General features: G+C 42.7%; 8 protein-coding genes and 1 long non-coding RNA gene across 21 annotated transcripts; 6 read left to right on the forward strand and 3 right to left on the reverse strand.

The window, feature by feature from the left end:
* Positions 1-2,629: 2,629 nt before the first annotated feature.
* Positions 2,630-7,408, reverse strand: LOC108939864 (forkhead box protein J1-A-like). Of its 2 annotated transcripts, XM_029246897.1 has the most exons (3): positions 7,214-7,408; positions 5,953-6,526; positions 2,630-4,451 (listed from the first exon to the last, which is right to left on the reverse strand). In XM_029246897.1, the coding sequence occupies exons 1-3, from the start codon at positions 7,396-7,398 to the stop codon at positions 3,597-3,599; spliced, it is 1,614 nt and encodes a 537-aa protein (XP_029102730.1). In that variant the 5' UTR covers positions 7,399-7,408; the 3' UTR covers positions 2,630-3,596. The 2 variants fall into 2 exon arrangements, with proteins under 2 accessions (XP_029102730.1, XP_018617034.2); XM_018761518.2 differs by lacking the exon at positions 7,214-7,408 and having other exon boundaries at positions 5,953-6,790.
* A 1,429-nt stretch (positions 7,409-8,837) lies between these two features.
* Positions 8,838-31,342, reverse strand: rnf157 (ring finger protein 157). Of its 2 annotated transcripts, none has more exons than XM_018762099.2 (20): positions 31,050-31,342; positions 30,466-30,939; positions 28,261-28,379; positions 23,188-23,276; positions 21,955-22,101; positions 21,503-21,620; positions 20,919-20,985; positions 20,705-20,748; positions 20,410-20,457; positions 19,107-19,178; positions 18,751-18,910; positions 18,475-18,587; positions 17,919-18,154; positions 17,557-17,665; positions 17,327-17,435; positions 16,893-17,071; positions 16,301-16,366; positions 16,146-16,194; positions 14,209-14,328; positions 8,838-11,641 (listed from the first exon to the last, which is right to left on the reverse strand). In XM_018762099.2, the coding sequence occupies exons 2-20, from the start codon at positions 30,551-30,553 to the stop codon at positions 11,493-11,495; spliced, it is 2,082 nt and encodes a 693-aa protein (XP_018617615.1). In that variant the 5' UTR covers positions 30,554-30,939; positions 31,050-31,342; the 3' UTR covers positions 8,838-11,492. The 2 variants fall into 2 exon arrangements, with proteins under 2 accessions (XP_018617615.1, XP_018617616.1); XM_018762100.2 differs by having other exon boundaries at positions 30,466-30,536; positions 31,006-31,342.
* Positions 31,343-31,823: 481 nt separating this feature from the next.
* ubald2 (UBA-like domain containing 2) lies at positions 31,824-44,778 on the forward strand. Of its 2 annotated transcripts, none has more exons than XM_018762052.2 (3): positions 31,824-32,116; positions 36,514-36,582; positions 41,272-44,778. In XM_018762052.2, exons 1-3 carry the CDS (start codon positions 31,994-31,996, stop codon positions 41,611-41,613), a joined length of 534 nt encoding a protein of 177 aa, XP_018617568.2. In that variant the 5' UTR covers positions 31,824-31,993; the 3' UTR covers positions 41,614-44,778. The 2 variants fall into 2 exon arrangements, with proteins under 2 accessions (XP_018617568.2, XP_018617569.2); XM_018762053.2 differs by having other exon boundaries at positions 31,824-32,029.
* Positions 44,779-46,056: 1,278 nt separating this feature from the next.
* On the reverse strand, positions 46,057-64,349 carry LOC108939813 (uncharacterized protein C16orf96-like). 2 transcript variants are annotated; one of them, XM_018761440.2, is made up of 16 exons: positions 63,550-64,349; positions 57,708-57,812; positions 56,912-56,992; positions 56,620-56,733; positions 56,269-56,482; positions 55,769-55,854; positions 54,742-54,864; positions 53,614-53,688; positions 52,836-53,000; positions 52,397-52,515; positions 52,050-52,115; positions 51,861-51,962; positions 50,778-50,925; positions 49,346-49,457; positions 48,457-48,576; positions 46,057-48,013 (listed from the first exon to the last, which is right to left on the reverse strand). In XM_018761440.2, the coding sequence occupies exons 1-16, from the start codon at positions 63,955-63,957 to the stop codon at positions 47,844-47,846; spliced, it is 2,208 nt and encodes a 735-aa protein (XP_018616956.1). In that variant the 5' UTR covers positions 63,958-64,349; the 3' UTR covers positions 46,057-47,843. The 2 variants fall into 2 exon arrangements, with proteins under 2 accessions (XP_018616956.1, XP_018616955.1); XM_018761439.2 differs by having other exon boundaries at positions 56,167-56,482.
* Positions 64,350-65,320: 971 nt separating this feature from the next.
* LOC108939759 (serine/arginine-rich splicing factor 2-like) lies at positions 65,321-69,098 on the forward strand. 4 transcript variants are annotated; one of them, XR_001966529.2, is made up of 4 exons: positions 65,324-66,151; positions 66,643-67,067; positions 68,125-68,199; positions 68,741-69,098. XR_001966529.2 is itself a non-coding variant. In XM_018761358.2 (3 exons), exons 1-2 carry the CDS (start codon positions 65,796-65,798, stop codon positions 67,049-67,051), a joined length of 765 nt encoding a protein of 254 aa, XP_018616874.1. In that variant the 5' UTR covers positions 65,321-65,795; the 3' UTR covers positions 67,052-67,077; positions 68,125-69,098. The 4 variants fall into 4 exon arrangements, 3 of the variants coding, with proteins under 3 accessions (XP_018616874.1, XP_018616873.1, XP_018616875.1); XM_018761358.2 differs by having other exon boundaries at positions 65,321-66,151; positions 66,643-67,077; positions 68,125-69,098; XM_018761357.2 differs by having other exon boundaries at positions 65,325-66,151; positions 68,125-69,098.
* Positions 69,099-70,771: 1,673 nt separating this feature from the next.
* On the forward strand, positions 70,772-76,613 carry jmjd6 (jumonji domain containing 6, arginine demethylase and lysine hydroxylase). 2 transcript variants are annotated; one of them, XM_018761475.1, is made up of 7 exons: positions 70,772-71,221; positions 71,753-72,141; positions 72,278-72,564; positions 73,023-73,158; positions 73,812-73,950; positions 74,065-74,103; positions 76,065-76,613. In XM_018761475.1, exons 1-7 carry the CDS (start codon positions 71,093-71,095, stop codon positions 76,194-76,196), a joined length of 1,251 nt encoding a protein of 416 aa, XP_018616991.1. In that variant the 5' UTR covers positions 70,772-71,092; the 3' UTR covers positions 76,197-76,613. The 2 variants fall into 2 exon arrangements, with proteins under 2 accessions (XP_018616991.1, XP_018616992.1); XM_018761476.1 differs by lacking the exon at positions 74,065-74,103.
* A 2,639-nt stretch (positions 76,614-79,252) lies between these two features.
* Positions 79,253-98,692, forward strand: mxra7 (matrix-remodelling associated 7). Of its 5 annotated transcripts, none has more exons than XM_029246753.1 (6): positions 79,253-79,390; positions 79,541-80,313; positions 85,822-86,140; positions 88,306-88,426; positions 91,616-91,691; positions 98,556-98,692. In XM_029246753.1, exons 2-5 carry the CDS (start codon positions 79,924-79,926, stop codon positions 91,647-91,649), a joined length of 864 nt encoding a protein of 287 aa, XP_029102586.1. In that variant the 5' UTR covers positions 79,253-79,390; positions 79,541-79,923; the 3' UTR covers positions 91,650-91,691; positions 98,556-98,692. The 5 variants fall into 5 exon arrangements, with proteins under 5 accessions (XP_029102586.1, XP_029102585.1, XP_029102587.1 ...); XM_029246752.1 differs by having other exon boundaries at positions 91,616-91,686; XM_029246754.1 differs by lacking the exon at positions 98,556-98,692 and adding an exon at positions 93,714-94,672.
* Positions 98,693-100,013: 1,321 nt separating this feature from the next.
* LOC114909195 (uncharacterized) lies at positions 100,014-103,728 on the forward strand. The gene is made up of 3 exons (XR_003797169.1): positions 100,014-100,224; positions 102,820-102,972; positions 103,590-103,728. It is a non-coding gene; the product is annotated as an uncharacterized LOC114909195 (long non-coding RNA).
* A 103-nt stretch (positions 103,729-103,831) lies between these two features.
* Positions 103,832-111,779, forward strand: LOC108940103 (alpha-N-acetylgalactosaminide alpha-2,6-sialyltransferase 1-like). Its single transcript, XM_029246987.1, has 8 exons — positions 103,832-104,116; positions 104,284-104,446; positions 104,561-104,726; positions 107,606-107,744; positions 108,522-108,625; positions 110,395-110,478; positions 110,630-110,729; positions 110,835-111,779. The coding sequence occupies exons 1-8, from the start codon at positions 103,832-103,834 to the stop codon at positions 111,042-111,044; spliced, it is 1,251 nt and encodes a 416-aa protein (XP_029102820.1). The 3' UTR covers positions 111,045-111,779.
* Positions 111,780-117,722: the final 5,943 nt, after the last annotated feature.

The following is a 117,722-nucleotide window of genomic DNA, read 5'->3' on the forward strand; positions in this document are numbered from 1 at the left end:
AATATCTTAAGGTATCTTTAAATGAACATAAGCTGCTTGAGCTGTAGAGTTTTGGAGTGCTCCTCGAGCGAGAGAAGCAGGTTTGCCATCTAAGCAGGGATATCTCCTTACACAAAGCTGTCAGTGAGGCTGGAAAATAATGCTTGCATCACATTACCACAGCCTCTCCTCTAATGAACCTGCCTAATAATTATAGAGCAGCTCTTAGGAGGTGCATTCGCATGAGAGACAGAAAAGAGGTGCTTCTCAGGAGATGCGTGCGTACCTAAGGAATGACCTAAGGGTAGCATCATCAGGACGCTCAGCCCCTCCCCTAACTCCAGAGCGAGCACACACGGATCATCTAACCAAATATCTAATCCTACCAGAAAGGCACCACCCCATCTAAGGGATTCATAAATTATTGATAATATTCCACGTCAGCCCTGAATGGTCCATCTCAGGTCATTTGATTGCATTTCAAATGCTTTGTTGTTCGCTTTGTGCTTCTCGCTATTTAGAAGCATTATTTCTGGTCAGATGTGCGTTTGACTAAACAGCTCTCCTTTTGTAAACCGTTCTGGGAAATCAAGAAACCTAAGTAGAAGTATTTGTCAGAAACCATAAAACTTTTAGCTAAAGGTAATCGTTGCCACTCAAAAATAGATGTGTTCCATATTGACAGGTCCTTGATATAATGCCACATAAATCTGTCACCTTAGGTCCTGGGACAATGGAGTCACAGGGAGCCAATGGAGAAGGACCCTAAGGCTGAGTAAGGCTGAACAAAGAGGAGTGTCGAGACAGAGTACACACATCTTTAGACCTCACACGGACCCAGCGAGGAGCAAAAGAGGCGGCTCCATAACAAAATGATCCGACTGAGCTTAGACAAAAGGAAGCTACAATAGTGTGTCCCCCACGACGAGTCTGAATCCTGCAAAACATCCCGCTGAAAAGAGGTCATGGCTTGCATGTAGAGGATGAAAAAACAATCACCCCCTTCCCATTGGCCCTGTCACTACTTCCGTTGTGGAACACAGAAATTTCCAGTCACCTAACATCTTACAGTGTCATCAGTAAAAAATATGAAATAATGAAAGTAACACTTAGATTCAAAACAGGCTAAAATTGGTGGAAACCCTAACCCTAATTTCAAGAGGAAGAGTGAAAAAGGCAGATTCAGGAGTCTTTGGATTCATACTACATGTAAAGAATTTTTATTGCAAATATAACATCAGAACAAAAGCGGGGCTGCGGCAACAGCACACCCAAACTTCATATTCCAGCATCACATAGCAAAATGTAACAGAGGATACAAAAAATATCAACACACTCTCAGTCACGATGAACGCAGACATTAGAGCATGGGTGGGCTGGATGGCGGGGACTAACAGCACAGACAGCATTGACGTTGTTCCTAAGGGTCTTCCCACCACGCACAATCAAACAGGCTGCTATTGTTCACTTTGGTGTGGGTGGAACACAGTGTGATTTACAGTCCACAATCATCTGGATCAATGCTGATTGCACCTAGTTAAAAAGGGCCATGGACGCTAATTCACGTACCAGCACACGTAAAGGGACGACAAAATAAACGTTTCTTGAAGCCACACAAATTTCGCTGTTTCATCTGTAGTGGTGACTGAGGCTTCTGACTTTTGACAGATCTTACTTACATTTACATTTGCATTTATTCATTTAGTAGACGCTTCTCTCCAAAGTGACGTACATCTCAGAGAAATACAATTTGTGCATTACATTAGGAGAAAGAGAGACATAGTTGCAGATGTGTGATTCTAAAGTAAACTTCGTTTCTTTCCACTATATGCATCAATGTTCATTGCACGAGTTGGTGCATAAAACTCAGAATAGATGATTCATGATCACCTTCCTACAATTTAAATTTTTTTTTTTTATTATTGTAAAGGATTTGAAATATTTCGATATTTTTATTTAAAATTTCATCAGCAAAAGACAGGACCCCGCAGACATTCTCAGAAACTCAAGTAATGTGCCAAGTATGTTGTCTGGGTTTCCTAGAACTCCAAAAACACACAATAGGAAATGCTTTCAAAAATCATTCATGTCCTTAGGTCTCTGAGATGGAGTAATAAACTGCTTAAGGATTATAAAGCAGTAGGTGCATGTACATTCTCAAAAGTTAACATTAATTTCTAGAGCCCTAATGTTACTCTTGGTGCCCAGCAGGCAGAACACTTCCAAGGTGTTATCCTGGGCCAAATTTGAGAATATTCTTGTGGGAAACTTAATTGAAAACCTCATGAAAAATGTATGAAGTGTTTTATTTAAATTTAAAAACAGCACATCATTTGCCTCACGACCAATAATTTCAACACTGCTTTATCTTATATGTACCATACTGTTTGATCAGAAATTCTCAATATTTTTCATTTCTAATTTGAATCAGTAAAAAGCAGAATAATAAAGTAATTAGCTAGTAAGACCTTATTGTGAAAAAGACAACCGGTTCTCCAAAATGTCAGTCTTTCATCACAAAGGTGTATGGACAGAGTTAGAAAATGGAAATCGTAACATTTCGTTTAAAAGGAACAAATCATGATCTGCACTACTTTTAAAAGATCAGCGATAACTGGAAAAAAAAAAAATAACAACAGGCAAGCCCTAATAAAAACATTATTCATTATTCAGCCATTTCAAAACTATGATTATTTGGCACATATTTATATTTTCATATCCTCGGTATTAATAGAATTACACTCTTACAAATAACTGTTGTGAAACGCATAAACTTAACCTGATATTTACCCAATTGTCAGTAAATGATTAGAATTAGTTCCAGTCCACTTAGTGAGAGCCATTTAAGAGTGAGTTTGCTAGCCAATGCACAGTAACAATAAGGCCTTCGCAACGCCTCTAACTGGGTCGTCAAGATGTAGCTCCCGGCACTTCCTGCTTCTGCCAATTACCTGCTCTCCACCCATCATCACACCACACTAAAGTCTACTGAAGCCCAAAAGACAGAGCCTGCACTGACTATGCTGGAAATTGACTGGACTGCTTCCATTTTTTCACCTTTCCGCCAGTCTTAGCTCAGTATTGTAACCACCAATGTTACACATCACAAAGATGCATGGATTTTTTAAGGATAAATTTGAAAAACACATAACTTTCAGATTAGGAAAACGATGGATGTGAACGCAGGAACTCCTGGACTTCGACAACACTAAGCCAACTTGTAAATGAGGTTGAACCTCACCGTGCTTATTCCCAATAGAGGATCCTGCTACACTGTGGTCCTATCCTGAGGCAGAACTTGTGCTTTCTGTGAAAGTCACTGTCTGAGCAATCACCAGGTCTAACAATATGCCACACTGGAGTTACAAAACAAAAAAAAGATTTTTTTTTTTTTTTTTTTTCTTCAGTTCTCACTGGCAGTTTTTATGTTTTTGTGTCCAAAGAGAAGAATAATTTCAAAGTTTCTTTAAAACTGACAACATCTCAGAATTTCCAAATAATCTGAACGACATGCAAGTGTTGGTAATGAAAATTCAGTGTTCTCAGGTAAGGTGGAGCAGTCCACTCTCTCCTCTCGATTCCACTTGAGACCTTGTTGGGTTGGCCTGCATTCTTGTTCAAAAGAAAGAGCTGATGTTATTACTAAGATCGTCGCTGAGGTCAAACAGTTGCTCAATGTTGACTGCAGAGCTGCAGAGGAAATCCACCTGTGGGTTCTGCTCTCTTTTGTCATCATCTTCCTCCTGCCAGGGATTCTGAAGGAAGGCAGTAGCCAGAAATGTTTCTTCATCAAAGTCTAAACTGGTCTCTTGGGTCTGGGACAAAACGTGATTTTCCTCGCCATCTCTGCTGGTCTCTAGGGGGCTCCACTGCTGTGGACGGCCAATGCGAGTGCCGTGCACCATGAGGTCCTCGTCATGCCCTATGGGACTCAGTTCCCCAGCGCCATCCAGGCTCAGCTCCCCAGTCAACGCAGGGTCCAGCAGGGCATTCCAGTCGAAGTCCCCCTTCAGAGGGCCCAGGCCTTCCTGCTCATCGCCGGACAGCAATGGGGAGCTGCAGCGGCGGAAGTACTTGAGCCCCCTGTCCTGGGTCCTCTTCCTCTTACGACTGCATCTCTTTCCCGCTCTGGATGCAGCAGAGCTAAGGGATGGATCCCAGTTCTGATCCGCACCTGTGGCCTGTTCGAAGTCCTGCAGCAGCTGCACAGACTCTGGGCTGACGGACAGGGTCCCTTGTCCACCTACGGCAGGGAAGAATCCCGAGAGGGCAAGGGGTGCCGGCTTCACCCTCGCCTGCAGAACGGGGTTGATCTGCACTGGGGGCAGCCGGTGTTTCTTGTAGGCACCACTCAGCAGTCGGTCAGCATACTGGGGGTCAATCTTCCAGAAGCCCCCTTTTCCTGGCTCATCCTTCTGTCTCGGGACTTTAATGAAACACTTGTTCAGAGACAGGTTGTGCCGAATTGAGTTCTGTAACGGTTAGAGAGAAACACAACGGTATACAAATGAGGTTTTCTCTAGCATAATTAAACTTAAACGAAACAGTGTATACGTTTAAAACGATTACTTTCAACTGTAGTTGTGCAAGTATTGAAAGCAAGTTATTTCTCACAGCCTTCACACAAACTATCCAAGGTAACTACAATGAAGCATGCCGTAGACACGAGGTACAGCTTAAGCATACTCCGGTATTTTCTTTGTCCTGCTAACATAACAGTAACACGGGCTCACAGAGCAAGTTAAATATTACTCACACAAACTCTCTAGGAATGTATCTAGTTTGTCTTGATGAAACCTTGCAGAAAAAGGCGAGATGGGTTAAGTAATGATTCATCTGGGACTGTAACCTTTCGAGAACCTTTCAGCAAAAACTTCCTTCAACGGTATGCCTTCATATGATTTTGTTTGAGCCCTGAAGATACAGTATTTTCCATCAAATCACTTCTCCTTCGTGGAAGCAGAAAACCGGAACGCAATGAAATGGATAACGTATCCAAAATGTTTATTAAACGTGATGTCTGATTCTGGTGAATAAAGCCATTGGTTTGGTAAAACCAAGCTGGTCGTGCTGTCTGATGTTGCTACTCTAGCGCGCGAGTCCCAATGTTTTCAAACATGGCAGCCGGCCCAGAGCTCAGGAAAAAAAACCAAGCCTAACAAAAAAGTCGAAGTCCCTTCCCGTAAAACAGCGCTGTGCCCAGCTGCAAGTTGGCCCCTCCCCAAAACACACTGTGGCCTGCATCAGGTGCTTCAGAGTGCCCTTTTCTGTCTGGCAAGCGGAGAAATATACGAGAGCGAAACACTCGGCAAGAGCTGAGAAAGTTGCCGGCGGTCAATTTAGAAGAGCGCCGAGCTGCGAGCGATGCCGGTCTCGGGTTCTACACAAACGCTGCGCAACGGCCAGAGGAATATCGTGTGCCACGTAACTGTCAGCGGCACAGCGGGCAGCCTTAGCGCCTGACAGCACCTGGACCGCGCATTTCCACGTGGGCTGGAATCCAGCTCAATCTGCACGTCGTCCCAGTGTTCTCGTGGGGTTTCGTGCAGGTGCTCTGGTTTCCTCCCACAGTCCAAAATCATGGGTTTCAGGTAAATCAGGGAATGTAAAACCTGCCCGTAGTGTGAGTGAGTTACATGCTGTATAAAAGGGTGAATGAGTGTCAGTGGTTTATTGCGGTGTATCTGGAATCCTAAGTCACCTTGGACAAAGGTGTGGGCTAAACGCTGCTTAATAATCTTTGTGTGGCATTTGGGGAGAAAAGCGCCCGCTGAGTGAATAGATGTAAATGTCAAACGCACACTGTACCGCATGGTCCCCTTGTGTCAGCCTGTCTTTGCTTTCATTCTCCGTCACACAAATATTGACAAAAAACACACAGCGGGCTAATGGCGGCGTAATGTGGCGGAGCAAAAGCAGCAGCGCGCGCACATGCGCGCGCAAACACGCGCACGCTCCCTGACACCCGCTCACCTGCCAGGTGGGGTCCGCATGGCGGAAGTAGCAGAAGTTCTCTTTGATCCACTTGTAGATGCAGGACAGCGTGAGCTTGGACTTCTTGCTGGCCTGCATGGCCATGCAAATGAGGGTGGCGTAAGAATAGGGCGGCTTTACGTGAGGGTCGCTCTTGTAGTCGACGTCTTCGGGGCAGCGGCCGTAGGCGGCCGGGCCGGGGAGAGCCGACGGGGACAGGCCCCTGCAGAAAGCCGCCGACGTCGGCTTGCTCGGGGTGTGGGGCGTGCCCATGGAGGCCGGGTCTGCCGCCATGGGCGACGCCGGGGCGTCGGGCCCCGCCATCCGCAGGTGGCCCCCGACATAGCTTTGGTTTTGGGCGGACAGAGGGGCCACCTGGCCGCCGCCGGCGCTGATGGAGAACTCCTGGAGCCACTGCAGGCTGGTGAGGCTGTCGTCCAGGCAGACGGTGGCGCCGGAGTCGCGCGCGAAGCTCTCGTCCTCGAGTCCCGCCGAGCCCTCGGGCCAGGAGTCTGCGCTGCTCAGAGACATGATGGCCTCGCCGTCCCCGGGCGATGAGCTCCACAGCGTCGGTCTACAGACACCGGCGCGCGCAGCCGCACGAGGGGGGAGCAGAAGCACAGGGAACACCCTCAGCGACCAGAGGTCCAATGTAGACTATTCTAGACACGCACACGCACAAAGTAAGATTCAGGAGGCCATAGACCTGTGAGCACAGGTATTGGTTTTTCTTCACTCAAACCACATTTGGTGGCTGTAATTTAAGAGCAACGCGCCGCTACCCGCCGCGAACCGACACACGGCCTCAGAGAACTTATCTGAAGTGGCGCGCGGCGAGGCGCGAGCGCCAGGCGCGCGCATGACCCGCTGCCACCGCGCGCGGACCTCGCTCGCGAGAAGCGCCCCCGCCACCGCGCAGCCGCGTTTCTCGACGTCTTGAGGTGGCGAACAATGTCACAGCACGGCATAAAAACTCGCCGCTCGGCACAATATTCAGCACGTAGGCAAACACGGGACATAAATTAAGTGGAAGCACTGCTATCATATTGTAAAAAAATATTATTATTGCCGTAAAAGTAGGAAAGAAGTCAAGCTGCTCAACATGATTTTTATCATCATGAGAAAAAGGCTTTGACACACGTGTACCTCACTTGTTGTGCTTACATGATGACGACAAAGTCATTTCAGGTATGAATGTGAGTATTTTTTACACAGATCTATATTATTTCTTTTTTTAATTAAATGCCATTAAGGAACTCACCTTTTTACGGCGGCAGAATTATATATATATATAAAAAAGAAGGAACTCCTTGACCGGAATGCTGGCAGCTTTAAAATAAAAGCACATACACCTGTTGCCAGGAGTGCGTTCGAGCGAAGAAGTGGTTCGGGCGATCGCTCGGCGGCGTTGTCTCCGGAAATGCGGTATCTTGTCAACGATGGCATCGACAAGCGCAGCTCTTGGGGGGGTAAGTTTAATACCTGCACCGGGAGGTTTGCCGGAGCACCATAGAAACGGCACACCCCCTTGTAAACAGCTTCCCGCGCTTCCATTGGCCGCGCCGTTGCTGTGGAGCCCGGTTTAATCACTTTCGCACTTTCGGATTTGTCCTCTTCCAGCTTAATTCTGACTGATGATGGGGGATGTCAGCGGGGGTGGGGCTGCCCTCCAGGGTGAACTTTAACTTTTATTTATTTTTTTTAACGCAAATCTCCGCACTGTGTGTGTGGCTGCACAGCCCTGCGGAGTAGGGAGGGAGTATGAAATTGGATAAAGCGATCCACGCGTCTTTTCACCTTTCCTCGTCTTTTTTTCATGTACTGCTCTTACATGAGGTGCAGCTTTTTCAAAGTGCACACCTGGATCTGTGTATGAAAGAATTAGTGGCAGCTGGTGAAAGCCCTCAGGAGCTTTCTGGAAATTATGCGATGTGGATATGACTGTACAGGTAGATGTGATGTACAGGTGGATGTGGTCTACAGGTGGATGTGATGTACAGGTAGACACGGTCTACAGGTAGATGTGACGTACAGGTGGATGTGGTCTACAGGTGAATGTGATATACAGGTATGTGATGTACAGGAAGACGTGGTCTACTGGTAGACATGGTCTACAGGTAGATGTGATCTACAGGTGGATGTGGTCTACAGGTAGATGTCTTGTACAGATAGATGTGATGTATGGGTAGATGTGATCTACAGGTAGATGTCACATTATTGATCACATTACTAACATTTAGAATATGCTTAAGACTCAGTTTATGTCACCTATTTGCCTTTTTACATTCGTGCTGCAAAGATATTTAGCCATTTTTTGCTGCAATTTAAAGCAAACAAATGTTTAATATTTTATATTTCACAAACAATAAGAATATTCTATTAGTGGAATAAAAAGAAAATCTTTGTAGCATAATGAGACTGTTGGACTGGTTGTGCACTGGCAACCACAAAAAAGATAACAAGAATACACCTAGGTGGCTGACTTGTTTTATTTGCATCCTTGTATCTCACTAATCAAAATTTTTAACAATGAATTCAGTGACTAGAGATGATTTTTAAAATGAACACTTTGATAACTGACATTGTTATCCAGTACAACTTATGCTATTTGGTCCATTTATACATGTGGATATTTTACTGGAGCAACTGAGCATAAGAACCTTGCAGAATTGTGCCATATTAGCAGGAGGATTACAACACCATGGCCTTCACCACTATGCTGCCCTCACACTGGCACCTCACCTATAATAATCTTTCATGGTTATTTTCTTTGAAGTATAACTATTACCACAGAATTGTGGGCTGACACTGTAAAAGCTAGTAAGTGGTCATCAGTATCCACTTTGGGATTTTCAGAAGCAATGAAACAAACAAATTAATCAGGTGTTTCGAAAATTGTTTATTGTTCTTCTTTGTCATCAGAACTCTAAAAAACTTAATTGTTGAAACGATTGATCCATTGCTTTACATTTCTAAAGGGAACATCACCAAGATAAAAGAGTTTAGGATGGAACCATTATTTATTACTGATCGGGTTTCAGGGCCACAATGATATACAGTATGTGCTAGCTCTGTACATGTGAATGATGGACCACTGTCCATGAGTAAGTGATTAAAGTATAGTGCAAATATAGTGTTAAGACAAGAAAGGGCGGAGGAATTCTACTGATTCGGTGGGACTGTGCTAGACTACCATGCTGCCTCTACACATTTTTACATGCACTATGATTCCGATGAACCGAAGAGAAATTTGCTCATAACAAGAATTAGTTTCCCTTTTAAAGGAGGTATGCTATGCTGTATTTTTATTCATTGTACACACTATCGTCTAATATTATAAACAGCTTAAACGAATAAAACACATAACAACAGTAAAGACAGAGCTATACTAAACTGGAAAACAAAAATATAAATAAGACAAATTGTAATCTGTCAGCAGAAATGGGTACTTATAGGTTCACTCCTTACAATAAGCACAAATGTGGTCACAGCAAATGGAAGCTACCTACAGCTCCAGACTAGTTAGTCTGGAGCAGTGAAACCACCCTACACTTTTCCTTTGGAGGATTTAGTAAAAGACACAAAAAGAGATGTGTTTCAGAGGAAAATGTGTATTGAAAAGTGCCTACTCTGAAGTAGTGGGTGGAAGGTTAATCAGTGAAGACTTGACACTCTCCTTTATTGTAATACTATAGGCTGCTAGCAACATCCTTGCATTTTGAGACACACCACCGCACAACGGATTGGTTAATATTCAACTCCCACAAGGAGATCGACTGGGTACAGTAACGAGGGAACATCAAATTTTATCATATGGGCAAAACAGCTATGAGAAACAGTCATTTTATGCCATTAATATAGTCGTATTGCACAATCCACTTGTTCAGCATATCATTCCACTATGATAATGTTCATTTCCGCTTGTGCTGGAAGACGGACTAGGCCCATTTGTCTTCCGAGCACTGCAGAAGTAAAAGATCACATGAAGCAAAATCCATAAGCTCTCAGAAAGTTCTGCTTGAACAGAAAGCAAGTGCTGTCTTAAGAAACCACAGCAATGACATTTCTATTAAATACTGGCATGGCTGAAACGGTCTTGCAGCTCTTATCAGGGCAAAGAAACACTGACCAAAAAGCAGGATCTCACTGAGACCGGATGAGCATCATTCTGGAAACAAGTGTCTGTACTTGCAGCCAGCTCAATAGAACCCGGGGCTGCAGTGACCCGCTGAGTGAAAAGGGGGGTTTCGCAGTCAAATGTCAACAGGAACAGGGCCACAGAGGATGCCAAGGCTTCTTATTGCTTTACTTTTTCTTTTGTATTCTACAGTAGACACTCAGTCGAGCTAGAAGGCTGCAGAGTCCCATTAACAAAGCGCTGCAATGTAAATGGAGGAACTGAAACATGGTGATGTGTATTCCATTCCCATCAATTATAACTCCTGCATTAATAATTGTAACATTCACCATCTATCATTGAAATAACTTATTACATTCTTCAGCTGTAAACCTTTCAAACTTTCTTTGAGCTTCACACGAGTTCCAGCAGACATTATCAGCTATGGAGCAAAATCAAAATAAGTTACGCATATAATTAAAGCAGATTTTGACATGTTCAGAATCACACAAATGCAGGTTGAGCTCAAATCCGTGTGTTGGTTTTTTTATGCTTTCAATGAAGGGAATCCTTTATACAAGCAACTGAAAAAGAAAAAAAAAAAAAATATGATGTAATGCAATGACTTGATTGTGGTGCATTTCCTTCGGTCCCTTTTCTTCATGTGGAACCCATAACAGTTCTAGAAGCTTCCAGAAAGTCATTCTGCTAGCCGGGCTCCCACTGACCAACAGCTAATGTACTATTGTCTTTTCCAGTTCAGAGGGGATGGGGAGGAGCAACCAGGCTAGTACTACTATAGATAGTAACTCCAAGTGTACCTAAGGAGATAACTTGAAACCAAAGGCAAGACTCTGTCTGCTTGTCCCATTTTTGCTAGGAGGAAATGGCAAGAGAACAGTCTGCTTGAGTCATTGCCCTCCCCTCGACATGTCCCGGGGTGCAGGTTGGCGTGCCTGTCGGCACCCTAAATCATGGAGGCCTCATGGGAGGCTCGGGCTGGGAGCAGGGCTGGGTGGTCAGGTTGGTGGAGGTCAGGCTAGAGAAATCTGACTGCTCATGTGGAGAAGACAATGGAGCCTACAGCATTCCAGAGACCAGTAAATCAATCATTGTGGAACAGGAAAGCATCTCCACTGTCCCATGTCTGGTTAAGGAAACCGGTTTCTTTTTAATATACACATTTACACTGGGTCCTTCAGTACACTACTTTCTTCTTTGGATGTCCCTAGGGAAACCTGGTCCTGATCCCTGCCCAAACAAGGACAGTTTGTCCCTGGATAGAGAAAGGTTGATCTGTAGTAGATGGATGCTTGAAAGTTAGGGTTCGGAGTTCTCTCCCCTGTATTCGCTGTTAGTGGGAAGAGCATGGCTGATGGCATTGGGGGGGGGGGGGAATCAGCCATTTCAAGCTGGGGTGCAGTTATACAGCAAGGGGTCCGCGGTGGGGTGTGTTTTTAGGACTCGTTCCTGTGCCACCAGGACCCCTTTCTTCCAGGTTGATGTTGCTGGTGGAGGCATGCTGCGGCAGGGGTTCCTGTCCCTGTCGGTTGAATCCCAGGTACAGCAGGCCTGAGGAAGGTAGGCAGCAGAAGAGGGTCCATGAGAGGAGAGGAAGCAGACAAAGACAGCAGTATGCCGCAGGACACAGAGCGCTGCACTTCGCTGTCTCTGCACAGTAATTCTTCAATTCAACCGTAGCGCCTTCAATGAGCAAGAACAAAATTTCTGATGGTTTTAATAACAGAAAAAGCACTAGTCTGACATTAAATCTTGCAGATGTTTATTAACTGATCTTGCAGATCTCTTTTTTTTCCATCATTATGCACAGAGAAGTATTTGAATGTACAGAACAACAATACTCTTTGTGGCTGGAAAATAAACCAATTCTGTTGGTCTCCAAATTAATTAATTTTTGGTTTCTATTAGGCCCACACTTGCAAACTCTTTAAGCTGCCTTGCGCTGGCAAATCTCATTTGCTTGGCATTGGAAAATCATAAAACTAATCCATCATTGTATCATATTCTGTGGGCAGCCATTAGAAAACGAAATCCAGACCTCTCCATCTGGGAATAAAGTCATAAAGCCCTATGACGTAAATTTATACTCCCAAACTGTGACAGCATAAATATTACAGAAGCACTGCTGTTTGTACAAACAAAATGAAGGCATAGGGAATAAAGAAAGTGAAAACATGAACCAAGTATAATATTACATGCAAAAATGAAATGTGAAAATTTAAGAACACCCATATCATGCTCAGTCTTAAAGTGCTTAATTTCAGATTACAGTGAAGAGTGCAAAACAGCCCCTAAAGATGTGACTGTTCTATATTACTACCAAAGTAAGCTTTTCTTAGGTGCTGCAGTGCCATACCTATTCCTCAATGTGAACAGGACATGAGTCCACAGCTGTCCGTTCCACAGAGAGCAAATGGAGAGAGAGGTAGAGACACAGGGAGACAGAGAAACAGAGTGACGGGGGTAGAGAAACAAGGAGAGAACACAGCACGTTTACAACACCCACAGAGAGAGAAGGAGAGAGCAAGAGAGAGAGAGAAAACCTATCTGTAGACCACTGGGGAGCAGGACCGTGGGGTGGAGGCGTCAATAGGAAGAGGGCAGATAGAAACATGGCCCCTTGATGTCTATGGTGAGCCCACATATCTCCAGTGTGATGCCCTTCGCAGATCAGGAGTCAGAGGTGTGACTCTAACAGTTTTACCCAGATGCTGCATGTTCAGGGATCCTGAGTGCAGTTAATACCTAATTACCGCACAGCATCCGCACTTCTTTGCTAAAGGTAACTATTCTATGAAGGAATGAACCGGTGAGTACAACCACAACGTAAATACTGGAATACGGCATAAAATAAATGAGTAAATACGTAAACAAACAAAAACCTGTCACAGTAGAAATCGGTAGGAAAAAAATAGGGAACTTCCACTGAATATACATGTAATTACATTTCTAGTCTTTTTTAAATATCTGGTACAGGTTCTTTGATGTTTCCAGTGTAACATAAGCACAGGGAGAAGAAAAGCACTTTCACATTCGTCTGAGGGCTTACATGTACACTACAAGTTGTAGAGCCTAGAGAACCGAACAAAGATACTATGACTTTAAATATGTGATTTTTCCTTTGCGATGGCATCACTGCAGTGTTTCCCAGACTGGGCGCTTACTTGTGACCAATTTTCCAATTTGCCTGAACCTGTAGAGCTTGTCTTCATTTCATATGGTAGTTTTTTGCCATGTGGCATGGCAGGAAGCAAAACAAACGTTCTGAAGGCGAGAAGGAGCGTTTCCATGTGATAATATTCAGTGGAGTGCCCCTTTCGAAGCGCGGCTCTTAATGAAGGTAAAGGAAGTGTTCCCACAAAGATGGCACAGTGCAGAAAAAAAGAAAAACACTACATTCCGTTCCAGCAACGACTACAATAAGATGAAATGGGTCCACCCTTCATGGGGGAGGACGAGGGCTCCTTATGGCGCGGGGAACAGGATAAGGCAGGCGAATGAAGAAATAAAAGTGCTAAGGTTCAGCAAAGCGACTCGGAGCTGGCAGACACTGAACATGAACTTGACTCTGGGATGGACTGAACACAAACGCCCAGAAACAGAAGTCACACAGGGAAGACAACTTTCACCGGAGGGAGATGGGGGGGAGGCACAACACTATTAACCAATTTGTAATGAAACAACAACAAAAAGATAAGAATGAATAGAAAGGTTGTGAGCTGGGAACACAGTGGCTTTAGGTCACTAACCGAAAGGGTGCAACATCTACATTTTTTATTCGTACATGCGTTTTAGCGGTATATACCAAAGTTACCCATACTTTAATAATTGTGTCTCCTTCTCCAATCTCTACAAATTCCCTGTCACTGAAGAGATTCTGACGTTGAAGTATTGAGAATAAAAAAAAACCAGACGACTTCCGTTCTTCTGGATGCTATGTCTGAATCAGACAGGTACAAAAAGCTCCCAGTCCATAGGGAATGCTATCATACGGTTTGGGTGTCTAGCTCTTTCCCACGGAAAGTTCATGAGGGTTCGGCATGATGTTTCTCCTCCCCAGCCTACACCGCACTGTGCCCCTCATCCATCCAGTCCATGTTCAAGAGGTTGCCACTCACCAGCGAATCGGCCTTCAGGGCACTGCTCATTGTCCAGCCCTGTCAAGCAGGGGGTCTCACACTGGCCCTGATTGTTATTGTCAAACTCTGGACAAGTCACCTCGCTTCTCCTCCGCCCACCTGCAAGCGAGGTCAGAGGTCAAACAAGAGCAGCCAGGCACAGCAAAAAAAAGGACAAGGAGGCAGGGATGCTGGCATGGCAGGGTTCGAGGACCAGTGCATGAACAGAGAGAAGCTAACACAAGTGCACAACCCAAGTAGACATGCAGAAGTCGGTGAGTGAACACGTGTTTGCGTGACTACACAAGGTAACTTTTTGGCTCACACGCAATCTAAAATTCACAGCACGATCACAATATTTTATCTATTTCATTTGAAAAAAAATCCCAGTTCAAATTTTCATTCGTGAAGCGCACATATGTCACATCAAAATGAGAAAGTATGTCACGAAACATCTTGGTGGCTCACAGCTGTTTGAGTTGTTCACAAATACAAAGCCTAATATTCACTATATTTTAATACAGGCAGATATACTGTATATATGTGTATGTATACACACACACACACACACACACACACACACACACACACACAAGCAATGAAATCAAGCAAATCAGGTTATTTTTCCACAGCAACTTCCTAAGAACATTTAAGAATATACTACATTATCCAGGCAGATTAAAAAATGTAATCATACATCTCTATGTGTCTGAAATATCAGCATTAACAAGTTTAAAAAAAAGGAAAAAAAAAAAAACACAGGCCCATAGCTCTCCTTGACTTATAATTACCAAGATGCCAATTAATGTGTACGCAAAGAGGAAAACACTTCTCAGCCTGACAGTCCTGTTAGAGTGTGTTTAATGAGGGGCCACAGACACAATTTCATGCAATAAGTCTCCTAAAAATGGGAGAAAAAAAGTCCTTGATGCCAGCAGAAAGGCATCTAAGGGGAAGCTTGAACGAGTGTGACGGGCACTCCAGCCAGTGCCTGAACGCGAGCCACTCTACAGACGCCATAATGTATGCTGGGACACTATCTCAGTGTTCTGATCTTAATTACTAGCTAATGTGAAATACACCACACTGGGGGGGCTAAGATTTACACAACATGCTTTACACATAACACATATTATTGTTACATAATATAGAATTACTATAATTAATATACTGTATAGTAATTAATTACATATTAATTATATAATAGATAATTATAAGCATTTTCACCTTGCTTATATGGGCTCTCCTAACGAAGTCTCACAGCCAATCACCAAACGCTACGACTTTGCCATACGGAGATTCTAGTAACTTAAACTCTGTGTTGTGGAAAAAGTCTTAATTGTGTAGGGATGTAGCGCCACCTACTGACCCCACTATGGACCAGGGAAAATGTACTTTATTTTTACTGGTGCGGGTGGGCGTAGTGGCGCAGTGGGTTTGACCGGGTCCTGCTCTCCGGTGGGTCTGGGGTTCAAGTCCTGCTTGGGGTGCCTTGCGACGAACTGGTGTCCCGTCCTGGGTGTGTCCCCTCCCCCTCCAACCCCGCACCCTGTGTTAGGCTCTGGCTCACCGCAACCCCGCTTGGGACAGGTGGTTTCAGGCAATGTGCGTATGTTTTACTGGTTCTCGTGTAACTGACATATGACAGGTACTCATCATTTTCTTTTCTTAATGATATGCGACCAGCCTTCTCTTTCATATTTTCTACAAACTGTGCTAGAAATACAACACAGCACTTAAGTGAAACCAGGAAATTAGAAAGACAGTTCTGATCCTCTTATAATGTATTATTATTATGAAGTGGCAGAGTTTGGACAACCCTGAGTTTGGTGAGCTGTAATATATGGAATTACTGTTATGTATGAGCGCAGCATTTTGAAAGATGGTTACATTAACACATGGGCACCAACAACTCAGCGCAGAAGGTTCATAGTTACCCTGGTCCTGGGTGGGCGAAGGACAGTCCTCTTCAGTGACATCGTTGCCCTGGGAGAAGCAAAGAACTCGTTCAGATGCCCATACAGCAGTGGTAGAGCGGCATCTCCCCACATGGCCAGTCTCGGGGAGACAATCCCAAAGGTGGCGGGTTTACCTCAGAGTCCTGCTCCTCGGCCATTGCCGCGGCAAAGTTCTGCTCCTGCACTTCGACCGGCGTCCCCTGCAGAGCAGCACAGAGAGACAGGTCTTCAGCTTTCATGAACCACCCACACTGGTATTGATCTCACAGTAACACCACTGTCACAGGCTAAATAAATGGAAAGAACAGCAAATTTGAATAATAATAATTTCTTTTTTCATTATTAATATCCACTTGTGCATAGCAGGGTTGCATTGGTCTGGAGCCTATCTTTGAAGCATATGGCTTGAGGTGGGGTACACCCTGGAACAATCTTTGGAACAACATGGCAATCGCACACACGCTCAGTCACACAGTCACACACTAGGGCAGATTGGAGTTGCCAGTTCATTGAAAACACATCTTTGGACTGTAGCTGAAAACAGGAGTGCAAACATGGGAAGAACATGCAAACTCTGCACTTGTGGGTTGTTTTACTTTAATCCTCCTGTCCAGTCTGTCCCACACAAGTAAGGCTCAGGCTGCCCAGGTGTACTCCAACTTTTTACAGGGACTGTATTTATTCACACACACATACATACACATACGTATGTCCCGAGAGACTCACCTCCCCTTCCTGCTGGGATGGGTCCCTGCTCTCCATGGGGGTCTCAGGGCCTTCCCCGTCAGCTCCAGCAACGTAGGAGCCCGACATGGAGGACAGGGTGTCAGTGCTAATCCGGGAGTGCTGGCTTTGGGAGGATGCCATCGACATCACAGACTGGGCCAGGCTACTGCTCACTGGATCTGGACCAGAGGGGAGGAGAACCCAGTAGCAGGGAATGTGAGATTTGATTCAGCCTTTCACCACTCAACTGAACTGGTGCTCCTCAACCTGGGGTGCACAGATCCTTCTTCTGAAGGGGTAGAAGTTTCCATTGCAGGATATATGGATGCATTCCCCAAAAAAGTACAGTGGGAATTTACAAAAGTGTGCACATGACCGTAACCTCACATGGCCAAACCATGCTTTACAAGAGAAGACACATGCACTCCTCCTACCTTCAGGGGAAGTGATGGTGGAGGACAGGGGTGTCCCGGTGCACGACGACTGATCGATGGCTCCAGAGGAGGACAGGGTGAGGTTCTCGCTCTCAGGCGTCACGCCACACTGGTACCGAGCACACAGGGAGAGAGGACTGCAGTTGAGGTATGCAAAAAAACAACAGCTCTCATTCATTCATATCTGTCATACTATATGATATAACAGTGGGCTTTGGCACGGCTCATACTTCAGCCTGATCAACAGCTATCTTCCTTCGACATGCCCGTGCCTCCGACTCACTGCACGACTTCTCATCATCCTCTTCAGGCAGCACTGAGGAATTCTGAGACAGGGACCTGCCAGGTTCCAAAGGCAAATTACCACAAGATGCAAAAGGTGAAAAGCACTACCGAGCTCAAACAGCCTTGCGGAAAAGCTGCCTTTATTTGGAATTTTAAACCCTCTTGAAACATTCATGGCAGCTCAGAGCGCCTGATTGTCAGAACGCATTTACAGCGCATCTTCACAATGGTGGAAGACGAAGCGTAGTCACTGAGCTGTGCGGAACGAGAAGGTGTTAAGAGACATTTGTGAGCTGAACGCACTCACTTGGAACTACTTTTCTTGAGCTTCAGCCCCTGACTGGGGTCAAGGTACCGGTCCAGGGGGGAGAGGGACCTCGCGGGAAGGGGGTGAGTCTCTGTACCGTATGATGGTAGGGTCCCAGAGACGTGACCTGCGGCCAAGCTCGGCAAGGGTGGGGCAGAGGTGGGGGGGCTCAGGGGGCCGTTGAGAGCCTCCAGGAGAGACACGGTTTCATACCCGGGTGGGATGTGCTCCGAGGCCTGTGGGACAACAAGCAGTTTCAGCTGCAGAGCAACTGCCACATTTGCAGCGACCCCACCACTGACATCTACATTTATCTGACACTTTTCTCCAAAACACCTTACAGTATTAAGCTACTTACAATTATTTACCCATTCATACAGCCAGGTAATATTACTGGAGCAATATAGGGTAAGTACCTTGCTCACGGGTACTACAGCCGGAAGGGAGATTTGACCTGCTGACCTTTGGGTCCAAAGGCAGCAGCTCTATCCACAACACTACCAGCTGTCCCATGGTACATGCAGCAGGTAAAGGAGTCCCCGGCGAACAGGCCTACCGAGTGCTCTTCCGAGTCGGAGGTCTGGGAGGTGATGACGGGGTTGAAGCTGGTTGGGGAGAGGGGGCTCAGCTTTTTCCTCAAGGCCCGGATCTGCAGCAGAGCTCGGAAAGCTTGGGACCAAAGAGAGGAAAGGACACAGAATAAGAGTGCATCGGTGCTACTGTCCTTTCAGGATGCAGAAAAAGTATGCTGCAGCAGAGAAGAACACGAGGCACGCTAATCTCAAGGGACCAACTGCCACAAAGGGAAAAGGTGCAACGCACGGATCCTTACGCAGGCGGCAGATGGGACAGCAGTTGGCCTGATAGCGCAGAGTGTCCGCACAGGCGTTGCAGAGGCACAGGTGTCGGCATGGCAAGATGAGTGTGTCACGAACGTCCGACAGGCACACCACACACTCTGCGCTGTTGTCACTGATCTCGTCGTCCGCCACCTGCGGACATGACAGCAGGGCTGTTTCAGTGGCCACTGTCAGCTTATAAGGAGCATTAAAAGGTTTAAGAGAACAGAGCCTGCAGGTTAATTAGAAAAGGACACTTGGGGAAGGGTATTTCAGACTAATTCTGTGTAAATGAAGAGCAGTATTAATTCTGTCCAATGCAGAAGTAAAAGGTTGCAGGAAACTTTACCTTTGACTCCTGGCTGTTATATTTGTTCTCAATGCCATAAATTTCTTGGAGAAGGTAGCTGACCCCATCCACCTGAGAATTTTAAGATTGTTACAGAAATAAGCAGTCATCAGTACTCAGTGTTTCACCAAACTGGGCTACATATTCCAATGCTGATCGGTTAAATAGCTGTTGCTGAAATGCTTCTCCTTGAAAATGATTAACAAATCTGATCCATGGCCACGATGTTTGCAAGAGATAATACACTAACGTCACAGTGTATCTGGGAAATGATTCTTGGGAAATTGGATGCGTAAAGTTCTGTACAGCTGAGTTTGTGAAATCAGTTTTTCTCTGAATTTCCCAGCATTCTCTCTTGTTAGATGTGTGACTTTTCCATTACTGTGGTACTGCTTTAGTACAGTACAAGTGCCAAATTGGTTGCATAAAATTACATCTGATTTTAAAATAGTCATGTTTCTAAATAAAATAATTTAAATAATACCAAGCGTTTAGAAGTAGTTCAGCTTGATTGAGCTTTAATACAATAAAAACACCTAGAAGTGTTTTTGAAATTTGAGCATGGTTAGGATGAGTTCGCAATGCATCTGAAGGGCAGCTTTAAAAGTTCAGTTACTAAGTAAGCTGTGATATAACAGAACGGGGAGAGGTCCAGGTGAAGTGGCCAACACGGCGCTTAATGAGGCTCAAACATGCTGGCGATGCTGGAAAAATCAAGGAGGACATGCAGGGATTTGTGCTTTCAGCCAGGAAAAAGATTAACATGAACCACAAGCACTTCATTTCATAACCTCACACATTGTTTTGCTGGCTTTAAATTTAATTACAAATCCTCATAAACTGCTGTTTTCTGTTTGATATATCCAAGATTAATGAGACAAATAACCCACTTTTGTATGCCACAGAAATTTAGTACACCCTTTCCGCACTTCACCAAATGCATTTCTGAGCCATGTATATCAAAAGTAAATATACTCAAGGATTAAGAGCATCAGCATGATTTACATCTTGGACCCTTGAATTGTGATTCTGTCCTGAATCTGCACTTTTACAGCGGCCCGTTCAGGGTTCCGAGCCCATCGCCGGAGAATATCTATGGGACAAATTAGAGCCGAGAATTAAGACAAAGCTAGAACAGGCCTCTTCACTTAGAGGAGCTCAATGAGGCTTTAAAGGAGCAGTGGAGCTCGTACCACCACCAGTGTAACTGATCATCAGTGCCAAAGGTGGATCATCACACTATCACGGTTTCATTCATCTCCGCGTGGCTGTTGGCAGGACAGTACAGAACGGAAGGTCTCACCACTTGCTTCTGCTTCAGGGGCTTCACGCAGTAGCTACCATCCATGTGCTGTGGAGAAAGACCTTGTTTGAGCCAGAAGAATTAAAACAGTTTGTTGTGGAGACAAATGTAAACATATTGAAAGCAAAAAATGTTCTCTGTAATTATCCCCACTCCTGGATTTTTTCCATTGTGAGGCTACGTCAACAATGCCTACAGCAAATCTGTCACTTCTTGAGAAATCAAAACGCTATTCCATCAACCTTCTACCAACTAACACTTCTACAGCTCCACACTTGCACACTTTCTTGCTTACCTTCTCAAAGGAGGCTAATAGCACATGGGAGTGACCTAAATGCTCTAAAGAAAAAGTGGGGGAAAAAAAAAAAAAGACAAGAAGCAAGCCGTTAAACAAAGAAGTGCTGTGGATACGCAGCAATGGCTGTTTGAAGGATGGGTGTGTTCTCCCTGTGAAGCCTGGCACTGCAAAACAGATTCTCAACACTTCAATAATAAACAGCAATACTAACCTTCTCCCTCATCCACTACAGCCTGCACCACCATTGGGTAGACATCTTTGTCCATGTCAAAAAGCAGCTGCTCATGAAAGATAAAGAGAAAATAGATTAACCTCTTCATTTTTACGGCATCTTAATGGCATTTCTTCAGTGGTCAAACAGGAGGTACAGCAGCCAAATACCTATGAAATCTGGACATGAGTCGTACAACCAATCCCCACACCTCAGTTAAATATGCTTGTGCTAATATTCACACACAGGCACACACACATTTGCTCACACATCATTGCAGGTGCTTTGACTCTCACTTTAGTGCAGTAAATGACTCCTAACCCCATGACACGTAACGTAAAAAAATTAAGAAATTTGAATTGTAAGGATTTCACTTAAAAAAAAATAAATAAATAAATAAATAAAAAATAATAATGACTCATGGCAACAGCCCCATGGTCTGTTTTTCTTGCGGGGGCATTGTCCTTTAAAGTTTCTCTACAAGGTTAGCAAAACACAGACAAACGCACAGACAAACACAAGTGAGCAGGAACAAACACAGCATCCCCCCCCCGACTCCCCGTCTGCCTCGTGCTGAGCTGTACCTCCTCGTCACTCCACTCCGACAAGTTGATGGAGTGTGAAGGCAAGCAGAACTGCTGGCAGACGCCCCTCTTAAAATGCACTGTCTCAGACTGCAGGGAGCTGTCCTGGGGCAGGTATCTGGGACGACAGAGCACAATGCACGGATGGGTGTGCCGGCACACGCTGGAACTCCTCCACACACAACAGCATGAACAAATACAGTATAAAGTTCAACACACACTTGGGGTCCTGTCATCTATAGTCCAGACAAAATACAATGTTTCCAAAGTATAAAAAAAACAGACATGTCTCATTTGATATATATTACAAGTCACTGCACTAGAAATACTTTATTTTCGTACCCTTTCATACCCACCCTGCACCCTATGGCACGATGACACTGTAATGAAACTATGAGAAACTGAAATGGACTCATGTGGTCCCCTCCCTTGGCGATGCCCACACCACTCACATTGGCACTCCATTGTGGAACTCCTCGATGGCCTGGTAGAATATGGTGACAGCAACCTGAGTGTCAGCGTCAAAGGTGAACTCCACATTGTAGCAGGCATGACTCTTGCCCTCCTCATCCGCGGGCAGCTTAACGTCATCGCTGCACCTGCATAAGAGAGACACTATTGTTGAATTCTACCAGTAAACACAGAGATATAGACAGAAACTAGAAAATGAACCACAAAATTTGATTTCTACAGATGTAATCAAACACAAAGACACTGACTCCTCAGTCTATGAAGACAACTGGGACTAGATGTCTGTTCATAGCTTTGTCCATACCTTCAGTGTCCCTTTACCCACTAAGACACAGCCAATTAAGGCTTAATAAGTCAGACTTCCCTTGATATATTTGCTGATTAGGTTCTGTAAATGTCTTTGATATAGCTAAAACAAAGAAAAAATATCCAGGAAGTCTTTTTAATTACTAAATTTAGTTAATTAATTAGGGGGTGCGGTGGTGCAGTGGGTTTGACCGGGTCATGCTCTCCGGTCGGTCTGGGGTTCGAGTCCCACTTTGGGTGTCTTGCGACGGACTGGTGTCCCGTCCCAGGTGTGTCCCTTCCCCCTCCAGCCTTACGCCCTGTGTTGCCAGGTTAGGCTCTGGCTCCCCGCGACTCCGCATGGGACAAGTGGTTTCAGACGATGTGTGTGTGTGAGAATTTATTAATTAATCACTGTAGTTTCATTACAACTCATTGTGAGGGACTGAAAATAAAAATTACAAAAATGCTAAGTATTATTCAACGCTGACTGTTGACCGATTCATCCCATAAACATGTGCAACTTGCTGTTGATCACCAACAACACTGACAAACACCAGACACAAGCTGTAAACCACTGTAGTATTAAAAAGGTGTCACGCTCCTGTTCTCCTTCGGTGCATTTTACCGACACCAAACAGCAGGGTGGGTAAATGCATGCCACTTGTGCTTTGCTATAAGCGGGCATTTTAGGAAAGACGTGAGTAGAGAAAATTCAAATCAAAACTTTGAAAATTTATATATCAAACGTGTTACAAGAGGAGCCAGTGTATAGGAAAGAAATGCACAATGGTCACCATTCCTAGTTTGCATAGTCACCTTCCCTCAAACACAAAGAGAAACTGCACAAAGAATAAAACAGTCATGTTACACAGATTTTTTTTTTGTATTTCTCAGGTGCCTCTGATTAACTGCCTAGAGGAACTCACCTCACTAATCTCAGTGTGTCCTTGCGGATATTGATGAGGCTCCGCAGTGTCTTTACCGGCTCATGAGGTGGAGGTGCTGCATACGGAAACTGAACCAAACAAAAGAAGGGAAAATTAACTATGTCATCATGCTTTTACTTTTCTTGTGTACAACACACAATTTGCTGCTGGGTTGAAAGCACAGACAAATCTATTTAAATGTGTTCCTTTACTCTTTCACTGGAGGAGAAATTGTAATTCAGTTTCTCGTATGAATTCTAGGGGTAGGGGAACTTGAAACAAGCAAATCTGCAGTCAGAAATAACTAAATGGTGGCGGCTTCCTGAAAGCCACGGTGAAGAGCTAATCTCACAACATTTCTTTAACGAGATTAACGGTCCGATCCACGGGTCCAACAAGTTTTCTGAAAGCCCACAAACACAAGTACTAAACTGTGCTAATTTTTCCATCTACCCATCCATTAACAATAACCGTTTCTTCCATGCAGGGTCCTGATGGTACAGAGTAAATCCCAGAAGCACAGGGTATGAGGGAGAACACACCCTGGTAATGATGCCAGACCATTGCAGGGCAGTTATACATAGCCTTATTTACTCTAACACAATTCCTAACAGCCCGCTGTGCCATAAGTCGTCTATCATTTTTCAAGTAGCTAATTATATCCTGGGGTGGTGGCTACAACACTGGTCCAAAAGAAAAAAAAAAAACACATTGTGGGATGGTTGTTACAGCACTGACTGTAAAAAAACGTGGGTGATTAAAATCCTAGAAGCTACTGAAAGACAGTGAAGTTTGATTAAATGTAAATTATAAAGCAATATAACCATGCGTCAAATGCATTCTTACTGCCCACGTCAAACCACATGAAAAATTTGGAATCTCTAACCTAACCATCTGTTACATGTTATTTTTTTATGACACCTGCCTTAAATTGTGACAGTAAGCTACTGTGTACATTGGCTGAAAGCAAAATTTTGACCAAGTGTCAAGCAACGTAAAAAGAAACCAATGAATGTGAAGCATTTATTCATTTAGCTGATGCTCTTCTCCAAAGCAACTTACAATGTTAGTCTACCTACAACTATTTACCCAGTTGTACAACTGAGTTATTTTACTGGAGCAATTTAAGGTAAGTACCTTGCTCAAGGGTACTACAGCCAGAGGTGGGGATCAAACCTCCAACATCTGGGTCCCAAGGCAGTCGCTCTAACCACTACGCTACTAGCTGTCCCAAAAGCAAATGCAAGTGAAGCAACTGTATGGGTTCACAGACACAGCTGTCGAGGAGGAGCATCCCACAGATGGCCCAGCGCTACGGCCACAAGAACAATCAGGTGTGTAGGTGTTGAAAGCGCTCAGCGCTGTGCAGCACCGAGTGGACAGGGTTCTGTGCATTCCCATTCAAAAGATACTGTGGAAGGTTCTGGAAAGTCCATCTAGGGTGAAGCCCTTACCAAAATATTTCCCTTTGAAGAATTCTTACTTGTTCTATATAATTAGTCTTGCACCTTGCTTATCTTTGTGGGAAGTGCACCTGGGATCAACTTCCTAGCCAGTCCTAAATGACTCCTCTATGCATGTTTGTTTGGGCTGATATTTTACCTTCTAGTCCTCAAATTTCATTGAAGCATTTTTTCTTTTGTTTTAAACCTGATCGGTTCATGAGCGAAGGGGGTGCGGTGGAAATGGGTCTATCTGGAAATAAATATCTGTCCTTTCACAGAAATCTGGGGGGTACACTTGGTGACTTCCTGCTGCTGGCAGGATTCTGTATAACACTTTGGCTGAACCTCGACTGTATTGCTAAAATATTTCCATTTAATAGCGTCCTTGCTATTCGTCCACAATGCCAAGCCACAGGGGGTGTTGCAGGTCATCCATGAGCCAAAAACCACCCAAGTCTCACTGGGCCTGAAGAACGAGGCTGAGTGAACCAGCCTTCACCAAGCTCCCCCACCCCACCCCCAACCAGTGGCTTAACAGTGACTCTCAGTAGAGCCAGCCGTAAGCCGATGGCTAAATCTGCAACATTACCAAACAGTCTGCTTAGAGCGGGGCAAAGCTGTTGAGGACAATTGCAACAGCACAGCTTCACTCAGAGCTCTGCCTTCTGCTTCGGCGTCTTTCGTTACGGCCCACACGTGTCTGGTGAAAGGCACGCCGATGTACGGGCTCACCTGCACACAGCCCGAAACGCACGAGCGAAAGGACCTGCACTGATGGTCCCTTGCTTTATTCTTCCATGTGCAGCCTGTCTTTAGCCATTTCGTTCGATCCCGCTGCAGCGTCACAAAGCTGCCACGGGACTTGATGTTGAAAAAGGGCACAAGATGACAGGCGGCTGAGAGGGAACACAAAGTGCCTCGTGTTTGATGCCAAACTTTGAAGCTCCGAGGGAGTGCTGCGGCGCAGTCATTCGAATTGTCACTGCCTCCTGACAAGTCCATATCATCCCACCGAAAGAGATCCGAAAACTGTCTCTAGGAAGAAACTGCACTGCGTTTCATGTTAAAAGACAACACTGCCGAGTCAGAATCCAAGTTTTCCTCTTCGTTTTGTTAAAAAACACAATCCCTTTTTTCTGGGATGTGCTATTTTGTGCTGGGCAAGTTTGGGCGGAGCGCTGACGTCCCACCTGGGCGCGGAGATTTCCTTTCAGATCCCACACGTCTTGCTCGCAACACCGTTTCCCCCAAAACACGACAAAGAAAATCCTGTTTTAATCCGAAGGAGACTGAGGGCAGAAGACAGAAAACAGCACAAGAACCATTTGAAACATACCAGCTACATGAGACAAAATGGACTCCGTACCTTGTGTTCAGGTTAACATTCAGCATAGTGCTCAGGGACATGGACTGAGGGGGCACTGCTGCTGCAGTACCAACAGCATGGTATTTAAACACCTCACTGACTATACTGTAAATATAGAGTACTGTACTTCCTTCTCGATAAAATCTCCACCCAATAAATAAAAACAATACCTCTAATGAAGACTAAGATAAATACGCAAACACACAGAGCATAACTGGTACAAGATGTACAGCAAATAAACTGTAAAAAAAAAAAAAAAAAAAAAAAAGTCACTTCCAGAGAACCAGAAGTACACCATTTCCTTTTTACAAGGGTAACAGAGACAGTACAACAGGTCTTGACAACAAATAATAATAATGATGATGATGATGATCATCATCATCTGCAATGAAACCGTGCTGAATACATAGCAATTAATCTTAAAATGCACTTTATAAAATACATGTCATAGGTGGTTCTAATAAAATCATTATGAATATAAAACTTTACATTATGCCCAATTTTTCTGAGCCCTGAAACAAGCTGCACATGAACCGCCAATCATTCTTACTGTGCTATTAGAACCTTCACATTATAAGCCTTTGCCGACCTCCCACAGAATAGGAATATTCCACGCAGACAAAATGAGAACAGCAAAGACAACATTGGAAAAAAGTGCTCTTAAAAGCATTGTGACTGCAGCATGCCAAACCCTCCATTTAAGCATATCCATCAGCCTCCTATCTGAGTCTTCCAATGAAAATATTGAAAGAAATCCCACTGGAAAAGACATAATTGAAAAAAGGATCTAGAATGCTAAGAAAACATGACATCCTAATGTGCAGTGATATATTCTCAGATTCTGGTCCACTTCTATCAGTTTTCCAAAACATCGCCAACAAATCAAAAATCACACTAATCATACTACTAGCCATATATTAACATGATAGCGCATCTAAGTACTATGTGTTATACTATAAGACTGATATTTAGGACACACAAAGTGAAGATTCCTAATAAGATCTTCACAATAACATCAGGAAACTTTTATGCTGAATTACTTTAGTATGGTACTTAGAAAAATAAATGACCACATAAAACACAGTTCACTGAGGCTTATAGTATATATGTTTATATTCATGAATACTCTCAGCTCTGTAACAGTTATCATTATTTAAACCACTGTAATATTTATGAAGTAAAGTAACTGGAACATTATTATCAAACACTGACAATGCTTGTAAAAGTAGTCTTTGTTTTTTTCCATTGAAATACAGTATTCCTTTACTGTTATTGCTATTTCACTAGTGTGACTTAATGATTCCTTTCGATATCTGAAATAATCCTTCACATAATACAAGTTACACTCTGTCTGCTTTTCATTACATTGGAAACTTTCCAGACTCTTCAGGTTCAAGGAAACTCAAAGGGCAGTTTAGAGCCAGGCTCACGAACACAGGGAGAACATGCAAACTCTGCTCATTATGCCTGTGTGTGTGTGTGTGTGTGTGTGTGTGTGTGTGTGTGTGTGTGTGTGTGTGTGTGTGTGTGTGTGTGTGTGTGTGTGTGTGTGTGTGTGCGTGACACTATGTAGGTATGTTTGCCCTGCGATGGACTGGCATTCCATCCAGGCTGTACCCTGCACCGGGCCCTGTGCTTCCATGGTCACCTGACCCTGGACCGGACAAGCTGTCACAGGTAACGTATGGACGGATACAGTGAGACACATTTCTATGCTACAATATGAAGTCACACTTAAGACATGCAGTCATTACTTATGCTACCACTTAGTGACACACTTAAAAATCAAATGCTGATTAGCACAATTTTGCTGGAATTTGTGGCCCTTTAACACTGATCAGGTTCAAGGATATACAACATGGATCCTACAAATCTGACTACAAGGTAGTGAGTGTTTATCAGCGGGCTGCTCCTTCCATTATACCCTGTCGCAGTCCATCAACATGTCCAGGTTTTATGGCAGCACGGGGCTGCACATAATGTGTCTATACATAAAAAAGCAAGAGGTGGCGACTCTCAATTCTCAGCGTGCTTCAGACGGCTCATCGAGCATCTGAAAATCTAGCAGACACCACTGAAAGAGTCATCAGGAAAGAAAATTAACTGTCAAGAAGACAAACCAACAAGACCTGTTTAACTCAATTAGTCAAATGGTTTGGAAAGGAAATATATCCTGTTAATCCTGGCACGGAGCTCCTGGACCACCTCAATCGTGACCCTGCTTTTTTGGTGGAACGAGGAGGAGAAGCAGCAAGTACACACCGCCACTGGCCTGTTCCCAAGGAAATTGAGGTCTGTGTTCTCCCCAAACAAGTAGCCTTCTGGGTGCGTGGAGTCAAACTTCTCTCCTCCCATGATGAAATGGCTGGCAAAGTAGCTACCTGTGAGAGAGGATGAGGGCAATGAAAAGGGTGTCAGGGAAAAGTGAGGAGAGGAACAGATTGTGTACCGTTTCGGGAATCTCGGATTTAATGAAAAAAGACAATCCGTGAGCAATGTACTGAAAAATAAATTGCTGTCAATTACCCCTATGTGTAACATTAGGAACTGTAACCAAAAAACATTTAGCTGCCACTTAGGCAGATAAAAATCTTCGTTATGGCATCTAATGCTCTAATGACAGAAATAACGAGGATTACAGCTATGTCAACTTATTACCAGTTTTTGATACAGAATTATCAGTAAAAAGCGTGAACTAAATTGATTCTTTGGGATATTTCAATCAATAAAGAATAGGCAATACAAGTCTTCTGTGCATGTATGACAGCAGGTAGTTAAATAGTATTATTATTTACTAATTTACCCGACCCCTTTCACCAAAGCAACTTACAGCGTTAGGTTTTTATACCAAGTTACTTACAGTCATTTAGCCATTTATGTAGCTGGGTATTTTTTTTAATTTGCATAATTAAGGATAATTTCCTTGATCAAGGGTACTGTACTACAGTGGATGTGGAGATCCAGACCTACATCCTTCAATGATCAAGCGAAAAATAACTATGTCACCTGCTGCCCTGTAACAAGTATAATATGTTGTTTTGTTCCACATCCTGATGCTGATTCTTGTGTCGGTCTGTCTTAATTTGGGTGCTCAAGGAAGAGCGTGTGCCTTCTGAGGTGGCCTATTTTGCCAACTCCTAAAAACACACCGTTGGTTACGAAAATGCATGTGCCACCTGACCATCTCATGTGTTGCTAAGCATCAAAAGGTGCTCTCATGAATCGGGACGATGACGGGCATTGTTACCTTGTCCCCAGTATTCCTTAATACAGATTACCATCCCACAGTACAAACATCACAGGCAAATTCACTCAATTCATAATAGATAGTCTTCTCTGATTTTTGTCTTATGCTCAGTTGAATAATTCAAAGCTGGAGCTCAAGAAGACTGACACTCCAAAACAATGTTCTGAAAATTAAGATGCTGGCAGCTGAATTTGCATATACCCAAAAGAGGTTCAACATAAAACATACAAACAAATACTGACAAACCACATTTCGAAAATGAGTCTCTGAATCTCTGAAGCGTGTGGGCAATTTTTCCACTAAATCTATGAATAACAAGCTCTCTTTCTTCACTTATAACCCAAAAGGATCTCACAGTGCTAAAATTACTTACAGTATTATTAGATGTATTTTATTGCTTTAATTTTAAATAATGTTTCTGAGTCATTTTAGAGTCACATTGTATTTTTTGGGCGATCTGCACTTTAAATGTTCAAGAAGGTAAATATCCCGCTACAGTCTCAACAGAGTATTGTCACTCATCACTGATGGTGAACAAGGTATAAGTAGATAGAAGAACTGTACCATCTGTCTCCTTTTCCTAATCACTGCAATTAATTATTTTGATTGTGATTCCGATTGCCCGCCCCACCCCTGTTTTTCACTCCTGTTTTACCAGGCTGCTTGGAAATGGGTGTAAACTGACTTTTGCTACTGCTGCTGAGGTTTTCACCATGTTCTCAGTAGATGGAGCCTCCTAAAGGGACATCAATATAGCAATGAAGAGACAGAGAGCACCAAGAGCACAGTAAAAGTGGCGAGTTAAACCATCTCTGAGGGCAGCTGGCAGGTACAGGAAAAAACTCTGCCAGGTTTTACAATCAGTCATGTAGCTGACAGCTGAAAGAATTCATCTAGACTAAAGTCCGCATGTATATGAGGCGATGCGAAGGGGGGTTGCTTATAAAACTGAGCTTTTCAGTATTGCAAACAAATACTGATGCACTATAAATTATCGAAATTGCGACTGTAATAACAATCAGTAATATAAAAGACATTTATGTTCCTTATATCGAGACAGCACATGACATGTCACTAAGTGAGTACTACCACTTGCCAGCAGCCTATGAAGCCCAGTGGAAGTATTTAGAGCAGAAACTGCCGCGGTGTGCAAGCAGAGACTCGAGACACCGCACCGCACCGCACCGCAGCGCCCCGCTCACACTCAGCTCCGCTCTTACCGGATTTCGGCGGATAGCGGTACACAGAATTGGACGGGATGTCCACCTCCTCCACCCCGGCGTTCTGCCTGCTGGTCAGCGATCCCATGATTGCCAGGAGATGAATGCAGACAAAAAAAGAAAAAAAAAAAAAATCAGAGCGACATGAATCCCCGTTCTAGTACCACTGGCACTGCCTCATTTCAATTTGATCCTGCGCGCGACATCATCTGCCAGCTTCTCGTGTTTTGCACTTGTGGACTTTGTGCTTTGGATTCAATATGCGCGGCCACTGAGCTTTGGGAACCGCGATGCCGCCCTGTTATTGCGGAGCCCGACTCGGCCCTGCTCCGCCGCTTTGTTCCGCGGTGCCACGGAGAGGCAGCGCACAGATGGAGCTGCGCTGCGGAGGGTTTTGCTGCAGCAGGAGACCAAGCGCGTCCTCGGCTTAGCCTTTTATCCTCGGCTCTGTGACGGGTTTCTGTGCTCGAACTCCTGCGAGATAAAATAAGGGAAAAGCGCAGAGGTTTTACGACAAAACGGTGTCCGTAAGCATCTTACTGGTGTTTCCCCGTTACACGCTTGACTGTGTCGCTACTCAGTACCCCAGCAGCAGCCTGTCAAAGCGCGGCTCTTATGGCCCTGACGGCTCTAATGGCTCCCCGTGACGTCAGGGCCCGGTCCGGACTCCGGGTTTTGCGCAGTACGCTCGCGCTCCTGGTTTGCCAGCGTGACCTTCACGTAGAGCTGGAGCCGTTAGCTGCACTGCGGGACTGCTCTCAGACTCTTCCACCCTGAATGGACGTTCCGTCTCTTACGTAAAACCCACTGTCGCGATCAATAATCATTTCACAACATATTCACATATATTTAACTGAAGCTGAGGACGATTTCATCTCAATACATTTCAGTATGAGCAACATGTTTGACATTTACATCATGCGACTGTGTGTCACATTACATTATATATTATTCTTTGCATCAGTAAGTTCACCTATACTATCTGGTTAATTACTGTAACGGAATGTCTTGTATTGTACTGCCATATATATATAACTGGCAAGATGAAACGCGGTTTCTCCGTTGAGAGAACCGAAGATTTGTTTTCAGCTAATTTCTGTTTTGAAAAACGAAACATAACAACCAATAGAGAGTTGCTAAACTCTCGGCCAGTAAAATGTGGCCTTTTGGCCATTGTCACTTGGTATCCAATAAAAAAAAATCGTCCGTTTTACGTGTAAATCGTCCAATCAAAAGGTAGATGTCGAAGAGCGTTACGTTACGCTAAGAGAATGGACATTCATCAGACGACCAATCGGATGTCCGTGCGTGTGATTCATCCGCTCCGGTTGTCCAATCATTTAGCTCGGTCACGAATGTTGTTAGTGGTGACGCTGAAAAATATTTTTGTTGCTGCTGGAAGACGAGAAGCCAGAGTTGGGAGGATAATGGAGGTCGCATGAGCGAGAATCCGTGTACACTATTGCGATTTCGATCGTTTTATACTCATAATTGATACGATAAGTAAAATCTGCGCAATTCTCCATCGATGATGTCGGTGAATATGGACGAACTCAGGCACCAGGTGATGATAAACCAGTTTGTTTTGACTGTTGGCTGCGCCGCCGACCAGGCGAAGCAGCTCCTCCAGGCGGCTCACTGGCAGTTTGAGGTGTGTGTGCGCGCGCGTGCAAGTGTTTGTGTTTACATTCAGTGTAGTGTTTTATGGTGTGTAGCTTGTGTGTGTGTATGTTTAATTATATGCGTGAAACTAACGTAACGTGACGGCGAGGATGATGATGGGGATCATCGGATGTGTTACTGAGGGCTGCTCTTCACTCACCTCCCTTGCTCTTCCGCATTGGGGGGGATGCTGCATCAGGACAGCGAAGATGCCACATTGACACAAAGAATACACGTCTGTATTCTGTTTATCACTGTAAAAAAAAAAAAAGAAACGTGGCTGGAGCACCGTTTTGCTGCCCCCCGCCTCGGCACGATGATTTCAACATCATCATCATGGCTCAGGGGGCCGATACTATAGATTCTTTCAAAATTGTTTCACCATGATGAACGTTAACATATAATTTTTCACGTTAACAAGTTGTTATAACACCGACTTTGTATTTACTCTCCCAGTTGTGTTGCGGGTAGGAGAATTAGTGTCCCAGTGCGGGCCGGCGGAGACGGAAGCGGCCGGTCGACATGTTGGCTTGGGCGGTCTGACGAGATAGAGAAGCCCCAGGAAGAAACGAAAAATCGTGTAAAAAATGCGTCCTAAACACACTAACCGGCTGCATTCCTTCAGCGTTAGGACCGATGAACGCTTAATTGCCGCCCCTGGGTCGAAAGGTATAAAGGAAAGTGAAGTTTGTGACTGGTGAAGTGTGGAGAGTGGAAGCTGTCCCAAAATGAAAGTAGAGGACGTGCTGCTGCGCCCGGGAGCTGCGCGCGGACACTTGGGCTCATCTCACACGTGGCGTTTCTCTCCAGCTCTGTTGTATAGTTCACTTCTTACTCTTTTGGGTTCTTTTTATTTTTTATTATACATTTATTTTATTATTATTATTATTTATTATTATTATTCCCTGCTTAACTGCTCTTTCTTTGGAGATATTCAGGTTATCTACACTACTCTACTTTCAGCTTTTTTTTTTTCCCCTGTGGTCTTTTTTGGGTGTAAATCTTGCCAGGATGAAAAGATACATAATCTAACCTTAATTCTAACAGTATAATATTAAGGGCTGCAGGTTAGAGCCTCTGCCTTTGGACACGTTGGTCGCAGGTTCAAATCCCACTTCTAGCTACAGTGCCCTTGAGCAAGGTACTTATACTAAATTGCTCCAGCAAAATTACCCAGCTGTATAAATGGGTAAAAAAATTGTAGGCACACTGACATTGTATGTCGCTTTGGAGAAAAGCATCAGCTAAATGAATAAATGTAGAGTCGTTAGGAAGATGATACGGAAATGATCTAGGCCTCTATAGTGAGTCTCTCAGATTCTCTGTGAAGTCGGTTGTTTGGGACATCTGTTCTTCATGAGTTGACATTGGTTCTTTGACATGGAAATATCTGTGTTGTCATTGCATCGTGCAAGCAGTTCCCTTGGCATTCACTTTGTAAACCACCGTGAGGGAGAATTCCCGATTTTGTTGTGATTGTTCTACACACCTTTAAGGAAATGTTCTAACGGTGAATACAGGAATAACTGGTGCAGCCTGTTTTGTGTGAAAACGAGTGAAAAGCGCAGGTACTGTGGAAATCTCATCAGAATTGTATGTACTCATAGATTGTACATGTCAGAGGGAAACATAATTTAATATTACACCATCAGGCAGTCATAAGCTCTGTAGTGTGACTGAAGTATTTATTCACACACCAGCACCGTGTGCGGAAGACCGCTTTTACCTTAAGGCGGCAGTTTCTACTACATAGAATTATAAAATTCTAAATAAAATTATATTTTCTCTGTCTTGAAGGCATAAAATGCAACTTTTATGTAGTTTTGCCATATTAGGAGTGATTGTTTCTTCCGAGTTTTTCAGTGTGCCGTTTCATTTACGAAGCAGATTTCTGTTCGTCTAGCAGCCATTTATTCGTCGCACCCTCGAGCATTTCTTACGGGTTTTTTTTGTGGTAATGGGTACAGTAATCGAACGAGAATACTGCTCCGAGTAAAATGAATGTATTGTACTTTCGTCCTCTCGTTCACGTTCTGCCTCAACCTCTCAGACTTTTTATAAAGAGCTTATAAGCGGCTTCCTGTGTGCAAGTTTGATAAATCCAACCAGGCACCTGGTCAGGTTCAAGTCTCAGTTTTCTTGTAACAGTATAGGTTTGAAAGCAGGCATCATGAGTCATCGAGGTGTTTCTGTTGCTGGAACTTGTCTCTGTGTACCAGCTGTGTTGCCTTGTGGTAGGAGGCACCATCACTTCAAAAGGATGTGTGTTAGAAGTGCAAGGTAGGGCAGAGGAAGTAGTTTATTGTTCAAAAGAACACCAAAAATCCTTTAGTCAGATGTGCAAGTTGTGTTATGACAGGATGGTAATTAACTTTTCTCGTAGAACTTAAATTTCAAAATCCCCCTTTTCTGATTTGTTGACTGTCGCTCTATTTCATTCCACCCTGGCGTTCGCTTGGCAGAGAAGCTCGTGTGTTGCATGACCAGCCGTTGCAGGTCATTTGCATCATGTATCCTGGGGAATGAATCCACTGTCCCCCAGGGGTTATTTGTTGTGGTAGCAGAAGTTTTCTCAACATTTTAGGGTCATGTGACTCCAAAAGGATGCCATTGTGAGTCTAGAACAGTATACGTCACATAGGGGAATTCATAAATAAACGAATACCAAACCTTTATAATCTTGAAACTTTTTTCTGTTGATGTTTATGGTCATCTCTGTTCTGCCATCGTGAGGGGCACAGTGGTGCAGCAGGCTTGCTGGGTCCTGCTCTGTGGGGGGTCTGGGGTTCGAGTCCTGCTTGGGGTACCTTGTGACGGACTGGTGTCCTGTCCTGGGTGTGTCCCCTCCCCCGTCCAGCCTTGTGCCCTGTGTTGCCGCTCGGGACAAGTAGTTGGAGACGCGTGTGCTGCCATCGCTATGTATTAATCTCCACTTTCCGTATTTATTGGTCATGGCTACAGCAATTCCTGCAGCACATCTGTTAATTTAGCTGACGCTTTTCTCCAAAGTGACTTACACTGATGAGCTACCTACAATTATTCAACCATTTATACAGCTGGGATTTTTATTTTCCACTGCAGCGATTAGGGTAAGTACCTTGCTCAAGGGTACTACAGCTGGAGGCGAGATTCAAACTAACAACCTTAAGAGCTAAAGGCAGCAACTCAAACCACTATGCTACTCTCTGCCTCGTAACACCACATCGAGGGGTGGTGTTCACACAAACTTCTGGCTCCCAGAGTTTTCAAATACGCATCCTGATACTAGATCAACCTATATGCAACTTCCCATGGAAGTGGAATCTGTGGGTTATGCTGTTGTTGTACTGAATTGTATAATTTGGGGACAGTGTACAAAGGTCCTCAGTCTTTCACCATTTATTTTTTCCTGGATTGGCTCTCTTGTACTCCCAGATGATTTATCTTAGTCGTTGCTTCAGATTTATAACCGAATGGGTCTGAGTACATTTCAAAACATTTTCACTGACATAATACAGATCTGCACATTTTGGTTCTTGCATACCGGGCAGTATAAATAAACTTTTCAAAGTATTTTCTTCTTCAACGCCTTGTTTATTCTCTGAAGTTCTGTTAGTTTGGGATGGGCCATGTCCGTAGCCTGCATGCACATGGTTACAGAACACCAGTTTGGATGCTCCAGGCTCTACTTAGCATGTCTCCTAGTGCTCTGCAAGCGTAGATTGTGTGTGTCTGTGCGGTTTTCCCCAGCAGGAGAATAGTACGAACCCAATGGCCTTTGTAGACAATGGGGTACTGCTGTTTAAATGTTGATATGCGTGTCACGTTGAGCGGCCAGCATTCCTGCGGTGCCCCTGCTGTTGTCAAACACCGGGGAGGAGTGACTAGGAATTCAGTAAAGCTTGGGGTTCCGGGGGGTGGGGGGGGTTTAACTAAAGACCATACCTTTTTCCCCATTCATTTTCCACCATTCAGGCTTGTGATGTCAAGGTGCTTAGAAGTCCTCCGAAAAGTGAAAATTAATTTTCTTTGTATCACAGAAAATGATGTAGAACATTGCCGCTGGGTTGAAAGGGTAACTGTGTAACAGATTGCAGTAAATGTAATTCTGTCATCCTTGCAGGGTTATGTAAGTGGGGAAAATGGGAATAGTGTCCCATATAAAACTGAACGTTCTAAGCAGAGATGATGGAGCAAATGGAGGTGCTCCTATTATGTTATGTGATTACATTTTTTTTTTTGAAAGAAATGAGTATTTCAATGTTTATTTACCCCCCCCTTAAAATACTTGCTTACAGCCCTTTCTACTGATACCCATAGTAAAGTGCTATATGAGGTATAGTGACATTTTGATTACAGTCGGTTCGTGTACGTAACATGTTTGCTTTCTGTCTCACTCTCAAACAGACCGCTTTAAGCTCCTTTTTCCAAGAAGCCAGCGTCCCTAGCCACCACCACCACCACCACCACCAGATGGTAAGAGCAATTTGTTACAAAAAAGATATGGATTACACCTTCCTCTCGGCTTTCATCTGTGCTGTGGTTCCGCTGCGTTTTGCTCTATTTAGCACTGAAGAGGAATAAGTGTCGGAATGGAGTAAGCCTCGCCGGAGTCGCATTGCGCTGCGGCAGCTGTATAAACAGCCCCGCTCTCCTTCTGATATATGGCCCCTGATTTTGTTGCCTTTGGCTCACTCCCCATTCATTGACAAGAGCCTTGATCGTGACCCTGCGTCTGTGACGTAGGCCGTGTGTGTGTGCGTGCGTGCGTGCGTGTGTGTGTATGCGCGCGCGCACCCACACGTATTCTGTGTACATGCTGAAGCTCCACCTGGAGCAGTGTGCAAGTTTCTGCACAAGAGGATGAATGACAGGGCACCAGTTTGTCTTTATTTTGGGTGCAGCCATGACATCATTCTGTCGGAGGCGCCGAGCAGGAAGGGAAGAAGGAGGAGGGGCTCCAGTGACAGGAATCTGCTGCCAGCTTTTCCCATGGCCCGCACCATCTTGTGACAAGAGTCTTAACTGCTTTGCTGCAGTCTCCTTGGGCACCAGTTAAAGGAGGAAATGGAGTGTAGAGAACAGACCAGTAGCTTGTTGTTAACCATTTAGTCTGGGTGCTACTTTTATTTTTAGCTCACTCACATTTACATTTTTCTTTTTCTAGCGTCACATTATGCAGCCCTCTTTATTGCTTTCGTTCAATGGTTTGTAATTCCAAAACAAATGTATTTAGTTAATACAATTACAGTATGATGTTGTCACTAGTCATTTGAAGCAAGTAAGGGGTTACTGTTTCTTCTGAAAGAAGGCTATGTACAAATTCATCCATATTTGGGCTGATCCATGGCTTTTAGGGCAGAGAATCATTGATCTAGATGAAGGCATAACGCAATGTGTTTGGTTTCTGTAGTAAAACACAGGATATTGTGATGTTTCCTTCTTTCTCACAGTGAGGTGGCCAGCCTTTACATCAAGTGTATTTAGATGACTTAATGCTGCGTGGGAGAGAAGTGGTGCATTAAATGCAGCTGTGGGTTGCATTCCCCTCAACACATCTCAGTCATTTCGATTCTGGCAGCTGATGAAAGGAGGAAGAAACCCTCCTCTAAAGAAAACGGTCTTGGCAAGATGTGGGCATGTTGCCCTTTGCCGGCTGCCTCGAAACGTGAATGGTTTCTTTCACACGCGCGGGGCTGTGGAGCAGTAACTATTGCGCAGTCACACGTGCTTGTTGGTGCGAAACATGCACATCGTGATGGTGCGGGAAGGGTAGGGCCCGTAGGAACTGTTTTTACTTTCTGTCACATGATGCAGGTGCGGAACAGGCGAACGCCGTGAACTATAAGCTCAACGGGCATCCGTGCGCCGTGGTTCTGCCGGTGCTGATCAAACTGGTCGAAAAAATGCAGGCAGACCTTTAGACTGAAAACTGTGTTTTTAAAGCTTTTTTCAAAATTATTGGTTTCCATTTATTTATTCAAATTTTAACTCGCACTGTATGGCTTTTCAAATAATTTCTTCTGCTGATATGGAGGTTTTAAAGATTATTGTTTAGAGCTGTTGCCTTGTAATCAAAGGACCAAGGTTCAAGTCCCTGCTCCTGGTGTAATGCTCATTAACAATGTTTTTTTTGCCTTGAATTGATTCAGTAAAAATTACAAAGCTGTATAAATAGGTAAACTGTTTTGTAAGTCGCGGGGCGTGGTGGCGCAGCGGGTTTGGCCAGGTTCCGCTCTCTGGTGAGTCTGGGGTTCCAGTCCTGCTTGGGGTGCCTTGTGATGGACTTGTGTCCTGTCCAGGGTGTGTCCCCTCCCCCTCCAGCCCTGCGCGCTGTGTTGCCGGGTTAGGCTCCGGTTCGCCGCAGCCCCACTTGGGACAAGCAGTTTTGGACCGTGTGTGTGTGTGTGTGTTTGTAAGTCACCTTGGACACTGGCATAATAATAATTAAAAACGAAAATATAACAACAATAATAGGGCAGCCCAGCAGCATTAACTGTGCTATAGGAGGAAGACACTAGCAGCACCAGGGCTCCCACGTGTGAGTAAGCATGTGGCTCAGCTTCTCCTTGCGGCTGTTTCTCTTCCTGTCTCCCCTCCCCTCCCTCCTTGTGCGCCATCCCCCAAACCGCACAGACATTGTCATTGTTCTGACTCTTCCTGCAGTTTAGGCAGCCTCCACAAGGGATGCTTTACATAGCTCATGCCTTTCCTTTTGTGCCTGTAGTATGGATGAGTGAACCGCTCAACCCATGTGGAGTTGCTGCTGCTGGGGTGATGCTCTTCAGTTTCCGATATGTCTAAGATGAGTATGTCGCTTATCAGACCAGAACAGAGAGATAGGTCTGCAAATGACTGGTGTGATGTTCTGGTGTTTTCTCTGCACAAAACCCCTGTAGTGTCAGAGTTGAGTGAAAATGGTTTACAAAACACGGGCAAGGGCTGGGAGTCTTCCTCTTGTGAAGGAGAACTAACAGGAGCATCATTTTATAGAGCACTACAATATTAATGGTGGTGTTATGCAACTGTGCTATGAAGCTTTCAAAATAAATTCTGAATGTGACATCGAGCAAAATGCATCTTCTGTTTACTCTTGCATTTAATCATTTAGTAGGTGCTTTTCTCCAAAGTGAAGTACATGCACCAAATAGAATTTATGTAGCTCACACCTTTTGTGAAAAGTGTTTCACAATGTTAGATACGGGGCAGCTGGTAGCTGTTAGAGCGGCTGCCTTTGGACCCGAAGGGTCCAGGTTTGAATCTCACTTCCAGCTGTATTGCTTTTGAGTGAGGTACTTCCCCTTAGTTGCTCCAGTAAAAAAAAAAAAAAGAAAAAAAAATTACCCAGCTGTATAAACGGGTAAATAATTGTAAGTAGTTTAACATTGTTGGCTGCTTGGGAGAGAAGCATCAGCTAAATGAATAAATGTATGTAGATTGGTATATCTAAACTGCCTACGGTAATGCTCACCGACACATGCACACACAAACAAAAATCCCATTAGTCAAAACATCAGTTCCCAGTAATGGGTGTGGTCTCATACCTGAAGCACCAGACCAGGAGGGTAGATCAGCTCAGGCCCAGAGTAGAGTTGGTCTCACATCCACATAGACGGAACTAGATTCAAACCCATGTTGAAAGCCGCAACGTAGGACCAAGGTTCTTAACCTTTTCCAGGCTATGGAGCCCCTTAAGAAATTGCTGAAAGAACCCTCTGCTACAAAGGTGTCCATAATTAAATTTATAAACATCATTGCACTGAATACATTTCACTGAAAGTTAGAATTATGTCATAGACAGTAATGGCATAGGATTTTCCCCCCTTTTATGTAGTTTGACAGCATTATTTTCTAAGCCTGTGCTTCACACATCCCCCATGGATGCATTGCACAATAGGTTAAAAACAGCAGCTTGAGGAGCTGTGAGGCACCAGGACTATCTGCTGTGCCACCGTAACATATGTCAAGATGACTTGTCTACTATTGAGTGAAGTATTTTCCTGTCCGAAATTCTGTACCATACATGGACACTAAAGCATAATGTAGAACAGGCCAACGTAGCTGTAAGGACGCACCTCGTTTCACAATAACAGGCTTCAAAATCAGCTCATGAAAATCAACTCTTGAATTCCAGCTGGGTTATAGTAGTGTTATTAAACATCAGGGTTTTTCCCTCACATTATTACTGTTTGGGTTGAACCTTCAGGATTTGGAGCTAGTAAAGGGGATGGCATTCTCTTTGGTGTACTTGTCATAGGTTGTTGGTCGGGTGCGTAGATTGCATACGTAAACGGTGACCAAATGCTGTTTTGCCTATGTGTGATGCACTTGACCTGAATAGCCACACTGCAGTGTGCATCTGTATAAATAGGCGCAGTTTTATGCTGTGTGCATTGCTTTGGATAACAGAAGGTAATAAGCAGCATCACGATTTAGTTGTGAAAATGACCTCTCAGTCCTTAAAATCCTGGGCAGCAAAATGTGATTTAACTTTCAATTGCAGAACAATGTCATTTCCACTTGTGTTCTCAATGTTCCCTTTACCAGTTATGTCAGTTGAACATTGTCTCTAGGTTGCCAGGAGACAACGTCAGCAGTAATTATCTGGACGAGCCCCCCCCCCCCCCCCCCCCCCCCCCCCCCTTTTTTTTTTTTTTTATTTTTTTTTTTTTTTAATCCATGGATTTTATAATGGGAAGATGGTTTTCATAGCAGCCAAAATGTCTGGCAATTGGATGGACTTTCAGTGCAGCTTTACTTTCACTTCAGTTTGAACTGAGTCCTCTTGTTGTGATTGAGTTACACGTCACTGAATGTACAGACATTTCCCAGTTACTTTATTTTTAATTTTATTTCCGTTGCCTGTGTCTTGTACATTTTGTGCTTGCTCTGGTGTGAATTTGATCTGTATTGATACAGCCAGCCAATAGGTGTCAGTAAAAACCTCCCATTTAAAAGAGATTTCCATTATTGACCTGGAACCTACAACAGTGTGTTTCTAGATAATATTTGTAACTACAGTCAATAAGCAATTTTTTTTTTTTTTTTTTTTTTTTATTCTTAGGGCCTAGTATGTTGAGGTTTCTGGACTTCAGCCTTTGATTTCTATTTCTCAATTCTGTTTGCGTGCTGTTTTGTTAATCCTGTCAATTCTCTTTTGTACAGATGTGCACACCACGCAACACTCCTGCCACACCCCCCAACTTCCCAGATGCCATCACGATGTTCTCTAAACTGCGGGCCTCTGAGTGCTCTGGCAGCAGCACTGGTGGTCCTGGTTCTGCCAACTGTCCCGTAGCCTGCTCTCCGCCACCTCCTTCTGCTTGTGCCTCCTTCTGGGCATCCTCCCCACCAAGCCAGCAGCCTGTCTGGCTGCCTCCCTCATCACCCACAAGCCACCCCCTGCACCACCACCTCCTGCACCAGACCCCCACGTGGCCCCCTGTGTCTCAGCCGGGCACGACTCAGCAGACGCCCGTCATGTCCGCGCTGCACAGCCAGAGATGAGGCTTAATGGCTGCCTGAATTCGTGCAGGGGCAGGGTTCAGATGGCCAGTGGGGACAGTGGGGGACAACAGAGACCTGTAGTGCTTTTCCCTTTTTTTTTTCTAATAATTCACAGCAGTCTTTTGAAGATTTTTGTCAGTTTTTCTTATAAAATTTAGGTGCAAATATCCAAATGTGAGGAAAGACCACTACTTTTTCCCTTCCCAACTCATCAATTGAGTGCAGGGTTTACCAAATGCAGTCATAGCACCTGACCACCAGAATACTGGCTGGCAAAGACCACTTTGGGACGACAGATACATGGCATCGAAAAGCCACTCATTAAGCACTGGAAATGTGACTCCACAGCTCATCTGTGTCTGCCTGACAGGAAACTCCTAGAGCCCAAGTCCTAAAGTCTGGCCACTTGCCAACGTATTTCCACCCAGCATTCAAACGACGGGTGCCATGTAGAACCCATGGAAGCTGCTGGAATGGTCTTTCTGCTTGCAGGGTTTTGGAAACGGATTGTGTAGGTCTGGGAAGGTTTGCTGCTGGAATCATGCACACAGTGGTGACTCGTGGTTTTGGTTGTGAGGTTCGTAAAGAAAAAGCTTTTGTTTGGCTTAATAAGGAAAGCTGTGGAGTAGAAACTTACCTTTATTTTTCTGGCAAAAATGCCTGTTTAGGTTCCATGAAAAGAGATGTGGAATTTTTTTTTCAATGCAAGATCTAGACTTGACCAATTTGGAGGGTCACACTTGAACTTTTCGAGACTTTGTGGCGATGCCTGTACCTCTGCCTGACATCCTAAAGTTGGAACGTTTTTGATTTCTGTGCAAACACATTTGGTTTAACCATTGTGATTGGGGGAAAAATGTCAGACAAATGTAACCTTACCTGTGTGCAGTCCAAAAGGAAGCAATAGATTTATACTGTAGAGCTGAAGTCTGCTTTTTTGGTTGTTTATGGAAACAGGATCTCATGGCACAGATTTGCAAATATTTTGAGAAGGGGAGTACACCTTATTATAATTAAGTGGAGGTTGAACCGGTTCAAGTCGGTAGATGTTTGTCAGAATGCCTCACAAGTTTAATCCTGCAGTTAAGAGAAAACTCATCTGCATCATCTACCTCTGCTTGGTAGCATTTCATACAGTGTGAATGTATTGGTGGGGGCGGACACTAAGCAAGGGGTATGACTGCTCTTCCCCCCAGCTCAGTTGGATGGCCCACTGGTCCTTCTGGCCAGGTGGTCAATGGACGTTCACGCAACTCGGCATAACTGTAGCCTATGCACTGACTGAGAGTTTCAGAGAAAAGTTTGTAGTACTTACTAATAATTAATCTTCTGTTGGATTGAATCGGGGCTTAAGTGGATTTTGTACGTGAAAGAACGTCCCATTACTCTTGAGGAAATATGACGTCAATAAGAGATGCTTATAGATGGTTCTGCACCCAAAAAAGAAAACTTTTCTTTTTTCACAAAACAATTTAATTTCATTGACTCTAGCAGTGAGTTGTGGGTTTTAAGTTTTCAGCTCAAAAGAAACACAAGTCTCAATTTAGCCAAGCCTTTTTATTGTCTGAAGATCCTTTTATAATAGTTGAATAAAATAATTTGGGAGAGATCATAGGGTGGGGGGGGCTGATGACACATTACATAACAAGTCTATCTTAGGAAACCTTGTTTTGACACCATAAGACAGCAGCGGCTTGCTGTGGTTTTTCCATTGCTGGTTGGAGCCTGACCTCAGGTTTCTTCAGGCATCAATATGCGCACACAAAACAACACAGCTAATGTCGATCTGTTGTCTTTTCTCTAACAATTAAAGTTTATAACTATTAAATACAGTATCCTTGCATTACACAGAATGTCACCTGCCCCACAAGGGTCTTTTTTTTTCCCCCCATTTGTACTATGAAATGATCCTTTTGTTTGTCGTTTGTGTTCAGACACATATTTTGGCATGTTCGGATCTCAGTGGGCCGTGAAGTCATGTGAGCAGCTGCCACACACACCCACACACCAAAGTTCTGGTCTACCACCTCAAAGCCTCCTATACTAAGCCATCATACAATCTCTGGGACATCCATTACACAGGGACAGTAATATAATGTAAATAATGAACCATGTAAAGTACATGTATGTATTGGACGTTTGGTCCAAACAGGATACTACACATTCATTGAGGATTGCAACGATCATTTCTTGATGTGCTGTCTTGAAAGGGGTAAATAATTCTTGTGTGATGTTTGGGCGACTTGCCTTGACTTTCTTTAAATTGAGAAGTTTGGATGAAAGCAGCCTTTGGGAACTGCTGGAACAAACTCATTTTCTCATTTGAAATTTCACTTGGCATGTTGATTCTTTTGAAATGCTGGGTATCTGTGCAGACATCTCAAGTGATTTAGTTCAAGCCTTTATACATGTAGAACAATGTTAAAAGAGAGAGAGGCAAATTTAAACCTACTGTGATATTTCATAAAAAACAAAACCCCACTGTCTCAGAAGTCTGGAAGGTATCTAATAGTCTTTTTTGTAATTAACGTGCAAGTCTAAATACTGAGAGTGGAAAGATGTGGACAGGTCTAGTTTTTTTTTTTCTTTCTTTTTAAAATTCATTTTTGACAGATGTTGTTATAGGAAGTACATTCTATGCAGCTTGAAGCCAGAAACCTTTTCAACAGAAAGGGAATATTTCATCTTGCTCTGTATTTTAGCTCCATATTAAGTTTCTTGTACAACTTGGCATGACTTTAAATCTGCCTCTGCCTCTGGTGTGTTAGTGTGGCACATGACTAGGAAGCATGTTTTGCTGAAATATTTCCTAAAATTGCCTTGAATGCTTTCCTTTTCACTGAATAAATTTTCTGTAGGTTTTGGTTCAAATATAAACACTCAGAGTTTAAGGTAGCTAAAAACCAGCATATCAAAATGTATTTCCGAGTTGTTTAATATTTTGCTACTCACAGAAATGCCAGCACAGTAATTAGAGTAACTTGTAGATCATATTCACACTGATCACTCCACAGTGACCACTTTTTCCTATGGGCTTTTGGAGATCCCAGATTTAAATGTTTCAACAGATACCTCTCCCAATCCCCCTACCACTTGAGACTGTTTGTCAGTTTGATTTAAAATCGTAATAGTTGAAAGCAATAATGTAGAACCACTAATCTTTTTTTTTTTTTTTTTTTTTACAAGAAAATATTCTTAAATTTGGATTCTTTGTGGCATTATTTGTGCTCAATCTATGGTATTGTAAACAAAAAAAAAAAACTGATAGGTAGGGGTTCATGATGTGGGAAACACAGAAAAACTATATGATGATAAAGTGTTATTGTCTTTGTCAGCTATAGCTGACAACATAACGTATAATCCTTAGCCTACACCTGAGGAGGAGACAGCAATTCAGAAGTACTAGATGGCTCATTGAAACTTCACATAAAAGCTAGTTTATGTTCATTTTCCTTTCCTGCCGGATTTACTGACTGTCATGCAGAACAATGGTAAAGCAACACGTTGAAAGTGATTTACAAACAGAAGCCTTGACAGGTTGAATCTTTTTTTTTTTTTTTAATTATTATTGTTAATTACATTTTTTTAACGAACTCTCGTCATTATTGACAATGGAACACACAAGGTTTTGGTGCAAATGGTTTAGCCTTGATCTGATGCATGACTGTTCAGTTAATATTAATTGGGGTCGTCGGTCAATCGTGTAAATTAGTTTTTTGTAAATTTAATTTCCTTTGTATTTCCCTGGTTGAAATGTGCATTTATACATGTTAAAATAACAAGGTACAGTTTGATTTACTATTACTGTGTCTTGAGTTTTCATTCCTCATGAATAATACATCCCATAGTACTACAGAAGAGTCATTGAGGAAGCAAATGCAGTACAGCATATTTTCAGTGGGACAGTTTGGGTAGAAAAGAATATGGAAAAAATGCACCAAAGTCTTTTCATACAATAGCTACTTTGGTTCAAAAGTTTGTGTCTAAATCTGGATACTTTAAGTGGATTTTTAGCACAAACCCAAACATTAAGTGAATTTTTGTTTAACTCACGAATAGTCCAAGATGATTGAAATATTAATAATGCAGCTGCCTTCTGGGAATGTTTACAGTTAAATGACATTGAAACTATAGTCCTACTTGAAAGAATGTGAACCCCTTGTGTCCCTTAGTTTTACTACAGAATTATTTAGTGAGAAGCAGCCTTCCTCATCTGACATAATAGGTGTAAAATTAACAATTCCATGTTTCTTTAGAGGAAATCGTGTGACATAAAAAATACAAGTAGTGTAGGTAGAAAAATAAGTGAACCCAAAGTTACATTGTTTTAGGTAAGCAAATCAGGTATATAAATCAATCATTTATTCATTTCATAAGTTTAAGATTTAGGTTTTATAAGTTTAATACTTTATACAAGAATAATGAGCATCCCTGTAGGGTTCACATATTTTCTGCATATCTGTGTCACAGAAAAGGTTTCTAATTTTAAAAATACAGTATGCCTATGTCTGACACCACTTAACGAAGTCCCCCAGAGGAAGGAAGCTGGGTCTCCGCATTAACCCTGTTCATAGCAGCCATGCTTGTGTGGCAAATGAGTTGAGTCCAAAACAGGAAAGACTGGAACAATTCTAACAAGAGGAGAAAAATGTGAATACCAACACTGAAATCTGAAGTTCATATCTTATATCTTGTGCCAGCTTACAGTACATTTTGTTCACTGAAATGTGGTCCTTTAAAGTTTTACCGGAGGGATGTTAGAAGGAATGTAATAACTTATTTTGACTTCTAAGAACTTATAAATCATTACCTTTAGCAAACCAGTTTGCAAACCAGTGCAACTTTTGTATGCAACACCAAACATTGACTTCTAACACATAATTGCTTGTGACTCAGTGAATAATGATTGTTGCCTCCAATCTGTAGTGCTTCTATGATAGGTTATGTACATATCCATCAATATCTCATTACTAAGCAGGTCAGGGTCATGGTGGTCCAGAGCCTATCCTTGAAGCACAGGCTAGTCGGTGTACACCCCGCACAGGACGCCAGTCCCTTGCTGAAGTGCAGCCACACACACACACAGACACACACAAACGAGAGGCAATCTAGTCAGCAGTACACACCTAAAACACATGTTTGGACTGCGGGAATAGACCCGCATGAACACAGGAAGAACATGCAAATTCCATGCAACACTGAACTGTGCGACAGCAGTATTATTCTCCACAACACTGTGCTGCCCTTCTTGATTACCTTTAACTATCATATTCCAGACTTTTACAGGCATCTTCCAGATGTCCACAGCTGCCCTTTCTATTGAAACTGTCCATTTACATTTTCCCTGCATTTTGACATTTTCCTTTATTTATAAACAATGATTAAGAAACAGAATATATTTTTGTAAAGATGTATAAATATATACAATTTGTTGTTTTCAACAACACCTTTTAACTGACTATATTCACTGTATAGCAGAATCTGGAGTGTTTCACTCCCTCATGATAAGGCCATGAACTATCAGAATATTTTCCATTTCAAGGGATGTGTTGCAAACATAAGCTGATGTGTCATAATGACTATAGTGTGCTGGTGAGAAGAAAAAATAACTTTATCACTCTTGTTAATTCTCTGGTGTGGCTAAATGACTAAGTCGGTTTGTTGGAATATTTCTATAATTTTTTCTGCTATTGGTTTACTACTACTACACATGCCAGTAAAACAAGATAAAAACACATGAATTAAAGCAAAACTGTTATGCATGCTGACATATCAAGGGAGCCTACATGTTTCTTTGGATGGAAATTTTTCAGCACCTGAACTGATGATTCCTGCAATTCCTACAGAAAGAGTGATATAAAATACAAACCAAGTGCTAGAAACATGCATGTTTCTGAGCAGACTAACAGTGAGACTAACCAACTGAGTGTTGTTTTAAACATCCCTTCCTGATTTAAATTGACTGAGTCTCGATCACATAATATTGTGTGAGCATTTCTGCTCCTTGGAACTGCAGGGTATATTGATTTTGAATTTAACTTCAGTGAGTCATACTGCCCTGCAGTTACAAACACAGCAAAACAACTAAACCCTACCTGTCCCTTACAAAGTTTGTCAAGTTTTTTGCCAATGTGAAATGTAAAAATATTGTTGAAGGTTTATACATTTTGCAGTCTATATATACACATTAAAGTATTATTCAGAGATATAGAAGTCTTGAAAGTTGTGAATTAAGAGCTTTTTTCTCCAGTTTCTCCTCCCCCGTTGACTGGCAGATGGATTTCCAGTCTCTGCTGAACCTCATTAACGGTACCCACTTGCGATGAGGGCTGTGAGACAGTGTCATGGGACAGTCGAGCCATGGAGGATACAGGGCGTTCTTGGGCAGCGCAGAATATGGCTGGGGGGAAGGGGGGGACACAAGGATTGCACATAAGCATTCAAGATCATTTCTGTTGTGGATTAACGTGGATTAATGTGCAGTAAAATAATCAATTTTGTGAGCAAGACAAAAACATTAACAAGAACATCTTGTTTCATGTGGGGACAGCTGGTAGAGTAGTGGTCAGCACTGTTGCCCTTGGACTCCAAGGTTGCAGGTTTAATCCCCACCCCTGGCTGTAGTACCCCTCAGCAAAGTACTTACCCTAAAATTACCCAGCTGTATAACTGGGTAAATAATTGTAGGTAGACTAACATTGTAAGCTGCTTTGGAGAAAAGCATCAGCTACATGAATAAATGTCATGCAGTATCCAAGTCAACTGATGGCAAAATGCCGCATCTGTGAGTGAACGAGATGAAAACATGCAGTTTGATCAAGTTTAGAATGAAGTGATGCTCACCTGACTGGCTGCACGGTGTCCTTGCACTCTGTGGTCGAGCCCGAGTCCCAGGCCTCCCCTTAGCAAGGAGGTCATTTTGTTTCCGCGGTTGGGTCAGTTTTTCTCGAATTCTGCGAGACCCTGCAATTTCATAGACGCACATTAGTTATGTTAATAAGTCACACACGTAACTTAATGACTGCAACTCAAAGCATATGGTCTTGGAAAGTCTTTGCTACTCTACCCCCAAAAGATATACTTAACCAGAGCTGAATGTACTATAAAATTCTAATCACAGACCATTCAAAGAATATATCTTTGCAAGCAGTTGGTGAATGTTTATGTTGTGCGTATGAAGGGCATTTCATCAAAGTCTAATCATATTTAAATTTTGTATCAACTTTATCTAGACCAAATTTTGCATTACATTTATTCATTTAGCAGACACATTGCCCAAAAAGGGGTATAATCAGGATAATCAGGTTTGCATACGGATGTGATTGTCAAAGCACAGTTTGATACCATCGGTTTTTGCTAGTGCTCATTACTCAAGGAGATGCCCATACAATCAGTTGTCAGGCAGGAAATACAGAGATTGTGTGATGGACTAATTAAGATTAATCTGGAGAAAAGTGGGTTTCAAAGTGGGGTTATGAGACCCTTGTTGAATTCCACCACGTGGGAGACAAAACTGAGAACCGAAGGACTTTCAATTCTGGACTCCTTATGGGTGGAACCACCAAGCAGACAGAGCATAGCAGTCTTGCTGGATTGAGATAATGATGCAGAAAAGCTGACTTATGTGTCTTTCCGGAGTAGGCTGGTGTGATATTTACTGCTGAATCACTTGTGCAAATATTCTGTGTAAAAGACTTTTTCTCAAGTGGGACTTCCTTCCATGCATAATGACCTTCTTTAGAGATGAAGGAAGGCTGCAACGACTCCATATTCTTGAGTGCTCTTGAATTCACCCGACCCTTGTAGATTTGCCCATCCAGGCCAATGATGTCAACCTCCTCGTCCTGTGAGAGATGGATACACACATCACATGCATCACTTCCATGTGGATTTTATTTTCATCCAACTCTAAAAAATTAGAGATTTAAAGCAGTGATTCCCTGTCCTCTGGTTCTAAATCAGAAAGATAACAAGAAAAGGCGTAAGGTGTAAATGGCTTGTTATATGTCCCCAATAAGAGGGAGTGCATGATGTCTAGCCCTAAGAGGACAGGGTAAGCAACCCCGCTCTTATTATTGTACTGAGGTAAATTATTATTGTAATTGTAACTTCTGGGGTCTGAAGACAGGCAGAACTGCTGGATGCTCACTGCAAGTAGCACAGTTTTCCTTTACAGTTCTCTGCCCCTACTAGCAATAAGCTTTTGTTTTTCCACAAAGACAACATATTCCTAATATACACATTACAGTATTTTGTCTTCCAAAAAAATGACACAATATCCATTTTATAAATGTTCAGTTTGCAGCACAGAGAATGCAACCTCTGTTTACCTGCCAAGCTGTTAGATGACAGTAAAGGGCACTTCCACATAAGGGGAGTGCAGGACCACCTTAATTCAACTCGTCTCCACAGCTCATGTCATTTGTGTGTTCTAGCAGCGAGGTAAGAAGAGGTGTATTGTTACCATAAAGACTAACGTGGACATGATAAAGCTGAGAGTGGGCAGAAAATGATGAGCGCTGAATGTGCGTAAGGGATCAGTGGGTTAACAATTAGCACTGAATTTGGAATTTTTTGAAGATTTTTTTTAATGTAGCAAGAAGTTATAAAAATATTGTTTTTAAGAGTAATTTTCTATTAATTATAGTTATATCTGAGGTAACTCCGCTATGGACCGTCCCAAGCCCGGCTGAGAAAGGAGGAGGGTTGGACATGGGGCTAGCTACCCCACACCATATAAACCTTGCCAGCTACAGAAACGCCAACAAGGAAGCGTCATTACATCTCAGCTCTTAGTGACACCTGGAGTGCCTTTGTTCACAGCCTGTGCCCCAAGAGGGGTGGAAGGCATAAGAGAATCTCTGAGGTGAATAAATTGAGGGATGTCAGCATTATTAAGTGTTTATTGGTTGTGACACAACAGGTCAAGTGACTTGGAATGACAAGAACAGCTGTCTGTGTTCATAAGTTGAGGTGTGAAGGTATTTGTATGTAGGTATGAATGTGCTTCTCTCTGTTAAATGCCCTCTGGTAATCTTCTGGGATGGTGACTATACAAAAACAAAATTATTTGTACTTATTTTTATAAGAATAGAGTGCTCCCAAATTAGGAAGAGATGCAAAAAGCATCCAGAAGCTCAGACCCAGCTATGGTCAACACTTACCTGGCTTGTAGGTCCAAACAGGGACTGTTTCTCACCAAGGTGATGGAGCCGGGTGGAGCGCCGGGTAGATAGAGTAAGAGTGTGGCTGCCGCCACAGCTCCTAGGAACAGGTAGGAAGCTGTAGTCCGCCATCTCTGAGACTCGGTCGCTGATGGATGCAGGGAAGGAAATTATTAGAAATAAAATCCCGCAGGGGTTCTTACACTTCTGTGCTGCCATTGGAAAAGTGAAGGCTCTACAGGGTCATTAGATGCTGTAAACAGACAGTTAAGTTTTTTGTTTCTCTCCTCATTTCTCTCCGAAGCACTGCGTGCAAGTTCAGCTGTAACTGGAAGACATCCCGTCCTGGGTGGGTCCCCTCCAGCACTACGCCCTGTGTTTCCGGGTTAGGCTCCGGCTCGCCGCGACCCCGCTCGGGACAAGCGGTTTCAGACAATGTGTGTATGTGTGGTGTATAAATGAGTAAATCGTTGTCAGCAGTTTAACATCACAAGTCACTCTGGAGAAAAGAGTTCGATAAATGAATAAATAACTAAATAACAACTGCCTTTACGTATTTGTGAAAACTCGCTCTTAGTGTGTTTGCCCGTGTTTCTCCCTTATCACAGTTCCCCTGACTGGCCGACTGTGTTCATTATCCTTCCCCCAACTCCTGCAAGCCAGCGGGGGCTGTAAATGTGTTCAGAGTCTTGTCAGCAATTCAGGGCATTTGGATGCTAGTATATTTTAATGCCCCATGAGCACCTTTAGACTAGAATGTCACTGAGGGCTTTGCTACTGCGTTGCTTCACACTAAGAAATGGAAGCTGGAGTTTGTAAATACATTTACATTTATTCATTTAGCAGACATTTCTCTCCGAAGCACTACGTGCGAGTTCAGCTGTGACTGGAAGACAAAACTGTGCTATGATTTGACGAAATTACAGCACAGCTATGAAAATCACTGTTATCTGCAGTACTGCATCAGTGGTGGGATCCACAAAATTTGGAGGGTTGCTTTTCCTCTATGTCTACCTACTCTGGTGCATAGAGTCCAAGGAAAACTTTGCAAGTAGGCAACAAAGAAGCAGCTCCTGAACTCACCTTCGGAAGTGCTGGCGCTCTTGCTCCACGTCGTATGAGGAGTACGGCCGGTTGGACTTGTGAGGTGGCAGGCCAGGGGCAGAGGGTACGGTGACAAGATGCCTTTAAAAGAAAAGACGGGTGGGGCGTTCATCATTTAGCGTGCCAATAAAACAAGAGGTGCTCAGTTACTCAGTGTTAAGGATTTACCGTCCTGGGGTCATCATGTCCAGAGGTCGATCGCAGGAAATACAGTGGAATCGTGCTACCAGCTGTCTGTGGATGAGAGCTACAGAATTAGAGGCTCAAGCAGCGCTATACAGCATCACTTTTGTTACTCATTTCCTTAACTTTACCAGGGTACTTTGCATAGCCTATTTTTAGTTATATAACTTAACATGTTTTTCTACCAGGAGTTCAGTGACATTATTTTCATAATTGATGAATACTCCTACTGAAGCTGAAACCTTCACACACCCGGTTCCCTAAACTGTACCCCACATTGGCTCCCAGGAAGCCCAAGGGTCATGCACATGGTTAGGGTGAGAGCGGCTCACTTTCTGAAACCAGCAGCATCGTCCACCACGGACAGCGGGTGGGCCTGCAGCTGCTTGCGGATAGCTTTCCATCGGTCCTCCAGTTGCTTTTTCAGGGGATCCAGCTCAATGCGATTCAACTGCAAGAACAACACAATGGGTTCCTTAACCAACCATGGAACAAGGGAATTCATTCAAAAAATCTAGATGATCACATTGGAGTACCAAATCTGTAATGTAATCCATAAATATTTGGTGACATTTTCATTTTGTATTCATATTTGTTTATTTATGTTTCCATACACATATGCTGTGTAATGAGATCATGGTTAAGCACATTCAGAGAGTATGTACTGTATAATTATACTGTAGCTGGAAAGAATAAGGAGTTTCATCAGGGCCACTTGTGACAATGCTTTCATCTCAGTCTTGAGGGTGGGTTACTCTGCAATGACATCACCTTTTTCTCCATCTCAGCGGAGATCTTCTCGATCACATTATGCCAGTCATGCTCCTGGCCAGTGACCTTGCTGAGGAGATCCTGGAACATGGAACTGAGCTGCTCCGTCACGGTGTCAAACTGCATGCGGCTTACCTTTGTCTCCAGGGCCCTCTTGTCTGCTTTCTGTGTCAGAGCATTCAATGTTAATCAAGGGACAGAGCTGCATTTTCACCTTTTCCACATATATAGCTGCAGTCCCCCTTCTAGGATTTGAACCAGCAACCTTTTTAGCCATTGTGCCAGTTCCTCAACCATGGACTTCCTTATGTCCAGAAAATACGATTATTTCCTTGCAGGGATACTAAACTATACTAAAAATATAACTATATTTGTCTTATAATTGAAAAAAGTACAGCAAAGGACAGCAACTAGAGGAATTATTACTGACAATGTGATGTTTTTCTTCAAGAAGTTGTGCTTATTAAAACTAAGTGGTGGGAACATGGTGGTTAGAGCTGCTGCCTTTTGATTTGAAAGTTGCTGGTTAAAATCTCACCCAATGCTGGTATATCCTTGAGCAAGGTACTTACCCTAAATTGCTCCAGTAAAGTTACCCAGCTGTATAAATAGGTAAAGCTGCAGGTTGCGTAACATTGTAAGTTGCTTTGGAGAAAAGTGTCAGCTAAACAAATGAATGTACGAAGGTCTGTGTTCACCAGGGTAAAGTCCAGAATGCAGTATCCGAAGGAGGTTGAGGGAAAGTCCTTAGCTTAGACACAAGCTCTGAGAAACTTACAATGTCAATCTTCATCTCCACAAGGTCTTTGTCTGCCTTCTTCTCATCCAGATGTTCCACAGACTTATATAGATGCTGGAGGAAACAAAAATGTATTGATAGAAAATTTGCTGTTTCATTGTTGAAATTACTTTATATTTCAGTGAAAATACAAGTTCATTTGTGACATGTTTGTGTTTAATTGTGACCTCTTTAATTATTTGTACAAACTTCATATTCATTTCGGTTTTAAACTGAAGTCTGGAAGAGAAATACACTCACTCAGTGAGTTTAAAAAAGTTCTGCAAGAAACCTTTGAGGTGCTCTGTATGTTGCTGACAAGAACCCACCACCTCTTACCTTTGGCTTAAGGGGTTCCAGCAGGCAGTGAAACTACATTTGCATGTATTCATTTAGCTGACACTTTTCTCCAAAATAACATACATTAAGCTATTTACAATTATTTACCTCCTTTTACAGAAGTGTAATTTTTACTGGAGCAACTGAGGGTAAGTACCTTGCTCAAGGGTACTACAGCATTAGGCAGGATTTGAACCTACACCCTTTAGAGCCAACTGGAAGAGAGCGACCCACTACACTGTTCTTCATCAAACCACAGTTGTGAACCCACCAAAAATGAAGAGCCCCAAATACTGCCCTACGGTAGATAACCCTAACCTTACGTGAAAAACAGTAAAATTGGTGGTGTGTTTTTGCCATATGAGGATACATTCCTTGTATGTGCGAACATACTTGGCAATAAAGCTCGTTCTGATTCTGATTCTGATTCTGATTTATCTCCAGATAGGACTTGAAGAGAACTACATAAGGAGTAGTTATGTACTAATCAGAAAAACAACACAACTAAAGGAGGGCGTACTTTCTTTTTCAAATAACTGAACAGCTGTTTATTTGAAAAAGCACTTGTCCAAGTCTGTTTAACTCTGGGACTCTGACTATGGTAATAGATTCAGTACCATCACAACTATTCCAGTGACGGTTTGTGTTGTAATGTAAATCTTTGTTAGCTTATTTAAATCTGTTCCATGCATATGTGTACGTGAGGCATGTCTTCATTCTCATATCTGTGAGTGTAAGTTCAGATATGTTTCTTCCTCTGGCTCCTGCCCTTCCACTGCCCACGCTCACATCAATGTGCTCCTGCTTCCGGCTCTGCTCCTCCAGGAGGTGGGTGGTGGTGTTGGTGAGTCTCTCACAAGCCGCCTCCAGTTGCAGAACAACCCCTCGCGCGTCCCCCATCAACTCCGAGTCCTGAGGACATAAGCAACAAGTAGGCCTCGCTTGGGACGCCATGGGTGCAATGTCACCTCCATGCGTTAATGGACTTGGTGGGTTCCATGAGTTCCATGTCTGCACTGGAAGTTCCTTAACGTCTTTTGGCTTCTATGTAAAGTAACTGAACCAGCACTTAAGAGAGCCAGTGAAGACCATGGAACTGGAGTTGTCCACAGTCTGCTCAATACCACCCTGTTGGCATTCACCCTAGTGTCCCTCAAAACTGAAAGAAGATGAAACTGCCTGCCCTCCTCTGCTCCTGCTTTAAGATCTAACTCCAGACTTTGCAGTACCTGGGCAGAGCAAGCCATCATGCCCTGCATTTTTAGTGACAGTAAAGTACGTGAAGGAGGAGAACCATTTGATACAGTGTGCCTCACCGAAAAAGTGTTCATTCATATTTAACTGCCTTTGTCCAATGTACCTTAAACATGGTAGAGACGCTACATTAAGTTAATTATTATTATCAATACACGTGGACCCCTAGAGATTTATTTTTCACTCTTTGTGTGACAATGACAATTTTTTTGTCTTCCTCTCCTCTGTTGCCACCCGGCTTACTCTATTGTTAATAGTACATGTTATATCTGTAATTTTGTATTATTTTCAGTAACCTGGTTTAACGTTATAAAACTGTTCATTGCTCTATGCCACTCTGGTGAGAAGAAAGCTCTAGATAAATAAACTGATTTGAACCCATCCACACAACACAGCAATTTAACACACACTCATTCACATACACACATATACACACAAAAGAACAATTTAGATTCCCCAGGCCATCTGAAACACGTCTTTGGACTGTATCACCTCGAGGAAACCCATGTGAGTACAGGGAGAACATGCAAACTGCACATGTGTATCTGCGTAACCCTCTTACCTTTGCCTTATCTGCTACTAGGCCGTCCACCCGAACCTTCAGCTGATTCAGCTGCTCCAGCAGATTCTCAGGTATATCTTTTCTGACTAATAAAGCCAAAAAAACAGATTTGTTTGCCTGCAATTCATCAGAATGTCATACATACTTATTCATTGCCACATGTCACTAATCCAGACAGGACCACAGCAATCCAGCCAGGGTTAATCGAAGGACCCCGAGTTGTGAGGTAATCTTTCTACATACTGATGTACCATATCGCCTTCTAGTTAACTGGTTAGTTAGTTATCATTATGGATATCGTAACAACAGATAGTTTGGATAGTGTGAGCTGCCTGATGGTGTGAACGTTTGTTCGTCTGTGTCTTTGTATTTGACTACATATATAAACTTTGTCTCACCAGTATTTGTCCCTCTCTGTGCTTCACCAGACAGTGGATTAGAGCATTGGACCATCTCAAGCGTGTCATCAGGACAGGCCTGGCTAGAGTGGTAGCTCATACCCATGTCTTTGAGGTGATCCTCCAGCTGCTGAAGCTGGGACTGCTCAACCTTTCCCTTCTCTAGCTGTGCCACCTTTCCCTCCAGGGACGTGTGTCTGAGATTCAGCTGGCCCACGTCCCTCAAGGCGTCCACCGTCTCTGGGTAGAGGTCCACCCCATGTACAGTGCAAGAGAGCACTGGTGACCGTGAGGAGGCCCGGGGTGCCTGTGAATCCTCAAGACAATGAACATGAACAAAAGCAAACTTTACCATCACGGACATGTATATGAAGTGCTCTGCGGTACACTCGGCTCCATAAAACAATACAGAAATAGATCCAAAGAGGTCGGTACAACAGTACATATCCATACCTGTTGTGGTCGGTGAGCATCATTGACCAGGGTATTCTGCAGGACCTCCCAGGTGACAAACTTGGAAAGCTCCCCTGGGTCAGGGTAGAGGCTGACCTTCTCCTGCAACTCAGCCTTGGATGGGTATGTGAAGGCACGATGTAACATGTAAGAAATTGAAAATGACTCTATATGTCGAATTAGTATGTAGCCAGACATTGTGGAATTAGAGAACTCAAAAATGAGCTAATTTTTAAGAAGATAGAAAGACTTTAAATGAATTCCTGAAGACATAAAAAAGAATAAATCTCACCACCGCCTTCGGTAGACCCTCCACTTGGTGGCAGCACTTCTCCAAATAAGAAATTTTGCCCAGTTGTTCATTTATGTTCAGCTGGAAACCAAAGCAGCAAACATGCATGCAACATGGTAATAGATCTCAGTAGTCATCAAGATAATAAAACAATCATACTAAGAATTTCATACAGGTTTATTTATGGAGCGCACAGCACTTGTCAGCTACAGTTAGCCTACACTGCTTATCCCGAGCAGAGTCGCGGCGAACCGAAGCCTTACCTGGCAACACAGGGCACAGGGGACACACCCAGGATGGGACGTAAGTCCGTCACAAGGCACCCCAAGCAGGGTTTGAACCCCAGACCCACCACACCACCATGACCCCCAGTTGGTCTGCATGTATTGCTAAACATCTGATACTGTATACAGTACCAGCCAAACGTTTGTTCTGTTGGTAAATTTGTTGTAAGCTATTTTTTTTCCATGTTTGGCATTTAACAAGTTTGAGCAGGAAATCAGTTGACATGCCTTCTGCAGCTCATACCAAGAGATGTAGGGCACTTGTTGGTTGCTTTTTTCACTCATCTCTCCAGTTCATTCTACACAAGAACTAGCCAGGTTGCGTAGATACACTTACACTTTGGATTGGTACCGCGTACAGCATAAAGAACAGTTTCAGTCCATTTAAATCCATTACAAGTTTTAAACATCTGAACACTACACTTCTGCCAGGCAGAACCCAGGCAATCTCTGAAAATGTCCTCCTCCTTCAGCAATTGATTTGATGCCCCCAGCAGAGCTGGATGACCTACCTGGGACAGCTGCTCCTGTAGAGTCCTGACCTCATCCTGTAGACTGTTTGTGGACGCCTGCAGTTCACTAATCTCCTTCATTAGGTCTTGGATCAGAGCCATAGACTGGTAACACACCAGAGGAGACAGAGGGATAGTAGAGTACAAAGTGTGTATGCACAGACAGGCCAAAATTAAGTTGTGCAATGAAAAGCATCGGTAAGTGTCACTTATTTTTCCACTTCCATTATTTGTAACTGGATTTAGAAGGTGTTCAGCTATTGAGTCCACTCCCCCTCAGCTTTACTTTGAACTTCCCTCACCTTGAAACAGGTCGTCTAGCATCACTACAACACTAGTCCAGGAGACAGGAAAACGGACCAAAAGCACATATTGTTCTATGGCAGAGGGTGAAGAAAAGTGTCACTGCTGTCCTCGGCAACCCCCAACAAGGTACACAAGGCTTTATTCTGTCCTCGTCAGTAATGTTGATTGAGCAGTTTGGTTCCAGTGAATGTAAAACAGTAGAATCAATAATAAAAAGGGACTGTGGTGTAAGGAATGAAAAATCTACAAGTAACTTAAAATCTATCACTCACACACGCTGTCTGCAACCACTTGTCTCAAGCAGGGTCACGGCGAACCGGAACCCAACCCAGCAACGCAGGGCGCGAGGCTGGAGGGGGAGGGGACACACCCAGGACGGGACGCCAGTCTGCCGCATGGCACTCTAAGCAAGACTCAAAGTCCAGACCCGCCACACCACACTCCCCCCCCCTTTAAAATCTATAGAACTTTCTAATGAATCATATTGAACTGCTTACATCTGAGGTGAAAGCCAGAGAGGAAGCAATATTAATCTAATGCTTTTGAACTGAAATGGAATGAGTAAAGCTTAAATGACTGGTGTGCTGCTATGCTAGTGCCACGCTTGTGAAACACCAGGGATTGTCGTTGAAGGCCACTGGTTGACATTTCCTTGATACAGATATGAGTAAAGACACTTTTTACTGATTATCCTGACTCTTGTTAGGGTCATGGTGGTCTATAAAACTGAGACACCTCAGAAACCAATCGGTTTTGCAGTTCCACACCAATATTTTTCTATTCTGCGCATTGCTAAACAGCAACGAGACTCTCAGTCGACAGCAAGAGTTCATTTTTTGGGAAGTAGCTGCATAAACTGTGTACGAGAACTTCCCTGAAATAAGGGAAATGTCCTCGCACTACAGTGAGGGGCTCTCTGGTGTGTGTGGCAACCCCTGACTGAGGACAGCATTGAGCCTCTTCTTTAGTACACTCCTTCACCCTGCACACACACACACACACACACACGCACACGGCACATTTGTTGTCCATGGCAACTGACAGGCCTGTGTCAATAAAAACATAATCGGCAGATCTACTCAAACAAGAGCGGTAAAAGGGCACAACCCTAGCGGTTTGCACGTTTCCTACGTTCGTTCACAGAAAACGCTGCATGGGGGAGTCCGGCGTCCACTCCCGAGAAATCCTTCAGCCATTTCCTTAAAACAGCTAGTGAGCCATTAATGAGGACGGTCAGGTGACTGCATTCCGTGACACAATGACTACAAAGAGACACCGAGGGCGCAAATCTATGAATCTCCCCACAACAGAGCATTCGCCGCACACAGTTCACATGGTTACAGCATGGATCTAAGAGGACAACCACCCTGACAACCAGTGCAGTTACGTACAAAAACATTTGCAACAAACAGCAGAGAGTAGACCGACAAGAACGTAACGTAACGGTCGGCGACCGGTGAATGACCAAAGAAAAACAAAGGCATTTTTATGGTTCTGGTACAAGAAATTGAAGTGTAAACCCTAGTTAAGAAGGACAGAACGAAAGGCGAAGACAAGGCGGCCGAGAGCTTTTGGAAGGGTCCTTCGGAGATGGGTCACACCAGGTCACCTTGAGGAGCAGATAACAGCAGTGACTGACCCACCTTGTCCCGAAATGAGGGCATCAATTATTAAACGAGCTTCGACAGAGGGGCCTGTTCTGCTCTCATCGGTTGACTTTCGCATCACCCGAGCCTTATTATTGTACAGATACTGACAGCCCGCTCTGGGGGTATCAATTAGAGCTCCACACGGAGACCGAGGCAGCCGCCCTGCGCGGGACAAGTCTGGGCTTGCACCAGTAAAGAGAAATCCTGCATTCCCCGAGTCTGGACACCTACGCTACAAAACATGCCTATATTCAACTTTCAAGGCCTTCATGCGAAACCCACGTTTCTCAAAGAGATTAATTTGGACGAGTTCTTTTTTTGTCCCCGATAACGTTCCCAATGAACATGCGCCTTCGTGACCGAACAAAACATAAAGTCAGACACGCATCATGCACGTCGTTTCAAAGCAGTATGACATGAGCATCCTGACAGTCTCTTTCAAAGGACACAGTTGAAGAGAAGCTGAGAGGAGTCACCCGAGAGGATGGCAGGCAATCCTCAGTCAGCGTCGGCCATTGTCCGGCCCTCCATTATTTGCTACTGATCCGGGGTCGAGAGGCCCCCAGCTGAGCACGCTAATTAGCCAACATGGCAAGAGAAGGGTTGGCAGGACATCACCAGATGAGTGTACGGCTTCATCTGCGGTTCTGCACCACAGCTGACAGCAGCGTGGAGCTGACGGCTATGCAGTTACCTACTCCACTTCGGCTTATACGACTTTGTCGTTCGGACATAACCGTTACTCTTTAAAGTGCGTCTCATAAACCTGCCGAGGATCCGTGGAGCCCAACTTCAGAGCTACGATCTCGGTGCCGTCAGTCATGTTCTCTGCTCAAAGCATTGACAGTTGTTAATGTGCTCCGCTATGAATGAGTCTGAGAGTTCGAGTGAGATCAAAGATGTATGGCAAGATAAACCTTATCTGTCGACTCAATCGGATCACCAAACTTCCGATGTATGAACATTTTTTTATATGCAAAATCAATACTTTTAATAATTTTTAAACTCTATTAAGAAACACACTTTTATTGGAATAAGGCTATTGCATTAATCAGTTATTGTAAATCTTGCAGTAGAAAAGGGTTATCTTGTGAACACATTAGAAAGTATTAATGGCTTTCTGTCTCTACATTTCAAATAGTACAAATGGAAGGAACTAACAGAAAGCCACCATTTACATATACAGATAAAAATTTCTGATTTCTGTTTACTGAATCCACCACATGTTGCATGTTTCAGTGTTCTAAAAGTGGCTTGTTGATCTTATTATTAATAGGACAGCAATTACTCCTATTTAGAGCATCTCTCTAGCGCACGGCTTATAAACATTTTTTTTTTTTTTGTGTGAGAGCATTTTGCCGAGCCATGATTACAGTGCTTATCCTCCTGACATGCAGCCGTTTGTTTCTGTCCACACTAGGGGACCTATTTTAAAGTGTATTCCCAAAATTGTACAAGCTAATATTACATTTACATTTAATCATTAAGCTGATGTTTTTCTTCAAAGCAACTCCCAATGAACACTACGTAGTGTTATCAGTCCACACCTTATTCACTCAAGCTGACTTACACTGCTAGATATACTACAATACACTACTTACAGTAAGTAAAATGCTGTATCTTACACCACTCATAGATGAAATTTCATGCTTTTAAATCACACAACATGATTGGGGTAGGGCTTGATCAAATTCTATAAATACATCGAAAATCCCTTTATGCTGGGTCTCGGGAATATTCTGTGTATCGTGTGTGCTCTGCATCCATGTTTTGTAAATACTTTTGTTACACCCCTGTGAAAGTGTTCCTGTAATACCCCGTTTTCTGTACTGTGATAATTCTGTGTTGTGCTTCATAAAGATATGGAAGAACTACATCTTTTCTCATTTTCTAGGAACTGTATTTTGTGTAGGAAACCAAAAAACAACCGGAGACCTCATGTACTGGCCTTGGTTTTAATGAAATACTGTAAATATAATAAACTGCAAACACAACAGCAATGGTGAAGTGTATTGGTGTGGGCACTGAACATGTACAGTAGTTCCATAATTCACCACCATTTGGGGATGCAAACTTTGTATATTAATGGATAAATTGTAAGCCTCTCTTTAGCATACACATTTGCCTAAGACAATTTACAGTGCTACACAACCAACTTTCCAATAATTTACCCATTTAGGCAGCCGGTTAGTTTTTCTGGAGCAGTTCATTCAGTCAGTACTTTGCACAGGGGCGCTACAACAGGAGCGGGATTAGAACAAGACTACAAAGCAGTACAGTATATGTAAGCGCTAAATCACCTACTGCTAGTTTTGTAAAAGGTAGATAGAACAGAATTTTTTGTGCTCACTGCCTGCTACTTGCTGCTGTGACAAATATTTTGAATTTATCATCTCACAGGTATCTGATTGAAAACGTGAGAGAAAGGCCACTAAACAGTGGGTATGACACAGTATAACATGCTATCTGACTATGTTCGACTACAGTTTTATTTTATTTATTTCACTATGGTTTTCTTTGACAGTTTGCTGGACCTTGAATGCCATGGATGGGACTGCCATTGTTTGTTATGGTTGTCTTCTGAGTGCAGTGGTTTTACCTGTATATACAGTGGGCATACTCTGTACAGGCAGTAAACACAAACTAGCCTGAGAAGGTCTGAGATTTGTCCAGAAAATGTTTGCAAAGGAACCACATATACCATATATGTTTTGAAGGCAGATCTGGAGTAAACATAGTTGCCCAGAGTCCTGAATGAAAAGGACTCAAGACAAGGTAAGGAGGACACTTTGTTTCAACAATATAATCAGTTATCTCTTGGTAAACATGTGTTCTTCGGTTTAAAAAAAAAAAAAAAACCCTTAATTACAGAAGCATCAAATATCTGACATTTTTTTCACTAATCATGGAAAGCAAATGGCAAATGGATGTTTCATAAAGTAGAAGGCTATAACATGTATGACATTTTAATGTCTGTACTAGTTCTCACACACACACACACACACACACACACACACACACACACACACACACACACACTGTTTAAAACCAGTTCTCCCGAGCAGGGTCACGGTGAACCGGAGCCTAACCCAGCAACACAGGGCGCAAGGCTGAAGGGGACGCACCCAGGACGGGACACCAGTCCATCACAAGGCATCCCAAGCAGGACTCGAACCCCAGATCCACCATCCAGCAGGCCCCGGCCAAACCTGCCGCGCTACCCTACTAGTTCGCACTGAAAACCTTCCTAAAGAAATTTAAGTCTTCAGTATCTTCAATACTTCAGTATCATCAGTACTATGTGAGATCGTGCAGAGATCTCTGCACCAGTTCTGGAAGAACAGACCCCTTTTCCCAACTCTAGCACCTGGAACCTTTCCTTGGAGCAGTGGCCACTGACACATTCCCTGGAGATGCCAAAGTCCCTTTCCTTATGACTTGTTTATCAGAGCTCTGTGCTGCAATGCGCTCCACGCCTACACCACCCCCGCATTTCCAAAGAATATGTAGGGGCAGCGGGTAGTGCGGTATTCGGGCCTGCGTTTTGCAGTCTCTAGGGACCGCGCTGGAACCCAGCTCTGGTGCAGCGCCCTTGTCCAAGATGCTCCCCCTGAACTGACACAGTAAGTAACATCGTATGAATGCGTCCCCCATGAAGAAAGTTAAAGGTGATTATCGATCACTCACTGTTACTGTACTAGGCTGCCTCCGACAAAGAAAGGTGTCACATAAAGGGAGATCAGCAGGTTTTTTGATCCAACCTCTGCTCTTCTCCGCACTCAGAAACAGCAAAGAGTAAGTGCGCAGACCAGATGACACGTCACGCCCCACCACGAACTAAACTCAAGGTTAAGTGCACGTGTCCGGGACGGGAGGCTCCTCGTTACCTTAGACACCCCGTCCTCGGAGGCCTCCACCTTCCTGCGCAGCTGCATCAGCTGCCACATGTCGCTCACCGCTGAGGATGACGAGCTGCTCCGAGCCAGCAGATCCGCTCCGCTGGGCAGCCTCTCCAGCGCTGTGAGCTGGCTCTCGATGTGCCGCAGCTTGTCCTCTATGTGCAGGAAGCCTCTGGGCTCGTCCTTGAGGCAGCGCTGCAGCGGGGGGTCGCCCTGCCCCCCTGGGGGCTCGTGCTCCTCCAGCGCCTCCGCCAGCTCCGCGGTCGCATCCTGGAGGTTGAGGTGCTTCAGAAGGGCATGCAGCAGGGTGTGCAGGGCGCCGAAGTTCACCCAGCCTGCCTCTGGCGTTCCGATGGACAGGTTCACCAGGTCGACCAAGGAAATGAGTCTTGTCATGACTGCACGCGCTGCATCGGGACACCCGGTAACTACGAGGAAAGTTGACCGCGGCGCATCCTAGTTGCCTTAATGTCTGTGAACATCATTTTCCTGTGAAAAAGCCCACGACTGATTTTTTTCTTTTTTTTATGGAAAAGGTCCAACGCAAAAGTGTAAAAAATAGATATTATTTATGGGTAAAAAGTCTAGAACAATTAAGAACATTTTTTTTTTCCAAAACACAAAAAAGCTTAATATTTACGAAGGTTTTCCCTGTAAACACAGCATTGATTGTAGTCAGTCGTCTTCAGAATAATTAAATCATGGGACAAAAAGGAAAAGAACGGAACTAAATCCATAGCATTGTGTGACTTCGTCCAAAAGGCTCTCAGACACTATCGGCATGTCACTTGAATGTGCGTGTGTGCGTGTGACAGAGAGAGACTTTGTGTACATGTGTACCGGCCCTGCGTTATAAACGAACACGTTCTGGCCGTTCGATCTATCTTCTGTGTCCCCGCCCACTTTTCACGCGCATTGTTTCCAGCCATTGCTACAAGTTCACTCTTCTCATTCATTGGGCGGCGCGCCTGTCATTCAATTTCAGTAGTTGCTTAGCAATGCTCACTACGCTAAGTCAATACATTGCGTTTCTTAAAGTACTGTACGACTCAAGAAGAGAAGAGACCAAGTTTTCTTTGAGGGAAATCACATTTTGTTCAATTGTTATTCATGTACACAGTAACACTTTATTATTGTTATTAATATACACCAAATTTATTTGCGTCCAATCCAGTGCAAATTTAATTTAAAATGGGAATTTCTCCCATTTCATTTTAACTGGACTCACACATATCAGAACAGATTACATATTTTCGCTGCAGATGCTCCTCACCGGAATTAACCAGTAAATGCAGCCAAATATTAGAACCAGCTGAAGTTTCAAACTGTAAGATTCTCTGGAGTCTGGTGTTAACCAGTTCTGTGACAATTCTGCTATTTTATAATCCATGCAGGATTATGTACTTGTGTCAAATTTCATTTAAAGATTGGTTTGACATGGTAGATTTTGTGAAGCAAAATAAGGAAAGATTATTTTACTTTAGCTCTTTATTATAGCCATTTCAGAGTTTAAGAGCAGTATTAGCAACAGATCAGATGTTTATTTGACCACATAATTACTAATACATTAATAATAGGAAAAGCAAACACCAGTTATTGGCGTCATTAGGATTCGGACACTTGTAACGGCAGTTGGCAATGTTTCTTCTAGGGTGGCATCGTTTACAAATACTTTTGGCGCTATTTTAATATTTCCACGAAAGATGTTCAGCACAGGAAGCCCGCTCAAAACTTTCTGATTCGCCCCGCCCTCCAGATGGCTACACCACGTGACTCGCTGAACCAATCAGAGTTGAATGCTTGTGTCCACTAAAATAACTATGATCGTTTCGAAATAAAATTGTTTTATTTCGTATACAATTCGGTGAATACGAATTCATATCAAAGAACATTTAAATAGCTAGTATTTGACTTAGATACTGGAAATGTTTTTTATCCGTGCATAAAGGAGGTGGGTCCCACCTCCCCCCCGCCATTTTGTGAATATTTTAGATGCGGCGGTAAACCGGATCCGATCTCTAGCTAGCAACAGCTGCCTCATGAGGTTGTTAGTAGCATGTGCGTGGCGTCTTTAGAAGACGACGAGAAGTCTTATTGTAGATAGTGAAGTTAAAAACTTGTTACGTATACTGCAGAGATCTTTATAGATTTAAGTGTCGCGTTAGCGTGAACTTTGCGTTTTCTCTACTGTGTCTTTTGACTCAGAAGCTAGTCAGTCTTCTGGCATTGTGACGATGAGTTACGGTAGGCCTCCGCCCGACGTTGAAGGCATGACTTCCCTCAAAGTGGACAACTTGACGTACCGCACGTCGCCCGAGACCCTGCGCCGCGTGTTCGAGAAGTACGGCCGGGTCGGAGACGTGTACATCCCTCGGGACAGGTACACGAAGGAGAGTCGCGGCTTCGCTTTCGTGCGTTTCCACGACAAGCGCGACGCCGAGGACGCGATGGACGCCATGGATGGAGCCGTGCTGGACGGGCGCGAGCTGCGCGTGCAGATGGCGCGCTACGGGCGCCCGCCCGACTCGTATTACGGTCGTCGTGGAGCACCACCCCGGAGGTACGGGGGTTATGGCCGACGAAGTAGAAGGTAAGAGCAGAGCTTTTAGTGCTCTGGCTCTCATCATGACATGTGCTGCGCAGAAGCCATGTTCTTCTGTGGAAGGAGCGCCCGCCTGGAGTAGCCCGCGTGCTGGTTTCTAGCACTAAGGCTAAGCTCGTGCCTTGCTGCTTGCAGTTCACTTGGGTTTACTGGGTTATGCCTGGCTCAGGCTGGGAGCAAAGATTGCTGCAAACCAACAATCGCTGGACCGACCGAGATCAAAAAGTGTAGGAAAACTGTGGTAGTAGTTGTGGTACGTGTACGAAACTGGTCTGTGCGAGAGCCTCGTGGCCAGCAGCCTCGCGAGGGATTCGTGGGAAGAATAGTGCGCCTTACCACACATTCACACTTTAGCTTGATAACGATGGCGTCACGATAGTTTTTTGGAATTGCCATTGGGAAAGTTGTGTAGCAGCCCTGCTTCAAACGGCCTTTCTTCCTCAAAGTGTTGACCGTGTGTGATCTGTATTCTCTTTCAGCTTCTCCCCAAGTCCTCGGCGGCGCCGACGGAGCCGCTCCCGAAGCAGAAGTCGCTCGCGCTCTCGCAGCCGCTCGCGCTACAGCCGCTCGAGGTCGCGCTCCTACTCTCGCTCCCGGTCGCGCTCCCGCTCCAAGTCCCGCGCATCGCGCCGGAACTCCAAGTCTCGCACGCCGCGGAAGAACTCCAAGTCCCGTTCCCCAAGGAGGAACTCCAAGTCACGCTCGCCGCCGCGCAACTCCAAGTCCCGTACGCCTCACAGGAGCAAGTCGCCGGCCTCCAGGTCCCGCTCCAAGTCCAAGTCCCGCTCCAGGAGCCGCACACCCCCTTCCAACAGGGAATCTAAATCTAGGTCGCGATCCAAGAGCCCCGTCAAGTCCCCTGAAGAGGTCGATGGAGCAGCTTCCTAATCATAATGTCACCGCAGTAAGTGAAGGTGCTGCAGCCCAGACGCCTGCTGAAATTGACTTAGGGGTACAGTGTGAGCATGCTGGCAAGGGTAGCACTGTGGAGCAGGTCACAAGTTAAGCCATTTCAGCAGCTTTCTGCAACCTTTGACACAACCTGTGGTACTTAAATTTGTTTAGGGCTCACTGAGACCTGTTTGCAAAATATGTGGCTAACACAAAACTGAGTTAGGCCTGCAGTTTTTGGGTTAACACTTTACTCATTTGTGCTGGTTTCCTGGGAGACTTGTTGGAAATCAGCCTACTGCTGAGAAATTCAGCACTGAATAGGCTTTTTTGCCTAAAGCTTGAAAGGTTGGAGAAGGCTGAGAAATGTAGTACAGAAAAGCAATTCTGGTATCTGTTTAAGTAAAACCCATCACAGTTGGAGCTAGTTTTTTTTTTTGGGGGGGGGGGGTGTATAATATTTATAAATGATATTTTTGGGTTTTTTAAATGTTCACCAAAAATTTGGAATTCTCTCCTCCAAGCTGCTGCTTCCTGTTTGCAAAAAAGGCGTTTGGGGCAGTTTGAGCAGTTAGTGTGTGATCCGGCCATGGGCTGCCTGCTGCTGTTGGGGGTTGCTATGGAGCAGGTCGGTCTCTGTCAGTGTTGAGGTGGTGTTGAGGTACGTCTGCAAGACAATGGACGGAAACCTTGCATTGTCCTCCAGGTCATGTGTTCAGAAGTACTATTGCACAGTCAAATTGTAGGGGGACCAAGGTTTGTCTGCCTGTTTGTCACAGATGAACAAAGGCCTTCCTGACAGCTTGCTATGCTCATTCTGAATTCCCCATTACATGTCAAGTTGGCCATTGCAGGATTCTGATAATTCTCATAAAAATCAACACCCATTATGGGGTTGAGTAGTTACCAAGAAACTTGCCTTAAATGTTCCCAAATGTAATTTGGTGTTGAGTCCTCATGTGATTTGCTTTAAAATGACGACATAGCGGCATTTCATGGCAAGGGCCAGAATACATTTAAAGGTTCACTTTGCAACAACTGCATACTCACGTGATCTTTTCTTTTTCTAGATTTTCAGATTCAGACTTCACCGAAGATGGCTATGGCCTCAAACCAAAGGCCCACCAACTCTTATGATTAAAAAGGTTATTGTCGATTGGTCTGACTTTTTTTTTATGAAAGTTTAATTTGCTTAGTTTAAGGATTTCTTTTTGTGCCATCTATTCTACCCTCTCCAACTCATTTAATAGGATGAACATAATGTAATCAACTTGTAAGTGAGGTAAAGCAAGAATTTTTGTATAAATGGTACAGTGCTAAGGTTTTTTGGGGTGTTTTTGTACAGCATCTCATCTGACATGCAATTTAAATTTTTTAAACAGGCCCAAGCCATATTTCCTACAGTGCTGTGGATGAGTCACTGATTTACTAGTACTCCAGTTTGACTTTAACTTATTGCATTGCAACCTTAAAATTACATCAGAATTGCTATGCATGTCAGTGATGAGGGCTTAATTTTGTTTAGAGTAATAGTTAAAATGGTAAATGGTGTATTAGATCAAATATTACCAGTAAAAGAATATTAACCTGCTTAGTCTAGCACTGATTAAAATTGCTTGCTTTATGTGTAAATGGCAGTTTTCTTGTGATTCTAATCTCTTTTCTTGTGTATTTTTTGTGCACTAGGCGCAGTTTGTAGCAGTTGAGTATTGCTGGTTAGCTGTTAAAGGTGGCGTGTTGCAGTGCAGAGTGCTTGGCTGTTTCCAGTTTTCATCTGGTTGCTCCTGTTGCCATGCCTTGGTGTGTTGGTGTAAAAATGGCTGCCACAGGATAATACTTTGGTAGGATGCCAGTCCTCTATTTCCTGATGTCAGTAAGCTGTTTATGCAAATCTGTTGGAATGTGCAGTAAACATCTACCCATATTTGAAGTAAATTCAATACATTGAACTGTAATGAAATTCTGTAAATTGTTCTTGGTGCATTCCTTAAATACTGTACTTAACAGCTCATGAATGCAAATAAACTTTTTTGACAATTTGGTCTCCATTTGTAATGATGATACAATTATCATAATATATGCTACACAATATGTAATCCTTATGCCATGTAACTCTTTCCTGTGAAAGTCATTTCTTGTATAATGGGTTCCCATTCAGTGGCCAAAAGATGGCTGAAGATGGTTCCTTGTATGAAAAGAGTATTCAGTACAATGCAGTTTTTCTGCATTTGTATGCCACATTGCGTTCAGTACAGAATTGCTGTTTCTCTGTTCAGGTCCTATACAAACACTACACTAAACTAAAAGCCTTCAGTCTGATGTCAATCTGGCCAGTTCTTGGCTAAATGGAGTATGTGAATCTACCGTAGGAGCAATGACTGCTAAATGACTGTGGTAGTTCCTGTCACCAAGACAAATTCCTTGTATGTGCGAACATACTTGGCAATAAAGCTCATTCTGATTCTGATAAAGTTGCTTTGGTAAAAAGCATCAGTTAAATGAAATATAGAACAGGATAATTGTCTCAAATATTACAGTACAGCAGTGATTGAAACTCAAGGCCTTTGAGTGGAAGGCAATGGCTCCGAACACATTTTTCTTACTTTCTCCAAAGCAACTTGCAATGTTAAGCTACTTGCAATTATTTATACAGCTGGATCATTTAGGGTAAGTACCTCAAGGGTATTGGAGGCAGAGGGGGGAGTTCTGTTTTTCTGAGGGTTGCCATATGGAATTTCATTGTATTGCGGTTCTGAAAATGTGTGTGTGTGTGTGTGTGTGTGTGTGTAAACAGTGACAAAGTACCTTAAACTTGCATCCTTTGGGTGCAATGTAACCACTAGGCTACCAGCTGCCTCTAGACCTACCACATCCATTTTGGGCTTTTGGTGTGCTTGAAATATTGATTCAGCAACAAATAGTTTGGTGTGTGGTTTTTTTTTTTTTTTTTTTTTTTTTTTGGGTGGGCTGGTAATCCATTCTGATCTGAGAGCTTAAACACTTATAGCTATTGTTTTTTTAAAGCAGATACAGCTAAAATAGGACCTGAACAAGGAGGAATTAAGATACTGTAAAATACTCTTTTAAACATCTGCAACATAGCAATAATTCTCAAGCGTGATTCTTGTGATCCATTGTCTATACAATTTTTTGCATTAAATTTTTTGATGAGCTGGTAATTTTAAGTTTTTCAAATTCATTTAAGTATGAATAAAACCCGCCATAAATAGTGGGTCGAGAGGAGTAAGATATGTGAGCACCCCTGTGTAATGAAGTTCCTCAAGAACATTATGTATTTAGATAATTTGACGGTATTTTCATACGCTTTGGGATTGTCTAGTCAATCAATCAATGTATTGAATGATTTGGCGGGAGATTTAATAAGTGAACGAGATATTTTCGTCAATGTGTTATGTCGATGTAAATATAATGTAGGCGTTTCGGAATGTACACATTATTACAGTGCATGTAAATTTAAAAAGATCATTGTACAGATTATTGAGAAAGACAATTTGGTGCATAATGGTGGAAACGAGAGATCCGAATCGGGGAAGACCCAAACATGACTGCTCGCGTTTCCTCGACAACCAACCTTGGGTTGGCTCGTGTGGCAGAGACGGGAACCTTTTGACCAATGAATTCCAGGAACTCGAAACATCTTTAAAGTCGGGCGAATCAGCGAGCTGTTATTGTCCGAAAGGCGGGCCGAAACAAGTTTGGTTGTACCAAGCGAAGCAGCCGCGTGAATCTTCTGGAAATTGTGGTAGCGACAGTGTCGCTCATTATTTAACAGATATCGTTAACCCGTAGCTATTGTTGTCGTCTTTGTATTTTTGCGCTCACGTTCGCTCAACGCCATAACTCACCCTAAACTAGACACTTAGCTCTCTTGTTAGCTCGTGAGTGAATAAGCGATTAGCGACCGAACCGGGTAATTCACCCTGCTCTGCTGCGTCACTTCAGCGTACTTGAGGTCCATCACGTAGTAGAAGTTGGCGGCTAACGGTGTGTAGCTACGGTCCGGGAACAGCCAAAAACATGAACCACAAAAGTAAGAAACGGATTAAAGAGGCAAAACGGAGTGCCAGACCCGAACTGAAGGATTCCTCAGACTGGACGAAACATGGTTATTTTGAGCATTTCGATTTGTCACATCGGACAGTGAAGGTAACCATGATGATTGTAGCGACAACTCTCGAGCACGTTGCTCACCATGATGATGATGATGATGATGGCAAGACCATGTAGAGCTGCTCACTTCACTAATTACACGCCGGTACTGCGGACTTGTAGACCTCCTCCTGGATACCATGATTACCTCATTTGTGGGGGTGTTGCAATCAATGTGTGTGTTCGTGGTACATGCTCAGATTATGTCATTTTAAGCATCCTTGCCACAGATACAGGTGGGATAACGTGCAAACATATGTAATGATGATGATCTTATCCCTGAACACGCACTGCAGCCACACTACTAATCTTCATGCTATAATATCTGGCAGTAATGGGAGGATAAAGTGTAGTGCACGGCTGGGAGTGTTCTACAGCAGTCATGATGTAGTTGTCATATAAAAGTAAAAATACAAAAACGGAAAAACCCCTCGATTGAGTACTTTGGTTAGTAGCAGCGGGAACTATTCTTTCCACTGGTTGTTGGCAGTCCCATCTTCTTCACATCACCAGTGTGTGTGTTGCCAGGACAATGTGGAGCGTGTGGACTCCCTTCATCTCACAGTGGAGGAGTTCATACAACGGTTCGAGAAGCCCTACAAGCCCGTGGTACTGCTCAGCTGCCAGATCCATTGGCCTGCTCATGAGAAGTGGACCTTGGAGAGGCTGAAGCGCAAGTACCGCAACCAGAAGTTCAAGTGTGGCGAAGACAACGACGGCTACTCCGTGAAGATGAAGATGAAGTACTACGTTGAGTACATGGAGTCGACGCGAGATGATAGTCCCCTCTATATCTTTGACAGCAGCTTTGGTGAGCATGCAAAACGTAGAAAGTTGCTCGAGGATTATGAGATTCCAGTCTTCTTCCGGGATGACCTGTTTCAGTTTGCTGGGGAAAAGCGACGGCCGCCTTATAGGTAAAGAGCAAAAAGTATCTGAATGCATGCTTAATTTCCATGATTGTATACATAGACTTAACAAATGTGATATACATGTACTACTTCTAATGCCTCCTCTTTTTTATTTTTTAAATGTACTCTTTTTTTCTGTAAGATGGTTTGTGATGGGACCTGCTCGCTCTGGAACTGGCATCCATATAGACCCTTTGGGTACCAGCGCGTGGAATTCCCTGGTGCAAGGCCACAAACGTTGGTGCTTGTTCCCCACACATACGCCACGTGAGCTCATAAAAGTCACCCGGGAAGAGGGGGGCAATCAACAGGATGAGGCCATCACTTGGTTTAGTGTAATCTACCCCCGTACCCAGCAGCCCACCTGGCCTGCTGAGTTCAAGCCACTGGAGATCTTGCAAAAGCCCGGGGAAACCGTCTTTGTCCCAGGTTAGTTCTGGCTCTTTGTCTAAAAGGAAGGGCAGGGTGGAATGTGATTTAACTCTGATGTAAATCAAATTTGTTGTACTTGTTACAAAGCAAGCATGTGAGTGAAGCACTTCTTCACCCACATTACAAGTGTTGCAGAAAGTATATTTATAAGTCAACCATGGAAATGTTTAGTCCCGATATTGTCAACTCCCTAAAACCATTACCAAACAACATTTGTACATCTCAAAACTCTAAAGACTATAACTATAAACGTTGAACATTTATGTAACAGATTAAATAAATGGAGTCAGTCGTAAGAACAGGTGGCAGCGGTTTATAGTTCTAGAGGTAAATGAAGAACGTTGTGGTTATTGCAGGAACATTTGCACACTATATGTAGCAACTGCTGCAATTCACCTGACTGCAAAGTTTTATATGTGCGTGCTTGTTATAATTTTTGCATTTCATTTATCCAGGTGGCTGGTGGCACGTTGTTCTCAACCTTGATACAACCATTGCTGTAACTCAGAATTTTGCCAGCACCACCAACTTCCCCATTGTATGGCATAAAACAGTGCGTGGCCGACCAAAGCTCTCAAGGAAGTGGTACCGGTATGGAATAAATCCTAGGCCATACGGCAAAGATGTTGATAAAATCACTTTGAAGTAATTTATAAGGCAGAATGAGTAATTGATTCCTGATAATTTTCCCCCATTTATTTTTCTCCCCTGTGCACCAGTAATGTGATGACCATGTAATTCTAAGACAGACATGCACAATCCTGGTCTATGCAGGTTATTGTGTATGGAAGTTGAGGTTGTAATTGCTCAGGTTTGGCACAGTTTTGATTCAGTGCATTAAATGATTTAAATAATATTAAATTGAATGCATTAGATGAGAATCCATTTTAAACTAAATTTTATGACATAAGATGTGTAAAATTGTTTTCTTTGATGTATGATGGAATAAATTTGCATTTCAGTCACTTTAGATATTAGCCCTTTAGTATCTAATTCGTCTTGTCACTATTATGATATTGTTAGTTCTTTATTACCACAAATTTGGTGTAACATTGTCGATTAACAATAGTATGACACATTTTGAAGAATCCCTGTAATGGTTAAGTACTTTAGAGCTTACCTGACATGAAAACCAGAATGATGCGGACTCCTTGAGGACCAATACTGCCAGACCCTTATTTCTTTTGCAAGTATTGTGAGTTTCCTTAGTATCTATGTTGCCTCCTGTCATTTCTCCACTTCAGGATTCTGAAGCAGGAGCGGCCTGAGCTTGCAGCCCTTGCGGATTCTGTAGACCTTCAGGAGTCAACAGGCATTGCCTCCGACAGCTCTAGTGACTCCTCTTCCTCCTCTTCGTCAAGTTCCTCAGACTCTGATTCAGAGGTAAGAGATGTCCCCATGGTGGTGTTTTGTACAACTTCAAATTTCCTGGAGGTTTCATTTCTCTATATGAAACAGTTTTAAAAATGTTTGTTTTGGGGTAATGGGGGGGTCTAGGTTCAAGGCACAAAGAGCGTCATACCAAATGTACCTAAGGTAAATCAAGGGCATGTGAACTCTTAAAACTGAATCTTGTTATAAGAAATTTTTTTTATAGGCTAGACATAAACTAACACACAGGCACTAATTTTTAATGAGTAGTAGAGAATGGGACATCACGATGTTTAGTAAGACACTTAATAGAAAGGGTTATTGAAGAGAATTGTGGGTTGAATGATAATTTGGACTAATGTTTTGCTGAAGTGAGTAAGGTGTAGCTATTAATACTTCAAGTGAATCTGTATGCATTAATGTATCAGTGCACAAGTTATGCACTTGAACACTTTTAAATGTTAATGCAGATGGAAAATTGCTTCTGTTGCTACATTTTCTATAGTAATGTACATTTATTAAATGCTTTGTAAGAAAAAATGCTAAAATATTTTTCTGTGAATCTGCCATCAGGTAAAAAGGGATGCTAGGTTAATGTTGAAAATCTCCATAAATGAAGCATTAGGGATTAATTACCTATGAACAAGAAATGTATAAAGATGAACAGCATCTAAGAAATAAGCTTTCAACATGCCTTCCATCTAGGTCTTCCATTAAGTTATATGATAAAGGAGCTCTTGTTGTGATCTCGTTTGTTTGCAAGCATTAGGACTGAACATTTTTCCATAGTGCTAAAGCAAGAAACACATTTCTGACAAAGTACACTGTTTTGACTGTTGTTACACAACCACTTTGAATTGTGTAGCCCTCCTGTGGTTAAGAATTAATACTACAGCAAACCAATTCTTTTTTTAAATTTACTTTGTCAATAACCTATTTCTTCAAAAACATAAACCAGAGACAAAACAAAAAATCTGTGCATTGATGCACAAGTTCACAGTACATATGCATTACACACAAGTGAAATTAGAGTGTGAGTTGACAGTATTAGTTTAATGGGTAGTGAAAGCGGAACATTAAGGAAGGGATTTTGATTTTTTTTTTTTTAATATATATATTTCATTTAAGTTTTGCACAGCCTTAGATGCTGCCATTTTGTTTCATGAGCAACGTTTGAACTAGCATTTTAGGATGCTGCTACCTCTAGCTTCTACTGCTGACCAACTGTGCAAGAGTTTTTTTTTTCCACATTCTTTTATGCGCTCTGAGAAAAATTAGGGTTTCTGAGTGTACCTTAGCTGTTTCGACCCTTCTAAAGTATGGCATTGTGTTAGTTTGAAGGAGACACAGCTTGTACCTTTTAATATCATGGTCATGTTCCAACTGTCAAAAGCAGATTAGTGGGTGAGATATGTAGCACTGAAACAAAATTAGTGTCTATTATTGAAGTAGAAGGGGGGTGCGGTGGCGCAGTGGGTTGGACCACAGTCCTGCTCTCCAGTGGGTCTAGGGTTCGAGTCCCGCTTGGGGTGCCTTGCGACGAACTGGCGTCCCGTCCTGGGTCTGTCCCCTCCCCCTCTGGCCTTACGCCCTGTGCTACCGGGTAGGCTTCGGTTCCCCGCGACCCCGTATGGGACAAGGGGTTCTGAAAGTGTGTGTGTGTGTGTGTGTGTGTGTGTGTATATGTATTGAAGTAGATCTGGCTCTCTAAGTGTACAACTTTAGAATTCTCTGGTCGGGCTAACTGTCAAGTGCACTAAGTGTGAGATGTGGAAGGGTTTATCTCTTTAGCCACAGTTCTGTAAAGGGAAGGATTGGCATTTGAGTTCTTGTCTTATATGTTCATCTTTTTCTTAGTCACTTACAGAATAGTGTTTGCTTTAATGTGTATTTGTACATGGGCAGGTTTGCGTTATGTACTGGTTGACCCAGTGCAGCATCCCATGGGAAAAACATAATTTTTGCATCTTTCTTTTGGCTTTGATATTTTGTGTTAAATGCAAAGGAGAGCATGCGTATGTGCATGGGTGTGTATATGAGATAATGTTAGCTCTCAGCGATAGCCAGTTACTGTTGAAACCAGGGCAAGAGGTGATGTCTTCTGACTTTCATCCCATATTTTACAGCGTGAGTCGGGCTCAGAGGGCGAAGCCATGTCACATCGCAGGAAAAAGAGAAGAACGTGTGGCATGATGGGAAATGGCGACACTACCACCCAGGACGACTGCGTGAGCAAAGAGCGCAGCTCGTCACGGTGACACTAGAAGAGGGGTCCTCCTCGCACACAGAGCTTCGATTTACAAAAGAGATCCTGCTCCTCAGGGCTGTTGTCCTTTTAATTAGCTGATGCTAAATGCATATTTTGGGCCTCTGCCTCACTTGTGCTTTTATATGTAGTGATGAGAAATTACTGTCCCCTAGCCTTTATGTACTGTTGTGCCCTTAACAAAAGCCTTGCTTGTCAGAGTGGAAGCATACTGTCAGGAGTTATTAGTGGCTTTTAAAAAGCTGTTCTAGTTTGGTGCATCTTTCTCTGAGAGTAGACTAATTGGATAAAGAAGAAAAAGGTCTTCTGTTGCCTTATTGATACTAAGAAAAGGATAATGGGTTAAATAAAGAATATAAAGATTTTTTATAAATAAAGAAAATGGGTTAAAGTTAACTTGTGTGATGAACGTCGGTGCATATGTTGAAGGAAACAAACTGTACTTAAGAGTCACACATCTGTAGCTATGTCTTTCTCCTAAGGTAATGCACAAATTGTATTTTCTATGAGATGTACATCGCTTTAGAGAAAAGCGTCTGCTAAATGAATAAATGTAACTAAGTTCACAAGGAGGAGTAGAGCTGTTCCTACAGTGCCATGCTCTTATGTTGCAGGAGTTCAGTGGAAGTTGTAATGAAAGCAGTTTTTCCTCAAACTATCTTCTTGTCTAATAATGGGATAATTGTTCAGTTGGAAAGGTTATCAGTACTTGGGTTTTACATTTGCTGCCTTGGTATCGGGGGAAAATATAAGTGACCGTTATCCATTCTTGAGGTCTTAAACCCTTCAAAGCACCCTTAGAAATTGGAAATGTGCAGTAGTTCTTGATATTTTTGTATTTAACATTTTTAATGGTTAAGTACAGTATATACAAAAACTTCACTCATGTGTAAATTAATTACCAATGTGCAGAATCATGGAAACACATGTATCTACAAAAACTCTTAACTGTTGCTTTCCTCAGTTGTGAGTTCCCTGTTACGGTTGAGTGTTGTCTTGTAGCAGTTAAAGTGGTCACTGGGAAACATTTTGGTAACACGTAAGAATTTCATAAAAGGGTATTGTAATTTTGATGGGGGAAAAAGTCAGATTAACTTGAATAAATGTGTATACACACCTTGGTTAATATCTGTGTATTTGTCACATAATCACATATTAAGAGTTATGCAGGTATCCAACATGGTTGATCATTTTGTCTGTAGGCTATTGAAGCTACAATTTTTTTTTTTTTTTTTTTTTTTTTTTAAAGGAACTTTAGTTTAAAGCAAGGCAATGAAAACTGTTGTAAGGAAGGCAGGTGACATCTGGCTGGAAAGGTTGAAAATGCACAGTGTACTTGTTTCACCACCTCAGACTGTACACATCCGGCCTCGTATCTTGTGAATCTTCTGACTGAATTACTTTGCAAATTTGTACTGAACCATATTTTTTTTTTTTTTTTTTTTTTTTTTTTTTTTTTTTTTGTTTGTTTGAATTTGCAGTGAATCTAATAAATTTGTATGTATTATGGAAGTCTTAAGTTTTTGGAGTGTCTGACTCATGTTTTAGGAGAGGTGACAAAAAATCCGTTCTGCCTCTATCTCTGCTGCATATTTTCCTGATGAATGTCTTTCTGTGAAGAAGACAGAACAGTCTCTCACCAGGGAAAACAAGACTCTGGTCACTCCTGTCCCTGTTGTTACATAAAGAAATGGCAGTAACAGGGACAGCTTGGTGCTCCATGTTTACTGTTTAGGCATTTCAGCAATTGTCAGTTCACAGGGATTTTTTTTCCCCCCTAGACTTTCTGTTTCTGTCCCTCTTGGCTTCTGCAATTTCTTTCCCGGGAAAAGACTGAAATGAGACAGTAGTGCCTTTAAAACTTGCTGGTTTTCCATTACTTCAGTGGGGGTGATCTTGCTGGTTGGATTTAACACAGAGCTGCTATAAGTGAGGGTGAAGACATTGTCGCACTGAGCATTTCTGACGAGACCAGCCCACCAGGATGTAGAATGGCCTGTACAAAATTTCCATGACATTTAGAAAAACTGGCAACACTTAACGTTACTTTTCTGTTTTCATTCTTCATAAGTATTAACAGTGTAATTACATTAATAGCAAAGCAGCAAACATCTATAGCTCAACTGTCCTGTCTTGCTGGGGATAATTAAGTCTGTTTACAAATTAATGATCAGGATGCAGATGTGTATTTTTTGTTTGGTTATAAGGAAATTAACCCTAATATAAAACCTACATGGGCCCATAAGAATGTTAGTCACCTGTCCCTCTCAAATAAAGCTTATGTGCCAAATTTTTTTCTAGTGGTTTTGTGCTTTTTTTCTTCCCCCCCTTGGACACACTTTTTGTCACTTTTCCTGGAGTAAGAAAATGACAGCACAGTGCAATGGAATCCCAAATGGAAAGCGTAGGTTCAGAGTAACGTGAAAAGCCCCGAAATATGCGGGGGGTTTTTTTGTGGGAGAAGAAATACGCAAGAAAAAGACTTGCACATAAGGACACGCTGTATACCTGTAAGATGGTGATTTTCCTGCAATCTTCTCTGGCCCAGGTGACTTATGATGGAGGAGCTACCTTCTCATACCTCACTGACGTTAAGTAGACATGAATAAAAGCATTAGTGTTACTTACCGAATAGTCTGGTATGTAGAAGTAAAAAAAAAAAACGAATTTGTGCTACCAATTCTGTGTATTTTCATAAATATTGCAACGACCGAGAGTTTGGGCGGGAAACGGGTCTATTGTAAATAGTTGGATTGTGGGTAAAACGGAGTTAAATGTTCAACCGCTGCAGAGGCTTCTGGGGAAAATAAAGGGGTGACTGTGTGTTTGGCACTGGAGAAACAGAGAAAGTGAGGGGGGCGCTAAGATGGCTGGAAAGGTTGGTTAGCGATGCAGGTCCTTGAGGAAAAGAGGTTCTCGGATCGAAAGCATCATTTTCTTTGTTTGCTGATGAGTGATGTTCTAATAAGACGTTCGTTATGAACGCTCCCTGCGCGTCCTTCTTCGCCCCATCCGAACCCAGAGCGCTGCGCGCCGCAATATGTTTACAGCTATACACGGTCTCCTGCTAATTTCTGTAGGGTCGTGTCCCATGAGGATGACCTGGTGAACCTGCCATCTGTGACATGTTGGCTTTACGCGCTGTGTCACTCCTCCATTGCTCGTGTAAAAGGGACAGTCCGCTCTGTAAGTACAGATTATAATTTAATTTTTAGGGAATTGTAATGTAAAAAAAAATCTCATTCATTTAGTAAAATCGTGTATAAAAACGACATTGCAGTACCTAGGCGATATCATTTGATTTGAATTGTGAGCGCTTTCCTCGTCGTCCGACAGGTCAGATGTTCCTTTAAAAAAGTGCATCCCCTCCGCCGCGTGGGCCGGTTCGTGGGAGATGACGCCCCGTCCACGAGCGCAACTCAACTCGTGAACCACTCAGGACCGGGGGTTTGAGCGCCGCGGCTCGGGGATCCGGGGTCGTGTGCTCGTTTGCGGGAGCGGATCCAGAGAGATGCTCGGCCGACAACAACACCGAGCCCCGAGAGAGAGAGAGCCGCACCGTTATATTTGTGCAATCGTTTCCAAAATCGTTGCCTTTAAATAAAAAAATACTTTAAAATTATTTAAAAAAAAAAAAAATAGCGACCAATTCAACAAAGGGGTCTAAATAAGCGCTTTACGATTTTTTTTTTTTCTCTTTTCTTCGAATAAAGGTAACAATGGATGTGGCGGATCTGTCGTTCGCTTTGCCTGCGATTCTTTTCACGCTTCTTGCGATTGTTTTAGCGAATACGATTTTCGGTAAGAAAACCACGAGTGTCCCGCAGTCCGAGGCGCAGAGCGGTGCTCCCGCTGAGAGCGACTGGACCGCGGACGAGCGATGTGAGCGTGGACGAGAGGCGGACACACCGGCCCTGCCGCCTCCTCGGACCATAATAAAGGGGGAATTTGAGGGAGCGGAGCCCGTCGGCGGGGGGCAGCTGCAGGAGGACGGAGCGGCACCCGCCGAGTCCCCGCCGGGCCCGCAGGTGGAGGACGACGTGGGCGTGAGCACGAGCACGAGGTGCCCGGGACGCCGCCAGGTGTCCGGGGAACCGGATTATAACACGGTAAGGACGAGCAGATCCGCCGAGCGCAGGGAGTCAAAGGTCCGAGCCGTCCGAGTGCTGGAGGGAAGCAGTGCTCTCGGTAACCGTAACCTCAAAGTTTCCCACAGCTAGTGGCACAGAAACTCGCCAAAATTCTTTCCACGCGAAGTGCGCGCTGCGCTTTAATTACATCATGCCTGGCTGGGGCTTTTAACCAAGTAACGTACAGTGTTTGGCCCATTTAAACAGCTGGAGTGTGTTTTTTTTTTTTTTTTTTTTTTTTTTTTTTTTTTAAAGGAAAAAACAAATAACGGTAACTAAATTGGATGGGTAAGTAACCAGGGTAAGTACCTCGATCTGGGCCATTACCGCAGTGACACAGGGAATGGGGAACTGGCAGGTTACAAGTCCATGCTCTGAAACACTATGTATACTAGTCGGAATAAGTGATCAGAAGTGCACATACACGTTTATATAAAGGATGTTAGAATTAGGATCACAAATGAAACTCAGTCATATTCAGTTGGTGCTGTATATGCAGAGCAGGGCAGGTTTATTAGTTAAAGCTCTGCGCTGCTGGCCAAAGTATTGCGGGTTAATTCCCCAGAAAAAAGAACTTATTGCAGTGTAAATGAACAAAAGTGATGAATTGTATGCTTATACTATAGGAGCTCCAGTCTAGTTTCACCCCTCATTCTGTTGGACTCCAGTACAGCAGTTAAGTCTTTTATAAAATACGAAAGAATGAGTGCTCTGTGTGCTGAACACTGTATAATAATAATAATCTGTTCATGTACATATCAGACAACCATCACTCTACCTTTAAAGATGGTGACAAGGCAAAATATTTTTTTTTAAAACAGTATGTATGTATTTGGGAGGTTTTTTTTTTTTTTTTTTAAACATTATTTAAAAGAGAAAGATTTACATAAGTTTCCATAAATTGAATAACCCAGACTTGGACATGAACCTGAGTAACTTCTAGGAATGATTATCCAGCCACTAATTTATAATTCCAACTCAGACTTGGACTTGAAAGTTACAGACTCAGTGGTTTGAATTAAAGTGCTAAGCCGGTCAAAAATTATCTAATTTGTGCTCTTTTCTTTAATACATCTTTTCCAGTCAGTGGGCCCTTGTGGTAAATAGACGGCCTGGATATAATTACTGTGAACATTAGAAGGAAAATTACTTCATTTTTAAAAAATTGGATGACATTTGCACAGAAACATGGGAAAACTGATTTACTGTCCTGTGGAAGTAGTTATTGGTCTGTTAAATATTTCTGTCAATGGTCTCTGTGTGTATCATTGCAGTGTCCTCCAAAAAACCACGAATGTAGTGATTTATCTAGAGTCACTGTCTGAAGATTTATGCTTTGTTGGTCTTTGTGCTTCTTTTTTTTCTTTCTTTTCATGAATAGCTGAAGGTATCTGAAAACATGGTACCAATGTACTAACCATGGTACTACTCACTCAGTGAATGTCCCATCTGGGCTGTCCACCTGTTTACTGTGTATGTATCTGCAGACAGGCTGTACTGTGCACAGTGCTTTCCTCCACTCTATCTTTGTCCTGGGAGGTGAACAGGGGTCTTGGATTATGTGTCTTTTCCATCATCTCCCTCCTGGTTTGACAAAGAGCTGTGTTGGCGCTTCTTATTTCAGCCTCTTCTTGATCTGTTCTTTTCATCGTATGAGTGGGTGCCCTGTTAACTTGGTCCATGAGTGCACTCACCCCAGTAACATTTTTACTGTTGTCATTATTTTAAAAAAATACAGGCATTTCACAATTTCTATTATTATTATTGTCATGTCCAAGGTACAGTGATGGGATTACATCAGAAACACCCAAAAACAGATTTTATTACACACAAAATCAGAACATTATACAGATTATAAAATTATTATTAAAACACAAGAAACTCTTAGTCAAAATGCCTTGTGCTCATTGTGACTGTTTCAGTTGTTTTTTCATTAACCGAGATCCATGTCATTTTGTTCTTTTTTTTTTTTTTTAACTTTCAGATGAGGGTAGTTAACATCTTATTTTAGCAAGAATGAACATTGTACAGTGACGTCTGTTATGTCTTATGTGCTTTGAATTGCTTAATCTTGGTAATGGTGCCTCAAGGAGCATGTGCCTTGGAGTTGAATTATAACATGTATATGGATTTTCCCTTTGTTGTGAAATTTTAAATGGTCAGAAGGCTATCCCAGTTTATTTTAAAGCATCCTCCATTTGTAGGTGTTCTAATTAATAATTTTTTGTGGGCATTTTTTAATTCGGTTCCTGAAATGCTCTGAAATCACTGTCCACAATGACTTGAACGCTGTAGGTGTACTTTCTCCGGTGCAGACATGGAGAGCAGCATCTTGTAGCAGTCAGCATGCTCCAGAACATTGCTGAGCCTTAGCTTTCTTCCGCATGTCTTGCGTCCTATGTGAACATCAGCCTTTGCTGGAGGCTGCGGTGCTGCCTGCTGATTGGTGCATTCCTCCTGACCTTGTACGCCCCGAATTTCCACTCTGTCGCTCGCGTTTCGGTCCTCCGAAGGCCCTCTGAAAGGGGCTGCTCGCCAGCTCTTGAACAACGCAGCATCCATATGTTCCTTCAGACATGGCCTCAAGGGAACCTGTGACCTTTTTTACCCTTTCCTCTGTTTGAATTAGATCCAGGATTAAGAGGGATATATCAGATCTGGACTTGGTATTGCAACGCTCAGACTAGCTGCAAACAAAAAGGGCAGCAACCTTTCTTCGAACATCTCAACCCATACGACTGTCGTTCTGTATTTCCTATAATGAATCTAACTTTCTGCCATTTTCTAAATGGCAACAGTTCTGTAGTAGCATTTGGAAACATTGCTCCCTATTTAGGCATAAAAATGGGTAACATTCAGAGTTGTTTGGTTCCGCTGGAGAGGGTAGTATGTTGAGAAAACCAGCGATGGTGGCAGTCTGGACCTTGCAGGTAAATCTTCGATCCAGAATTGTGGAAACTCAGGTGAGATGGTTGCCTTTCAACGGTTTAACTAATGTTCCAGTTACTTGAAGAAGGAGCTCTTTGTGTCAAGGAGCTGCCTTCGAATTGTTAGTGACGCACGAAAATAAGTGGCGATGTGGTGAGCAGGGAAATTGGATGCTCCCTGACTTACAAACGTAATTGGGACCGAGGGTTGGTTCGTTACTCAAGAAGTTCGCAAATTGAATACGGCAGAGTGAGTTGAGGGTCTTGTAATCAATTCTATATGCAGATTCTTGTGTATTGCGTACCAAGACAAAGCAGTGGTACTGGACTAACTGCCTCTACTTTAAGAATCATGTGTCTTCATCTGTATCCTTGCATCTGTTGGTGAAATGCACTTTTGGTTACTCTGAGCTGTTTGCTTTTAAGAAAATCACCTGCTGAATGAATAAACGTAATGTGGCTCCACGAGGTGGGAAGCGACACAAACTGCCAGTCAGCCCTTTCCTCTGATGAGTCGGGATGGCTCATGAACACGATTGGGCATTTAGTGTCCCGTTGCAGGAGGATTCAAAGATGATGAAAATAAGAAATCCCAATAAAGAATCAGCGCTACCCGCTACACCCACAATGGTGCTGAATTTACCAAACGTGTGAAATTTAATTTTTGCTCTATCAAGTTTTGAAGGTTAACATTGTAGGTAGGCAGTAAAGTCTATAAAGCAATCTCCTGACTTTTGTCAATATATAAATACATTTGTCTCAAATGACTCATGTTTTACTCGTGTATTCATTGTAGAGACTCTCCAACATTAGAAATGCAAGTTGCGGTTCAGACCTTTAGGCAGAAAGTGGTGTGTTGGGTGGGAAGGTGTGCCCACCTCCTTACACAGAAGCCACACTTTAGTTTTAGTCAGGGGTTAGTGATTTGTTTCAGAAAGTTAAGTTTTCTAAGTCTCTCTTCATTGCTGTAGACCCCTTTTGGAAAGTGGAGACATTGGACCTTGTCACACTGTGTTGCAGTAAGTTGACGGTTCCAGAACGCTGCTCGGAGACAGACTCTCCGAGGTATGTAAGGGGTGATTGTGTGCCTGCTGAAGCTTCTTTGGACAACCAGAGAATCTTTATTCTGTCAGTTCTTTCCCCGTTTCAGTGTTGCTCTTAGCAGCAAATTGACAGAGCCTGGCTCCTCTATGGGAAATGGACTGACTCGGTGCCAGAGTGTCTTATGAACTGCTACAGGGTTTCTGAAGTCCTTGCTCCCAAATGTTTGCTTTCTAAATAAACCATACCATCTGTTTTGGTGGATGAAATTTTCATTTTCGGGTTCACGTTGTAGAAGTTCATATTTGCTGAAATCACTATTTTCAACATCCAAATTTTTGTTATAAATAGGAGGTGGTAACAATGGATTTTGAAGGTGGTTGTTTTGCAGAAACAAATGTGTTGGCTCATCTGTCTGTGTGTGTGTGTGTGTGTGTGTGTGTGTGTGTGTGTGTGTGTGGGGGGGGGGGGGGGGGGGCTGCTATGACCCCGTTTGTGTTGGAGCCCTGTTAAGGCAAGTGGAAAATAACCACAGTATACTGACAGGGAGGCATTTCATTGGAACAAAACCGTGAATTGGGAGCCAGTATGTGGGCTTGTGTATAGATAGGGTTGGTGGGGCATCTGTAACACGACCAGAACCTCTGAGTTCTCCTCTAGTTCAGCAGAGAGTACATCTCTGCTTATTTACCAGTCCTGTGTACTTCTAAACAATTTGAATCCAACATTTTGTTTTCTTGTTGGGCTTTCAACTTCAGGTTTCAGATCCACAAGTCAAAAGAGGTCACCATTCATTCAAGCGCATGTACCCCAAGCGTTGCATAAAGTTAAGCAAATGCTAATGTGTTCAAATTATCATGCCCATATTTACTTACTTTAGGAGTGAGCTCAAATGAATTTTGCCGTTAATGAAGGGTTGACAACAAACTAGCTGTCACGCATTGAATATAAATGCAGGAAGCGTGGGATTGACATACGTAAAAGCAATTGAAGTTCAGCTTCATTTAGACTGTGAGAAATCCTGAAGAAATCTGTAACTGAAGTGACCAAGCACCATTAGTTTCACATAAATTGACTAACTCCTAGACTGAAAAGGAACATGCTGTAATGTAAAGCCAGATGGCGCTGGACATACACTGATCACTAGATCCAACGGTACAGTCACCCGTAAGCTATACTACATAGTGCAGTACAGGTCTCGCAGAATCATGCACTACCTCTCATAAAGGGCATTTTTGAGTGACGTTACCTGAACAGCATGTTTTGACTTTGGAAAGAAACCAGAGTGATGGGGGAAACGGGTCGAACGCAAGAGGAATATCCAAACTCCAAAGTGACAGAGCTGAAGCCGGACTCGGATATGCTGATCCGAATCTGGAATGCGAAGGCACTGAATTACTCAAAGACAGTAATGAACCTGGGACTGCTGAAGGTTTCTGAAACAGTGCCGTTTTGTTTCATTGAGGAAGCTGTGGAAAATTTGTTACCATGATGACTTTGATTTCCCTTTTGACTACAGGAAGGGAGTCCTGAAATCGTGGGTGAAGGAGACTGTAAAGCAGTGCCGGAGGCTCAGACAGCGTTCTTGAAGACAACCAATTTGGTGCATGACCCTATCCAAGACGTGGACGTCATCTCCAGACCCATCCCTGTCAATGTGGCACCCTGCCACCTCTCACTTGAGAGGGATGTTTTTCTACACCATCTTCCTGACGTGGAAATTCACAAGACCAGCCCAGACTCAGATTCGGAACCTGCACTTGAACAGGTGGAGGATGATCTGGCTGCACTGGAGGAGAACCTTGCAGAGTACAGTCCAGAAAATGAGGATGATGAAGGTATTCTTTCAAATGTGAGAGGGAAAAGGCCGTTAGGATTTCTCTTCCGTGCGTGTGCTTCGTGATCAGCAGTACTGAAAAAGGGCACATTCAGAGTAAAATGCAATGTTACCTTCCATTACAGACAGGGCTTGAGTGCAGTTCTGAAATGCATTTGCTCAGCCCCAGGCTGCGGCAGAACACATTTAGCTGACATAATTGAATCTTTCGGGAAATTCAATATGATCGTCTAACCAACCATATTTCCTGGATGCCTACTAGAAATGTAGGTTAAGGCACAGCAAACACTATTGTCATTTTACATTTATTCACTTAGCAGACACTTTTGTCCAAAGCAACTTACAACAGATACTACGTAGTGTTATCAGCCCACACACCTTATTCACCAAGGTGACTACACTGCAAGATACACTACTTACAAGGGGTTACTCATCCATGCATCAGTGAAATTCACTCACACACTCTGGGGGAACCTGAACAGCATGTCTTTGGACTGTGGGAGGAAACCAGAGCACCTGGAGGAAACCCACACAGACACAGGGAGAACATGCAAACTCCACACAGACTGAGTGGGGATCAAACCCACGTTCTCTCATACCACCCAGGCTCTGTGAGACAGCAGTGCTACTCACTGTGCCATCATGCCCTCATTTTTGATGAGGTATTTTATGCAATAATGAAAATTCAGTTTTTTTCTGTAAAAACTGAATCAGGAACTTTTTCAACACTGTTCCCTATTTTTTGATTCACTCGTCAAAACTTTAATTCATATCCAGAAACCCAGTATCCAGTAAAGGTTTTCAGTGGTTTAGAACCAGTCCCAGAGAGCATACAGGAGGGTAGACCCCAAGTGGAGCACCACGCTATCAAGGGGTAATCACATGCAGTCACTTACACATACACACACTAAGGACAATTTAGATTCACATGTTTAGCTGATCATGTTCATGCCTTTTGACTGTGGGAAGAAACCAGAGTCCTCCCTACATGAACACAAGGGGAATGTGCAAACACCACACATACGGAGCGTAATTCCACCCCAATTTAAACTCACAGTTCAGGACTTGTGAGGCTCAAGTATTGCCCTGCTGCATCATCATGCATCTTAAGTCTTTTGTATATGTTTTCATATGATTTCTTGACCTGGTGCCCTTCTGATCAGTTTTTTTTGTATTACTAAGTCCTGATTTTAATGTTACTTGGAAAAGTACAGGAGACAACCTCATATCAGATGAGGGGTTAAAAAAAAAGGGCTCTGAACTAGAATCTGCATAGCTTGTTTTTTCACCCATTTATAATTTAATTATGTTTGCCTTGTTATTCCTGCTCTTATGGTTTCATACACTAAACGGTTGAAAATGGCTGGGGGGAAGAATGCAGCTATGCCTATGATTCATTTAGCTGAACAGCTATATGAAAAAACAAGTGGAAATATTTCACATTTCATTTCAGCTGTTCTCATGCATTACTTCACTTCCGTGATGTTCTCGGAACTGCGTGCATCTTAGGTAAATAGTCAGAAGAAAACTATTAGGAAATGAATTACGTAGCTCCACATGAAATGCTCTCATTTTATTTCAACGCAGATACTAAGTTTTACTTTAGCATTAAACACAGTATATATAATGTCCCAGTCATTCAAGAAAAAGCAGAAATATGTAAAGACAAGGTGAGAATGTCACGAAAAGAATGATATAGCAACTCTGGTTGCGACAGCAAAACAAGATCAATGTTAAGCAAGATATTTATTTACCTTTATTACTTTGCAACTAGACAATAGCTAAATAACTAATAATTATTAATTTGTATCGTCACCGGGGGGTGCAGTGGCGCGGCGAGTTTGACCGGGTCCTGCTCTCCGGTGGGTCTGGGGTTCGAGTTCCTCTTTGGGTGCCTTGCGATGGACTGGCATCCCGTCCTAGATGTGTCCCCTCCCCCTCCAGCCTTACATCCTGTGTTTCCGGGTTAGGCTCTGGCTCCCCGTGAGCCTGTATGGGACAAGCAATTTCAGATGGTGTGTGTGTGTGTGCTGTATAGTCACAAAATGTGTTGGCAATATGCAACAAACTGACTTTAAGCATTAAGGAAAAATCCTACAAACCCTTAAAACTGCTATTGGAGTCAAAGATAGCAAACAAATGCCTGTGGTCTTCCTTCTGCGTCAGATACGATTGCGGTCGGTACAGAGGCCCAGGATCTCTCCCTGAGATACGCTCTTGGGAAGCTGAGAACCAGCCAGCTGGAGGAGATGATGACCAAGGAGGAGGTGGAGGAGAAGGAGCAGAGGTGAGTACAGCCCAGCACTGCCAAGGGTACGTGGCTTTCCTCCCCTCTGCACTGTGATAAAGTTACAGCCTTGGGAAGATGTGAATCACTCAGCTAGCAACTCTCATATTGTAAATCTTACATATAACTGGGCAGATTTATTACCTTATTTAAGCAGAACCTTATTAGAGAATAGGAACACCACCAATTTTTCATATGAGACACTGAAGGCAGCTCATCTTGAAAACAACAAGGTTGACTTAATTGGACTTTTATGATACCTGATTGAGATGCTTGGGAATTTAATTTTGTGAGGCTAATTTAATACAAGGCAATTATAGATTATAATTAGAGATAGAATATTGTGGCTACATATGCACTTTGTGAAGACATACTTTATTTTTCCAAGTTTTAAGCCCCTCTGTCTTGTGTATCTAAGTTAATGAGGGGATATGATGTGATGTTCAAAGTGAACTGTGAGTTCTTGGAGTGTGTTGAACACCCTCAGCCACCAAGGGAGGTTGAATCATGTCCCTAATATAAATGCAACCATTTTTTTGTAAGGACTGAGGAGACCCTAAGGGACTGTGGCTTTGAGTGTTTTTTTTTTTCTTATTAAATATTCTTGTAGAATTTCATAATAGTGTTAATCCATTTTGAGTAACATATTTCAGTCACTTTTTATTGTTTCATCAGCTGACCAGGTCCCATGTTTTAACTGTAACCGTGTGCAAATGTTAAAATAAAAGTACATTTCTCATTTTTGGTAAGTTAGTAGTATGTTTAATCAATGCCTGGTAATGTATCAAATTAATAATCTAATTAGACATGGAATTGATCACTAATTCTATTATCCATTGGTTAATTGGCTAATTATGAAATAATTTCTTCTAGTGTTAGCCTCTCCTAGGGCTTAGAACTAATAATTAACTAAATAAGTCATTAACCTCCTCCAAGGACTTAGAACAACTAATGAACTACATAAGTCCTCAGCTTTTAAATGGCTTAATTGTAAAATTAGGCAATTCCTTGCTATTTTGTCTCCATGGCTACACTTTCACGAATACATTTCTCATGACTAGTACTGTGATGCAGCAGTTGTGCGGGTTTGAACCTGGCCCGTCTGTCCATGTGCAGTCTGCATATCCATTGTATGTTTGGCTGTTTGTTTGTCAAACAAATACAACCTTTTTAACAGTGAGCCTCGGCTGTTATAAAGCATATAAGTATAAGCATATACAAACCCCATTTCCAGAAAAGTTGGGATATTTTCTAAAATGCAATAAAAACAAGAATTTGCGATTTGTTCATTTTCTTGAACCTTTATTTAACCAAGAAAAGTACAAAGGAAAGATTTTCAATGTTTTCACTGACCAACTTAATTGTATTTTGTATATATGAACAAATTCAGAATTTGATGCCTTCAACACATTCAAAAAAACTTGGGACAGAGGCATGTTTACCACTGTGTTACATCACCTTTCTCTGTAAATACACTTTTCAGTCATTTGGGAACTGAGGATACTAATTGTTGCAGTTCTGCAAGTGGAATTTTTGCCCGTTCTTGCTTGATGCAAGACTTCAGCTGCTCAACAGTCCATTATTGTCATTGTCTGATTCTCTTCTTTGCGATGTGCCATACATTCTCAACAGGAGACAGATCTGGACTGCTGGCAGGCAAGTCAAGCACACGCACTCTGTGTCTACAAAGCTACCCTATTGTAGCACGTCCAGAATGAGGCCTGGCATTGTCTTGCTGAAATAACCATTGACTTCCTGGGAAAAGATGTTGCCTTGATGGCAGCGTGTGTCTCTCTAAAATCCCAATAAACGTCTCCGAGTAAATGGTACCTTCACACATATGCAAGTCACCCATGCCGTGGGCGCTGATGGACCCCTATACCATCACAGATGCTGGCTTTTGCACCTTTCACTGCTAACAGTCTGGGTGGTTCCTTTCGTCTTTGGCACGGAGAACTCAACATCCATTTTTCCCGAAAACAAACTGAAACGTGGACTCTTCTGACCACATCACACGTTTCCACTACCTTTCAGGCCATCTGAGATGAACTCAGGCCCAGAGATCTCGGCAGCGTTTCTGCATAAAACTGATGTATGCCTTCCTCCTTGCGTAATAGAGTTTCAGGTTGCATTTCTGAATGCAGCAGTGGACTGTCTTAAGTGACAGTGGTTTGCTGAAGTACTCTTGAGCCCATGTGGCTATATTTATCACAGTAGCATGATGGTTTCTTATGCAATGCCATCTATGGCTTGAAGGTCACGCACATTCATTAGTGGTTTACGGCCTTGCCCTTTACGCACTGAGATTTCTCCAGATTCCATGAATCTTTTCAGTTACATGAATATTATGTACTGTAGATGGTAAAAGACCTAAATTCTTTGCAATCCTGGATTGAGAAATGTTCTTTTTGAACTGATTGACAATTCTCTCACAAAGTTTGGCACAAAGTGGTGAGCCACAGCCCATCCTTGTCTGCAAAGATTGTCTCTTTGGTGGATGCTCCTTCTAGACCCAATCATGATACCCTCACCAGTTACCAATTCACCTGCGTATTGTGGAATCTTCCAAAATGGTGTTACTTCAATATTCTATAAGCTTTCACTTTTATTTTGCCTCTGTCCAAACTGTTTTTTGAGTGTGTTGAAGCCATCACATTCTAAATTTGCTTATATTTACAAAATACAATCAAGTTGGTCAGCCAAAACATTAAAAGTCATTTCTTTGTACTTTTGTCAGTTAAATAAAGGTTCAAGAGAATTTACAAATTGCAGATTTTTGTTTTTATTGCATTTTAGAAAATATCCCAACTTTTCTGGAAATAGGATTTGTAAGTTGTCATAAAGCATCCATATATATATACAAGCATATATATGGGGACAGCTGGTAGTGTAGTGGTTAGAGCTGCTGCCTTTGAACTCACAAGTTCGAATCCCACCTCCAACTGTAGTACCCTTAAGCAAGGTACTTGCCCTAAATTGGCCCGGTAGAATTACCCAGCTCTAGAAATGGCTAAATAATTGTAAGGAACTTAACAATGGAAGTTGCTTTGGAGAAAAGTACCAGGTAAATGAATACATGTGATACAAGTACTTGGTGATACAAGTACATATGAGTAGTTGAAGCAAGCAGAGGGTACACACTTCAAAGTCTCCTAAATGTTGTTACTTTTCCCTGCCTTTATCTTACAGGATAGAGTTCACAACTGATTTTACCTCTCTTTAAACCACAAGGACAAGCAGTGTGTTTTAGAAAACACTTGGTAAGGTATGCGTTTTGTTTAATCCCCAATCTTCACCATATAAACAGCTGCCCACCCCCCGCCCTTCACATGCCGCCCACCCTCCACTAACATTAACCTGGCACACACACCCCTAACAGCCCCGGGTCCAGCGCACGGGTGGCATGCTCATCCCCATTCTTAAGCCGTGACTTTGATGTCCTCTCAATCTGGCTCTCTTCTGCTAACAGCTTTTTTCCTGATGGAGGCCGTGTTATTTTTATTATCTCGCACTGTTTTCTCAGCTGGAGGTGCCCAAGCGGCTGTGAGAACTGATGGGTTATTACAGTCATCGACAACATGACCTGGATGGGATAAACTGAAAAATCCATTCTGGCGGCGTGTGATAATGCCTCTGCAAAACTGTGTTCGCCTCTTGCGCCACAATTGACGATCTGCTCCTCAGATCTCCCCACTTCGAGTAGCTCGGAGTTGACAGTTAACCATGACAAGAATCTACGCTCTTGGCGAAGAAAAAAAACAAGAACATACAAGTTTCCCCTAAATTTATGTGCCCATTGTAAAATTTTCTTAGGCGTAGTTTGGGTTCAGCATCTTAATCGTGTGCCGTTGTCTCGTTGCGGAAGACATGTAAACTCATGTGACTCCTGGGGAGTGCAGACCAGCGTAGATCCCGATGTCCTGATAAACGGAAGTTGCTGTGGTGATAGAGAGACAGATAGACGGTGACACACATACCATCTTGTGACATTTCATGTCACGGTGCGCTGCCCGGGCACTATGCTCCAACAGAAATTAAATACTTTCCTTATAGGGAAAAGAAATTTAAGCTTAGATAGTACAAAAATAAACTCAGATTATGTGATAAATACGACTCTTTGTATGACCAGCTCACCCGGACTAACTACCGTGTAAGAGTCCTGCTTTTCTCTTTCTGCCGTGTGACTCGGTTCAGGTGCAACTCCTGTTCCTTGTTCCTGCTTACGTTCCTGTTACTTTCCCAGCTCCTTGTTCCCGCTCTCGTTCTCAGTCTTATTCCAGCTCTCTTCCCTGCTCCTTTGCCCACTCCTGCTCCCTGTTTGTGCTCAGCTCCCTGCCCTGGCTGTGCTGCTGTAAAGCGGTAATGGAGCTGTTCTGCTGCTGCTCCTTCCTGCCTCTGAGCTCAGACACATTATTAGCGAAAGACAAGGATGAGTAATTTGCATATCAATTGCTCAGCAGCTAGATTAGCCTTTATATTCTTCATTCTTGTGGCAGCCGAAAAAGCAATGTGGATTCAGCTCTTTTAACGGAACCTTCTTAGATGCTCTTAAAGATTGTTTGGTTAGATTACTTCATTAATGAGCAAAAGTTCAACAGTCAAAGGGAAAAGATGATTTAAAATGTATTTTTTCCGCTTTCTTCTAGAGGAGGTATGTTTTCAGCTATGAATGTTTGCACAAAAAAAGACACATTTTCACACCCTTGAGGTAGTGAAACCATCTACATTAATTCATTGTATGATGGACGGCTGTACAATTGATATGCGATTAAATATACTTCCTGCATAACCTGGTTAGATGACTAAGGAATTCTTCTCATTCTGAATAGTTATATGTAGCATTGTTTGGAATACAGGTTAGTTTCCACTGAAACTATTCAGGTGCTTAGAGGAACCAGGAAACATAAGAACTACGCTCACTAACAGTACTCCACCTACATGGACGCGTGTCACGCGGCCCCAGTAGTTCTGAACCCCAGTCCTGGCAAATCTGCAGTGTGTGCATTTTCAGTCTAAATGAGCACTCGGCTGACTTAAATATTAATACAAGTGAACTAATTCTGCATTCTACAGATGTTCTAGGAAAGCTGAAGAAGCTGCTCTGGGCAGAGTTGGCAACAACGCAGCTGTAGTGATATTGACTGCTAGGGGACACTGTATGACCAGCTGAACTGAGAAGACAAGATGTTAAAACATTTCATTTTTCTAGCTAGTATTATTCACAGCATTCACCTATTTTCTCCAGGTAAAATTCTCTCAACGCTTCCTATTGTCTTTTTTGTTACAGTCCAGTCTAGGGTTAGACTGCAACACAGGGTTATGGAGACTGACTACCACCAGAGAGAAGCGCACCAATCCTTTCGGAACGCAAAAGGATCACCTTCATTGGCCATTGGCAGCACATGAGCCGTATCTCTAGGTGTGAGACGTGCCAAGACAACAAGCGGAAGTGAATCTTACCCTTTGCGACACTCTACCCTATCGAAGCGAAACAATCAAAAAAACACCATTCTAACCTGACTCCTAATTAAAGAAAAGCTGGTACAAATGAAGATGTCACTCACCCCATTCCATTCCACCGCATTTATACATATGTACAATGAAGATATAATTACACAAAATACACAGTTGAGGCTTTTACCACTATTAATGAAGCTATTAAACTTCCTATGCATGTACATACCAGTTCTCATTCCAAAATAGACAGTCCAGCTATAGCAGATCGATAGCAACAGCAAGACCACAAAATCTTTCTGGGGTAGCCCGTCTCTTTCTCTCTGGTCCACTGGCTATGCGACTTTTCAGTCATCTTCCATTTCTGCAGGCCAGTCACAGTTGGATGTCGATTGGCCTTCCCAGGTTTACCTGTAAATGGAGAAACACAAACGCCCACAAGCAAAATATTACAGCCGTAACACTTGTGCTGCAATTCCTGAAAGCAATTTTTTTACCGTTTTTTCAGCAAAATAATTACACAAATCAAAAAAGCTATAAGACAAGAAAACCTCACACTGTATTATATTGCAAGACTATTGAAAAGACTGCAATTTTCACAACTGGGTCATTCCAGAGGAGGAAGCTCCTGCTCCTGCCGATGCACCAGCCCTTCATACTGTTTTCTCATTTCTTTTTCTAATATGTTTCATGTTCTCCAGCTGTTTGCACACAACATCATTTTACTGTGCCATCCACCTACTGCTGTACTGTGGTAACATTTTAGGAGCTGTTTAATGGCCTATAAAATATTGTTTAAATGTTAATAAAGACGTTAAAAGTGCTTTCATTTATTCATTTATCCATTGTTTTCATACTGTTTTTCAAGTTAAGCATTGCTAAAAAATTATGACAAGCGGTAGGATAGAAGGGTATATACCCTCTCCGGTAAAAAGACATTCTTAGACTTAGTTATACTTTACAATGCATTTCACTGTAAAATACATTCAAAGTACACGAGACAACCTCACATAGCAGATAGAAGGTGAGGAGAACAAAAGAGCTCTGAACTGGAATCTCCATAACCTGTTTTGTGTCCTTTTTTAAATTTATTTTTGGATTGATTGCGTTGTTATTTCTGCTCTTACGGTATGATGCTCTAAACAGTTGAAAATGGCTGGAGGCAAAATGGTGTTATGCTCGTGACTCATTTAGTGGAACATCTACAGTATATGACAGGCACAAATGAAAATATTTCACTTTTTGTTCCAACTGTTGTAATGAGTTAGTCCCCCTCAGTGATATTCTTGAAACTGCGTGCCTTGTAATATTAGTCAACTAGTCCAAAGAAAACTATTTGAAAATGCCTTGTGAAATATTTAAAGTCATTAGAGAAATATGGAATTAGGGACAAGGTGAGAATTACATGAAAAGAATGATATAGCAGCTCTGGTTATAACAGCAAAACAAAGCAACAGAAAAGCAACATTTTTATTTTTCATTATTAAATTCTCCAGTAAGTACTATGCAGTCATTCTGCCTGAAGGGTTTTAAAAAACAATTTGCAGCACTCGCACAGCCTATGAACTGACCACATCCCCACCTTAAGAGTTTTCCCTGTAATTATATTTGGTTTACTTTTTAGAGACAGTTTAGATTTAAAAGGAGTGCAGGAATTGCAGGAAACCTTGAATTTAATTTAAACAAAAATGAAATTGTCTTGGAATTTCCCTTTGAAAGGCTTTTACCTTTTGCCTTTGGCGTCACATCGTTTTGTGGACCTACTTGAAAAGGGTACCCAGAAAAGTAACATGCTAAGGCTGTAAGTGCTTCCTCTAGGGCTGTAGAAGTTGCGTGCATTGTGCTTGATGCAGATGGTTATGCCCTCTTTTTTGAAATAATCTGTAAACGAGACAGATATATAGCAAGCACTAATATCTATTGGTTCTTTTCCTGGTGTTCTGAAAACTCAAAGCTCAAAGTAATATTTGAAACATACTAAAATACTAACTTTCCCTATCATTCACTCACTCTCCTTAACTGCTTGTCCAGGTCACAGTCATGGCAGTCCAGAGCCTATCCCAGAAGCATGAGGTGCAACTCTAAGGTACACCCTGGATGGGGCACCAGTCCATCACAGGGTAGACAAACACACACATTCACTCACACGGTCACACATTATGGAAGTAAAAGTGTCCAGTGGCAGATTGGCGTCCCATCCTGGGTGTGTCCCCTCCCCCTCCAGCCTTACGCCCTGTGTTGCCGGGAAGGAGCTCAAAGCTACCCGCTGTGCCTTGGGCCATGTATAATTTTTCTAGTAGGTAATTATATCATGGGGATGGTTAGAACACTGTTCCAAAAGACTAGAAAAGTGCTGGGAATGTCAGTACGACACTGACTGTAAAAACACTTAAGCTACTGAAGAACATAGTTTGATTAAATGTAAATTATATAGCAAGATAATCAGGCATCATAAACACATTCTTGCTGCCCACGTCAAAGTGCATGTCTTTTCATACACACACTGTCTGAAACCGCTTGTCCCGAGCGGGATCGCGGAGAGCTGGAGCCTAACTCAGCAATGCAGGGCGTAAGGCTGGAGAGGGAGGGGACACACCCAGGACAGGACACCAGTCCATCACAAGGCACCCCAAGCGGGATTCGAACCCCAGACCTGCCAGAGAGCGGAACCTGGGCAAACCCCCTGCACCCCCCTCTTTTTGATGCGCATATTTATAATTCTTAAATCAATGGAGCATATGAGCTAAGTTGTTCTAAAATGAAATAATCTTTCTATCCCACTGCCATCATAATTGCTATCATAAATGTGATTAGTGGTGGGATAGAAGTATATATTTCCTATTTGGTAAATATCCTTCTTAGACTTAGTTATACATTGCAATATATTTCATTTTTACTTAAAGAGCTTCTCTGCTTTGCAGTTTCATGGAGAACAGGCTTTGAAACTCATTCACCACAAAAGCAATATAGCTGCTTTCAAAGGGTTTGGTCTCTGACTCACTTTTGCTTTGTGCATTTTAAGTCCAGTGTACACCAATATCTGAGGGTGCAAATGTTCCTGACAGACACGGCCGGTTGCTCGCCATGCGTGATTGAATGATTAAATACAACCAGTCATTGTTTAGTCAGTCCCAAGAATTTCCTGGCAGAAGTTGTACACTTTTCTTTTGTGTACGTATGTGTGAAATGGATCTCCTTCCCTGTTTAATCAGAGATTCTCACTATTTGCCCATTGCTACATTGACAGATGATGAATTGTCTTTAATAAGCTGGTCTTGTGGGTGCTAAGAGATGCAGGCATCATGTTGGACTGACCCATAACCTTTGCATACATTTGTTTCACTTGAATTGGTCCACCAAAGTTGCCCGCTGTGTGCGACTGTGCGAATGGCTGAGAGTGCGAGTGCCCTGCGGGGGCCCTGTATGACCACACTCCAAACAAGAGAGAGAGGAAAGGTTAGCAAGTGTTGTGGAACTGTATTAACACTTAACACTACCGAGCAAATCAAAGTAATGAGGTTTTATTGAGCAGTTCATTGAGCAGCAGTTCAGCCCTGAAACCAGCGCTGGGGAGACAGGCTCTCCGAACAAAAGACAATACACTCCTTATCAGCCACGTTCACCATGCATTTACGTAACGTGGCTTAGTGACTGGATAGATTTCGCAGTTCGGAATTGCATGTGTATTAGGACAGATGGAAGACAAACAAGGCTGTATCGTGAGAGCGAGGGACAGGGTACAAAATAAGGTGGGGAACGGCCTTCTCACGGATGGGGCTCGAGGCAGCCATGCGTACAGTGGTGCCTGAAAGTTTGTGAACCCTTTAGAATTTTCTTTGTTTTGATTCGATTCAGTTCATTTTTAAAGAGCGTTCTTCCCACACTGTGACACAGAGCGCTGAACAAAGGCAGAGGGGCAAAGAAACAAATGCATCAAGCATTATTTCTGTATAAATATGACCTAAAACATGATGAGATTTTCACGCAAGTCCTAAAACTAGATAAAGAGAGCCCAGTTAAACAAATAAGTTAAAAAATTATTTATTAATGAAAATGTATTAGAGGTAGGGGGGTGCGGCGGTGCAGTGGCGCAGTAGGTCGGACCAGGTTCTGCTCTCCGGGGGGTCTGGGATTCAAGTCCCGCTTGGGGTGCCTTGCGACGGACTGGCGTCCCGGCCGGGGTGTGTCCCCTCCCCCTCCGGCCTTACGCCCTGTGTTGCCGGGTTAGGCTCCGGCTCCGGCTCCCTGCGACCCCATATGGGATGAGCGGTTCAGAAAGTGTGTGTGTGTGTGTGTGCAGAGTTTGTACAATATGTGCTCCCTGCGTTCCCACAAGTTTCCTCCAGTTTACTCCACCAGTCCAAAGATGTGTTTCGGTGAACTTACACTGCTCTTAGTGACTGTCAGCGAGTGCCCTCTAACTGATATCGTACAGAATAAGTTGTCTGAAAATGGATGGACTGATGGACGGATGGATGTCCTGCTGCAAAATAAAGTATCTCCGCCTTTCAGTTGAAGTTCATGACTTCAGTATGACTTTTATTAGTTATATTTTTTATTAAATACAGTTTTGCATTTATTCCAAATAGGATCTGAAATGGTAACAGCTGATGATTTATTTTATATAAAAGGACAGGGGTAATCAATGTAATATGATGCTCTGTGTTCATTGCAGGGGGGAGAGAGAGCACCTAGCTGCCATATTCCAGCTCTTCAGAACTCAGCAGGAATCCTTTACTCGCATGAAGAAGGAAGACTTTTTTAGAAGACTTATTAGAAATGTACAAATTGTTGCTCATCCAAATAAAAAACCCTCGCATTTTAAATTTCGCCAATGTGCAGCCAGTTTCTTGCCTTATTTAGTGACTTGATTCTACCTGCTTAAGAATGAATGAATGAATGAATGAATGGATGAATGGATGAACTTTATTGCCAAGTGTGTTTACACATACAAGGAATTAGTCTTGGTGACAGGAACTTCCACAGCACAGACAGAATGACAGTGACAAGACACAGATAAAAAAAAAAATATCACAGATAAAAAAATATATACAGTATAAAGTACACAATATACAAAATAGACACTAGACATTATATGTTTGTACAGGTATGTTATATACAATGCAAGGGAAAATAAATAAGAGATATGATGTGAAAAATAAATATAAATATAAATAGCGTTGTTTATTGCACCAGTTTACTCCCTAGGGGGCATTTAGCTGTTCATGAGGTAGATGGCCTGAGGGAAGAAACTTTTCCAGCCCTTTTTCTCACTCTGGACGAGTGCAGTTCTTGGAGAGCTGGGGGGGATGTGCCGATGATTCCTCCAGCCGTCTGGACTATCCGCTGTAATCTTCTGAGGTCTGATTTTGTAGCTGAGCAGAATCAGACAGTTATAGAGGTGCAGAGGACAGACTCGATGACTGCGGAGTAGAACTGCATCAGCAGCCTCTGTGGCAGATTGAACTTCCCCAGTTGGGGAAGGAAGTACAACCTCTGCTGGGCCTTCTTCACAATGGAGTCTATGTGGGGCTCCCACTTCAGGTCCTGTGAGATGGTGGTGCCCAGGAACCTGAATGACTCCACTGTTGCCACAGTGCTGTTCATGATGGCGAGTGGGGATAATGCTGGGGTGTTTCTTCTAAAGTCCACAATCATCTCCACCGTTTTGAGCCTGTTCAGCTCCAGGTTGTTGTGACTGGAGGAGGTGTGGGATGATGATGTTGAAGACCAAGCTAAAGTCCGCAAACAGGATCCTCGCATAAGTCCCTGGTTTGTCCAGATGTTGCAGGATGTAGTGCAGTCCCATTATTTATTTATTATTTATTATTTAGTTACTGGACTAGTCGTGTCTGGACTTGAGGAAACAGGTAACTAAAGTTCACCAGGAAATCACAGATGAAACATTGATTAAGAACCTGGAATCTGTTCTCGAGCATTTGTTCCTTTTATGCTTCACTAACCACCAGATTACGAACAGGTTCATGGTTCTGGGTTAGTGGCGCTGAGTGGCACCTCCTCTGGGCCGTAGGAGTATTGTCCCTGTGGGTCGTGACTGTATCTCCGCTCTAGAAGCGACTCCAGCCGCTCTATGCTGATGGACAGGCAGCCGCTCTTTCCGTCATGGAACCGGTTGGTCCAGATAGACCCTGTGCACGTCTGCAGTGACGGTTGAGTCTAAAATGTCATGCACTGGCACGCAAGATTACTCCTCAGCCCTACCAGTCAACCAAATACATTGTGCCTCTGGATCATTTGGAGTCCAGCAGAACCTGGACAGAATGTGCTGGGGAACCATCTATGTCCAAAGGTGGAGGAGCTGAGACTGACGGACTCTGCAGGGTGTAAGTGCAGTAGGGCTTGAGGTGCGAGACATGAAATGTGGTGGTAACCGTAGGTGATAAGAACCGGGGTTGAGCCTGGAGTCGGACGTGCGCGGAGGTGTAATGGTAGAAAAGCTTAAGAGACTTTGTCAAACAGTTTGTAAAAGAAACTATATAACATTTTTAATTAAAAGTAAGATAATTGCAACATCTTTTCATTTGAGACTGGCTTTGTAACTTTTAAATTACAACTCCAAGGTTTAAAACGTTTTTTTAATTATATGCAGTTATGTATATTATGTATATTATATTTAAATAATGTATTTTATTCATTACATATATAATTATACATAAGAAAAATGTATATATACTGTACATGTGTATGTGATGGAAATATGGAAAATATAATGAAAAAAATCTATACAATGGAAGAAGGACATGAATACCAATATTTCAAATTCTTATATTTTTGTCACATCCATAAAAGGAATCACAAATGCCAGCAATACACAGGCAAAAGTTTGCATCCCCCCATGTAACGTAGGATATAATTACACTTCATGCACAAAGTGTACAGTACTGAATGCAGTTAAACCAAAATGAATCAAGCTTGTAAGGTATTTGCCCCAGTAAAATCCGACCAAAGCTTGTGTGTGATCACTTCTGAATCCTTACTCAAACATTTTATTAATCTTCTGGATTTATCAGTTCTTTAGGCTGCTTGTCGTTCAGCACAGGGATTAATTTGAAGGTTAAGCACAATTGTCTGTGTACCACCTTTTCACGCCTATTTAAAAAGTACTAAGAGTAGCATTGAGGGAGAAACATCTCGCTGTTTTCACAGCTGAAAATGTTGAAGAACCGCAGGTCAGTTAATCTGTTAAAAATGTTGTGATTATGTGTTCAGTGTAACATGATTTGGAACATGCACCAAGTCAGGACTAGAATAATTCGTAACAACATGCAGAATAGACAGATCCACTAAGCTTAGGGTTCTGAAAGGGTATGGTGTTAAGAGCAGGTAAGGAGAGTAAATGGACAGGAAGATACCCTTAAAAGAGGGTCAGGGAGAAAGTTAAGTTCTTCCTACTAGTGGTAAGACAAGTCTGTATGCTTTCTCCTTACCTTTTAAACTCGTGGACTGAACACATTGTGAGAGAAGACGGACCGGGAGAAAAGCGTATTGGAAATCAGTGGATGGAGCGTCAAGAATCTTCAATATGCTGATGACACCACACCGACAGCAGAGGATGAAGAACGACTTAAAAAGTCAAGGCGGGTAGCAAAAATCAGATGGATTGACTTAATCACTGCGATAATGGGCACAAGCTTTTCAACACAAAGTCGCAAGTGGAGGACAAAAATTCCTCTATTTACTGCACACCTTCCTGTATTTACATGATCACCAGGCAAGGACGTTCTCTCGATGGCCCTTAACAGCAAGGAGAATCAACTGGTGCCAGACACTCCGGAAAGAATCTTCACCAGTGTGAATCGTAACACAGAGTGCTCATCTACTGCGCTATTCCAGTAACACCCCGCCATACCTCGGGGGCTGCTCTCTCTCCTCTGGTCTCATCATGTCGTGCAATATATACACTGAATATTTATTGATGAAAAGTCTGTATATGAACAAGTGCAACAAACTGAAGAAAGCACAAGGAGCAGAATCCAGCTCAATGTGAGGAATGTCGTTTTCGTGTTCTGCGTGCGTTCGTGCACGATTCCTCCCACGGTCCGGATATGTTTTTTAGGTGAACTGGTGACTGAAACTAGTGTGTGGGCGTATGGCTGCCTGAGATGGATTGATCTCTAGTACAGAGTGTACGTTGTACCACACCCTATGCTTTCTGGATACGGTTCGGACCCCCGCCACCCTGCATTTGAGAAGCGGTTATTGTACATGAAGGAATAGGGAAAACACAAAAATGAATTGGTGCCGATTAGCACGTTGCGCTGCCATTGGTCCTACAGCCTAATGAAAAAACTGGGAGAAGAGCAGAAACACATAGCTTGACACATGATGGAGAGAAACAAGCAAGCTGAAACAGAAGCAAGGTGAAGGATTGCACAACAGGCAGCACCCCATATGTTCACTGCTGCACTATTATATGGCGACTGATCACAGTGCACAAGGTTTAATATTGTTACTTACCAAACACTTAATGAGCACAGATGTGAACAAAATAATTCTATCTTAAGTAAATTGTTAAAATTATATGTAGTCGTTTGTGTTTCAGAAAGAGCACACTAAGTAAACCCATAGAACATCCTTCTAACCTGAGCTCTGCCAATAAGCCCATGTGTATGTATTCCCTGTTTGTTTTGGTGTGTTAAAGTGCACGCATTCCGGGTGAACTAGTTTGGTGATGTCAGTCCTATTGCGGCGATAATTTGCACACCACCTGATATGTTTGACTGCGTCATTTTCCTGATTAAACGTTGCCTCTTTATTTATTACCAGCTCATCAAAAATTGCTTAATGACAGAGGGCATTAGTGAGAACATATAAATGAAACGCCAAGATCACACCAGATACACCGGGTGCTACCAGCTGGTTTCCATCAATGAAGAAAGTGGAGGGAAAAAGATGATTTTTTGCTTTTTTCTCTACAGGACTGAAGACTGAGTTTCACCTTTCATTCCATAACCTGAAATGACTTTAAGGGGACTTGGGAAAGTTTTACCTCCGGGTTTTTCCATTCTTTTATTATTTTGCATTTTTCTATATGCATTTTTATGGCAGCAGCTGGGGACACATGCTGTTAGGTAAGTTTTTAGAATGGCTCAATATACTGTAAATTTGGATACAATGAAAAATGGCAGTGAATGGCAAATTCAATTTCAAATATTTACTTAAATCTATAGGTCGCAGTACTAATATTTTAATAATCTATTATTTTTACATTATTTCCGGTGTTTCTTTAAAACTTCTTGAAAATATCCAACGGCATTTGTTAAATTGATTCTCTTTCTCGGTTGTATCATTAACTACACGAAACATAAAAATGTTTTTTAATAAAACACAACAATGTTTTATAATATCTAACTACTACTACCTGTATAAATGCATTTTAAATATTTTTTTCTACTGAAAGGTAATTGAGTGGGTACCTAAAATTCTCCTTCTGCCTAAAGGCGGAATATATACAGTATATAAAATGTTTTTAGCAAGTCTCTTTAAGTTACTGTGGAGGAATCCAGTGGTATCCAACTACTCATAACTGATTTTTCCTCTCTGTTTTCATTTTTCTATGTGGAACATTTCTATTTTAAATTTCCTTGTGTTTATTCGTGAGGTGAAAATCAGTATATTCCAGTGCAATGCAATGTTAAAGTGTTGCCACTTAGATGTAAAATGTTCTTTCCTGTCATCCTGCATCTAGAAAGTTTTTCCACCCGAATGTAGTGACAACTTACTTCACTTCACCTGAGAGTAATGACCAACAGATGAATGACAAATTGAGCTTGTTTTCGTGGAGACACGGCGTCAAACCAACCCCAGGTATGATGCTGAACATGCCCTCCTTGAAACTTAGAACCTCTAAATAGTCAGGCGAATCCACAAAGAAAGATGAAATGCACGAGAAATCTTCTCCTACTGTACTTGATCTCCAAGCTAAGAGCAATGGCTCTGTCTGTTATTTCAGAGAATTTCAGCGAGACAAATGAAACCAACAGTGCTGAAGCTAGGACTCACACCGGAGCCAAACCAACAATCAAAGCCCATCCTGTTTCAAGGAGACTGTCATACACCGTAAATAAAAAAGGAAACTCTAAATTCGGACTGTCCACCGTTCATCACACGGCAAATATTACGACTGGTCCCATCATGAACAAAAAGTCCTTCAGTAAAATGCCAAAGTGGGATTTTGAGGAGAAGTACATTCAGGATACTCATCCCAAACAAATGGTGAGGACTATTCTTTTGCTTTTAAGTACTTTAGAACACCATCTCTTGTCCATACATAGCACGGCTTTCGCACCACCACCTGAAATTTTAACACATAACATTTGAGTGAAATGCAGTCCGAGGACATGTGAAAAACCTTGTTCAATCGTGTAACTCCTGTTTTCTAGACTTGTCAAGAATCTTTAAGGAACACTGCAGACCCTGAGTTCAACAGATCCTTTATTCCCAACATCCAACTTTTCATGCACCGAGAACACCTCAACATGAGCGAGTGGAACCGTCTGACACACTTCAACAATCCTTTTGGCTTCATGGGGTACCACTACAAGGGTGAGTAAGGAGAATTACAATGTTGGGAAGGTTGTGTTCAGTCTTGGTATTTTTTTTTTTTTTTTTAAATTTCCTTAATGTTTATCACTTTTTAAATGTAACGTTTCTACACAGATGTTAAAACGGCAGTGGATCTGATCCCGAAAACGGCTGATAATTTCCTAACAGTTCCCAGAAATGATAAATCTAAATGTATACGCTGTGCTGTTGTGGGCACAGGTGGGATTCTCAGTGGTTCCTTGATGGGCAAGGAGATTGATTCCCATGACTATGTGTTCAGGTGAGCAAAACCTTAACGTTGTAACAAGATGCATACAAGATCACACGGCAGAAATGACAACAGGTACTTCTGGTCCGTGGCTTTTTTTTGTGTTATATTTATGAAAAGAAGGGCTTTGGGTGTGCTAAGGATCTCATGATATTCCAGACACACTTGAGATCTTTTTCACTTTTTTTTTCAGCAAGTAATTATACAAAATTTGTGGTTGTGTTTACACAGACCATTGAAATGTTTGTTACACTGTGGGTAATGCATGCTTATATGTACATTATGTATAGCGAAGCACATAAAGCATGTACTGAATCCCTCCTCGGGTGTGACTATTGATGCACATTGTGAAGATAAAAATATTTATAACATGGAAAGTACGTAAGTAGTTGCTCTTGCGCAAAAAGGCTGTGTTTTTTTTAAGTTAGGTGTGGCAAAGGTTTTCAGTGCAGAGTCTTGTTTGATGTTCAGTTCTTTAATTCTGTTTGTAATGTTCCTGACTGCTTGCAGTAGCAAGCCAAGAAACACGTTTTGCTGTCAGCATATATTCTATTCATCATGTTGAAACACGGACACAGAGAACAACATATTTTATGGCAGAGTGCAGCATAACTTTCTCCAAAGACAAAGGATGGAATGCGTACATAAATTTCGATGTGCCTTTCAGTGTTTTGACAAACTAACTTGCAGCTGTTTTTCATTACTTAAATATAACAAGGAATTATTAACCAATATACATTCTCACTGGGGTTCTAAGTCTTCTGGATGAGACCACGTCATGTAGGAAACTGGTTTCAACATCTCGCTTCACGTGTTGGAAGCGTCTTCAGGGAGCTTCCACATCTTGCAAAGGCTGGATGTGAACTGAAGTGTTCGATGAGGGTGGGTATTTACAGCCGGGGTCATGGGCGGAGATTGTAGCGGGTGGTCCCGTTGGGTGGTGCCCCTGCTGTGTTTTCCACCTGCGCTGCATCTTTCGGGTTACTGACCGGCTCGTTGATCTGAGTTGCCGTGTGAGGCGGTCGGGTAGTCGTGGGTCTGGAGTGAAGATTCGAAATAAGGGGCGTCCAGGTCCTTGATAGTCTGAAACCCTCTTCTCAGTTGAAGTTATCTGGGTGCTTCTCTGTCTCGATCGCTCCTCTTACCATGCGATTCTTGCATCCCGGAACTGACACAAGAACTGTGGTCTCTTCGAAGTTGATCAAGTGCCTAGTCCGCAGCGAGTGTTCAGCTACTGCTGAATTGGTGTTATTGTTTTTCGTTGCCCTTATATGTTCCTGGAGCCGGATGGAGATAAGTCGTCCTGTCTGGCCTATGTAGGTTTTGCCGCAGCTGCAGGGTATTTAGTAGACTCCGCTGGTCTTCAGTGGTAGGCTGTCCTTTACTGTACCAAGCAGGCGGTGGTCTTGATGTCGTGCTTCTTGAGTAACCTGCTTATCTTGTCGGTGGTGCCTTTAACATAGGGGAGTTAGGCTGTTCTAGCCGGTTCGGTCGCTGTTTCCTGAAGATGCTTCCAACACGGGAAGTAAAATGTCGGAACCAGTTTCGTACACGACGCGATCTCATCCTGAAGACTTAGAACCCCAGTCAGTTGACACCGGCCGCGGAAGCCTACGTGTTGTGATAATACATGTTAATTTAGCTGATGCTTTTCTCAGAATCAGCTTACAATGTTAAGGTTACAATTTCTTAACCCATTTGTGTACCTGAGTAATTTTTACTTGACTGATTTAGGGTAAATACCTTGCTCAAGGATACTGCAGTTGGAGGTGGGGATCAGACCTGCAACCTTTGGACTCAAAGGCAATAGCTCTAACTGCTACAGTAGCAGCTGTCCCAAATATGTTGAATTCAATCATGCATGGTATTTTTGGCTTTCAGCTGAGAAGAGTTTTTGTGCATTTATTATAAATTTCTTGTGCTCTTGCTGATGTCCATATTTTTCTCAGCAACCGAAATAACATGTAGTATATATGTAACATGTAATATGGTATGTCTTCAAATGCAGTATCAAAATATAGACAAACTAAATCTGTACCTTTTGTCCAAAGTTTTAACATGGATGTGTCAGCAAATACATGCAGAGAACTGCAGCTGCAAATGTATTAATACATTTAAAACAGTCACGCCCACACCCTCGTGCCCATCGACTGCACCTGCCCTGAATTAGAGCCCAGGGTATAAAGGAAGCCGTGCTGGCTCACCTGGTTGCAGAACCTTGTCGAGTACACCCGCTTCTCCTGCGATAGTGACAGAACCCTGCTTACCTCCTCGGTCTTCCCGACCCTCGTTCTTTCCCCTTCCTTCCCTGTTCTCTCCCTTCCCGACCCTCGCCGTTTGTTACCACAATTAACGAACCCACGATTGGGTCCACACCAATTCCTCGGTCTCCTGCCCTTGTTCATAAGAACAAAAATTTTTCTAGTTTGTAAATTAATCATTGAATTTTTTTTAAAAAAACTGTTCTTCCAGATTTTTTGCCATAAGTAATGAACCTTAAGTTGACCTTTGACACTCTTCTTAGGCCCACTCTTAACAATTTCACTGATGTATAAAAATAAAATGTACCCCATTAGATTACTTTTGGTGGCACAAATGTTAAATATGGACCAGTCTTTTTTTAAGGATCACAATTGAAGGCGCTATTGTTTTGCTCGTGTGGGGTTCATTTTTATGTGGTGATGCTCCCTTGGTAGTTGAGTAGTTGCACAGCCCTGACTGGATAATACTTTGCAGCACAATTTTGAAAGTTCTTACATTTTTCAAAGCACAGTGGCTCGCCTGCGCATAGAAACTGTCACCTCACCAGTTTTATTTGTTACATTCACATATTTACCACTTAACATTTAGTAATGTGACTGAGAGGACTAAATGACTTGTTCTTTCTGCAGAATGAATGGAGCTGTTATCAAAGGTTATGAAGAGGATGTAGGAAATCGAACTTCGGTGTATGTTCACACAATGCACTCCACCAGAGCTTCACTTTACCTACTAGAAAAGTACGGTTTCAAGAGTATTCCTAGGGATGAGGTATGTACTGTAAGCTGATAATGCGAGAACGCCACCTTTGCACGTTCTTTCATTTGTAAACACTGAAAAATAAAAATAAAACCCATCTCCCCAACTGTTCTCTTGTTAAACTGCAACCCCAGCGCCTTTCTTGATGATGTTATGGTTCGCACATTATTTGATCTCACATATTTGGCGAAGAAATTAATTTTAATGTTGCGCTCTACACCCGAAGTTCCCTCTGCAAATATTTGGATGACTGAGGTATTTAAATTTCTCCCACTTGACAAATTGACATATGATGTCCATGACAATCCTAATGAATTCTGTAAAATTTGGAGAAGCTTCTGGAAGTTACGGGAAAGTGCCACGTGATCATACCAGTGATAAATTGATAAATCTTTCGGCCATGATCCCTCGCTTTATGTATGTGGACATCTTTGCCCATTCTCGGTCTACCGTCAATCTGTATGCTGTTTTGACCCTGTGCTGCTTATAAAAACAACTTTTCTAAAGAAAAAGAAAAATAAAAACCATTCCTGTCAATTTTCCAAAGCTTAGATTTCTCTGAAATGGATGTTTAAATCAGTGTAATAGTTTGGGGGTTTTCTATTCGAGATCACATAAAATTTTAAAATTTAGACCACTCAAATACTGGATTCTTTTCTAATTTTTTTTTTTTGTATTTTTGCTGCAGAATGCATGAGAGATGGAAGAAGTAAAAGATGACTGTTTAAATAGTATTGCAGTCGAGCTGTGTCAACATAACTCTGACTTGCCCCCCCCTTTTTTGTGCAGAACATAAAATATGTGTTGATACCAGAGGGAGTGAGAGATTTCCAGTGGCTTCTTGGACTACTTCAGAAGAAACCAATACCCGAGGGGGACTATTCTGGTATTCGGTAACGGCCCTGCTGTTATTACATTTTGGTCAGGGGGCCAGGAAAGGAGATGAAAGAACACAAGAGCAGTAATTAAATGCGGTGTGATACTTTCAATGGCAAATTAAAAATTTTATGCCCAAAGTCATGAAAAGCACAGTTTGGTAAACACATTTCATTTGCTAGAAAAGCTGTGTCCACGCTAATGTGAACAATGCTGGTTGAGAAAGAAATTCACACAAATTTTAGGTAGGCTAATAAAAGACAGCAAAAGTGCTGCCCCACATCCATGTTCTCTAGCAATGGCCGGCGGTGACAGACGAATCCCGCGTTGACAGAGGATGATGCCCATCTGCCGCGACGATCGAGACGTTCCGTGCCGAGCCGGGGATCCGAGATGCCATTTACCAACATTATAATTAGTTGTTAAACACAGGCTTACAAATTGTTACTTTCTAGAATGCCCAGGAGGGGTGGGCAACCACTGGCCCGTGGACCCCCCAGAGGTTTTTTTCTCCCTCAACCTTCAGTTGAGAGTTTTTGTTCCTTTCCCCGTTGGCCAGCAGGTGCACTTATAGCTCTATAATAAGTTCTTCATTATGGTAGCCATTAGTTGACTGTCTTCTTGTTTGCATCAATTTTTCTTGCTGTATGCCTGTGTTAAAGCGCCCTGTGTCACTGCGTGAGAAGAGCGCTCTATAAAAAATAAACATAATAAAATAAATAAATAATGCTGCATCCGCGGGTTGTTGCAGCTGAAACTTGGGTCAGCGGCAACAAAGCTGACTTGAGAAATTCCCGTGAACGTACTGAGAAAATTCTAAAAAAATCCCAGGATCTGTAGCTGTGGGTTGAGTATAGAAACCTTCAGTCCACCAGTGAAATGTGAAGGCAGCAAAGTTGTGAGCTTTTTCCCCCAGCGCTTCAGTTCTCAGGTGCTTGACCAGCAAACCTCATCTCCCGATCACCTTAGAAAAAGTCTGTGGGGATACTGACAGGTGCCGGTGGTTCATAGGAAATTGTCAGAATAAACAGAAGTCAGGGTAATTCTCAGAATAAACGGAAAGTTCTTTTTTGAAGAATCTATGTTTTTTTAAACTTGTATATATCGCACTGCATAGCTGAAAACCTCTTACATTGACATAATAGGACAAATGGGTGGGAAAGTATTCAGTGCAGTTTAGCAAATGCTTGCAAGTTCCTTTTTCCCACGTGCGGTTTCATTATGGTGCTGTTTATAGCGGGATTTTCATTAAAGACCTTAGAGAGGGCTCTAGGGAATATGTGAGCTTATTTACTGGATGTCAACATATCAGTGTGGAAAGGTGAATCAAAATATGCGGACATACTGGTAGCGTCACTTTTTCCTTGTTGACACTTCAACCCAAAGCTATTAAACATCTAATTAAAAGAGTAACATGACAGTAACCGGTTTGGGTTGGTGAACATCTATAGTATCGGATAGCTGTTCAAATACAGTAGCTATTCCTCCAACCTTTGCAACTCGGTTTATTTTTTACGATATGCCTTTACGATGAACACTTTCATCTTAACGCAGATTTAAAAACACAGATGAGCTCAATGATCACTTTTGCCCCACTTTCCCATGAGATAATTTAATTAAAAAACTAGATTCTCTAGTTTCCTCTTTCCTGCATTACGCTGAAGGGTTTTTATTTTTAATTTATGATTTACTTTACTAGCTAATAGTTGCTGAAAAATTGCTTAATAGTTGCTTGCAGCCTTTCAGGTAGGCCATTGAAAATTAATTCAGTGCCCTTTTTTTCTAGACCTTGGACCTACTACCCTGATAACATGGATTTAAACAGGTTCTATGTCCTGCACCCAGATTTCCTACGATACGTGAAGAACCGGTAAGAAGTGTGTGAAACGTTGAGATCTGTGCTGGCGGGTTTTTAAATGCATCAGAGAGTGACGTGTTATTTGGCGGTCGCTGATCAGTGTTTTTGCCTCTTCTGGACAAAGTGTCAAGCATGCCAGTGTTGTCTTTTTACTGACACACAGGTTCCTGAAGTCCAAAATTCTGCAGTCTCCCTCCTGGCACGTTTACCGACCTACCAATGGAGCATTCACCTTGTTTCTGGCCCTGCACGCCTGTGACGTGGTAAGCTTTTCCTCTGCTTTGAACGGGACTCTCAGGATTTACTGTTGCTTCTTAACTTGCAGTGACTCTTGTCTGTGTTCTCAGCTGCTGCTTTTCTGGTTTCAGGTGGATGCATATGGATTCGTTACGGCCGACTACAGCAAGTATTCCAACTACTACTATGACAAATTGAAAGCAAAGGTTACTTTTTACGGCAACCACGACTATAACTTGGAAATGAATTTATGGAAGAAACTGCACGACTCCGAGATCATCAGGCTCTATCAAAGACAAGAGGACACGGAAGACAGTAGAAACAAAACATCAAAGCATTGAATGACAGCTTACGGGAAAAATTTTTCATGATTTTATGAGAAACGTTTCATAATTTCACCCATTTGTAGAAAATGTTCTGAATATACAATGTATCAATAAAAATGTAGCATAATTTTTTAAAAGATGACATCAGATCACCGAAATTATGTTATTTAATTGCTCCTGTAGTGTTCACACATATCTCAGGGGCTGGCAGAACGTGGCGTTGTAGACCTCATTTTATTTTTTTTCTAATGGTAGCATTTTCATTGCTATTCTGTTGAAGACTCTGTATAAAGTGTTGCTGTTTCTAATTTATTTTCTCCACTTCTTGGCAAAGCATTCTGAAAAGACATGTTTACTCCGTACTTTTCCAAGAAGGCACATGCAGGTACACAAATATTCAATATTTATTGTAGCTATTGTTCTGCTCTGCAGATGGGAGAAACAGTGCAAAGTATGAAAGAATTTTACGGAATTTTCTCTTTTTGTAAACTTTGAAAAAGCAAAGAGTTATGCAAGTAACATAATGTGGAGTTCCTTTGTGTGTGTGTGTGTGTGTGTGTGTGTGTGTGTGTGTTGAAAGAAAGGGTAAAATGTGATTGATTGCTGCACGGTTTAAATTTTTCATTAGCATTTTATTTTGACATGATTTTGCCTCATATTTATTCCTGTAAAGTTGTCACATACTGTATAAGACTGACTAACTTATGCTTTTTGATTCTGATTAAACTCTTCTGGTTTCTAGTTCTCATGAAATGGCATCTACTTCTTGTACTTTGTTTTTGTTTTTTTTTGTTTTGACACTACACTTTCAGTTCTCAATATAAAAAAAATTACGAATATTTTTTTACACTTGAGAATAAAAAAGAAAGGAATACAGCGAATCGTTTTTTTTGTTTGAAAAAAGCTTTTGATTCACCTAAATGTTGAAGGACATTGCAGTCATTTTTGTGCACCAGCTAGAACAACGGGACTTGGTGAACTCAGCCGGAGAGCTCAGAACATGACAATGCTTAAAGTGACAATGTGCTTGGGTGGAGCAGTCCAACTCTAGTTACAAAAGGTGGCACGCTGGTGAGTGTTGTATACTCTTACAGCAGTGGTATAAAAGCTGTTCCTCCACCTAGCAGTGCGGGTTCGAATAGACCTGAGCCGCTTTCCAGATGGCAGAAAAGAGAAAAGTGCCCGTGCGGGGTGACTGTGATCTTTCACGATGCGCATCGTCTCTCTGAGGCAGCGTGTGGTGTAGGTGTCCTCGACTGCTGGTAGCTGTGTGCCGATGAGGTCCACATGTTACACGGCATGGAAATCAAACTGCGGAAAGAAATAAACCAAAAATCCGGAGAAAAATCACCTTAGTTTAGTGAGATTTCTCAATTAAATATCCATTTAAAATATTTCACACTGTAAGTGGGGAAAAGATATGAAAGATAATGACAATGTCATCATTAACAGAAGTTTAAATCTTCATGTAACATTGTGTACAAACCAAAATAAGTCTATCTGCTAAACACACGGGCAGCCTGAAGCCACTTGCGCCGAGCGACCCGGAGCCTAACCCGGTAACACAGGGCGTAAGGCTGGAGGGGGAGGGGACGCACCCGGTGCGGGACACCGGTCCATCACAAGACACCCCGAGCCTCGAACCCCAGAGCCACCAGAGAGCGGGACCCGGCCAAGCCTGCTGTGCCGCCGCACCCCCCATCTGCTAAACAGCAGGTATATAAGTTAACGTGCAGCCCCACTCATCTCAAAGGACACGAACAACATTACAAAATAAGGGTCAGCTGTTAGTGTAGCGGTTAGACCTGGTGCCTTTGGACCTAAAAGGTTGCAGGTTTGAATGTCACCTCCAGCTGTAGCACCCTTGAGCAAGGAAATTACCTTAATTTGCTCCAGTAAAAATTAACTGTGCAAATTAGTAAATAACTGTAGGTATCTTAACATTGTAAACTGCTTTGGAGAAAAATGTCAGCTAAATGAATTAACGTGAGGTTAAAAAGCACGGATATCTGACCTGTCCCCTTACGGGTCTGAGTCAATCCGTTTGACTAAGTGTCTGGCCCACATCTTAAACACTAACTTCACACACACACACACACACACATCATCTGAAACCGCTTGTCGTGGGGAGCTGGAGCCAAACCTGGCAACACAGGGCGAAAGTAAACACTAGCTTACTTTACTTAAAGTCCAAACATCAAAGCAATTCTCAATCCTATTCATAATTCCTAATCCCAGGTTTACCCCTTATGTAAAATAATGTTTGAACGGAGTAATTTGAGGTGTGACTCTGTCAACGAAAATAATAGGTTTGTAGTTGCTGGCCCCATAATCATGGTATAAGTCATCACACACATTGTCCCCAGAGGGCAAAAGAAGAATAAGAATGTTTAACTTGGCATTATTTTAATATCTCTGTTTGGCACAGGGAAGCGGCTGGCGGCGAACTGGTTGGAGTGGCTGCCCTTGGCTCCGAAGGTCGCCGGCTCGATCCCCGCTTCCAGCTGTAGTGCCTTGCAGCAAGGTGCTTGCCCTGCGATTGCTCCGGTACCTTCGCCCGGCTGTGTGCCTGGGTGACTAGTTGTGGCCCTGCGATGGACTGACGTCCCATCCAGGGTGTGCCCCCCTCTTCAGCCTTGCACCCAATGTCTCCGGGAGAGGTTTCGGCTCACCGCGACCCCCTTCGGGACAAATAATTATTGAAATTGGTCGATCGGTTTGTTGTTTAGCGCGGCCCTTTGTAAACATTCAGATTTACTTATTTCAACCGCAATTGCTGCAGCTTCTGCAACTGTACTCCTTCCATCTGCCCTGGAAATACATGTGCTTAGTTACTTCATTTTGTTAACTTTGGCCAATTTATAAATATATTACTTTCACCTATAGGTTTTAAAAGAGAGGATTGTTGCGAGAGTTCAGTATAGGTACATATCACATTAGTGGCTATTGAAGACATGTAGTTTCTGTAGCAGTTTTCACATCACAGCGAGATGCGAAGATAGTCATGTTACCCCTCGTTTCGGAAAACACCGAGCTATGACTGATCGCGCTGTGAAGGTTTCATTAAAGTCGCTTAAATTTGACTGTAAATACCAAAAAATGTAAGATTAAAAGACACGTGATATCTCACTGCATTGTGTAGTAAACGTGAAAATGTGGACCTTCCTTTCATTAAATGTATTACAACAAATTCAAAATGCTATGTGACTACAGTTCGCCAATTTACTTTTTATGGACTGGCTTTTGTGTAAATATCCTGCCTTAAAGGCCCAATTTTTCTTTTTCTTTGCCAAAAGCATCAACTCTGCAAAACATACTTTTACTGGGAATTTATGTACAGGCTTCAGTTCCACTGCGGGATTGGAAGCTGAATAAACAAAATCGGCTCCTGTAAAACAGGTTACATTAGTGTGACGGCTTGTCTGACTAACCCTGTTTTTACCACATCGCAGTGCCTCACCAGTGCTGCACATTGCGGAAATTTACTATATTCATCGGCAACATACCACAAAATACACTTTACAGAGTCGTCGTTGTTCTCAAACACTAGATGGCGCTGCCGCCACTTAATTGCCGCTACCGATAGGCTGTTAATGGAAGTGTCTCTAAAAGAGGTGAGAACAGTCCAGGAGCGCCCTCAAGTGGAATGCTCAAGTACTGCACTGTCGCATCTTAACTGTCTCAGACTTGCAAGCGTGCCACCTGGAGATAAATACAGTGAAACGTCGGAACTCGAACAATTCGGAACTCAAGTTCAAGTTTCAAGTTTATTGTCATAGACACAAGTACCATGTACATGTATCACGAAAATCTTCCTGAATGCTTCTCCACACACTATGGGCAAGGACAATAGAAATACTGCACAAACAAAACGATGACAATGACAGTGAGTAGTGCAACAGCAATAGCAATAAATAATGGTAACAGTGGTAACAATAATGGTCAGAGAACTCAGAACGAGAGAATGAGAATGAGAATGCTTAAAGTGACAGTGTAATTTACCAATGTGCTTGGGCGGAGCAGTCCAACTCCAGTTACTAAAGGTGGCACATTGGTTAGTGTTGTATGGTCTTACAGCAGTGGGGTAAAAGCCGTTCCTGTACCTAGCTGTGCGGGTTCGAATAGACTTAAGCCGTTTTGCAGATGGCAGGGAAGAGAAAAGAGCCCGTGCGGTTGTGATTATGATCTCTTATGATGCGCATCGTCTTTCTGAGGCAGCGTGTGGTGTAGGTGTCCTGGACTGCTGGTAGCTGTGTGCCGATGATTTCCTGAGCCGTTTTGACCACCTTCTGTAGGGCTTTCTTGTCCTGTTCGGAGCAGCTGCCACTCCAGCATGTAATACACCCTGTGAGGACGGACTCCACAGCACACCTGTAGAAAGTGGTGAGGACTGTAGTGGACATCCTGGCTTTCTTCAGATGCCTAAGGAAGTGGAGGCGTTGATGGGCCTTTTTGATGGTTGATGCTGTGTGCTCAGTCGATGTGAGTTTGACCCCAAGGAATTTGAAGCTGTTGACCCTCTCTACAACGCCCCCTCCTATGTAGATGGGTGCCTAAACCGTATCCTGTTTCCTGAAGTCAATCACCAGCTCCTTAGTTTTACTGACACTGAGAGACAGGTTGTTGTCCTGGCACTACTCTGCCAGGAGCTTCACTTCCTCTCTGTAGGCTGTCTCATCGTTGTTGGTGATCAGTCGAACGAGCTGTTTGAGAAAAAAATGTCTCAGAAGTCGAACCTGTCAGACACGTGATGCGCCTTTTTTCCCGTAAAACAAAGGGTTCATATGACGCGTATGAGTCAGTCTTGCCCGAAAACTCACGGAATGAACATCTTGCTGAATTGTGCTGTGAATTTCCACGTGTTTTTGCGGTTTTTTTATATCTTATATTAAATAAGCCATCATGGGTCCTAAGAAGGTTACTAGTGAAAGCAATGAGCCAAAAAGGAAAACCTTGCTAGTACCGGGTTGGACCCCCTTTTGCCTTCAGAACTGCCTTAATTCTTCGTGGCATAGATTCAACAAGGTGCTGGAAACATTCCTTGGAGATTTTTGTCCATATTGACATGATAAGGATGACAGGATTTGTCGGCTGCACATCCATGATGCGAATCTTCCGTTCCACCACATCCCAAAGGTGCTCTATTGGATTGAGATCTGGTGACTGTGGAGGCCATTTGAGTATAGTGAACTCATTGTCATGTTCAAGAAACCAGTTTGAGATGATTTGAGTTTTGTGACATGGCACTTTATCCTGCTGGAAGTAGCCATCAGAAAATGGGTACACTGTGGTCATAAAGGGATGGACATGGTCAGCAACAATGCTCAGGTAGGCTGTGGCGTTTAAACGATATTCAGTTGGTACTAAGGGGCCCAAAGTGTGCCAAGAAAATAACCCCCACAACATTACACCACCACCACCAGCCTGAACCGTTGATACAAGGCAGGATGGATCCATGCTTTCATGCTGTTTACGCCAAATTCTGACCCTACCATCTAAATGTCGCAGCAGAAATCGCGACTCATCAGACCAGGCAATGTTTTTTCAATCTTCTGTTGTCCAATTTTAGTGAGCCTGTGCGAATTGTAGCCTCAGTTTCCTATTCTTAGCTGACAGGCGTGGCACTTGGTGTGGTCTTCTGCTGCTGTATCCCATCTGCTTCAAGGTTCGACGTGTTGTGCGTTCAGAGATGTTCTTCTGCATACCTCGGTTGTAACGAGTGGTTATTTTGAGTTACTGTTGCCTTTCTATCAGCTCGAACCAGTCTGGCCATTCTCCTCTGACCTCTGGCATCAACAAGGCATTTTTGCCCACAGAACTGCCGCTCACTGGATATTTTCTCTTTTTCTGACCATTCTCTGTAAACCCTCTGAAAATCCCAGTAGATCAGCAGTTTCTGAAATACTCAGACCAGTCCGTCTGGCACCAACAACAGTGCCACGTTCACTTAAGTCACTGAAATCACCTTTCTTCCCCATTCTGATGCTCAGTTTGAACTTCAGCAGATTGTCTTGACCATGTCTACATGCCTAAATGCATTGAGATTCTGCCATGTGATTGGCTGATTAGATATTTGCGTCAATGAGCAGTTGAACGGGTGTACCTAATAAAGTGGCCGGTGAGTGTATATACATTGTATATTACATACACATTGGTGTTTTTACCATTTTATTGACTATTTATGAATAATTTAATGGATTTTCATTAACAAGTTTGTCATTATATTTTCTATTATTCATTTGTGTAACCACAAACTTATGTAGCATGTCTCTTAAGGTTTATATAGTGATCAAGTTATACTTGATTTTTGTCTTCACATACCAAGGAATTCCCCCAATTCCCCCTTAAGCTGGCACTCCACTGTGGCCACTGATCCTCTAGCTAATAATGTTCCAAAGGGAAATGTGTTGGCTCAAGAGAACACATGAATTATAGAGGACTCACTAACAGGATTTGCCTAATGTATATTTTAAACATATTCGTGAAAGATAGAAGTATGACTTTTTAATTCAATTCAATTCGTTTTTATAAAATGGTGAGTGTTCTCACCAAGCTCACAGAGCACAGAAAGGATCAGTTAGTTTAGAGCAAGCTGTCAAAAGCTTAATGACAACGTGTACCCCAGGAATCCGAATCCTTTCTCTAGATCGTGCAACACATCTTTGACTTAATCAATAGTAAGCAGAGTAGTTG

This window comes from Scleropages formosus, chromosome 20 (genome assembly GCF_900964775.1).
Source record: "Scleropages formosus chromosome 20, fSclFor1.1, whole genome shotgun sequence".
Classification (NCBI taxonomy): Eukaryota; Metazoa; Chordata; class Actinopteri; order Osteoglossiformes; family Osteoglossidae; genus Scleropages; species Scleropages formosus.

Coding starts and splice junctions, on each gene's coding strand:
- LOC108939813 (XM_018761439.2), bottom strand. CDS start 63,957: ATGACAAGACTCATTTCCTTGGTCGACCTGGTGAACCTGTCCATCGGA. Junction 48,577..49,345: donor TTCCTTCATCTCTAAAGAAG/GTCATTATGCAT, acceptor ATGAAATTGCAG/GGTCTCGCAGAATTCGAGAA. Junction 48,014..48,456: donor GACACCGTGCAGCCAGTCAG/GTGAGCATCACT, acceptor CCTTCCCCCCAG/CCATATTCTGCGCTGCCCAA.
- rnf157 (XM_018762099.2), bottom strand. CDS start 30,553: ATGGGATCGCTGACCAGCAGGCAGAACGCCGGGGTGGAGGAGGTGGAC. Junction 16,367..16,892: donor CATCCCAGCAGGAAGGGGAG/GTGAGTCTCTCG, acceptor GCTGCTCTGCAG/GGGACGCCGGTCGAAGTGCA. Junction 14,329..16,145: donor TTCGCCCACCCAGGACCAGG/GTAACTATGAAC, acceptor CCTCGCTTGCAG/GTGGGCGGAGGAGAAGCGAG.
- ubald2 (XM_018762052.2), top strand. CDS start 31,994: ATGATGTCGGTGAATATGGACGAACTCAGGCACCAGGTGATGATAAAC. Junction 32,117..36,513: donor CGGCTCACTGGCAGTTTGAG/GTGTGTGTGCGC, acceptor ACTCTCAAACAG/ACCGCTTTAAGCTCCTTTTT. Junction 36,583..41,271: donor ACCACCACCACCACCAGATG/GTAAGAGCAATT, acceptor TCTTTTGTACAG/ATGTGCACACCACGCAACAC.
- jmjd6 (XM_018761475.1), top strand. CDS start 71,093: ATGAACCACAAAAGTAAGAAACGGATTAAAGAGGCAAAACGGAGTGCC. Junction 71,222..71,752: donor TGTCACATCGGACAGTGAAG/GTAACCATGATG, acceptor GTGTGTTGCCAG/GACAATGTGGAGCGTGTGGA. Junction 73,951..74,064: donor CCTCAGACTCTGATTCAGAG/GTAAGAGATGTC, acceptor GGGGGGGTCTAG/GTTCAAGGCACAAAGAGCGT.
- LOC108940103 (XM_029246987.1), top strand. CDS start 103,832: ATGGCTCTGTCTGTTATTTCAGAGAATTTCAGCGAGACAAATGAAACC. Junction 104,447..104,560: donor CATGGGGTACCACTACAAGG/GTGAGTAAGGAG, acceptor GTTTCTACACAG/ATGTTAAAACGGCAGTGGAT. Junction 108,626..110,394: donor GGGGACTATTCTGGTATTCG/GTAACGGCCCTG, acceptor CTTTTTTTCTAG/ACCTTGGACCTACTACCCTG.
- LOC108939864 (XM_029246897.1), bottom strand. CDS start 7,398: ATGCCATCGTTGACAAGATACCGCATTTCCGGAGACAACGCCGCCGAG. Junction 6,527..7,213: donor AATTCTGCCGCCGTAAAAAG/GTGAGTTCCTTA, acceptor CGGTGTCTGTAG/ACCGACGCTGTGGAGCTCAT. Junction 4,452..5,952: donor ATGCGGACCCCACCTGGCAG/GTGAGCGGGTGT, acceptor TAACCGTTACAG/AACTCAATTCGGCACAACCT.
- LOC108939759 (XM_018761358.2), top strand. CDS start 65,796: ATGAGTTACGGTAGGCCTCCGCCCGACGTTGAAGGCATGACTTCCCTC. Junction 66,152..66,642: donor TATGGCCGACGAAGTAGAAG/GTAAGAGCAGAG, acceptor ATTCTCTTTCAG/CTTCTCCCCAAGTCCTCGGC.
- mxra7 (XM_029246753.1), top strand. CDS start 79,924: ATGGATGTGGCGGATCTGTCGTTCGCTTTGCCTGCGATTCTTTTCACG. Junction 86,141..88,305: donor AGAAAATGAGGATGATGAAG/GTATTCTTTCAA, acceptor CTTCTGCGTCAG/ATACGATTGCGGTCGGTACA. Junction 88,427..91,615: donor GTGGAGGAGAAGGAGCAGAG/GTGAGTACAGCC, acceptor TTTATCTTACAG/GATAGAGTTCACAACTGATT.